Below are 137,385 nucleotides of genomic sequence, written 5' to 3' on the forward strand. Positions count from 1 at the left end.
GATCCCTCATCCACAGGTGGCACAAGCCATCCATGTGACCCCTGAGCCTTTCCATAGGGAGCTGCTGCTTCAAACTCATCACTGAGAGGAAAAGAGGAGGTTGAGCCTCCCTGCTGTTAATTTGAGCTCCAAGGCACTCATTTTTGCCTCGAGGAGATTCCCCTGGACAGCTGTGCTCCCAAAGATTCCCTCAGCTGGGAATGCCTGCACCCTGGGAGCGCTCACACACGGGGTACACAATCAGCTGCTGCTGGGGAGGGTGATGGGCAGCCTCTCAAACCCTTTCTGCCAAGGAAAACAAGAGGGGGCTTTCTTTAGCCATGCATTTATATAAATAAACACAGGAATATTTTGCAGCTCCCGGGGGATTTGCCCAGAGCTCTGTTCTGCTGAATCAGGGTGGGATTAATTCCGTGCTCCCTGTGAGCCTGCGCAGGAGCTGCCGGCACGAGCTGGGGACACAGGGGAGCCCCAGGTGGCACGTGGCCCTAAATCCATGCCAGGCACTCTGCTGGGACAGGAGCACAGCCCACGGGCTGCCGTGGGGGTCTGGAGAGTCAAGAAATAATTGCCACTGCCACAACCCTCGTGCTTCAAAGTGCCTCTGCTTTCAGTGTGGATTGAAGTACCGAAATCCCATTAAAAACTGTATTGTTCCTGCTTGGGTTGCCCAGAGCTGAGGTTACACACACACACAGATGAAATTTGAAATACAATCACTTTTGCACCTGGATGGGCTTGAAAATTAGGGCATCAGGGCAGCTGTTTCCACACTTCTCTGCTGCCTGGCCATGAAGAGAACACCTTTGTCAGGTGATGTCCTGCAGATTTAGTGGCCCAAACCACGCACCTCTCTGTTTCCCAACACAGGCACAGGGTGCCAATAGCACAGTCTTGCGTCCCAAATTTCGGGAGGGTCACAAATACCCCAGAAGGTGCTCCACTGGCAGGCAACATCCACATAGCCCCTCTTGAGGAGGTGGCCACCAGCCCTGGCATGCTTGGCACAGGTCCCCGGTGCTGTGGGGGGTCCCCAGTGTCCCCTTTGAGGGGGAACGAGAGGTGGCTGCAGTGAGAGCTGCCAAAACGTGCCCCAGTGGGGCGGGATGGATCCCACCCATCCCAGGCCTGCTGTGAGGCTCAGGAGGGAGCCTGGGCGAGCAGCCCTGTCCCTCCCCGTGTCCCCAAGGACTCGTGGCTGCTCCTCTCCGTGTCAGCCCCCCGTGCCCGTCCCCGGTGGGCTCGGCGTGGGGGTCCCGCCCCGTGGCCCCTCTGCCCCTCGGGGCGGCCGTGTTTGTTCTCCTCGCGGCGCCCCTTATCAGCTCCCAACACACACAGGAAGTCCTGTCTGGGATTGTCCATCCCCGGCCTGATTTATACAGGAAGAAAAGCATAAAAAGCCGCCCTTCCACCTCGGCAGCCACCTCCTGCCTGTGCGCGGCCGGCGGCCGGCCATGCCCGGGACACCGGGGACACCGGGCCGGTGCCCGGGGCTGCTGGACACAGGGTGGCCGGGCAGGGATGGCCACCAGGAACCAGCAGGGAGCACGGCGGGGGACAGCGGGGCACCCAAGGTACCCCAGAGCCACAGCAGGGATGGATGGGATGGGATGGGATGGGATGGGATGGGATGGGATGGGATGGGATGGGATGGAATTGGGACCTGGCACTGCGTCCTTGTGAGCTCTGAGTGGGTTTTGCCCCTGCTCATGATGCTGGGAGCCTTGGGGATGGCTGAACACCCAGCACGGAGTGAACAGGTGTGTGAGGTGTCTCTGGGAGCACACAGGTGTGTGAGGTGTCTCTGGGAGCACACAGGTGTGTGAGGTGTCTCTCAGAGCACACAGGTGTGTGAGGTGTCTCTCAGAGCACACAGGTGTGTGAGGTGTCTCTGGGAGCACACAGGTGTGTGAGGTGTCTCTCAGAGCACACAGGTGTGTGAGGTGTCTCTCACAACACACAGGTGTGTGAGGTGTCTCTCAGAGCACACAGGTGTGTGAGGTGTCTCTCAGAGCACACAGGTGTGTGAGGTGTCTCTGGGAGCACACAGGTGTGTGAGGTGTCTCTGGGAGCACACAGGTGTGTGAGGTGTCTCTGGGAGCACACAGGTGTGTGAGGTGTCTCTGGGAGCACACAGGTGTGTGAGGTGTCTCTCAGAGCACACAGGTGTGTGAGGTGTCTCTCAGAGCACACAGGTGTGTGAGGTGTCTCTGGGAGCACACAGGTGTGTGAGGTGTCTCTCAGAGCACACAGGTGTGTGAGGTGTCTCTGGGAGCACACAGGTGTGTGAGGTGTCTCTCAGAGCACACAGGTGTGTGAGGTGTCTCTGGGAGCACACAGGTGTGTGAGGTGTCTCTCAGAGCACACAGGTGTGTGAGGTGTCTCTCAGAGCACACAGGTGTGTGAGGTGTCTCTCACAACACACAGGTGTGTGAGGTGTCTCTCAGAGCACACAGGTGTGTGAGGTGTCTCTCACAACACACAGGTGTGTGAGGTGTCTCTGGGAGCACACAGGTGTGTGAGGTGTCTCTCAGAGCACACAGGTGTGTGAGGTGTCTCTCAGAGCACACAGGTGTGTGAGGTGTCTCTGGGAGCACACAGGTGTGTGAGGTGTCTCTCAGAGCACACAGGTGTGTGAGGTGTCTCTCAGAGCACACAGGTGTGTGAGGTGTCTCTCACAACACACAGGTGTGTGAGGTGTCTCTCAGAGCACACAGGTGTGTGAGGTGTCTCTCACAACACACAGGTGTGTGAGGTGTCTCTGGGAGCACACAGGTGTGTGAGGTGTCTCTCAGAGCACACAGGTGTGTGAGGTGTCTCTCAGAGCACACAGGTGTGTGAGGTGTCTCTCAGAGCACACAGGTGTGTGAGGTGTCTCTCACAACACACAGGTGTGTGAGGTGTCTCTCACAACACACAGGTGTGTGAGGTGTCTCTCAGAGCACACAGGTGTGTGAGGTGTCTCTCACAACACACAGGTGTGTGAGGTGTCTCTGGGAGCACACAGGTGTGTGAGGTGTCTCTCAGAGCACACAGGTGTGTGAGGTGTCTCTCAGAGCACACAGGTGTGTGAGGTGTCTCTCACAACACACAGGTGTGTGAGGTGTCTCTGGGAGCACACAGGTGTGTGAGGTGTCTCTCAGAGCACACAGGTGTGTGAGGTGTCTCTGGGAGCACACAGGTGTGTGAGGTGTCTCTCACAACACACAGGTGTGTGAGGTGTCTCTGGGAGCACACAGGTGTGTGAGGTGTCTCCACCTGCTCCTGGCGAGGCTGGATCCGCTGTCAGCCACGTGCTCTGAGCAGAGCCCAGCCTCCAGCATTGTTATTTTTATGTCACCCCACTGGCACTCAGGCTGTTTTCACGGGGAGGAGAAGCCAGTGGGTAAATTTTACCTCCTGTGCGTGTAGAGGCTGCAAACACTTGCACAAATTCCTGTGAGATAGCTGGAAATTCTTAGTTAATCTCTTTTCTTTCTGTAACTCCCTCCCTTTTCCCTCTGCCTGCTCTCTGGATACCTCTGATACATCACCACGCTGTCCATCCTCCCTGCTCTGCTCCCAGCCCCCTGCTCTCCTCTGTGTGCTGCTGAATGCACCCCAGCCCCGGGTGGGATGTGGGGCAGGGCAGGGATGTGGCTGGGGACTGTCCTGGCTCTCCCACCAAGGCTTGTCCTGCCTAGCAGCTGAGCCTGGATCACGCTGGCTGAGCACAGCAGGAGCTCAGCAGAGCCTCCCAGATTTATAACCACAGAGCTGGGTGCTTTTCATGCTGCCTGCAGCTACCTGGGGGTCCTGCTCTTCTCATCTGTGGCATTGCACAGTGCAGGCAGGAGGCTTTCAGTGAGACACCCAGGGTATTTTGGGATAAAGGAACAGCTGGGATACCCAGGCACTGTCTGGAGCAGAACCACGCCAGTGAAGGGCTCTTGGTAGAAATAACCCAGCATTATTTTTTCCCAGGGTCCAACATTCATGGAACCAACTCCCCGAGCAGAGAATCAAATGCAGAAAGAAACAAGAAGGCTTTGGCAGTGATTAAATTCATTTCAAGCTGGATTGGGAAGGTCTGGCAGTGCTTGGGAGATTGTGGAAGGTCGTTGTGGCTGGAGCTGGAGCATCCTCAAAAATCCACCTCACCTCTGGGCAGCAGTGGAAAACATGGATCTGCCCTGGCAGATTCCCACTGTTCTTCCCTGGGATCTGCTGATGGAGCTACTCCCCCCTCTCTGCTGTTGCACTACCAGCTCTCCCAAGTTTCCCTGCAGGTAAGGACGAGAAACTGAATCTGCTCTGGAGGTTCATTTGAGCCTTTTCCCAGGCTCTGCTGCTGCAGATGGGGCTGGTCTGGGGGAAGGCAGATTTACAAACTGCAACAAATTGGGGTAAAGGAGCCTGCCCCACAGTCCCAGCAGCAGTAGGAGGGCTGGGAGGAACACCAGGGAGAGCACCAGACCAGACAGGGAAACAAAAGTGTCTCTGCAAAGAGAGCGGGGTGGGGATCAGAACTCTTCTTTCTCCTCTCCCAAAGTGATCCCAGGATCCCCGTCCTGCCCACAGCCTAGGGCAGGTTCCTCTAGCTGGAGGCTTTCCCCTGGAAGAAAAAGATGATCAGAGCAAAAATTTCTTGTGTGAAAGGCTCTCTGCTGAGCTGTTCCCTGGGAAGGTGAAGGGGCCGAGCCATCCTGCAGCTCCCACCACACTTCCCATGTGCTCATTCACTGGGAAAGTGGGGCAGGGGACCACGGCCATGTTTTGCCAGGGAAATTTTACAGAAAGCCACAAAATTCCGTTTATTCTTGGGTGGGATGAATAATTTCCCAGTTTTTACGCTGCAGCTATTGCTGCCTCCTCTAAATGTAAATACAAATTCAAGCGTGGATGTGAGGGAAAATAAAGCTGGCTATGGGATGATGCCCTGGCCCTGCATTTGTTTCTGCACAGCTCCAGCTCAGCTGCTGGTAGTCCCCATGGGCACCTTAAGTTATAACACACTGGTCCTGAGACAATTAATCCTTGTGAACTCCTTACTCAGGCAAAAAAAAAAAAGAAAAAATCACTTTGTGGGGCTCAGGTCTTGGTATTAATATGCAGAGCCCTGAGCCGCTGGTGACAACAGAGCGAGAGCTATGGGTCAAGTCCTTTTCTTGGTCTGACCTGGTTTTATCCCACTGCCATCAGTGGAACCCTCTAGATTTCCACTGCGATAGCTGGTGTGCAGCTGACGCAGCTGAGAACAATATGGGCCAGAACAGAATGGTGGGAGGTCATTTTCCTCACAGAGCTCTGCAGAACAGGGGCTGCTCCTGAGCTTAAACTGAAATGTAAAGTTTACAAACAGCCTCATGAACGGCCCGAGCAGAAGAATTTGTCCTGGAACAGCAAAAGCCATTCCTCTTTTTTTTTTTTTGTTTTTTTTTTTGTTGAGAAGCACCAAAATTTCCCTTTTGCTTTAGCAAGTGCTTCCAGTTCTGTGCCAGACCCCCGTGGAGACCAGTGAGAGCCCATTGTGTGCCACAGGTATGGGGTCAGCCACGGCTTGTGGGGGCTGGAGAGTTTTGCATCTGTATGTGTGTCACTGTCCTGCCCGTGTCCCCATCCATCTGTCACTCCAGTCTGGGGAGAGCTCGTGTGCCTGGGCACGTCCCGTTTTCTGTCAGGGGCTGGAAGTGCTCCTCTCTAAAGAGCAGGTTCCTGATGTGGGATTTTAATGCTGATCTATTAATTCTCCACTGTTAATCTTCCCTTTTTCATGCCTCCCACCCTCCAAGCTCTCCTACCAAACAGGGAAACGCTTCCAGCCCTCAGCTGCAGCCCTCACTCAGGGGGATGTTGGATGTTGGATTCCCAGGCAGCTGCAGTGGGCTTGGCAGGCTCTGGGAAATTGGGAGGTGGGTGAAAATCTCACCTGGTGCTCAGCCTGAGATCTGCTGGGGGCCAGCACTCGCCGCCCCTCCCAGCTCACGCTGGTGGTAAAACCAGTGGGAGACAAGGAGGTTTTGACATCGTTGAATCTGAGAGGGAGGTTGGGCAGAAACATTTCTTTCCTGGCCTGGAGACAAGCATTAATATTCGATGTCGTGGGAGTACACTGCTGGTGTGCAAGGGAGAAAGCTGTGGGGGGAAAATGTAAAACATCGGGCAAGGGAGGACTTTGAATTCAGGCGGCCACGCAGGCAGGAGCCCAAATCCCCTGCTGCCTTTGTCGGGAGCTCATCACACTGACATGAACAGTGCCAACAGATCTGATCTTCCCCCACTCTGAGCTGGCATAACTCCTCTGCTTCCAAGGGAACTTTGCCAGGCCTTGTCCTGGGGGATTTCCCTCCCAGCATAATGAATATTAGCACAGAAGACACAGAACCCTCCCTGGGAGCGCAGGATTAAATGCTCTTTTAATGGGCTGTATGCAGTTCTTTAGCAGCTGACACGGGCACTTGCTGGAGCAAAGATTTGACCCAATAAATGGGACTGGAAAGGAAACTTTCTGCAATTAAAATACTGGCAGAATTTTAAAATGCTCGGTGCACTTAGGGAGTCACTGCCTATGGTTGAGAAGGCTCCAGTGGAGTCCCTGGTAGGAGCGTGCTGGGTCCTGTGCTGCATGGTGGTGTCCTGTGAGGAGCTGAAGGATGAGTCCATCCTCTTCCTCACCATCAAATTTGCACTTGGAATTTCAGGGATTCATGCAAAGGTTTCCTGGGCGGTGAGGGATGCTTGTCCTTAAATGGAGTGTAATGGTAAAATAGAGTGTAATGGTAAAACAGAGTGTTGGGGAACAACAGATGGAATCACAAATCAGGGAGCTGAGCTTGGATACACCTGGGAGACTGTGCCAGGTGCACTCCTGTTCTCCTGGCTTCTTGGAAAATCCCAGCCTTGAGCAGTGGCAAAGCTGCTGGAGGGGATAGATCCTGCTCAGCAAATCCCTTCTGCTCTGCTCAGCCCCTGCTCATCCCCCGGCTCGCTCAGCCCTAAAGGGTGCAAAGGCTCTGCCTGGATTCCCACTGGGATCACAGCAAGGAGAGGGAGGATCAGGGCCATAGGATGCTCCTAAAACCCTCACTGTGGGATGGGGATGGATTTCCTCACGCCCTGCCACGGGTGTGACACAGCAGCGGTGTGAGCTCGGTGCCGCAGGGACTGTGGCCACCACCCTGCTCTGATCCCTCACCCCCTCTGCAGGGATCTTTGGGAGTGTCCAGGGAACAGCAGGGTCCATCCTGGGTCCCTGCTCTCTGTCTGCCTGACAAAGGGAGTGTAACTCTGGGCTTTTTCTGTCCTCACAGAAAGAAACCAGGATGCTCCTTAAGCAAAGGATCTGTGCCCAGGACACCTGATGGAGCACCGTGGATGAGGTGAGTTGTCTCAGCTCCAAAATGAGATCCTGTGCTTTCAGTATGGCCACACAGAGAGGCTCTGGCTTCCACAAGCATTTTGCAATTATTAGACAATAATTCAGGCTCTGTTCATCTCCCCCATACACCAGAAAAAACCCAATAACGCTCTCTGCATAGCAGGATAATTACTGTGCTCCCAAGGCTCTTGGGAGAAGTTACCTGTGCTGATGAAATTAAAGGAGCTGAAACCATTCCCCAGGGGTAGGATGGGTCCTGTGAACAAACCTGTGTGAGATGCTGTACAACACGGAGCTGCACTTCCACCAGCACCAGCAAACCTTTCCCTGCTGCTGGGAGAGATCTCCACCAGCACTTCCAGAGAGGATTCCCCTCTGTTCCTCTCTCAGGGAGGATCCCACCAAAGCTCCTTTCACACTGAGAGCCCCAAGCAGCCATCAGATTCCCCAGAGGGCGCAGCACTGCCCAAGGCAGCTCCAGTTCCATCAGCAGTGTATCCCTGAGGAAATGAAGGGGATGGGCCAGTGATCTCAGTTGCTCTCTTGGAACCATTATTGTTGAACTGGTAAATATTTCCTTTTAAATGCTTACATGCTTTCAAAAAATTTGCAGGGCTTAGTGGGAACAAATATTCCCAGGGGGCTGTATCCTGCCATTCATTTGCACATCAGATCCCTGCTATCTTTAAGAATGGTTCTGTGCATGGGCAGGCGCCTAAGTCATTTGAGAAACAATAACCCTCTGTGCTCTAATTTTCCAGACAAAAATGTAGACAAAACAAGTGGCAATTTGGCACAAACCGAGCCACTTTGATAAATAACCGGGCATTTAAGAGGAGAAGTCTGTAGGCAGCTGGGCTCGGGCTGCCCGAGCTGTCCCGGGGCAGGTGCTGGGCAGCCGGAGCTGAGCCCTGGGTGTCACCCTGGAGATTCCCTCTGCAGCTGGGGGGCTTCCAAGGAATTCTCTAAGCATCCTTGGGGATTTGCTGGAAACCTGGCGGTTCATCACCGGCTCCTGCAGGATTTTGGGATGAGCTCAGGGCGATTAGCGGGCACGGCGGGAGGGTCAGGACCAGGTCTCTAACCTAGGGAGCGGTGATGTCTCCTCCTAAAACCCTCTGTGCTCATGGTGGGGAGTGCGGACCACGACAGGAATTTTTAGTAAAGAGAATTAATTCTGCCCTGGCCACTGCACTGGTGAGGGACCATTCCCCCGGGGAGTCCGAACACCCCTGGGCGAGGGGGTGCCGGGGGGCACAGCGGCCGCGTGTCCTCGCAGCGTGGGGCTGTGGGGCTGGGGGCTCATCCTGCCCTGGGGCCACCAGGTAAGGCTCCAGATCCACCCGGGCGGGGGTCCCCCGCCATCCTGTCCCCAGCGGCTGGACAACATTCGGGACCCAGAGCAGCGTCTCGGGGGTCCTGCCGTGTCTCCCCCCGGTGCTGCCCCATCCCCGCACGGGTCCCGGGGAGCCGGGGGCAGGTGGCGGCCGGCGGGGCGGGGGCAGGCGGAGATCCCCGGGCCCCGGCGCTTCCCGCCGGCCGGGAGGCTCCGCTTTCCTGCCCGCCGGGAGCTCATTGGGCCGGGGCGGAGGGACCGGCTCGGGCCGGGGGAGGAAATGCGCGGGGGGCCGCGGCTCGGCGACTCCGCGGCTCCGCCACCCGCACCGGTGAGGCCCGGCGGGAGCCGCCCGGGGCTCGGCACGGCCGGGGGGGCTCGGCAATCCGGGGGGACTCCTCTGCAATCCGGGGGGACTCCTCTGCAATCCGCGGGGACTCCTCTGCAACCCGGGGGGACTCCTCTGCACTCCGCGGGGACTCTGCAATCCGAGGGGACTCAACAATCCGGGGGGACTCTGCAATCCGGGGGGACTCGGCACGGCCGGGGTGGCTCGGCAATCCGGGGGGACTCGGCCGCATCCCCGCCGGGAGGGGCGGGGGCCGGGGGTGCCGGGGGTGCCGGCGGAGCGGGGCTCGGTACCGCAGCGGGGAGGGGGGTCTGGGCCGGCGGATGGGCTCCGCCTGCTCCGGGCTGCTGCGGCCGCGGGGAGCATCCCCGGGACACCCGTGTCCCCACAGCCCCGGGGACATCTGCGTCCCTGCTTCCCCCCGGGACTCCCGTGTCCCCATAGCCCCGGGCCACCCGTGTCCCCATAGCCCCTGCGGTTCCCGGGTCCCCGCAGAACCTGCAGCCCCCCGGGCCACCCGCGTCCCCGCAGCCCCCGGCGGCTCGGGTCCCTTCATGGTGATGCTGTCCCCGCAGCCCCCGTGTCCCCGTGCCCCTCGGGACAGTGCCACTGTCCCCTCCGCGGTGTCACCATGGCCGTGTCCCGCTCCATCCCGCGGTACCGCATCCCAGCCTGCGCAGGGAACAGCCGGAGGTGTCTGGGAGGGAGAATCCATCCCCCTGCGGCCGGGGCTGACCCTCTCCGGGAGAGTTTGGCTCTGAGGGCGCAGGCCGGGTTTGGAGCCGCGGTTTCACCTGCAGAACCAGGCCGGGCTGTCTGGAAAAGTGCGGCCGTGGCGGTCCCGGGAGAGCCACGGCATCCTCGCCAGGGGCTGGGTTCTCTCAGTGCAGCCAGAGCACGATTCCTCCTGCTGCCGGCAGCTGGAGTTTTAGTCTTGCTTCCGTGGGCAGAGCTGGGGAAAGTGCTGCTCTCCTGCGCCGTGGGTTGTGTGTCCCCTCGGTTGCTGTGGCAGGTGAGGCAAGAGAAGAATTTTGAGAATTTTGGAAGATTTTTAGAATGGTTCTGGCTGGTGGGACAGGGACCCCCAGACTCACAGGAGCACGTGGTCAGCCAAGGAGGGTTTGCTGACCCCTAAGACATAATTTCACTTGTCAGACCACAGGGCTTCACCTCTTCATTTGAGAGGCTTAAAAGGCAGAGACAAAAAAAATATTTATTTTTTAATTGCCCATAATTTTTTTTGTCCCCCTTGAGTTCTGTGCTTTAAAATAGCATGGAATAGATGGTGGCAACAGGTTGAAGCATCTTCAGCAGCTTTAAAGAGGTTGATTTCTGTAAAGCCATAAAAGAGACAAGTCTAGACGATCATATTTTCTACTTTTACAGCTTTTTCTGGCATGAAGCAACCAAAATTTTATGACCCAGAGGGATTCTCAAGCACTCGAGGTAGGGCAGTGCCGCTCCAGCTCAAAGTGAACAAACAAACTCTCTGTATTTTAGTCTCGTGCCCTCTGTTTCTTGCTGTCCCCACAAGGAAAGCTCCCATGGCAGCCACGGGAATCCTGTGGGAGGATGGAGAAGGTTGGCAGAGTTTGACTTCCAGACTTCAGGAGCAGCTGTGAGAGCCAGGGATCTGAGATTGTAGGGAAGTTTTGTGTCCCAGTTTAGCCCTGGGAAAAGCTGGCTGATGGAGCAAAGGGGAGTTGGGTGTGTGTCTGTACCCCAGTGTCCTTGGAATGTCTCCAGGGCTGGGGAGAGGGAAAGCTTCTTCATGATTTTTTAAAGAAAACTTTCCTGCAGAACAAGCAAGATTTGCTTTCCTGATGGTGGAGGTACGATAAATTCATCATTAGGAAATTAAACCAATTGCTGTGTTTGAAGGAGAATGGAGGACTACAGGCTTTAGAGCACCAAAATCCTCCTTCCATCCTCAGGGCTGGGCTTGCATGGAAATCTGCTGGGATATTTGATATTTGACATCTGATATTAAGGGGCAGGGAGGCACCAGGCTGGTTTCTCTCCAGATGTGAATCTCTATTTTTCCCTGCCACAGATTCTTCTCCTGCACCAAGGAAAGGACAATCCTGAGTGCCCTGCAGATTAGCCATGGTTATTTGTAACAACCTGTCTCAGAGCTGGGATTTCCCAATGGAGTTTGGGGATCAAACTGGAATTTTTCAGTCCAATCCTGCCCACAGGGGATTTTAGAAAGTTGATTTGCTGCTCACCATATTTGGAGTCTCAGAAGGTTTCTTGTTGTGTAGCCTTCCCTTTCAGAAAGTTTAATCAGCACAGTCTGATTCTTTCTTTAACTGGTGCATGTTTAAGGTGGGTTTCTTTATTTCTTTCTCCTTCAGCTGCTGCCATCCGGAGGCCAAGTGGTTTGTTTAAATGAGATATTGTTTAAACTGGATATTGTTTAAATTGAATATTGTTACCAACCCTCTTCAGCCTTGTTTTGTGTTTGTCCTCTGCTAGAAAATCAAAACCTCTCGGTTTGCGCCTCAGAACTGACTCTGCAGATGGTACATATGGCCCTTACAGCACTTTTCTCTGTCACGAATTTATGTTTTAAACAGAAGAAGATCAGATTTCAGTGTTTTATGTGGTGGGAAAACACAGCTTTACAATGCTGTGTGCATTAAGAAATGATGGGCCATTGTTTTGCCCTCACTGCCTGGAACTGGCAGCGAGTTTCAGGCAAAACACGTCCCTTCCCTGCCCCACAACACACAACTGCACAGCCCCTGGTGCCCTGAGAGCATCTCCAGGCATCCCCTGGGGTAAATCAGGAACAATTCCTGAATTAATATTGTGCCACTGTGATGAGACAAGTGGGGCAAGGTGGGTTTGTGCCTGTAGCAGCTCCCACCTTGCCGGGGGTTTGTCCCCACAGCTCTGTGGGTTGTCCCCAGCTGGGCAGGGACACCTCATGGAATCACAGAACTGTTGGAAAAGACCTTTGGGATCATCTTTGACCTCACACCTCCTCATCACCTGCACCATGGCACCAAGTGCCACATCCAGTCTATTTTAAACAAATCCAGGGATGGTGGCTCCACCGCCTCCCTGACGATTCCAGTGCCCGGTCGCTCTTTCAGTGAAGAACTTTTTCCTGATGTTTCCTCACGTTCACAGCTCTGCTCTCCTGCTTGCAGGGATCCCCACGGAAGGCCGAGCCATGCAGTAGGAGCCAGCACATCCCAAAGGAAAGCAGGACCCAGTGGTGCCGTGGGAGGGACGGGACATGCGGAGCCTCAGCTGCCTCCTCCTCCTCTGGGGACTCCTCCTCATCCTCAGCACCACCAGCACGGAGGGCTTTGCCCAGGCAGGGTAAGGCCCTGTTTTGTCTGCACCTCTCAGGTGTGATCTCCACCCATCAGGGTGAGGCGTGTCCTCTCTGCGAGGGGACAGCCCTGTGTGGCTCTCTGGGCTGGTGAGGAGGTGGAAAAAGCTCTCCCAGGGCTCAGCTGCCTGTTGCTGGTTGTTTGCTTCCTCACTGAAGCTAAAACCTCTCTCAGAGGAAATGTCCCAGCTCTGTTTAACTCCCTGCAGGGACACAAAGATGCTCTGGGCTTTTTGTCCAGGAGAGTCTAAAGCTCATCAGGCCCTGAGCTGTTCAGGAATTATTACTGTCTCTTTCAAGCACATCTTTCATGAAAATAAGTGTGAAATCCTGCTAGCACACAAATCGAGCCTTGTGAACAAGCTGTGGTTGGAGGATGCAGCTCCCATCAGAGGAGGATGCAGCTCCCAGCTCTGATGGACATCCAGGGACAAGGGTGTGGAAAGCACAGGATGCTGCTGGGGCCCATGGTCCTGCAAGCCCAGCAGTGGCAGCTCCAGCAATTCCCCTCCCTTTGCTGGGGAATGGGTCTGGGAGAGCTCCCTGGATCCCAGCACAGCCTGGGCAGGCACAGCTCAGCTCCTGCCGGGTCTGAGGAAGCCCAGAGCTCAGTGCCCCCGTTTCTTCCCCAGCTGAGAGGAGCTGGAGCTCAAAACCCGCCCCCAGACACAGCTCAAATTTTCTACCAAGTTTGTTTTTACACTGAAATGCTCCTCCAGCATCAAACCTTTCACATTCTGTCCAGGACTGAAACCACAGCTGAATTCCTCGCTCACATGCACAGGCTGCAGCTAAAACTTTGTTCTGAATTTTACAAAGCAAACAACTGCCATTTAAAAATTGCATCTTCTATAACATTAATCATGAGGCTGAGAGGAGTTTTCTGGAGTTAATGGAAGCCATCTGATGTCCATGCTAATTCCCAGGCTTTTTATTTTAGTTTCTAATTGAGCTGGGAGGCTGAGACAAGTAGATGGTTCCTCAGTGGGACTGACCTGCTTGGGCTGGAAATTGTTGAAAAAAAAAAGGATGTTTAACCAAGACCACTTTGGCTGTTAACCTTGGGAAAGTTTTTGACTGGATAACACTTATCTTAGGAAGGCTGGGGAGTGCCTTTTATCCAACCTCTATTTTCTTTGCGGTGAGCCTGACCCTTCCTGTGAAATCATTAATTTCTTGGTGACCACAGGGGCATTCGTTTCAGGAATGCAAAAGTCTCAGAAAGGAAAAATCTGCCTAGAAAGTGATTTTAGGGGAAGGGAGACAATGAATGTAATGAGTAAAATCATCCCTAAATCTGGGTCCCCTGGGACGGGGGAGGAAGCGCTCGCGGAGCTCCAGAGTTGCGTCACTGACCCAAAACAGCTTGAGGAGGGTTCCCAGGTCCCTGGGGCAGGCAGGCAGTGCTGCCCACCAGCCGTGTGCAGAGAGGGAGCTCATCCCCGTCCTGGCTGTGGGGCTGACCCCTCTGTGCTCAGCCGCAGGGTGTGCGCCGCGGGGCCGAGCGGCCGGAGCGCCCCGGCAGAGTCCCACGTGCAGCCCGAGTACCAGCCCTACCTCACCACCTGCCAGGGCCACCGCCTCTGCAGCACCTACAGGTGAGCCCAGCCGCCTGCACACATCCTGCTCCATCCCCAGGCACGGGGATGGCAGCCCCTGGAGCTGCTCTGGGGGCTGGAGGTGGGTTTGGGGTGCCCAGCTCAGCCCGTCCTGGCCTTGCAGGACCATCTACAGGGTTGTCTACAGGCAGAGGCACCGGCAGCTGCCCGAGCCCACGGCCTCGTGCTGTCCTGGCTGGAGCAGAGCAAGCGGCCACACACTGGGCTGTAACAGAGGTGAGGACACCCCGGTGCCACTGCCCATCCCCAGACCCCTTGTGTCCCTGCAGGGGACCACATCTCTCATTTACCAACTCTCTGCCTGTCAGATGGATTGTCCCTGAATTAAATTTGCCCTCACTGCCTGGAACTTTTTCAGGCAAAACACGTCCCTTCCCTGCCCCACAACACACAACTGCACAGCCCCTGGTGCCCTGAGAGCATCTCCAGGCATCCCCTGGGGTAAATCAAATGTGGTTTTATATCTGATTAATTCCCAGCTTTTTTCTGCTGCCTCTTGGGTCTTTTACCTCTGGGATCACTTATTATCTTTATAGTTACCAGAGGATAAATAAAACAAGTCCTTCCCATCTAAATCAGCAGGAATGGATGAGAAATGCTTTCAGGAGGCAACAAATGCAAGCCACAGCAGCAGCCAGTCTGTCCCCAGATGAGCTCAGAGCATGACACCAGGGGCTGCTGCTGCCTGTTGCCCTCCTCCTTCCCATCTTTGCTGCTTTTCCTCTTTCTCCCACCCATCCTGAGCCCTGTTTCCCCTGCAACTCAACCTGCTGCGTGGTGCTGGTGTGTTTTGGGGGGTGCACACATCCAGGGTGGGAGGGAGGGAGCTGGGGAGCTGCTGGGTGACGCTGTGCTGCTGTTCCCTGTCACAGCTCTCTGCTGGGAGCCGTGCCAGAACGGTGGGAGCTGCGCCTTCCCCGGGAGATGCTCCTGCCCCCCTGGCTGGACGGGGCGAGCCTGCCAGACAGGTACTGACCATGTCCCCCTGTCCCTGCTCCCTGTGTCATACCTGCCCTGCTGCTGCTGGGAGAGCTTCTCCTGGGAGCATCCCAGCTGCCATGGGGCTCTGGGTGTCCTTTGGCCCTGCACAACCCCTCAGGGGGGACAGGGACCAGCGCCGTGGCTCCTGTCAGACCTTTGGGCCACGTCTGATTCTGTCCCTCTGCACGCACATGCACACCTACTCCAGGAAAGGATGGGAAATGTGGCTCCCAGGAGAGTCTGACCTCCCTTTGGCTTCCTCAGTGCTCCCAGCTCTCCAGTGCAGTTCTGGCATCCCCATTTTCTCTGCCTGCTGCTGTGTGCTGGGTCAGTGTGAGCAGAGCTGTGAGCAAGCCAGCAAAAATCTCTTTGCAGCACAGAGCCCTTGTGGGGCTGGCCTGGGACTGCGTGTTCCTGATCATCCCTCCCAGGCTTTGTAAACTCTTGCTGTAAACTAAAACCCCTTTATTGCAGAGACTAAAAATCCATAAACCAAAAATATCCGGGGTTGGAGGGGAAGCCTGGTGATGTCCAGGCTCCTCTCCAGCACAGGAACAGCCCGGTGCTCCTCACAGCACGGGGATATCAGGCAGCGTGGTGCACACCAGTGCTGCAAACCTCTGCCACGGCATTTCCCAGCTTTTCATCCTCCTGTAAGGCAGAGGAGGAGCGTGTGGCATTGACCCATGCTGGGCCAGGCAGGGCTGAGCCCATCACTGACAGCTCCAGCTCCAGAGAAAAGGATTTTCCCACTGCCTAAAACAGATTTGCCCGGGCGTGGGAAGCGCTTCAGCTCTTTCTGCTTTGTGGGAACAGCTTTAATAACTCCCCCGTGTGAGGAGAGGTTACTGGGTTTTGTACACACTTGAAAGGCTGATAGCTCCTCACCACAGCTGGCTGGAACCAAAACCCCGGCTGTAAATCCAGGATGAGAGCTGAGTGCTGCCTGCGCCCGCCTGGCCAGAGCTGGGACATTTCTGACCACAGCTTTTACTTCTGGCTGTGTTGTGGGGGAAGCAGGAGGAGGGGAGGAGATCAGACCCCCTCCAGCCTACCCAGATTTATCCAGGCCTGTTCCAGGCACTGATGGTGCTGAGACACCCAGTGCTGTGCCTGGCACAAACAGCAGTTCACCTGGGGGTACTCACTGGAGTTCCATTGCAGCCCCCCTGTGCCTAAGCCTGTGCCCCTCACCCTGTCCCACTCCTCACTGAGCTGTTCCTGTGTTCCAGACGTGGATGAATGTGCCAGCCAGAGCCACGGGTGCAGCCAGCTCTGCATCAACACAGCTGGGAGCTTCCACTGCGCCTGCCGGGACGGCTTCAGCCTCGCTGCCGATGGCAAGGGCTGCCAGCCCCTGCTGCCAGCACCCGGGACTGACACCTCCAGCCAAGCAGGTAAGCTGTCCCCACACTGAGCCCCAGCTGCTGGGGGCCTGCAGTGAGAGCTGAGGTAACACTCAGCATCGCAGGAGTGGCAGGAGATGGGAGAGGGGACAACAGCCAGAGCCCCTCAGCTTTATTCTCGCTGACCCAGGAGCGCTTCTCCCACCCAAACAACTTCCCCTGAGCACAAATCCATCTGTGAGGGTGACAGGGCCTGGCTGTGGCTGGAGCTGTGTGGGATGTGTCTGTTCTCTCCGTCATCGTCCTCGTTCCCGCAGGGCAGGTCCGGAGCCACGAGGAGCGGCGCTGGTGACGGCCCATTATTACTTTTGGTACGCGCTGTGACACTTCAAACTCGTACCGTGAGTAATAATGCGCTGTGGCCAGCACGGGCATCACGCAGCAAACATCTGGGACAGCCTGCACGTGCCTCACCTGCCTCTACCCCTGGGCAGGGCCCTCAGCAGGGACAATCCCTTGTGCCCACCACAGCACAGGGCAGAGCTGGGTGGTTTTTGGCAACACAGGCACCAAAGGCTGGGATCCACCAGATCTCTTGTCCTTTAAGCATCGCCCCACTGCCCGAAACCCTCCCCACTTTGTTGCAGGTGCTGCAGCAGCAGGAGCAGCCAGTGCCTTTAGCAGCTGGACTAGATGCCAGCAGGTCCAGCTGATGCTCTGGGGGATGACCCTGGGGGGGGAAAGCAGCAGAGCTTGGCCAGAGCCCTGCAGCCGTGTCTTTCTCCCCAGCAGCTTCCACCTCACCACAGCAAAGGGCTTTTACTCACTGACATTCCCTCTGTCTTTTTTTCAGGTCCCTCCAGTGAAATGAAGGAAGAAATGAAGGACCTGAGGAGCAGAGTGGAAGCGCTGGAGCAGGTGAGTTACAGCACATCCCCCTGCTCTGTTCCTGCTCAGCCAGCTCCCACCCAGGGCTGTTTGCAGCCAGGGTTTCCCTCTTCCCCAGCTCTATTTTTAACATCCCAGCAGCGATCCCAGCTGTGCTCCCAGCCCACGCCACGGCTTTTCCAGCCCTTTGAACACAGCCACAGCCCCACGAGCCCTCCCTGGTGGGTGCTGCATCCCCCTGGGGGGTCCTTCTGGCAAAGGGGGGATGCACTCACAGTTCCCCTTCTCCCTGCAGAAGCTCCAGCTGGTGCTGGCCCCCTTCCACAACGTGATGCCGCCAGAGGATGTCGGTGCAGACCCCATCAGCCGCCTGTCCCACTCCCTCCAGCAGCTGGACAGGATCGACTCCCTGAGCGAGCAGATCTCCTTCCTGGAGGAGAGGCTGGAGACCTGTAAGTGCCTGGAAAAAGCAGTGGGAAGGATCTCCCTCCTGCCACGGTGGCCACACGGAGCAGATGTGGGCCAGCAAGATCAGTAACACATATGCCACTGTTAATCTGGGTCTGCCTCAAGCTCAGCAGCCTGTAATTAACAAAGGATGAACACCAACAGCCCATTAGCTTTATTTCAAAGCTGTTTCTATGACTGCCCTTGTAGCAGCCAAAAATTGTAGGACTGGCACATGGAAATGTGGCTGTGGGGCAGAGCTGAGGGAGGCACCTCACAGCTGCTGTCCCTTCCTGATAACCCAGTCCTTAGGAAAGAACCCCCAGCTCTTAGGAAATTAACAGTCCAAAAAGTCAGTCAGGGAAGTTTAGGGAGCATGAAGAAGTTGGCAGATTTATGAGCCTGGGAAGTTTTAGGTGTTTCTTTTGGGAGTTTACAGACCAGGAGGGGCACCAGAGAGGGTGTCCAAAGCAGCAAACTGAGGAAGGGACCCCTGTGAGGGCTGTCATGTGTGAAATGGCTGGAGGTGGGGGGGGTCCTGCCTGGTATCCCCACCACACAGAGGGACAGCATCCCCTCGGGTCCCTGTGGTGCTCACCTTGACTCCAAGCAGAACACAACTCTCTGAACTCTTTTATTTTGATAGGCAGCTCTTTGCAGCTCATTTTCCCATTAAATAATTCCAAAAACTAGGCATGGCTGGGGTGTGCAACAGCAGCTTGCTGAGTCTTTGAAAGACTTAGGAGAAACTGGTTCAGGGCATATCCAGTCCCAGTTCAGTGCTTGCAGTAATGGCTGAGAGAGAAAGATAATTCCAAGAACTTGTTTGAAGACAAAGCAGCTGCAAATAGACACTTAAAAACCATCTGAGAAAGAGGTAATTACTGGAACCACTGAGTGTTCCAGCAGGCTGAGTTTTCTAGTAGTGCCCTACACATATTATTAGTGGCAGCACAGAGGAATGTGAGCAGTATCACAAGGTAACATGGATTCATTCCAAGGGATGACTCCAAAGTCCTGAAATTAATTTCTGCCAGGCCTGTCTCAGCAAGCAAAACCTGTTTTTGTCTCTTCTCGTGGTCTTGCAAGTCCCTGTAGGACACAAAGCTGTCCTGTCATACTCCAGCAAGCTCTGGGGCTTGCAGGGCATCCCATGGAGTTACTCAGCCATTCTGTGCCTGGTGGAGCATTTCCCACCTGAATTCTACCCTACAACTGCACTCCCCAATTAACTGCTCAGTGGGGATGTGTGCAATGACCAAAAAAAACCATTTTCTCTTCTTTAAACCAAGAGCTCTTTAAGCCATAATGATTTTGGCCCCTCTAGGTCTGAGCTACCCCTGATCCAGCACAGACTGTCACTGGATTTGGGGACATTGTGCACAGGGCCCAGGCAAGGACTGGGACATGCCAGGGAGGTGAGAGTGACACTTCTGGGTGTGGGGGGGATGAAGCCAGCCTGGGGTTGTTTGGCAAAAGGAAAGCAGCAAGTGTGGGTGATATTCCCAGAAATTCAGGTCAGTCTCATTCTGCCTGGGAAAGACACAAACCAAAGCCAGGCTAATGACTGAATTTATCCTGCTGAACTTATTTCTCTTTCCAATCTTCCCAGGTTCCTGCAAGAATGAACTCTAGCAGAAGGCCTGGGGACCTGGAGCAAGCTGAGTGCATCCCAGCTCTCATCTCCCTCTCCAGCCCCAGGCTGGGAATGAAGGCACACCACCTACAGGGAGGCACAGGGTAGCAGAAGGCTGGGCTCCCATCGGCATCTCCATCATTCTCTCTTCCAGCTCACCTCACCAAAGGTCACGCAGTTCCTTGCAAACTGGACTTTGAGCCCTCTCCCTGCTGGAGAGGCAGCAAATAAATGCCTTACCTCGTGCCATGAGTGCCTGGCTGTGCCAGACTGGCTGAGTGTGAACTCGGGGGTGTTTGGCTTTTCCTTAGCATTACCCTGGGACATCATCTCCCAGGGAGCAGCGAGCACAGGGCTGGCTGTGCTTTCTGCCCTGCCAGAGCACAGGCCTGGCCCAGGCAGGGCAGCCACCTCCCCACACTCCCTGTGCTTGCTGTCACATGGAGAAGGTGGGGACAAGTCCCTGCAGCCCCAAGCCAGGTGGCACAGCAGGGAACAGGTGCGCCTGGTCCTGGCAAAGGTACTGCAGAGCTGGGTGCCCATCCCTGCAGCTCCTGTTCTGCTCTCCAGGAGCCCTGGAGTGCGGCTGGGTGAAGCACAGCCCTCCTGCTGGGGGAGCACAGGGTAGGGACAAGGACCCACCCTGCCCCTCCATCACCAAACCCACCCCCTGCAACAGCTGAGGGCTCAGCACCCCACATCCTCCTCCCTCAGCCCCCACATAAGACCAGGAGGCTCCTTTATTTAAATAACCAAAGGTGTAATTTTTTTGTTGTTGTTGTTGATTTTTTGTAAAGCACACAACATTCTCAGCCCAGTTAAAAGTGAACAGCAGACAACTGCACACAGAGGCACCGCTCCCTCCTCCCAGGAGGAGTCTGACATGGTTCCCTTCCCCAGGAGCCCACCCAGGGCCCTCCTGGGTTGACCCTCCATGACAACCCTTTATCTGCCACTCTCACAAAGTGCTGGATTGGTTCCCATCCTCCCACCCCGACCCTTCCCATCCCCTGAGTCTGTACTGTAAGGCCCCTCCAATGAAGCCCCTTGGCAGCACCGGCTCGGCCCAAGGGCTCCTTCCATGGAGCTCCCTGCCGTTCCCAGCTGAGGCTTTAGCCCCAAAATACCAGATAAACACAACTCCAAGGCTGCAGGGGCTGGGTGTGCTGGTTACCTGAGTAGCCCCAGGTGGCTTATTCCAGGGTCCCCTGTGCCATGAACAGGGGAGCTAAAGCTACAGGAACCGTGGCCCTGACCCAGCCTCCAAGGGCATCAACATTCCCAGCTCCTCGTGAGGGATCCAGGAACGCTGTTGGTCCATCACCCCAAAGCACAGGGGAACCCCTTTTATTTGACTGGGAAAGGGGTTTATGTCCACCCAAGGGGCAGCTGAAACCTTCCAAACCCTCCCAGCCCCGTTCGAGCTGCAGCTCACCCACCCTGTGGCTCTGCAGGGGTTTCACAGGCCTTGGAGAGCGGCAGCTCCGCCTCGCAGCTCAGCAGAGACGCGGGACAGGCACCATCTTTCGGCCAGTGCTGACCATGACAAGTGACAAAACGAGCACCAGAGCCCTTTGCCTCCATAAGGGGCATTGCAGGCACCGGGATGTGACCAGGCTGAGCCACCACCACGGCAGGGAGCTGGCAGCAGTTTCCCAACTTGATGCTGTTGTGACACAAGGGCATCTCAAGGGGACAGGCCCCTGAGTGCCACCGGTGGGTGGCAGGGCTCTGGGCTGTCCAGGGAGGACACCACACTCCTAGTGCTGCTGAAAAGCCAAAATCTGGATTCTCAGATCCTGTTCTCAGCCCTGTTTGTGCATCAAGGTTGTGCTGATACAAACTGCTGCCTGGTGGTTTCCACCTGGGACATCACAGGGCCAGGCCAGCACAAGCTGAGCCTGCAGGAACACAGGTGCAGGGACAGTCACACGAGGCAGAGCTCAGGCTCCAGGCAGGTTATTGCCATCATCCTGTGCCAGCTGCAAGAGCTGGGGGAACTCACCTCTCTGGTCATTGAGCCCTTTGGTAGCACAAGTTTGATGCCTGAGAAATTCAGAGAAAGGAGATATTTCAAAGTGAGAAAATGAAGCCGTAAGAGAAATCCACTCAAAGGGGAACCTTAGTGCTGGCTTGACACTCTGTGTGTGCCAGTCTGTGGTGCTCCCAAGAGTTAGAAATCACTGCAGAGGAGAAGTTCCTTCAGTATTTGGCAAGAACAGATAGGTCCCTTCAGCCACCACCACACGGTGACACCACTGGAGAAGCCTCTAGGATGAGTCCTTTGCCTCACTTGGACGGCCTGACAACCTGAAGAGGGTCTCCCTCATGGTGCTGAAGCATCTGTCAGTGAGGTCGGTGACATCGTCTGATGTCAGCCCTTTGGTCTCTATTGGAGGCAGAACCTCAACCTTGACTTTGCCTGGGGACAAGAGAGGAGCCTGTGAGAAACCCACACGCCACAGGAGCTCTGTTCTCTGCCCTGTTCCCCACCCTGGACATCCCCAGCACAGCCCTCAACCCCCCCCAGGGCTTCAGGCATCCACCCCTGGAGCACAGGCAGAGTCACATCCCAGTTCCAACAGCTGTGTCACTCAGAATAATTCCCCTGTGCCCCAAACTGCCATCCCAGCTAGAGCCTGCCCAGAGCAGGAGGTGGAAACCAATTTTTAATGAAAACATCCCTCAATGTATTTAATTACAGCCCTTCCTGAGTCAACCCAGCCCAGGCTCTGGTGCCAAGTGCTTTGAACTGCCTCCAAACATCTCCCAGCGGGGCTCCTCCTGTTCACCCCAGCTCTGCTTCCCTCCACACCCCTGTTGAGCCAGATCTCCACACAGGACAACAGCAAGCCTGTCTTCAAGTGACTCCTTGTTACCTGATGTAAATAGCTTCGTCTTTGGGTTATAGAAAGCGGTGAAGGAGGAATACACCACAGGGATCACTGGCACCTTGGGGTAGGGAAGAAAAAGAGTTACTGGCACTTCAGCAGCTCAGGCCAGGCTAGAGACAGGCAGTAAATCCCACACAGCAAAGCTGACCTGGCCTGACTCTCAGACATACAGGGCATACACAGCCTCACAAACAACACCCACTTCCAAAGGCTGGAACAATCAGCAGTCAAATGGAATCAAAACCACTCCCCAAAATCTCAAGGCACAGGGATAAGGCTCAAGAAACCAGGGCCAAGTTCCACCGCAGCCTCAGCTCAGACCTGGCTTTTAGGGTTACTCAACCCAAGTGAGGCTTCAAACCCCAAGTATTTTCTGTCATGCAATCAAGCACTGCAGGCTGCCTGTTCTGACAGGCCTTGCCTGCTGTACAGGCACGTGTCTGGAGCACGGTGGCTGCTCTGCTTTCAGTTTCTAAGAAGGAGTCACCAGTTGTTATCAATTGCTCCCAGGGAAGCTTCAGACAGACACAGGGCCAGGAGGGCAGGCAGAGCTGTTGTTCCAGTGCTGCTAACACAGCCAGGATCTACAGTTGGTGACTCAGGGGGGTGTAGCAGAGGCGGGGGCCAGTTCCATGTCATCCTTTCCTCCCAGCAGCTGCCAGGCTCTGCCTTGGCTGCAGCACCCAGACAGGAATGGGGATGGTACAACACAGGCTACACCCTGGGCTTGGCCAAGCTAACCCAGCGAGAGAGCTGGCACCTCTTCCCTTTCCCAAAATCCCTGCTGTAACACCTCTCCCAGGAAAACCAGTTTCCCCTGAGGCCTCAAGTCATCCCAGTCTCTGGCACACTGCCCCAGCACTGTGCCCAGGCAAGCACCCTGCTCCTGAGACAGCTCTGGCTAGATGAAGCTGTTTGCTTGCTCCCCCACTAAATGCTCATGGATGCTGTCATTTTGGAGAGAAAACACATACCAAGAACTGCCATATGGCTGCCAGGGAGGCAGCAGCTATTTTCACACAGAGCAAGCCCAGATGTTGCTCTAAAGCACAAGAATTAACAATCCTGAATCACCACTACACTGTTGCAACCTGGGGGATTGAGAAATGGATCCACAGCTTTGGGTTTCCCAGGAAAGGACCCATTGGGCTCCCTGCCAGGAGCTCTGGGCTGCAGCCATGCCCCCAGGAATCCCTGGGCACAGGCACTGCCCTGCCATGCTGCCAGGAAAGCCTGGAGATAGGGATCAAGCCTGCCTGTCCCTCACACTCCTCCCTCCAGAGGGGACACCAGGACTGAGGCAGGCAGAGGAGAGGACTGGGAAATTCTCCACTGTCTGCAGCCACTCACGCCCAGGCTCAACTCATTCCCAGAGGGGATGGAAAAGGCTCTTGGCTGCTGCTGGACAGCACTTCTGACACTCATGGTTTACCTGACTAGGTGTTACGTGGGAACACAGCTCATCTGAGATCAAACAAAACACACACTGCACAATCAGTGTGCAGTGCCACTGCAAAATCATTCCCCATGCAGGGGCAAATCACTGTTACCTGTGCCTGGACAGCGAGGTGAAATGCTCCTTTCTTGAATGGCAGCAAATCCCCAGTGCAGTTTCTCGTGCCCTCTGGGTATACCCACACCTTCACCTGCACATGGAGAGACAAGGCTCTGCTCCAGAAACCCACTTGCAGTGGTGGCAGACACCAGCCAGCTCTGCCAAGCTGAGCCAGCACCAGGTGTGCCACAATCCCTCCATGCCACCCCACCTGGCTCCACAGTGACACTCACATTCTCAGCCACTATAGTCTTGGCCACATCTGACATCACCATCTTGGCACTGCTGGTGCTCTTCCTGTTGATGAAGATGACTCCACCGAGGTACATGATGAGCCCCACGCTGCCCATGTACATCAGCTCTTTCTTGCCCACCTGGACACAGTTGTCGGGCAGGACCTCCATCAGCCCTAATGGGATGGCAGAGGGCAAGACCCAGCAGTCACCCCCCCTGCCTGCACTCAGGAAGGACAAGGACAGGGGCACCAGGGACAGGCTGCTGCCTTGCTTCTCCCCTAGCTTCTGAGAGCAGGAGGCTTGGCACACAGCAGAGTTAGTGGGGCAGGGTGGCTGCAGGTGGCAGCAGGACCCACCCAGAGACAGCTCATTCCCCAGCCCCAGGGAGTCCAGCAGGGCCACTGGCACACGTGCTGGGCCAGCAGCTCAAGGACAGCAGCAGCTGGGGTGCTGCACAGGTGTGGGATTGCTCAGAGTGACAGGAGACCCTTCCCACAACCAGCACTGATGGGGAAGCTGCACCAGGGGCTGCTTGTCCAGGAGGTACAAGCAGGACTTCTCCCAGTGGTGAGCAGGAGAAATGTCCTCTTCCCTCCCACCAGCTCCTCACCCATCATGTCAAGGACGCTCTGATGGTTGGACACAATGATAGCAGGGCCCTCCACCTTGAAGTTCTCCAGTCCCTTCACCTCAAACCTCACGCCGAAGAAATATTTGAAGGTCCTGACAACAGCTCTGATGATTCTGCGGAAGAAAAAAGCAGTCAGCAGCAGGGCAGGGAGGGCAGGGGCTGCTATACCCAGTGTGGGGTGGAAGGAGACAAAAAGAGCTCTAGGACAGAGAGCCTCCTGTCTTATTTGCACTGTGGTCCACCCAGGTGTCTGCCCTGCATGATCCCACGTGCTCCAGGAGTGCTGATCATTTGCCCTGTTCACTGCCATGGTTCTGGGCTGCCCCGGTGCTACCACACTCTTCCTCCTGCAAGCAGCAGGGTCCCACAAGTCCTTCAAACAATTCTCCCAGGAGCTGCCACTCTCCAGCACACCCAACACCCAAGGAAGGCTCTGCCAGGTCTGCTCCTTGCAGTGCTGGAAGATGCTGCTCAATGATATAAACAAACCCGGGGTGCCCAAGGAAGGAGGGGAATGAAGGTGAGAAACACTTCCCTGCACAAGGCAAGGATGCAGGCAGCAACCAGAATGCTCCCCACATGGCTTGGCAGAGGCTGGGTGCCCCCAAGCAAACACATGCTCAAGCTTTTGCCCTTTCCCAGTGGATCTACAGGTCTGACAGGGCTCCCAGCTTTTCCCAGCTGGGAGACTCCAGTAGCTCCACTCAGCCATGCCAACACTGGAGTACATTTCCATGCCCTTGTCAGCACATGGGAGCAGGGCCCATCTATGCCACCCCCTGACCTGGGGACTTGGGGACTCTCCAGCTAGGCCAAAGGACACAGGCAGAAGCTGGCAGAACACAGGGACTATTTTGGGCAAGGGAACAGCCATTTACCAGGACAGGTGGCAGAGGAGCCTGCACGTGAACAACGCTCCCAGGAACAGCCACCAGCCTGGCTCTGCTCTCCCCTAGAGCTGATTCCAGAGCTGACTTGCCCTCCAGCAAGCACTTGGATGTCCTGCTTCAGGGCCACCTTCTCTCTGGCAGGCAGGGGATGGAGCTTTCCTTCGTGCAGCAGCAGATAGAGGAACAGTGTCAGCTTTGTCCCCACCACTTGGGAACTGTGCAGCCCCATCCCCCTGAGAAACATCCTGGTCACTCAGGTGGGAGGTGAGAGCCCGGACAGCATCTCATCCTAGCTTGGCAGCAGCTGCCAGCATCTGCTCTCCAAAAGTCTCCATAAACTCTTGAGCCACAGGACTTCCCCCAGCTTGCTCCTACCCACAGCAGGGTTCACATCTCCTTGGGGTGTCCTCCCATGCAGGCCGCCCGAGCTGGCTGTGACACTGGAGTTCAGGCCAGACCAATGCCCCAAGGTGACACTGCTAACAGTCCTCATTTCAACTTGCGGCAAAGAGCCACGCCCAGGGAAAGGACACGGGGAGGTGTGTGGAATGCAGAGCTCCAGAGCTCCACAGCCCGCTCCAAGGTTCCAGGGGTGCAGTCCAGGTGAAGAGACAGGGTTACAGGTGAGAAGGGGCAGGGTGACACGAACCAGTGAGGTCATGGGGGATGCCAGGCCACCAGGATGACCTAAATCACACTTCTCCTCCCTTCTGACTGCCAACCAAAAAAGAGGTCACCACTCTGGAAGTCACAGTGCTCAGTGGCTGCTGGGAGAGGCTGGTTACACATTACTCAAGAGCAACCATCCAGCTTCCTCCTGCCAGCCAGGGGATAGACTTTCCTTGCACAAGATGTGGTGTGAGCCACTGAAAGAGGCAAAGGGGCAGAACTCAGAGCAGACAAAGAAGAATGGGGTGACCAGCAGCCCTGCTGGGCTGGCCATGTCACCCACAGGGTTAAAGGATGGATCTGAGTCTCCTCCAACCCTGTAAGTGGCTTCTCTGCTGGAATCAACGACCCAGACGTGATGCAGCCACAGCTTCAGAGAGCTGTAAAACCAGTGCACTTATTTCCAGACACAAGGAGCACAAAAATGACAGAGAATAGGACTTTGCTGTGCATCCCTAACAGTCTGACTATGAAAGCCAGCAGCCCCCAGATTCACGTGCTCTGCTCCACAGCCAGTCACAGAGGTTTGTTTAGGATACTCTGATTTTCAAGGACTACCGAAGTCTGCTTACCAGATTGGAAGCTCTTGCAAGATGTTTTACCACAGATAAACAGTTCTATCTCTATCAGACACCCTGGGTAATCTCTTCCAAGTCACACCAGCTTGACACTGGAGCCAGCGGCACGGCAAGAACGGGGTGTTCTGCACCAGGCAACAACTCCATTATTACTGTCTGTCCACCAGCACATGCTCTGCTCCAGCCCCCTTTCCCAAGCTGGAATAAGCAGTCTGGGATGTTGGAGAAATAAGGAACTCACTGGATCACCCCAGCCACAGACCTCCCTGGGGCTGGGATACATCACCAGGATCTTCAGCCAGTGCCACTACACAGAAACAACAGGCTTAAGTTACAGGAAAAGGGCGGTTCTGGCCAAAATTCAGCCCTGGGTTTCAACATGAGCAGTTATCCAATGCAAGTACTTGATCCTAAATAATTCCTTGAAGTTTACAGAAAATTTAGAGGGTATATTTTTGGGGGCAAATAAAAAGATAGTGTCTCCATCACTGACATCATAAATTCTCCCAGCTGCAGAGCTGGCTAAGAATTGGAAAGCTGCTCCTGAGTGAGCCAAGGCAACCAAAGCTGGAGAGAGAGCCAGGCTGGAGATCGCAGAGCAGACTGCCTGGGGCCATGGCACCAGCTGGGACGGGCAGGGCACAGCTCTCAAGGCAGCACACCAGCGCCCTGTGCCCGCTCCCTCTGCCCTGAGTCCTATGTGTGAAAGCCACACTGCGAAGCAAAGTCCAACTCCACCCGCTGAGGTGCTGCCAACCTTTGATCCTAAAGGATGTTAAGGCTCTCCTTTCCCCTGCATCCATATAACACGGTCAGCACAGGTAAAAAGCTGCCTTGGGGAGAGCAAAAGCAGGAAATGTGCTGCCAGCAGAGGTGCCAGCTCTGCCCTTAGAACGTACCTTGACATGGAGAGGAGGTGCTGGATGACAGCAGCCCCTTGGCCATTGCCACAGGTGTCCTGTCAGGGGACACAGGGCCGGACAGCAGCTGCAGGAGAGCTGTGTCCTGGCAGCACACGGCACACAGCCTGCCCGCCCGCTCCTGGGGCAGGAAACACCCCAAACACAAGCACCCAGTTGTTAGGATCAAAAGGGACCTTCTAGAGATCAGCTACATCTGCCATGGCAGGGTCACCCAGTGACACAGGTGTGTTTGGAATGTCTCCAGACAGGTTGATTCCTCGCACTCCCTGGGCAGCCTGCTCCAGTGCTCTGCCACTCTCAACAAACACTGCTCTCCTGCAGCTTTCCCAAAACAAGGCACCACCGCCACTTTCCAGGCGCTTCATCCCCAAACGCGGCACGCCGAGGGCTCTGCCACGGGCCAGGACAGCCCCCCTGAGCCTAGAGAGGACGCTCGGAGCTGCGCTGCCACCGATGTGACAGAGGCTGCCAGCACCCCAGGGGCTCCGGGCAGCGGCGGGGAGGTGACACCGCTGTCCCCAGCGCGTTCCCCCCGTGCCCCCTCACCTCATGTTCCTGACGGTGCGGCCGCCGTTGACCAGCAGGCAGGCGGCGGCCGCCAGCGCCGAGGACACCAGGCACAGCACGCAGTAGAAGCCGATGCGCAGCGCGAAGTTGACGGTGGGGCTGAGCTCCATGAGGACGTGGAGCAGCAGCAACACGGCCGTGCCCCATAGCAGCCACCCCAGCTCCATGACGGCTCCACCCGGCCCAGCCGCTACTGCCGCCTCCTCCCCGGGCAGCCCGCGCTGAGCCCGCCTTATGTGGGCGGCCTGGCCCGCCCCGCCGCTCCCTCAGCGGGGCGGGACGGGCGCGCAGGGAATGTTCCCTTCGGAGCGGGGATTCCTCAGGCTGCTGGGCGGGCCTGGGTGGCCATGGCGAGGGGAGGAAGGCGGTCCGTCCCCTAGTGCAGCGTTGTGGGGGGTTGGTCCCCTCATGGTGCACCGTGGGGGTCTGGTCCCCTCATCGAGGGCTCTGGAAGTTTGGGACCCTCATGGAACCATGTGGAGTTTTAGGACCCTCATGGAACCACGTGGAGTTTTAGGACCCTCATGGAACCATGTGGAGTTTTGGGACCCTCATGGAGCCCTGGGGGTGTTTTGTCCCCTCATGAAGCCCTGTGGATGGTTTGGGACCCTCATGGAGCCCTGTGGGCCTTTGGGACCCTCGCTGTGTCATGTGGGGATTTTTCACTGCCTGTGTGGTGCTGTGGAAAGGCACACATGGGGTCTTCCATGCTGTGAGGGAGTTTGTGTCCCTCAGGACGCTGTGTGAGGTTTGGGGACCCTCATGGACCCTTGCCCACCTCTGCTGGTGCTTGATGCTGGTTTTCCAGCAGAACAAACGTGCTGAACGGGATGGAGCTTTCCCTGAGGTTGGGATAGGATCAGGCCCTGAAGCTCTGTGGCTACAAAGCTGATATGGGAGATGAAAGTGTCTGCTGGAACTGACACAAACCATTCATTGACCTCATCTGGTTTTGCAACACTTTTTATAGTGAAACCCGGGTCCCACGAGTCTCTGTGGAGACTCCACTGGGGTAAGATGTGACCCTGTGGTTCTGAGCATCCCCTCGGCATCCACAGCTTTGCAGCTCCTGGAAAAATCAAGGAAAAGTGTTATCCCTGTTAAAATAACCATTGTTCCCTCAGCTGTCCTTGGATTCACCAACAGAGGTTGCGTGCTGTTCCCAAACAAGCTGTCACCAGAAAAGGGAGGGCTCGCTGCCCTTGCCCTGCCCCACAGCAGCTTTAGGGCTGGGAGCAGGAGACAAGCTCCTTCTCTACGGAGAGCTCCTGGCCGGCTCCCTACGACTGCCAGGCAATGACATCTCAGAGCTGGTCTCATGATCCCAGCTAATGCCACAAAGAGCCCTTATTGTATTAGCATCTCCACACAGCATTAGATTAATCCCTGCTGCCTGTGTCGTGTGGGCTGTTCAGGGAGTGCTCCAGCACTGTGCCAGCCAGCATATGCCTGGGAAGTCACCGAGACCTTTGCAGCTGAGCAGACGCTGGGCCCGGAGCGATTCTGTGTTATCCTCATGACTTTTTGCTTTTGTTGACATGGGAAAAAACATCCCTGGTGATCTGTCACCGGGGTGCAGCGCGGGCCAATCCGTGGAGCTCATAAATGCTGGCTGACGTTGGGAATCTGAAAAGAAAATTCCGGCAGGGCCGTGGTGCCGGCGGCAAGCGGAGTGAACAGATCCAGTGTGGCGGGGTTGGTGCAATGCTCCACGTGTGGGCTCCTGGATGAGCTTGGCTGCAATCCCCTTCTCCCCATGCTCTCCAGCGCGTTATCTGGAGTAATGCAAATGAAACATTTGATATTAGTCTGTAGCTCAAGGAAGGGGAGCGCTTTCTGATGCCAGATTAGAAGCCAGACATGGGCCTGCCTGCGAGCAAGCAGAGCTGTCACGCTGAGTTATTTCATAAGGCAGGTGGTGGTGCTGCCAGATGACGACAACCTGTGCATTAACATTTTCATAAGAAAAATGCCTGATGGAAGAGGCCCGAGAGCCTCTGCCCGCTGTGCAACACAAGGGTCATCTCATCACCCTGAAACGTGGCCATTTTGGGGCAGAGGCAAAGGTGACCCCATCCCTCTTCTCCCAAGCTTCAGCAGCCAGGATGAAGCAGTTACAAATTCTCAAAAACCCTGGTTTGCTAGATTGTGCTGTGTGTTTTGCAGATATATAAACTACTGACCGGATTATTTAATCATGGTAGAAGGGTACCCTTCAGGTAGTGTAGCTGAGCAGGGCCCAGAATCCCTGGCAGGAGCAAGAACCCATCAAGTGCCAAGCAGAAGGGTCCATGCAGCATCACTGCTGGTGGGATTTCTGTGCCTGTCCATGAAGAGCCATGAAGCCCAAAGCATTACCCTTGTTTTACAATAATCTGGCTGTGTTCTTTTATCTTTTACTTGTCTGAATTTATTGCTTCCCTTGGCAACAACATGTGACCTCCCTGTGTATGACTAGCTTCTGACTGGAAAAGAAACAGAGCCAGGGAGAACATCTCCCACATATGGAGAAGGGAATAGAGGGAAAGCACTTGGAGGGGTAGGAAGGAAGGAGGGATGTGTCCATCTCCTGGCTGAGCAGGTTGTAGAGCAGCAGGAGGCTTGAGGCTGGGTGGGTGGGTGCTTGGCAGGACCCTCTGGAGATGCCAGCTGAGCTGAAGGAAGGTTGGATTTGTGGAGAATCTCACTCATGCTGCCTTACCCTGCCTCTGCCCTTGGCTTCCCACAGCGCCTCTGGCAGCTCTACCCATCGGCCTGCTTCCCTCTGCCTCCTGCCAAGGGCCGTGTGTTGAAAGCAGCAGCTGGGTTTGGTGACATTAAAGTGGGGGGGAGGAGGAAGCAATCAGCCAAACATCCTCGTTTGTGGCCTTTTCGTGGCACGCATGTGTGAGGCTGGGGGCCCTCACAGGAAGGGCTGGCAGCACAAAGCCGTGGGCTGTGCAAACTCCTCAGCACCAACCCCTCGTGCTGGGTGCTGCACAGCAGCCTCCATTGTCAGGGGTCTGGGGACAGTGAGGTGATCCACACATCTGCTATGACTCCTTCCAGACCTCTGTCAGTCCATCCATCCATCCATCCATCCATCCATCCATCCACTGACCTATCATTCCCTCATCACCAGTTTAAATTAGCAGCTGGCTCTGGGAGATGTGTCAGAGCCTGGTGTCACTGTGTGTCACCTCTGTGGAGCTCAGGGTACAGAGGACAGCCCAGCATCACAGCACTGACATGTTTACCCTGTGTAACACTCCCACACAGGCAGGGCTGCAGGTTGGGAACCTGGACCTTGTTTGCATCCATAAGCAAGGCTGCCCCAAGGGCTGACATCACTGGCTGACATAAATTTTCCTGGAAGTATTGCCCTGGCAAAGACAGCAAAGAGGCTTGCCCTGGTCGGAAACACCATAGTCTGCTTGGTGAGGATGGTGCTAAGAGCAGTTTGTGCAAAGGATGTGGGTGAATCTCATTTCCCTGTCACTTAAAAGGGCACACAGGAGGTGAAATTTTCCTGCCCTCCTTGTGTGGGCAGCAGGGAAGCTCATGGGGAGCCCAGAATCACAGGGGCAGAGCTTCAGCCTGACCCTCAGCCTCCACGCTGGCTCCATGGCCACGTTCCCTGCGCTTGCTGGGCTCCTCGGCAATCACACGTCAGCGCTCTGGTGACAAGAGAGTAAACATTTGGGGAGGAACCAGCCGTGACTCAGCGTGCTTCCAATGTGAGCGCTGCAGTTCCCCGCTCACAACAGAGCTTTGCACAAGAACCAGAAGCATGAGATTGCTAAACTGCCCAAGCTTCAGCAGGCACAGCCTCCACTGGTGACTGGAAAGGCAAAGAGCCTAAGGGACTTTGACTAGGAACATGCAATTAAGAGAGAAATGTGTTTTAAAAGGCTATTAAATAATCTGAACCTTCCTTCCTGTAACCTTTACTCACCTACAAGTAACTCTATTGAGAAAGTAAGACATAATCTGCTAGCCAGGTGTGGATTTAAATCCATTCAGGACACAATGTAGGATGCAGATCCACAGAGGAATACCACACCAGCACCCCACAGAGTGCCAGGGCTAGCAGTGAGGCTGAAGAGTGGTGTTCGCAGAGCCAGTGCACATCAGGCAAGGATTGCAGCTGGGGTTAACACTCCACCAAGTCCCCCAGCACTGGCTTTTATTTTTTTGCTCCTGGTAAACTTTGACGAAAACAGGAGTTAGCAAAAGCACGAGACTTCCTGATCTTACTGTTGCATTTACATTTGTAACCACAGGCTGGAAATCCCCCTGTACCTCATGGTGTCTGCACCATGCTCGGAAATGTCAGTGTGCCCAGTACAGAACATCTTGTCTGGCTGCAGCTCCTGAGCTCCTTCAGGCACAAAGATGTAAAAATGGAATCACATTTTTTTTCCAAGTTGCAATACAATTAGGCTTTCTCCCAAATGTCATGTGTAAATAAAGGAAATCAAATTGTTTCTGATGGATTTTGTGCTGGTGGAGGTGGCTGGGTGGTTGAGCTGGAGACTGATGGGCTGGGCAGGGAAGGCAGAACTGTGAGCCAAGGGCTTCTCTGGGACTGGAGAGGGGTTTGTTGCATCTCCCATGAGAGTCTCTCAGATTGTCATCTCATCATCAGCATAATGTGTCCTACCTGAGCTGGGTTCAGATAAGAACTCCACCTGGGCTGGATTCTTATAAAGAATCTGGTCTGCATTCCCATAATGAGTCCCACTGGACTGGATTCAGCTGGTGGTGCTGAGCTCTGGGTATGTCTCCAGGGTTGGACTGCCAGGTTTTTGTGGGCTGTGTATGCCCCACCTGTGCAACCTGAGCCAGCAATCTCATCCCCTCCTCTCCTGCAGCTCTTGATCCCTGTGCTGTGGATGTGTGGCTGTAATTGCAGGAACTGGGAAGATCCTGTTTCCCTGGGGATGAGCAGTACTGACCACTGCAAAGTGGGACACTGGGGCTCAGGGAGTCAAGACAAGGTGTGTCCAGAAAGGGACACCGATCTCCACTGGAATCTCCATCCCTGCCTCCTGAAGGACATTTCCCTTACTCTGAAGCATCTCATGGCACCTTCTGAGTGCAGGCCCTGTTGGCTGTGCCATGCTCTCTCCCCAGGCTGAGTGTGGCATTCCCAGGTTGCCAGCGCTGTGCTGCAGGATGTGCTACCTCTGTGGCACACAGCAGGACTAAAGGGCCTTTGGACTAAGTCCAGGTGTGCAATAACATCATTTCTGTGTCACAGGGCTGCTCCTGGAGCTGAGCTCAGCCATGGGCAGCTCCAGCACCTCCCCAGCCCCAGATCACCCCGAGGCAGCTGGTTGCTCTGCTGGTGCCAGAACCACCACCTTTGAAGATGATCTGTCTCCTGCCCCCTTCTCTGCCTCTCCAAGGGAAAATGGACTCCAGCATGTGCCGGATACTTGCTGAGGCTGAGCACAGGAGCTGCTGGAGAAGAAAAAGGCGTGTTGCCACCATGGAGCTGTGGAAATGTACTGACGCTGTTGGGCAGGGCAGGAGGGAGCAGAGCAGCCCGGGGTGCTTTCAGCACAAAGACCGTTTTTCTTGTGAACAACTCCAGTCTTGCCACAGGAATGAATTTGGGCTGGGGCTGAGCTCACACAGGGCTGGATCCCAGAACAGGCTGCTGGGATTGGCTGCATCACATCCAGCCAGCAGCTTTGTTTAGTAGAAGCACAACGTGAAACCAGCACTCAGGTCTTTTGGCATGTGAAATCAGTACCCATCTCTTCCTGGGGTGCCTGTGTGGGAGCAGAGGGTCTGGGTAGGATGCTGGGGTACCTGGAATTAGAAGCCACAAACTCCCCAGGTGCTGCCCTCTCATTGCACAGCCCTACTGGAGCTGCCAGTGTGTTGCAACTGGCTCAGGATCTCCTCCAAGTGCCCGAGTCCAGCACAAGGTGAATTCTTTTCCTAGCAGACCTCCCTGGAAATAAACCACGTGTACCTCAGCAAGCTAAAATCCACACAGGGAATAAGTCTGCATGAACCAAACAGTTGCTCTCTCTCTGTTTCCTCTATTATTGATTAATGCCTCTTAATGACTCCGACCTCAAAAATCTTGTAGTTGCTGCCTGTCACAGAAGATCAATGGAGCAGCATTAGGAGATAGAGGCAAACTGTCCCGGGTGAGCTCTCTGCCGAGGCCAATCTGGGACCAGCACAATCAATAGTTCAGCATGACCTCTCCCTCTTGCTTGCTTTTTTTCCCCTCTTTGAGCTGGTTGGGCAATAAAGTCTGCTCTGAGCTTTCACCAAGACTAGATTATAACTATCCAAATTGATCTGATATGTAAAGGATAAAAGGGCCTCTTAAGCCAGCTGTCTGCACTGGCAAAACTCAAGTGGCTGAGCAGACAGGGTCAGACCCTCATTAATTCCTGGATGCTTGGGACCCTGCTCATGCCATGCGTGAAGGCTGGACCACAATGCTGGAGGGAGTCAATTAGTCATAACAAATCCAATCCGACTTCTCCCCAGAGCTTTCCCAGTCAGCTGCCTGTGCTGCTGGTGCCTTTTCATGAGTGCATTGTCATTGAAGCCACCATGCCCTGTCCCTCCCCTGCTCTTTTTATCTCTTACCTCCTTGTTTCTCTTATCTCCCTCTCTCCAGGGAGAAACTGGGCTGAGGAGGGAGAGCCCTTTGTTGATTCACATGCTGGCAGATGCTGCAGGGAGCAGGTGTGTCCCAGGTGAAGTGTGAGGTCCCTGGGCAGAGGAGGTGAGGGAGGATTCTCCTTTGCTCAGACAGCCACTGCCTTCTTGAAAACCTCCTGCATATCAACCCTCCAAACTGCAGCCTCTCCTCACTGAAGCTGATAAACAGGGAGCACCTGGAAGATGAATGTTGACTTAAAAACTGTGTCCAGAGCTGCTCATCCCACTTGTGCATCTCCGTCTCCTCTGAGGCCAGCTGAGCCCCATGCCTGCTCCAAGGAATGTCTCCCTAGCCAAGCCTGACTTTGGGAGCCAAATGCTCAGGGTGAAAGCCGTGCCTTGGCTCTCATGTGGAGGGGCTGGGGGCTGGCAGGGGCTGTCTGTGGGCACTGGTGAAGGAGGAATCCCCTGGGCTGTGTCTCCCAGAGCAAGACCTGATGCTGAATAACTCCATAATCTAAGCCAGTGCAGGGATCTGCTTGCTCAGCCACCTTCTCTGAGCTCCTTTGCAAGCTCCCTTTCCTCCTTGGCTGGGAAGCGCCCACGGTTGGCACATGATGGAAATCCCAATGAGAGAAGCTCCCCTTCCAGAGCCAGCACCGCAGGGCTCCCAGCCACAGCCACCACCCTTCGCCTTTAACTGCAGCACTGCCTGCAGAGCGCTTGAGCTTCCCTCTCTTCCACCTCAGTTCAGGGCCAGGGACATTCCTGGTGTGTCCCCAGCCCGAGGGGATGGTGGGGAATGAAGGGTGAGACCCCCAAACAGTTCCCAGCAAGCCAGGAGCTCTGTGGGGGCTGCAGTCCTGGCCCAGGGTATCCAACGAGCCCCAGCACCCCCATTCAGCCCCCCTTAACTTCGTAGTGCTTAATTACAAGTAGCAGGGATTTGGAGAGGAAGCAGAGGGGGCGAGCATGGGACAGATTGGAGGGAAGATTGTGCTGGGGGTGGCAGGGCTGTCAAGCCAGAAACACAAGAGCTGATTAGCATTTCTAATTATAACCGCTGCGCTGAGCCCGGCAGGGCCCGGCAGGCAGCAGAGGCAGCTGACGGGCTGTGCGGAGCCAGCTGTGGATGCCACGCAGGAAGCGCGGGCGATCAGCCTCAAATCCTTCAAAGATGCACAGAAAAGAGCATTAAAGCCTGGATCCATCATCTCCGGAGCTGCGGCTCTGCCTGGGAATGCCGGCTGCCATCGCAGCCTGCCCGGGGCAGAAATCCCTCTGCTTTGTGGCCGTGGGGCTGATCCTGATGGCAGAGGAGGCGGGGGTGAACGTGTGCCCCTATTTTGGTTCGGGGTCCTGCATCCCGCTGCCGAGCAGCAGCTCTGGGAATGCGGGTGATGGCATTGTGCTGTCCCCTGCTGTCACCCAACTCTGACATCCCACCCAGAGAAGGGTGGGCAGCTCAGGGTGCTCTGGAAGGGACGAGAGATGGATGGCTGGGGGTCCCTGCTCACGAGTCAGGGCTGCTCTGCACCGCTGTACGCTCTGGCTGGAGGTCATGTACTCATCATCATTTAGCCAGGTAAATATTACGGGCCAGCAAATGACCGCTGCAGGGCTGTGGCTGCCCTGCGAGCTCCCATGTCCCGAGGGCACAGCGCTCTTGGGGACGTGCCCGCAGAGCCACCGCCTGGCAGGGAAATGAGCAGAGGCCAGCGTGCGGCACGCTGCGGGCTTAGCTGGGATTAGCAGGGCTTTGACCAGGAGAAACTGAAGCGACTTAATCAAGGCAGTGAGTGAAAGAATTCCCAGGGAGGAGATGAGCATTGACTGATGCCGGCATCTTCTGGATGCTGAGGGTGCCTGCGGGACCATTTCCCCCACCTTGGAGCTACACAGCTCTGGGTGCCTGCGTGATACTGGAGCTCATCCTGGCAGTGCCAGGGGAATTTTGAGGAGAGATCCCTTGCACAGGGGCAGCAGCCCAGACAGTGCATCCCTGGTGCCTGGGATAGAGGCTGGAGATGGGCACTGTGGGGAGACATCTCGCTTCCCTTGTGCATTGAATATAAAGTATCATCACACCTGCAGAATTTTTATCACTCTTTTGATTGGATTAATTAATCATTCTGTGATAACTGCTCATTAGGCATTCTAACAATCAATACTAATCACTTAATTACTTGGCGTATTACAGCTTGGGATGGTCTGTTCGTTCCTAATTAGATTCGCTGGACAATCCACCCCCGAATTTTGCAGAGCCCCGCAGCAGAGTTCTGTGGATTTCAAGCCACCTTCAGCCCTAGCCCAGGTGTGTCATTTCCCATCTCCATCGAGGATTCTTCTCCCACTCTCGGCCTCCAAAATCAGGGTTCGAGTCACAAGGAGCTGCAGGAGCAGGGTGAGCAGGGAGGGTGGAATGCATCCAGCAATGCACCTTCCTGTCCCTGCTGTTTCCCAAATTACCAACCTCACCATCAAAAATAAATCTCAGAGGCTCTTCTTTTTTCCTGTCTTATTTAACACTAAAAATAAGAACCCACTGGAAAACCATCTTGGCTTCAGTGGGATGGTAAAAGCTGCCTGGACAGGGGCTGTGGGTGGCCAAGGTGATGTTCATCGGCCCTGCAGCAGCGCCGTGGGCAATGTCAGCCCAGCCCACACAGAGGTCAGGGAACAGCACTGGAGCAGCAGGGACCTCCTTGGGGTTAAAGGCAGGCAGCAAACACACTGCAAGATTTGGGAGGTTTCAGTCAGTTTTGTGTGATGCTCCCTATTTATCACCACTATTCAGATTAGTCCAGCAAAGGCTTTTGCTCATTAGGCCCTGATTACTCGGTGCTTGGCACTCACACGGAGCTGGGATCTGGGCTCACAGTGACCAGCTTGTTTTCAAAGGTCATTTTGAGCCAAATTTAAAAGGAAGGAGCAACCTGAACCATGAAAAAGGGGCAAATGGATAATCTGAAGATTTACCGATGGCAAGCAAGGAATTATTTTAACAATGACCTCGTGACTGAGCCTCCCAGATCATTTCCCATGGTATTATTTGCATCTGTCCCCTTTGCTCTAACTTGCCTGTGCACACAGGATCCCCCTGGATGGGGCTGTCCCTGACCTGTGGGACACAAAGCAGCCCCTGTCTTGCTGTGAGGTTTCCCTGCCCAGCCTAGTGCAAACAGGGAGGTCGAGCCAGTGCTGCTGCTGGGCTTCAGGGTGGGAAAGGACACAGCGAGGAGGAGAAGGAGCCGCAGTGATGGCAGGGCTCAGGCTTGAGGGGTTGCACCCCCGAGCTGTGCTCGCAGGTTACTGCTGTGGGTAACAAGGAGGGATCTGGCTGTCACCCAAAATGGCTTTGAATAAACCTGGAGTTGCTGTGAGTGCTGGGGGCCAGGTGGGATCAGCATCTCCACAGAAGCCTTCCTGCTCTGCCAGGATCATCAGCCAGGGCTGGGAGAGCCCCTGTGTGGTGGGGAGAGCCTGGGGATGGGAGTGGGTGGGGATGAGATCCTCAAGCGGGATGCGCGGCTGGATGGGACCCCCGGCTGGGATGCCCAGGTGCGGAGCGGGGCCGTGCCGGGCAGCAGCCCCCCGGCTCCCCGGGCTGCGGCGGAGCTGCGAGCGCCGCCCCCGCCTCCCGCACCGCCCCGCGCCGGGCGGAGCCGCCGAGCCCCGCGGGCCGGGCCGGGCGCTGCGGCGGGGCGAGCGGGCGGCTCGGCTGGGCCCCCCTTCCCGGGGCCCCGGCCCCCCCGGCCCCGGCGGCGGTGGGGGGGGCGCGGCCGCCCCGGCCATGCCCCCCGGAGCCTGAGGCCCGCGGCCGCGGGGCGCCCGCAGCATGCGGAGGATCCGGCGGCTGGTGCATCTGGTGCTGTTCTGCCCCTTCTCCAAGGGCCTGCAGGTACCGGCAGAAGGAGGATGCGCCGGGATGGAGGATGCGGGCTCGGGGATGCGCCGGGCCGGGGGGATGCGCTGGCATGGGGGATGCGGGCTCGGGGATGCCCGTCTCAGCATCCTGGCACCGGCCGTGCACAAAGGGACGCTCCGCCTCGGTCTCCCCGACGCCGGTGCGAGGAACTGGGAGCCGGGGAACGGGGCGCGGGTCTGGAGCGGCCCCGGGGGTCTGGAGCGGCCCCGGGGGCCGCAGCGGTTGCATAACCCGCTCCGCGCTCCGCCGTGCCGGAGCCTGCGAGCAGCGGGGCAGCCCTGGGGGAAGCCGCCGAGGCAGCTGGGCAGGGATGGCTCCTTCCTTCTCTTTCTTTATTTTCCATCCTCTTCCTATCCCTGAGCTTCCGAGGAGCCGGGCACCTGCCTCAGATCTCCAGGGATGCTGGGGCCAGGGATGTCAGGGATGCTCGAATGGGTGTTTTCTCTGCAGCCGTGGGATGAGAAACCCTGACTATGGCAAAGATGCTGGACCAGAGGGGTTATCCCAGAGGGGATACGGGATATACACGGGACGGGATACCCTGGGGGGGCAGAGCTGGGGCTGCTGTGGAGTGACCCCCAGGTTCCCAGAGGAGGCACAGGGATGGAGCAGGATTTTGTTGATGCTGCATCCATTTTGCCTTTGAAGTCAGCCCCAGCCCAAAGTCACTTCCAGATCGTCCAGAGTCACTCTAAAACTAAACACAGCAACTCTCGTGGGGTAACACCCTTCAGTGCAGGGGAGGCAATGGGGACAGAAACCCCTGTGCCTTGACACTGAGGCGCTGGAGGAACTCTCAAAATCCAAAATCCAAGAAAAGCTCAGGGCAAGCTCTCACTGAAATGCACCCCCCACTCCCATGTTTCTTTCCACCATTTAGGAGATGATGAAGGCAGAGCTCCCCATGCCATGCTCAGGCTGCAGTCCTGACCCCCCTTCTGCCACAGGAACACGAGTGATTCCAAGTCAGAATAAGCAAAAAGTGACATTTTGCCTATTCCAGGGTTTTCCAAGACATATCTCTAGTGGGAAGTCCCTTGCTGAGGGCAGGGGGCCTCACGCACCCACCCTGGGCAGTTTTGGGGAGCTGCTGTGCTGGGGGGGATCTCAGGGTCTCAGTGTGTCTGACTTCAGGGCCATGAGCTGGCTCTCAGCTCACAGGAGCAGCCACCCACACTTTGTCTTTGCCAAGTCCTGGCTGTGCTTGGCTTCTCTTTAATTTAATTTCATGTTAATTAGCAGTGCCATTGCTTGATAGGCAAGCCGGGTACCCTGGCCCACTTCAGACTTTGGGGTTTCCAATTAACAGGAGAAATGTCACGATCTCGAGGCGGACCTGCCTGCTCTCACCCTCACTGCCCGTTCCTGGGGCTCCCAGAGCCCTGACAGCTCCTGGAGAGGGGCTGAGGAGGAGCATTTTGGAGGAGGGGAGTGGTTTTGGGCTACAGGACCCAAACGAGGGTCCCTGGCAGGTTTTAAAGGTGCTGCATCCACTCAGATCCAGCCCTATCCCAGGTCGTGAGGAGGGTTTGGAGGTGGTCAAAGGCCAAGGTTCTGTAGAATCACATGTAGAAATGGGATGGAATGGTTTGTTTAATGCAAGGATCCATTCCCTGTCCTTTGGAGCTGCTGGGATCTGCTCTGTTACTCGAGCCAGGTGAGCAGACTCTCTTGCAGGAGGCCAGATGGCAGCAGTGCTGCTGTGCCAGGGTCAGGGGGGAAGAAACAGAGCCAACAAAACAAAATCCTGCTGAGAGCCTCCGAGCTGTTTGCACAGAGCATCACCCGTGAGCTCCCAGGTTTGTTACTCACCCGCTCCCACACGGGAACTGCTGCTGGGAGCTTCCCCTGCCCGTGGGGCTTTGTAAAGGGGGGATTCTGCTGCCAGGGGTGTCCCCAAACAGGAGCAGAGCTCTTGCAGCCCCACCGGGGTACCCCAGGCTTGCACAGGGCAGGAGAGCGGGAGGACATGGCCACAGCTCCTGGGAATGCACAGCATCCAGCTCCTTGCAGCCCAGCACCGTAATCCCCCTGCTTTTAGGGAATTTTAAGTGACCTACTTGCAGCAGGAGTTGCATAAGAGACTGATGAATATATATAAAAAGGGCTGGAGGTTTCCCCAGCGCTCAGGTTGGTTTGTGTGGCAGAAGCCATCCTTGGCCAGTTGCCGCTGCCCTGGGCAAAGCCCTGCCCTTCCAAAAGGGTTTCAAAAGCATTTCCTTTCCCTTGCAGGGCCGCCTCCCAGGGATCAAGGTGAAGTATCTGCTGGTGGTGTGGCTGGGCATCTTCGTGGGCAGCTGGGTGGCCTACATGCACTACTCGTCCTACTCAGAGCTGTGCCGCGGCCACGTCTGCCGGATGATCATCGTGAGTGGCAGCACAGCCCCTGGCTCCTGTTCGGGGTGCTGGGCTGAGTGGGGCTGTGGGAGCCCCATTTCCAGCCTCATGAGCCCCAAAACTGGGAGGAGGAGCTCTCCTGGCAGCTGCTGCCCTGGTGCTGTCCCTGACATCGCACGGAGCTCGGAGCAGGAGGGGTGACCTTACCCTGCCAGGGTGACAGTGAAACAATTTCATGAGATGTCAGAGGGAAGCAGCCAGGGCAGACGTGGGCAGAGCCGTGTTTGTGCAGATGAAGCTGGAATGTCAGGGCAGGGAGCAGCATCTGTGGGCAGGGACAGCATTGCACCAGTCCCCTCTGGGCTCTGCAGAGCAGGAGGAGAAGGGGGAGCACTCAGGCCATGGTGCCTCTCTGTGACTGCTGCTGAGCCCTAAGGAGAGCCCCAGAGCTCCTTGTGGCAGCCTGGCTCTGTGTGTTGCCCCTGTCCTGGGTGTGCAGGGTGGTGCACGTTCCGTGTTCCCCGTGGCAGGATGTCCCCAGGACTGCTGTGTGTGCCTGGCATGGGACTCAGCCCAGCCCAGGCGAGCAGGGGGAGCTGGGCTGTGTCAGAACAAGCCTCCTTGATCAGTCCCTCAGCAGAGAAGGGAGGCAGGAATTGCCATAACAACAGCGACGATCGTTTAATTTGATTTTCTGCCTGACTCCGACCGCAGGGTCCTGGGCACTAATTCCTGCTCGCAGCTGGGGCTTCCAGACTCTGTGTCTGGCCATGTCCCCTGTGAGCAGGTCCAAGGGTTAATTCCCATCCACAGCAGAGAAAAAAAAAGGGAAAAGTTGCAGTGGATGTCTGCAGCTCCAGCTTCCAGCCCTGAGGCTGCCCTCGCTGAGGAGCTGCAAGCTTCTCCTGCCCAGGGATGTCTCCAGTCCAGCCTGGCCGCAGAGCCACCGTCTGTCCCTGTCCCTGCCACCCCCTGGACTGGGGCCAGCCTGCTTCACAGAAGAGACTGCTGCTCTGCTGAGCACCCTGAGCCTGTGCATCCTCACCCAACCCCACGCTGCCCTCTCCTTCAGCCCACAAGTTCTCCCAAAGCCCTGGATTTGCAGCAGCAGCATCCAGGAATAAATCCCTGAGGTCCCTCCAGCAGCACAGGGGTCCCTGCCAGCCCAGCCCCACCACGCTCAAGGCACTGAGCCATCCCTAAGGGCCAGTAGAAATCTGTCCCTGCTGAGCTCCTCTCTCCTTGCCCTCCCCAGTGTGACCAGTACAAGAAAGGGATCATTTCTGGCTCCACGTGCAAGGACCTGTGTGAGGAGCGCAGCCTCCTGTTCCAGCACTGCCTCTCCTCCTCCCCCAGCCAGCAGGTAGGTGTGTGCCCCCCAGCCATGCCAGGGGCTGGGCACCAGCATCAAACCCTCTGCCCATCCTGAACCAGAACCCAGCTCCTTCCACCTGCTGCCCCCCTCCCTGTGCTGCAGGTTTACAGAGGGCTCTGGAGGGACAGGGAGGTGATCATCAAATGTGGCGTCGGGGAAGCCCTGAGGGCCGACAGCCGCCCGGACTCTGTGCCCAGGAGGGACGTGGTGCTCTTCGACAAACCCACGCGGGGGACCTCGATGGACGAGTTCAAGGAAATGCTCCTCAACTTCCTGAAGGTCAGTGCAGGGCCCTGTGTGATCCCACAGGCCTGGGATGGCTCCCGTGAGTCAGAAACACCGATGGTGTTTTTCCTTCCCTTTGAACAAGAGCTCCTCCTGCCCGTGGCCCCCATCCACTGCTGGGTGCCAGTGCCATGCACTGGATTAGTGGAGGAAAATCTCCATTCCCTGCCATGAATCCTCATCTGTGAGGTTTCAGTAGCCACATCCCTGGAGGTGGCTGTGCCACAGCTGTGGATGGCATCTGTGCTGGGCAGAGCTGATTTGGTGGCCCTGACCCTTGTTGGGGCTCCTGCAGCAGTGGTGGGGTGGCAACTCTGGCAGGAGAGTCTAGAGCACCTTTTTACTCTTTACTCTTTTATCTGTGGCTGGAAAAATTCTGCTGGAGCTGGATCTGCCCACACCTGGTGTGGTGCTGGATTTCCTGGAGTGTCACCGTTTCCTCCTCTCCCCAACTCAGTTCTTTGCTCCCCCAGTTTGGTTTTGTGATGTGACACCCAAACACGGAGAGCTGTGAGGCTCTGATGCCAATTCTTGTTGGTTTTGCAGTCCAAGCTGGGGGATCAGCCATCTCTTCCCGCCTTGGTGAGCCGGATCATCACCATGGCAGACGTGAACCGTGACAGGAAGGTGTCCCTGGCAGAGGCCAAATCCATCTGGGCGCTGCTTCAGCTCAACGAGTTCCTCCTCATGTTCTCCTTGCACGAGAAGGAGCACACGGCCAAGCTGCTGGGGCACTGCGGGGACCTTTATGTCACCGAGAAGATCCCCCACACCTCCCTCTATGGGGTGGACGTCCCCCCTTTCCTGCAGTCCCTGCTGCCTCCCATCGCCCACCAGCTCATCCACCAGTGGTTTGCGCCAGCCTGGCCCCGGCGCGCCAAGATCGCCATCGGCCTCCTGGAGTTCGTGGAGGAAATCTTCCACGGGACCTACGGGAACTTCTACATCTGCGAGAGCAGCCTCAGGAACGTGGGCTACAACGACAAGTACGACTTCAAAATGGTCAACCTGCGGAAGGTGGCAACGGAGATGACAATCAGAGGATTCCTCAAGGGCCGGCACTGTGAGCAGAACGGGGACTGCACCTACGGGCGGGACTGCACGGCCACGTGTGACAAGCTCCTGAAGCAGTGCAAGGGTGACATGGTGCAGCCCAACCTGGCCAAGGTGTGTGGGCTGCTGCAGGACTATCTGCTCTATGGAGCTCCCCTGGAGCTGAAGGAAGAGCTGCAGAAGCAGCTCCGAACTTGCATGACCCTGAGCGGCCTGGCCAGCCAGATGGAAGTGCACCACTCCCTTGTGCTCAACAACCTCAAGACCTTGCTCTGGAAGAAGATTTCCAACACCAAATATTCCTAACGGGGGAAGCACGGCCCTGGCGTTTCCAATCTGAGCTTGGCGTGAGGTCCAAGGGCTGAAGGCCTGTTTCTCCATCTTCTCCCACCCAGGAAAAACATACCCTGCACAGGGAATTCAGCAGAGCTGCAGCCCCTTCTCCTTCATGGAAAAGCAAGCATCATGACTTCCACCACCCAGCAGGATCAGGGATGGGTTGGCAGGAGCGGAGCTGGGACACGGAGCTGAGCTGAGCAGGCTTGGGGGAGGAAGAAGACACTGAAAGGGATAAGGAAGCAGAGCCCAGCTGGATGCATCAAACTGTTCCTTGATGAGCAGGAAAGCAGAGCAAAGCGATGGGAATGAATCATTCATGCTGTACTTGTCACATCTCCTTTTGAGGAACGGCTCTGATGTAAATAAACAGCTTTTACGTGAATCACACCCGTCCATCAATAGCCAAACAGCAGCCTGTTAAGTACCAGCTTGTTTGTGATCTAAAAAGGAGGAAAAGGTAGATTTCCCCATTCAAAAGTCTCTCCTTAAGTGTCTGAGTCACCTGCCATCAGATCCAGCTGTCACACAGGAAGCAGATCAGCTGTCTGGTGCACCGTGGAGAATGGTGGCGGTTCTTTGGTTCCGTTTTTAAGTGCCTGACCCTGACAGTGATGCCGTGGCTTGTGAGAGGCTCCCCCAGCTGCTCCTGCCCCCAGTCTGGAATTGGCAGCACAAGCCATTCCCTCACGTGTCCGCTCTGGAAGCGGCCGAGGCCAAGGATGGCTTAAAGGCAAAGGGCTAAACTCGAACCGCTGTGACCCCTTCGTGTGCCCCGGGTGTCACTGCCCACCACACTCAGAGCAGGGATAAGCCAACCCCTCCGTTTAATTCTCCAAAAACTAAGCTGGGCTTGCCCTGCAGAGGTTGAAGGTTAATACCAGAATAATCCAGTGCTTCTCTCATTATTAAAATGAATTTCCGGGCAAAGCTTTTAGCAGGTCTCCAGACATTTTTTTCTTGGCTGTGTCTACTCTCCCAGGGCTCCAACTATGGTTGTTTCCTTGAAATGCTCAATTACAGCAATCTTACAACTCTGGGCAGGGAGGAAGAGCTGGATAAACTCCCCCAAGGTTGCTGTGTTCCCAGCACAGCCGTATTCCTGCTGCTGGAGCATGTGCTGCTTCTCCTGCCAACAATTCCTTAGGGAATCACAAAATAAAAATACACCTGACCAGGGCTGCAAATTTAGGAGTCTTTGGGGAGAAAGATCAGGATTTTCCTTCTGTTGGTTCTTCAGGATCCTCATCACCTCTCACTGGGGACATTTCGGTGTCAGGAGTGCTCCGTGTCCAGCACTCAGAGCTCACTCCCTGCCGAGGAGCTGCCTCTGAAATGTGATTTATCCATGGAAACGTTGAGCACTCCCAAGGATTCTGTGTTTGAAGGGGTCCTCAGCCCGGATGGGGTACGGACACTGCCAAGGTCCTGTGTGCAGGTTCAGGTGCACGGCAGGGAAAGGCAGAGCTGGAATTCACTGGAATTCAGCAAGGGAGGCTCCAGGCAGCCACCCCAGCTCCTCATCCCTTGTCCTGCATCCCCATGGCAACAGCTCCCTGACAAATCCATCTCCTGCCATTAGCAAAGGAATCCAACACCCCTGCCAAAATCCCCTCCTCAGGGCGTCAGAAAAGCCATTTTTCATCCTTCCCTCCCACTAAATCCCTGCTGTTCCCTTCCCTCAAAGCAGGTCTTAAAGCACCTGGAAAAGTGGAGGAAAACCATTCCCTCAATATCAGAACCTCTCTAAATATCTATTGAAGAGGTGGCCCCTGTAGCTGAGAGACCTGGCCCTGACAGCTTAATTGAAATAAAGACACTTGTGACAACAATTGTTCCATTAATCCATGGCCCTGGACACTCCCAGGAACCGTTGCTGACTCCCAGGAATTCTGTCACTAATAAAAAGCACAAAGTGAGTGCAGTTTACAAACCACACTGGCATACAGGAGAAATGAGTCAAGGCAAAGCTGTTTTACACTCCAATTCCTCCAAATTCCCCACAGGAGATGGAAAGAAAGCCAGGACACACCAAGACTGACAATCCGATCTCAATGGATCCCCTCTGTGCCCAAGGGGATGGAGGTAAAACCTTTAAATGCTTTAAAACAATCCTAAATTCTCATATCCACAAAGTCTTAAATCCTAGAATGGTTAAAAAATAGCATTACTTGGGGTGCCACAAATACACAGCATAATCCTTTCAGTCTTGTAGGTGGCATCTTTATTTAGTGGTTTTTTTTATTTAAATCCTTCATAACCATGTAGAGAAAACACAGATGATCAAGTTTTAGGAATCTCCAGACCATCAGACGTGGATGCTGCCAACCAGTTCTCAGTTTCAACGTTTGTCAGACATTCTGCATCTCAAGGCATAATCTGCAAATAAAAAAAAAAGGCCTAGGATGTCAGGAAAAGTGAGCAATAATGTCAGTACTAATGAGCTAATTAACCCCTGCCATCCAGACTCTGCTGCCCTCATTGTCTTGGGATTGTCCCAAGATTTTTCACATCCCAGGGGAAATAAAAGATGAAACAGGAAATGAAACCACACTTTTTAAGGCTCTGTTATAAGGAAACTTTTACACAGGGATTTCCTTTAGTCCAGAAGGACACGACACAAATTTAGCAGAAACTCTTTGCCATGACATCAGAGGGGTTTTAGAAATTAATCTGGCTGGGGGAGTTTAGGAAAGGGATAATTTAAGAGCAGGATAGCTCGAGCCTGCTTTGGGTTATTCCATCACTCCCTAAAAATCCAAGGTGAGTTTGCCAACCCTGGTGCAGAGCCAAGCTATTAATAGTGCAGGGAAAAAAAATCTGGACTTATCCCAGCCTTTGAAGCCATGACACAAACCAGCCCTTGGTGATGAAGGGCTCTCTTGTGCGCAGAGATTTTTAATTTCTCTCAAAACCACTTTCATGCAAAACATTCACGTTTTCCACAGCTGACAGCCAGCAAAGCAATATCCATGGCCCAGGAGTGCTGCTTGGGGAAGGGCAGTCCCAGCAAATGCCATCAGGAAAATGTCCATGGTTCTGCTGTGCCTCACACAGGGAAGCTCTAAAGAGACACTCATTAGCACTCAGTGCCCATGCAGGACCCCCGGTGTGAGGAAAGCCTGATGAAAAACCCCAAAGAAAGACTGCAGGGTTAAAAGTCACAAAATTCAAATAAAAGAGCCACATCCTCAAGCATAACCACATCCCCACAACCTTATTAACATTCTTTTCCAAAGCCAGTGACTTTTGCCAATTAAAGGGTTCACTTTGCACCACTGAGGCACCTTTGGCCCTGTAGAGGCCATTTAATGAGGTTTCCCATTTAGCAGTGCCAGAGTTACTCACTGCAAAGCCTCAGGGTCACCATCCCTGCATGCCCAGAGCTGCTCTCGCTCCGTTTCTGGCATCCCTCAACAAGGGGCAGTGGCACACAGCACGATTTGGATCCAGGGAGCAGCCTGGGATAGTGGAAGGTGTCCCTGACCAAGGACTGAAGGACAGGGTCAGCTGTGTGCTGTCCACCCTTCACCATTCCCCATCCAAGGACCAGGAAAAGCCATCAGGAAGTGTCAGGTTGTTGAGCAATCCTGGGAGCTCACAGGGCTCAGAGCACCAGGGAAGACATCGCCTGTTGCTGTCTGCCACCGAATGACACAGACGTGGCACTGCAGCCACGCCTGCAACACGAGCTGGGGCAGGGGCTGGGTGGCTCCCAGCACTGCAGCTCACCTGGCCCGCGGCTCCTCCGGGTCTGCACGGCCTCGGGAAAAGTGGGAAATACCGGGATGGTGTTCAGCCACGCCCCAAAGCCTGGTTACACCACTGCTGCTTCACTGGCAACAGGAATTCAGAAGATATAAATTAACATCACAGGAAAACTTTTATTTTCTGAGAAGATTAAGGTTGGTGACTCCCAGTGCTGCCACGTGGTTTTACAGATCACCTCACTCTTCTGTAACACAAGTGGCACCCACAGGGTCTGATTTTCAAGGCTAAATAATCAGAAACCCATATGCACAGATCAAACACAACTTTCCCAGTCTGCTACATCCAGATCTCACGTTTCAAACAGCTTAGTTAGTTTTTCCCCAGTCTCCTATCAGGCTGATTAATGATGTCAGGCTATCAATCACTCTGAGTGCTCACGGGGTGCAGAACAAACGAGCGTAGAACATAGCCTGGCTCTCTCTTGCCACTCTCTGACGCAAAGATGACACAGCAGCCATCTCTGCAACGCCAGTGGCAGTCTGGGGGGAACAAATAACCCATAAAAACTGAAAAAAATATAATTATGGGTGGATGTCCATCTCTGGAAGCATTTAAGGACAGGTTGGATGCTGCCCTGAGAAACCTGGGATAGTGGAAAGAGTCCACTCTAATCCAAACCATTCCATGACTCTCTGGTATTTATAAAAACAAGATTTTATCACCTATTTAAAAGCACTGCTACAAAGGTATTTGCTGCATGTTGGGATACCAAATGTAACACTCCACTTACAGTTAGAGGTGGTTGAAGCTTGCTTAAGCAGCCTTTTTCTGAAGGATTACCCTTCATTTTTGAAGTCACACCATCTTGGCTGGTTCATTTTTTGTCCACTGCCAGGCTGAAGAAAGAAAAATAAAGGAAAAATGCTGTTAATAACCACCTAACAACCTTAATTTTCTGTGAAACGCGCCATATAACTGAAAACCAGAAAATTACAACAAGAAGGGGATTTACTAAAGATTCATGTTAGCTACTGAAATATTTGAAAACATTTTCCTGAAAATCTTAAATCCTTTAATTTTCTTCCTTTCTTCAACGGGGTATATTAGAATATACACAGCTGTGTATGCTTTATATTACAGCTCTACGTATTTAAAAATATATATATTCAGTTCATAACATACAAATATATTACAATATTAGCTATTAATAATATATGTAATAGTTTATATATATGTATCATTATTTTGCTTGTAGCGCATTCCATGATATGCCCGAATTACGGCGCACGTGGCAGCTCCCGGAGCCCACAGAGCCCCAGGGCCGCTCGGGGCCGGCCCCGGCCGCGTGGCTGAGGGGGAAGGGCCGTTCCCTCAGCCTCACCTGGCTCGTTCCTTCCGCCGCAGCCGCTCAGCGCCGGGGGAAAGCGGCACCGGCCCTGAGGGAGCCTCGCCGTAACATGGCGGGGGAAGGCGCAGCTGTGGAGCCGTCTCAATCATCACCGGTTTCCTGCGCATGAGGGACGCAGCGCTTTCAGCTGACCCTGCCGGGAAAGGGAGAGGCCGAGGCCGGTCGCGGTCCCGCTGCGGCCCCGCCAGAGCTGCGCTGAAGCCCCGCAGCAGCTCCGCTCCCGCCGCCCCGCGCCCGCCGAAAGGGCGAGCCGGCCCCCGCCTCCGGCTTATATAGGGAGGGACTGGCGCGCGTGCGCGCCGCTCTTCCGCCAGCGAGCGCCCCCTGTCGGGCGGGAGGACCCAGAGCCGGGAGCGGCCGTTGGGGGACATGGGATGGGACACGGGATGGACATGGGATGGACATGGGATGGGACACGGGATGGACATGGGATGGGACATGGGATGGGACATGGGATGGACACGGGATGGACACGGGATGGACACGGGATGGACATGGGATGGACATGGGATGGACATGGGATGGGACATGGGATGGGACATGGGATGGACACGGGATGGACACGGGATGGACACGGGATGGGACACGGGATGGACATGGGATGGACACGGGATGGACACGGGATGGACACGGGATGGACACGGGATGGACACGGGATGGACATGGGATGGGACATGGGATGGGACATGGGATGGACATGGGATGGGACATGGGATGGGACACGGGATGGGACATGGGATGGACATGGGATGGGACACGGGATGGGACATGGGATGGACATGGGATGGACACGGGATGGGACATGGGATGGACACGGGATGGACATGGGATGGACACGGGATGGGACATGGGATGGGACACGGGATGGGACACGGGATGGGACATGGGATGGACATGGGATGGGACACGGGATGGGACATGGGATGGGACATGGGATGGGACACGGGATGGACATGGGATGGACACGGGATGGACATGGGATGGACACGGGATGGGACACGGGATGGGACAGACGGGATGAGACACGGGATGGGACACGGGATGGATATGGGATGGGACACGGGATGGGACAGACGGGATGGGACAGATGGGATGGGACACATGGGATGGACATGGGATGGGACAGACGGGATGGGAAACGGGATGGGACACATGGGATGGGACACGGGATGGGACATACAGGATGGGACATGGGATGGGACACATGGGATAGGACATGGGATGGGACACAGAGCCCTGCCCAGGACTGCTCTAGGGCCTCCCATGGAGACACAATGCTACTAAGGGATAGGTATCCCATTTTCTCAGCTGCTCCTGGAGTCCCCCATATCCCGTGGTGGCAAAGGTTGGGCTCACAGTGTGTCCTGGGACAAAGTGGGGACCCTCCCGTCCTGCATCAGCCACTCTGCAGTGTCCCCAGCATGGGCCCATCCTTCATCCCTTTCCCTCATTGCTGTGATTGCCCCAGCCAGACTCCCCATCCCACTCCACAAGGGAAAAATCCAAAGAGGATCACAGGGATAAATCCTTTTATTTGCTAAGAAGAGATGCAAAACAGAAGTGGTTTCAGGTGAGATCACAAGCTCAGGAAAGCCACAGGACAGCGGCACCCCCCTGCAACAGTGACAAACTCAAGGATAAGAGCAGGGGCTGGCCTGGCTCTATTTCCCCTTGCACTGCTCTGTACAAGTTTTTGGAGCTAAAGACCCTCCATGGCTGTGACTGCTGTTGGATCACCGTGCACAGGACTGGGGGGTCCCTTCCCCAGCCAGCCAGCTGTGCCAAGAGCCGGTGCTCTGGATGCAGAGCCAGTCCCATGGAATTGGAGCAGAGGCACTGAGCCCATCCCTAGGGCTCTAGTTGCCCTCGGCTTTCTTCCACAGCTCCTTCGTGGCCTCGCTATGCCGCCTCTTGTCCTTGGCACGGATGATGGTCATCCTGAAGAGTTTGCAGTAGAGCTCCACGGCCGCGGGGCTGTCGTCATTCCCGGGAATGGGGTAGGTGATTAAACACGGGTTGCAGTTCGTGTCCACCACCCCAACCGTGGGGATGTTCATCTTGGCCGCGTCCCGGATGGCCACGTGCGGCTCGAAGACGTTGTTGAGGGTGCTGAGGAAGACGAGGAGGTCGGGCAGGCGGACGCCAGGGCCGAACTGGACGTGGGCGTTGGTGAGGAGCCCGCCCTGCCAGTAGCGGGTGTGCGCGTACTCCCCGCACGCCCGCGCCGTGCTCTCGACCAGGTGGCAGAACTGGCGCTTGCGGCTGACGAACAGGATGATGCCCCCGCGGTAGGCGACGTGGGCCGTGAAGTTGAGGGCCAGCTGCAGGTGCTGCATGGTCTGATCCAGGTCGATGATGTCCTGATCCAGGCGGCAGCCGAAGATGTAGGGCTCCATGAACCTGCGGGGGCAGCGGGAGGGCGGCACAGGGGACACGGGGATGGGGTGTGCGGGCATCGAGTGTTTCTGGATGTGTGGGGCCCCACAGGAAACATCCCATGCTCCTGCTCCTGGCTGATACCAGAGGTGTTCTGAGAGCCCTCGCACCCAGTGTCTGTCCCAGTCTCACACCCTCTCAATGTTGGGGGGATCTCCTGCCCTGGGTGGGCAGTTCCAGGCTCAGACCAATCCAGCAAATGTGGTGTGGGGAAGCATTCCCGATGTCAACAAGCACTGGATCACGAAAAGCATCACTCACCTGTGCCGACATCCCTTTTTGTGGCCCAGGTGCACCCGAGCATCAAAGAGATCTTTCAGGGTGAAGAGCTCCTTCACGCTGAAGAAGTCGGGGTGGCTGAGAGGCTCGGTCAGCAGCTTGTCATCCTCATCTGAGAGAGGGGAAACAAATAACCCGTGTGTTTGGTGGGGCCGAGCCGGGACTGCGGAGCGGCGGCCGATGCAGCACGGCCGCTGCTGCAGGGCTCAAGCGCTGTGTGCCGGGGGTGCAGGCAGCACTCACCGCGGGGCCGGCTGGCTGCCGGGGCCGGGACCGGGACCGGGACGCTGCTGTAGAACCGCGGGGCTGCTGCGGGAGAGAAACACGCGGGTCACACGGGCGGGCCGGGCCGCTCCGGGCCGGGCCGGGTCCCGCCGCTCACCTGCCCGCAGGAGCCGCGGCACCGCCATGCTCCGAGCCCGCGGCAGGGCACGGAGGAGGAGGAGGAGGAGGAGGAGGAGGGAGGGAGGGAGGGAGGGAAGGTCAGCGGCGCTTTCCGCTTCCTGCGGGGCGGAGCGGAGCGCGGCCCCCGCCCTGCCCGGGGCGGTTGCGCGGCTCGGAGCGGTCGCTCCCCGCCCTCCGCGTTTCGTCGCCGGGCAACGCTCCGGCCCGGCGGCTCCGCCATGTCCGGCCTCAGCCCGGGAGTGCCGCGCCGCTTCCAGGAGCTCACCTTCTACCGCGGCTACGGGTGAGCGCTGGCCCGGCCCCGGCCCCGGCGCCCCGCTCCCCTCGCTAGCTGTGCTCTCCCCCCGCAGGCAGCCGCAGGGTCACCCCCGCTTCCGGACCGTCAACCAGAGCTACGGCAGCAGGGCCCCCACGGTGCACGAGCTGCCGGTACGGGACCGAGCACCCGAGGCAGATGGGGACACGCTGCCCCCGTCCGCACCCGTCCCCGCTGCATCCAGCCTTTGCAGCTGTTGTCGAGGTTGGCTTTTAAAACATTCCCTCCCCCCCCCCCGCCCCTCTCCTTTTCTCGCCATCCGCAGAACTCCTTCCACTCCCTCTCGCACAAGTTTTCGGATCACCTGGGCAAGATTGGCATGTACAGGAACGAGAGCCTGAACACGGCCCTGGAGAAGAGCCACTGCACCGGCTCCGACACCTTCATCACCGCCTACGAGCACCTGGATTTCCACCCCAGCTACAACCCCAGCGGCCCCTCGCACTGCCGGGACCAGCCGCTGTAGCCAGGACACCGCTGCAGCTCTTGGCTGCCTTGGGAAATACACCCACAGCCAGCCTTGCTACTAAACAGACCCGCTAGATTACAGAGGGAATGTTATTTCGGAGTAATATGTTAAAGATTTAATGTGGTTAAGTGTCAGTTAGGTAGCTGATGTGAAGCGTTTTACCTAATTTATCAGCAGCATATAAATGCTAGAACTACATAAATTCCGTATTTATCCTATTATCCCCCTTCTCTGTCACTAATGATCCTTTACACTCTTGCCTCATGTACCATATATCATTAAAAATTAAGACTAAACTGCTTCTCTACTATTTAATGAATAATCAATCTGCAAGTTTTCCAGAGGTATTCATTAACTCTCTGGATTTCTGGTAAAAAGTTCACGTTTCTTCTCTCTCAAAACAACAAAGTTTTAAGAAATTATTCAAATAATGCCAAGTAATCAAAAAATATTTTAAAGTTTTATTGGAACAACTGTAGGTACAGGCAAAGAAACTACATCAGCTGGACAGTGACTGCACTGAAAGAACATCTGAACATTTTTGACTGAAAAATGAGTTTTTAAGAGAAACTACTCTGCCTGTTGATGGATGAGAAACTGTCCCACCTTACAGGTGTAACATAACATTAAAGATGAGCATAATATTATTCAAACTGTTTGCTAAAAATATAAACAATGAGTGTAACATTATGTCCAAACCCCACTGCGATTGATACTCTTCACATGTCAGAAATATTCCGTGCTTGTGGCATGTGGTAAGAGCTGGGTAAATCCCCCTCTGCTGCAAACACACCAAAAAATTGGAACAGATAAATAAACTGAGCAGAAATGGGCCTGAAAAGTCAACATTTCAAAGATTTAACATCTAAAAAGAAATAAGCAACCCCCTTTCATTTGCTGTGATTCTTGCATTAGACTCTAGACAATACCTGGAGCTTCTTAGAACTTCCCTTTCTTCTCCTGAAATGAGAAAATAACGAAGTGCTGAATCAATAGAAATAGTGTGACAATGTTACATGTATTTTTATCCACAGATTTTTCTGCAGGTGGCATAATTTAGGAATAAGGCTGCCTCTTAAAAATATAAACAGAGTGGATTCTGTCACATATTTTCCCACTCCATCTGAAAACACCCACCTCTTCTTGCTTCAATTTCTTTCCTTTTAATTTTAATCTTGAAACCAGTTCCTTTGAAGAGTTTGGCATGCAGTGTACAGTGTATCTAAGTGTTCAGAGGTTAGACCAAATACACTTTTCTTAAAAGAAATACCTATACAAATTCAAAATATCCTTCTAAAAATGACTCATTTTACCACACAGGATCTACCTGGAACAATCTTTCTACTCTGTCTTTTGAAAGGAAGATTTTCACATTTGCAGATAAAATTATGTGAAGCTGAACTATCACCAACTGAAGGGATGAAAAATTTAAAAGCTTCTACATTAATAAAAGAAATGGGGGCAGGGATGCTGTGTTCCTGCCTTTTATAAAGAGCAGATACATGTCAAAACACGTGTTCCTAAAATAGCTGCAAAGAACTGGGAATAAAAAATTAAGGGAGTCCTTATTGTCCCTTGAGGAACCTTGAAGTTGTTCCCAAAGCACACAAAACCAGTCACTGGGATAACAAATGAAGCAATAAACCTCTTTTCACATTTATCTGACACCTGTGGTACTGCAGTCAGGATCTGTAACTCACCAGAGCTGTAATAAAAAACACCAAGTTGTTTAATCACTTAATATCTAAATTAACAAGTTTTGTGCTCTGACTGGAAAGAAAAATTAGCATTGTGTATTTTTAAAAAATACAAACCATCACTCATTAAAGGAAAGGAAGAGCTGAGTTTATGGTTCCATGTATCTACTGCAATAAATGGTGTCTCAGGAGGGTGGGAATAACAGGAAAAGGAGTTTTCTGGACACTCCCCAGAGCTGGAGTGACAGGGCCAGCAGGGCTGTGCAGTCTGTGCCTGCTCTGTGCCCTCCCTGGCGCTGTCTCTATAAACAGGAAATAAAATCTGCTTTTGGAACTGCTTTGATGAAGATTCAGCCTTGAGAGATTCGTGCTGCAGTCCCAACTTTGGTACCACGTGTGGCAATTTACTGGCACTCAATATAATCTTTTTTATTCCTCAGCTGGTCAGCCTTTAGTGATGTGTAAGAGGGATTTCTTATTGCTCCAAACCACCAGACTTCTCTTTTCTGAACAAGATGAGAACTGGGCCAGGATGAGGACACTGCCATGGGAGCCCTGGCTGTTCCAGTTCCAGAGATGCTCCTTGACACATATTTAATTACACATGGAAAGACTCCACTTCTTCACCACAAACACCAGGAAAGAAAACTCCTGGGGTTCTGCTACCACAAGAACCATTCCAACCTCCCAAAAGCCACCCCTTTGTATTTTGTAAATTCTCCTCCATTTTTTTGTTACAAAGAAATAATGACATCCTCAGTCAGGAGGGAAGAAGAGGGAACACAAAAGTTATTACTCGCTCAAGATGATGACACAAACCATAGGAACACTCCAGTTTCATGGTCCATGGGCAGAACCCCATTTATTAAACATTAGAAACTCAGCAATGTACACCAGTTCCTATATACAAATCAAGTTCATCAATTAAAAAAAAAAAAAAAAGTGCTGTTTGAAATCAGGTTTTATTTAAAGCACAAGGTAACTGGAATTGCATTTTAACTGGGAGTGAATCAGGTCACGAGTGGTACTGAGGACACAGACACAGTGACAGGGGCACAAGACACCTCTCAAGTCTTAATGTGGATTTACTGAAAACTTTTGAGGAGAAACATTCAGCTTTTTATACAAACAGTACAGAGTGCTTCCAAGATCTCTAGGAAAATTAAGTATACAGTTTAATCTTTTTAAAGCAAGGTACTTGGAAAACTTCTAGTTTAAAATAGCAGCCTATTGACCTATTCCAAACAAAAGGCTCAAATCCTGCAACGGAATCAAGGCAGAGCAAAAGACAAACTTGTGAAGAGGGAGTGCAGGCACTGAGCTACGGAAAAAAACACTTTTCCAAGGTATCCTACCACAAAATGGAGATGAGCTAACACACTGACCTTTAAACAACCTGGCCAACCGACCCCAGGGCTACAAAAAGGTGGCTGGACAGTCAGAAATGCCAAGTGAGCACTAGAAACATGTTCCAAACGTAGCTGCACCACAGCATAAACACACCAAGGATGTTTATTTCTCTACATGCCACAGATACTACTCTATACTACAACGTATTTTGCCTACATTCTGCATCACACCAGGGACACCATGGGATTCTGGATCCAGTCTTGGCTGCTTTTGCTCCATTTTGCAAGTTTAAGGCCAGCCTGGAGGAAGACTCCTGAAGTGACTGAGAAACAAAGTGATGCTAAGTGGTGGTTTGGCTGAGAGAAGTTCTGCAGAAGAGCAAAGAGAATATCAGATCAATTCACAGGGACAAGATGTGAGAACAAACTCCTCCAAGGACTTCACAACACAAAAATGAAAATGAAAGAGCCAACAGCTCCAATTTATACCTTTTGAATTTGCAGCAAAACCAGTGTGGGGGCACTTTTTTTTGTGTGTGTGATGTGAATTGCTACTTCAATCCCGTTGAAAGTCACTACAAATAAAAAGATAGTAGTGAAAAATTGCTTTTTTCTGGCTGCTGGAAACGGAGGCAGAGAAAGAGCCTGAAGAAAGAACAGTGCTGAAAATATCCGTGGCTGAAAAAATCCATTTGTGTTGTGACTTCCTACAGCAAACCCAGCTTTGCTTTATTGCACCAAAATTGTCAGTGAAAAGTTCACAGAAATGTAACATTTTAAAAACCACTTCTGAAAATGGAAAGTTAAGGGCACTCAGCTCCAGAAAGTTCATTGAGGAAACCAAAAGCCATCTCTGGGTTACTGCAGGGCATCAAAATGAGAGAGTTGAGAATAACGAGGAATTGTTTGAGCCCTGCAGGCCCAACAGTACAGAAATCCAGGAAAATCCAGGGAAATCACGTTGTCTGAACAGACACACTCCTTCACTTGTCTTGGACTGCAATTGTGCTTGGAATCATCTGCTAGCAGGAGGTTCTGGGTATTCAAAAGGATTTTGAGCAGCTGCTGAGATCCCTTTGCACAGGAGGTGCAGACAGAGCCATCCACTTGATTTACCTGAATTTGCATTTGTATCTTCCAGGCTGGATCTCCACAGCCACGAGTTCTGCTCAGGGACCTCATCCCACAGTCCTCGGGTGGGAAATCTGAGCTCCAAGCAAAACCCACCCCACAGGATTGTCCTGAGGCAGCTCAGGTGTGGCCACTGTCACATCATCTGCATTGCTATCCAAGGCTTTCCTAAGATCTCCTAACAGGTTCCCAAATAAATTCTGTGCGCAAACAGGTTTCCCTTTGAGAGACAATTAGAGGCCTCATAATTTAAAGTGTAATTAGCCAATATCTTATCTACAGTAACTACAGCATCCTGTAGGAATGCAAGCCCTAAAAATCATTATAAAAAATATTTCCTTAGAGCGTTTTAAATAATTTACAAAATTCTACAAAAGCTACGAATGTCTATCTGTGATATCCCTGTTAAATAGAATTATTTTCACATTAGTGTGTGTATGATATACAGGTATCAGCATCTCCCACTGCCTCTCCTTTCCTGTCTCAAGTTTTATCAAGGTAATTACAATCAGAGTTATTTTATAAAAAGACTGCTAGTGTAAAAAAAAAAAAAAAGTACTTACATATTTGAAATCTTTTTTTCCAAGAGGGAACCTGGGCAGTCCCCTGCAGGTAGATCAGTAAATTTTGCACAGGTTTTGGTTAAAAATTCCTGCCCTTGGTGTACTTCACTAGCAGCTTCCCTGTTCTGCAGGACAGGTATTTTTCCTTCCATTTTGGAGCTGGATACCTGAATTTCTTCCTGCCTGTCAACTTTTTCTTCCTTAATGCACACCTGCACACGGTTATCTGCACATGCTCCTCCACTATTATACACTGCTGCTGCTGTCACATTGAATTCCTGCCTTGGGCAAGCTAAACTTGCATCTGGCCTCTTGTCCAGCTGGTTATTCCCTCCCTTACAGCCCACCTGAGCACTGTGCTGAGCTGCCTCTCTGCTGACTTTATCTGCTTTTCCCACACTGCACTCAGGGCGTGGGGGATCCGCAGTGGAGTCAGCCCAGCTGCCTTGGTTGGTATCTCCTTCCTTGATCCACATCTGGGTATTCTCAGCTCTGGAGGTTTCTCTGCAAACCTTATCAGCTTTTCCTGCTGCCACGCTCTGTTCCAGAGAGGGGAGGCTGGAGTGGGACTGATCCCCTGGAGCATCAGCCTTCCTGCTACCCTCAGCTGCCTCTTTGACACACTCAGCTCCTGCACAGCTTTCTGCTACATGGGGACTCGCCCCTCCCACAGTGAGTTTCTGAGAAGAACTGGCTGCTGTTATTGCTGGTGTAATTTCCCCACTAAATTCGCCTTTTGGCAAGGGGTTAAGTACATCTGTGTCCTGGGAAGCTGCCTCCATTCCTGAGGCACTGCTCTGGGTGAGCAAACACTCTGCTTTCTGCTTTTTGTTCAAAAGCATCGATTTCTTCCTGTCCCGGGCGTATTTCAGACCTGCAATAAATTTACTTGAGATTTTTAGTTGGAAGGTATTCTTCCTTTTAGATCTGGGCTTCGCATTCATGACTTTTCTCACTTTACACCCTTCATTTCTGCTGGGTTTTGGGGGCTCAGGGTTACGGACATTCCTTTTACCTGTTGCATTCCCAAGTAACTCCCCAGCAGCACCACCTTTGACCCCACCCAGTCCTTGTTTAGCTTTTGACTGACCAGTAGTAGGAACATTCTCGGCAGAGGAAGCACATTTCCCACTGCCAGCTAACATTGCACTTTTCCCTTCTGCTCTCTGAGAGCTCTTCACCTCCTCAGTTTGCTGAGCTACCTCAGTATTTTTACTCTGACCCAGCACGAGGTCAATCTCGTTTTCCACCGGCTGCTGCTTTGCTTTTCCTTTATTACCAGTTTGTTTGGTTGCTCTAAATAGGTCCGGACTTGCATCACCTTTTTGCATCTCTGAATTGCTTGCAGAGTCTTTAGCCTTTTCTGCCAAAAACCTCCTGATTTCTTGCTCGATGCTGTCATCGCTGTCCACTGAGCTGCTGTCACTGGCGTCTGACACAGCTGGGAAAGCACATTTTCTATTTTTAGCCCCCCGCTGGTTTGAAACTGGTTTAGGTTTATTGCTTTTTTTAAGCTGTAAGTTAAACTCCAGGTTTTTCATGGTTTCTGGCTTGTCATTGGGAAGCTTGATGTTGTCTGGAGGGCTCCTGACTGCATTCTCCCTCACAGCTTTCCTAGGTTTTGAGAGGCAGCTTTTTAGCAGTGAGGGATTTTTACATTTCCACTCATTTTGCTGAAGACTACTGAACTCATCCAGCAGCTGAGTTTCTGTCTCACTGAATCTGACTTTCTTCTTACACTGAGCTTTCTGGTCCTTGGATTTCTTCTTTAACTTCCTTTTAGACCATAGCAGATCCTTGATAGCACTATCCAGGTCCTCATCACTGTCCAGAGAGCTGCTCTCATCACTCGACCCCTCCCTCTCTGGGGTTTGAATGGGGATTTTTGTAAGTTTTCTTGTGCCACTCTGAACCTGCAGAAAAGGGTTTACAGAGTCCAAGGACACACATCTACTGCCATCAGAGCCAGACAGTTTGGGAGACATCAGCTGCTGCTGCCTCAGGTCTTTATTACTGTGAGCATCCCGGAGTTCTGCGGGGTTGCTCAGGGCACGCTCCTCTTGGAGCACAGGGAATTTGGAATAGTTACCTGGCTGGAAAAGTCCTGGTTCCAGCTCTTCAGGTAGCTTTGACCCCCCTTGTTTTGCTGCTCTGCCTTCCCTTTTAAGTCTCCTTTTCCTACTCAGGGATAATTTCAGTGTTTTGGGCAGAGCAGGCTGAAGGGTCCCGGTGAGGTTGTTTGGATCAGAAGGCAAAGGCATCTGGATGGAGCGTGACAGGCTGGGAGGTTTTGTTCCAAGGTTTTCCGACTGTGCTTTCAGAGCCAAAAAAGCCCTGATTTCTTGCTCTATGCTGTCATCACTGTCCACAAGGCTGCTGTCACTTTCACAACGGGAGGACGAGAGAAGCTGGGGAGAAAAGAAGGAGTCTGCAGTGAGGGATTTGTTGTCACTTCCCATTTGGGATGGCATGATTGTTTTGGAAATATCCAGGATAGCTTCTGCACACATGAGCTCTGCAGATGTGTCTGCTCTGCAAGAGGCCTGCAATGTGAGCTCACAAGCAGCAATCTTGTTTTCTGGAAGTGCAAAATGTCTGGCTTTTTTCAGTGGTTTAAACAGCTTATTAAAGTCATTGCTGGTGCTTTCTAATCCCGTTGACTTGGAATTAATTTCTTTTCTCTTGTTGCTTATAGGGTTTTTAGGGATTTCTGGTGAGGCACTTTTTGTGGAGCTAATTGTCAGGCTGGCAGAAATGTCTGCCATACCCTTTGGATCAAATTGTTCCCTCTGCAAAGGGACACAGTTTGCTGCATGACCTGCCTCTTTCCTGATTTTCTCCAGCTGGTAAAGCTGAATGGCTTCTTCGATGCCATCATCGCTGCTCGAGTCAGATGTGTGCATGCTCTCCTTGGTAAGTGCTTCCCTCGGCTCCCAGTAATGAGCTCCACTTCCCTCATTCTGCTCCATGAGCCAGGGCTGGCTGGCAGTGGCCATTTCTAGATATGCTTGGTTCACCTGGCTGAAATCACTGGGCTCTGCTTGGATTTTTGACTGCAAACACTTGGACTGGGCACTGGATTTTTGCAGTTTGGGATGGTGTCTCAGGAGCAGTGCATTACAATCTTGCTTGATAGCACCACAGTTTGCTCTGTTTGTTGCTTCTTTGTTGCATTTCAGGACAGATCTCACAGGAGAATCTTTTTTATCCTCTTCAGTAACACATTTACTAATTTCTTGCTGCTTTTTCTCATTCAAGAACTGCACTATTTCAGCTTGTATGCTCTGTTCAAAGGAGTCATCGCTGCTGATGCTCTGAGGAGAAGCAGGCTGGAGCCTTTTCCCAATTCCCAGGTGGTCAGACAGGTACTCTTCAGAGAGCATCTCAGCTTTAAATTTCACAGGGAGGAGGTTACTTGCCACTTTGTTCTGGGAGAATTCTCTCTTAAACCTTTTGTCTCTGCTCACATTCTCAGAACGCTCTGCATTCCTTGGCAAGGACTGGGCACTTTTGCTTTTTGTTTTCAAGTACTCTTGGATGGCTTCCTCTATACCTCGGTCCACAGAATCATCACTGTCAGAATCCAGCAGGAGAGTCCCAAATTCAACATTCTCTTCCACTTCACTGTCATCAGAATCCTCAGGGCACCCACTCTGGCTGTACTGAGGATGCTTCCGCAGCAGCGTGGTGCTGGATGTGACTCTGGTGCCTTTTTCTCCCTTCTGTTTCTTCTGCACAACACAGCCACACTCATGGTTCATACCCAGGGCAGGCTCTTGGCTTTGCAGGTTGTTTATGATCATCTGCACTTTGGCGCTCACAGAGGTTCTGGTGACGTTGCCGTCGGATTCAGGGAAGCAAACGGGGTATCTACAATTCCTTGCTGGTCCAAAGGAATCCCATTTTGTCTGAAGAGCTACCAGAGGAGGAGCATCCATAAGGAACATTCTAGCAGACCACAGCAAAGTCCACGATGGAACAGATTTTCAGACCGATCTCTCCTCCATCCTAAAACAAAGGAAAAACCAAAAATATTTATTATGCATGTGCCTTCTAGAAATTCCATGAAATAATCCTGGTAACATAAACTGTAAATTATTAATACCCAGAACTACTGTGCCAGATAATCACAGGATTTACTCCTCAACGTCACTTGCACAGCCACTGGGGATAAGGCAGAGCACTCATCATCTGTGGTTTGTAGTATTTTCTGGCAAAATCACAACCCAATGCAGGTAATTCACTTCTGAAAATTCTTCCTGGGCTTTCCAGTCCTTTTTGCATGTGCTCCTGAATAATGATGCACTGCCCAGACCCACAAAGGTACCCACTGTGATAGTATTCAGTGCACTGGTGTGCTTAAACCCCTTTGCATTGAGGTTGCCTGAATATTTTCGCAGAAAACTTAGTGGCAGGAGAGAAAGAACAATTTTAAGGAATTATTTCTTAGTGGGAGTGGAGAACCCAGCAAAATACTCTGCTCATTGTTTCCTTTGGCAAAACTGCCCTTTTAAAGGACCACACAGCTCAGCTTTCCAGTTTTCCAACGAAAGCAGCACTGGCTGTGTCCACATGGTGCAGGACAGGTGGATGTGGAGAAACCTGGACCATCATCTGGGATGGTGGGACACAAAGCAACTCTTCCTCAGAGAGCAGAGATCTCACACAATATCCCAACACAGCTTTTACTAGCTTTTACTTTTACTTTTACTTGGCATTAAACACACACAGCCAAGGGACTTGGGGCAGCTCAGAGAAAAGGAAAGGGAACTTATTTCTTCCTGAAACACACTCTAGAGCAATAACCCCGAGACATCAGTCATCCGGCCTCACTGCAGGATAAAAGCTCTTGGCAAACATAGATCTTGGGGAGTGCACAAAAGCAGGATGAAGATTAGGAGCTATTCTTTGTGTTCCAGTAGAAACCCCAGACAGAATGAAGCTTTGGTTTGTAGAAGAGTGGAAAAAGCCATCCACAAAACTCCAGTTAACACCCCAAAGAGTTCACCACCTCCACGTGGTCCCCTAAGGGTCGAAGGCTTCACCTGCAGCATCATTTGGTAGGACCATTGACAGTAATTCCCAAAAACTACAGCAGCTGGGTGGCTCTTCAAGCCCAGACTCCACACAAGCACAGTGAGTCCCAACTGCAGTGGCACTGGACTCTGCCAACATACAAGGACATGATTTTCCCTCTGAAACCTCATTGACCTTGCAGTTGTCAACTATTCTCTAGATCTGGTTTCAAATTAATCAGTGGCATTAAATATTTTAAAAGATTAATTACTCTAAACTCTTCAAAACTTCTATTTATTTACTGAGAGTAAGGTAACAGACAAGGGAAGACAATTATTCATCAGTCTTTGCTTGGGCAAATATAAATTAAAAACATTTTTCCTTGTAATAAGCAGCTAAGGATCAAAAAACAAGAAATTAGGATACCTCATTACCTTGAAGCAACACAATTAACACACTTTAGCTCCCAGCTTCATTAAAAAATAAAACCCTAACGTTTCTCCTATTAACCTATTTCCACAGTTTTCAGGGAAGAGGCAGGTGCCTTCACTATCTCACACCTTGACTGGGGGTCCTGTGAGAATTACATGGGATCGGGGGGAATTTTTGTGTCCCAGCACCCACCCAGGGCGCCCATGGAGACCGTGAGGGGACACGTGAGGGGACACTCAGCCAGGGGATATTCACAGAGGGTGTGAGGGGACATGAGGGGACACCCAGGTAGGGTCTGAGGGAAAATGAGGGGACACACATCCAGGAGAGTGGGGATACCCTCTGTAATTCTGTGAGGGGAAATGAGGGGACTCCCATACAGGGGGTACCTACAGAGACTGTGTGAGGGGACATGAGGGGAGACCTGGGCATCCACAGAGATTGTGAGGGGACATGAAGGGACACCAAGCCGGGGGGCACCCACAGAGATTGTGTGAGGGGACGTGAGGGGACACCAACCCAGGGGGCACCCAGAGGGGCTGTGTGAGGGGACATGAGGGGACACCAAGCCGGGGGGCACCCACAGAGATTGTGAGGGGACATGAGGGGACACCAAGCCGGGGGGCACCCACAGAGATTGTATGAGGGGACGTGAGGGGACACCAAGCCGGGGGGCACCCACAGGGACTGTGTGAGGGGACACGACGGTACCCCCAGCTCGGGGGTCACCCCGGAGGGGCTGTGACGGGTCCCCCGCGCTCGGGTCCCGCACGCAGCCGCCGCCCGCGGGACCCCCGCGGGGCGCCGCGCCCACTGCCCGCGGCCGGCCGGGCCCTGCCCGCGCCGCCATGGCTGCCCCTTCCCGCCTTCCGCCGCCCCCGGCCCCGGCCCCGGGCTCCCTCGGCCGCCGGCGCGGCGGAGCCCGGCCGCGCCCCCCGCCCGCCGCTCACCTGCCGAGAGGAGGCCGACAGGGGGGACGGGGGTCGGCGGCGCCCGGGCAGGGCTGTCGGCTCCGCCGGGCTCCGCTCCGCCGCTGCCCGCCGCGCTGGTGCAGGAGCGGGCGGCGCTTCCTTCCCTGCCCCCGGGGAGCGGGAGGCATGCGCCGCAGGGCTCCGGCGGGGAGGCGGGGAGGGACCGCACCGGGCCGGGGCACAAAGGCGGCGGCGGCCGCTGGCCCTGGGAGCCGGCGCGGAGCGGAGGGAGGGCGGCAGGAGCCCGGTAACGATCGTAACGGAAGGGCCGCCGGGGGAAAGGGGCACCGCGGCCTCCTGCAGCAGCCCCGCGGCCAGGGCCCGGCTCCAAACCGCGGTCCCGGCGCGGAGCAGGAAAACAGCAGCGGGAAGAACGAGATGGTACTCGGCTCTTGCCTCGGAGCTACGCGCAGAGCGGGGGATGATCCACCCGCTCCCTTCGGGGTGCAGCGGGGCTGCCAGACTGGGGGAAACTCAAAATATCGGCAGGATGCAATGCTTGGCTGTCCCAGGAGCAAAGTTTGGGGTGCAGAACGAGAAGTGAGATGCAGAAAGCCAAGGCCTCTGCTTTCAGCCGCTGAAGCAGGTGCTGGGGCTCCTGGAGCTGTTGGGTTGTTGGAGGGTTCATATAGTGAAACACAAAGTTTTAGTACTCTAATTCATCCCTGTTTTGTTGGCAAGTGGGTTTTCCCTGAGGACACACTGCCAACCCTGTGCTATCATCCCTGTGCTTCCAGAGCAGAACCGAGCTGTGGGATGCTTCCTATCAGGACACCCGTTTCAACCTGCTCATTCCTAAAACACACAGAGTGAGTCACAGCTCTGTCTATAAATCTGCACAAGCATTTCCATTCCCCGTCTCTGGCAAACAAACCCCTGGTGCCTCAACCCAACGTGTTGCCTGTTTTCACTTTGTCAGTGCGTTTTGTTTTCCCGTGGGGCTGGAACACCTGTGATGATGCAGAGGAAATCAGCATCCTTTGGCTGGGTGTCATCAAAATCACAGGGGAAATGCTCAGGCTGGGTGATGACAAGTGGGGGACAGCACCTAAGGAGGCTGGAAATGGGGTGACTGAGAGTGTTGCACTCTTTTAGTGGCAACGCATCACAAGATATGGGGGTGACATAAGGCAAGGAACAGATTTTCACCTGCTTTTATCCCAGAGCTTCTTGTTTTGGGGAGCACATGTATTTCTTTGCCCTTTCGTCATCTCCAACTTCACATTTTAATTCTTTTTCTCCCCCCAGGAATCCTTTGCTACCAAACCAGGTTTGACCCTGGGAATGTGGGGCAGGACCATGTTGCAAATCACCAGACACAGTTACAAAGTCTTATTAATTTATTTCTTGCTGTTACAACAGATAATACAGAGCCGATAAGACATTTGCCTGTGTGTTCTTGTCCCTGGGATATGTAACATGCTTTTATGTTCTGATCTGGCTCGCTTGAACGAGACTGCTGAAAACAGCACAGCCAGCAGCTGTGTGCAGGAGGAAACAATGGACTTGCTTTTCCTTCACTGCAGAATTGCAGCCTGGAGGTGAGGAAACTTTGCTTCGCTCACCATATTCCTCCCTAGCGCTGCGGCAGAGGAAATAAAAGGCTCTTGTGTTCCTGTATCCTCCCGGGCCAAGCCAATTTACATGTGAATGCACTTTTAAAATAAAATTAAAGTCAAAGCTGTGGCCAGAAGCCTGATAAATGTTTTTGTGCACATGCAGTTGCTTGGGAGAGGGGAGGCTGCTGCTGCTGCTGGAGAGCTCTGCTGTCCCCAGCTGAGGTGGCATTTGTGGCTCTGTGTGCCACTTTTACTTGAAAGAAGAGCAGAGCCTCTCCCCGAGGTGCCATTAGGGGTGATTTGTCTTCCTGATCCCTGATCTTGGGTGGAAATGAGAGCAGTGGTCCCCCTCCCCGCTGGATGGATGACGAAGTCACGAGCACTAATTGGACCCCTCGTTAGAATGGCTGGAATGGCAAGGGAACATTTCCAAAATGAAACATCTCCCCCGACCTCCAGATCTGCTCCTCCTGTTTGCAGGGATAGGTGCTCATTACAGGAGTCTCTGGATACCTCAGAGCCTGAAATCACAGCTCAGGTGATGGCTTTTATTATTTTTTATTTTTTTTTCCCAGCGAGAGAAAGGACAAGACTAAAACCGAATTAGCAGGAATAAAAGGACTCACCGGGCAGATTTTATTGTTGGGTAACCTGTGGCTTTGTGGCCAATTAAAATTCCTACATGGAGCTATGTTAAAACACCAGCCATGTCTGCTGTGCTGCTGGTTTTTGGGAAAATGGGTCACAAGTGATGCAGGCTGAGGGCACATCCATGCCTAGGGAAGTCGATAACCTCGGGTTCCACAAACCCTCTCCTCTGCTGGGGGTAGTTTTGCATTCCCCAAGCACCTCTTGGGGTTTTGGGGCAAAACTCGTTTACAACAGCACAATCCTGCTGTGATCATTGAGTTTTTTTGGGGAAAAAGCAGCGGAGGAAGGAGGTGGACAGAGCCAAATCTGATTTTCCCTCACCCTCAGTGTTTAGGGTCCTTTTTTCACATGCTGCACTGAACTTCAGGACACCCAGTGCTGGCCCTGCTCCAACATCTCCCTGCCCTGTTCAGCTCCTTCAGTCTGATCTCAGATGATTTATTAGATGGAGAACAACTGGATCATGTAGTAACATGGCAAATTGAAGACTTTAGTTGTTATTTAATAAATGCCAAGGAGACTCATGAGGCCTTGAAGTTATAATAGAAAGATCTAATTTAGGAAAAAAAAAAAAAAAAAAGGGAAGAGAAATGCCTGTGAAAGCTGCCAGGAAACAGTGCTAGGTATTAAACATTTCTGTTTACCCTCTGAATGGAACAGAGATGGTCTGAGCTTCCTTTTAACAGGGCTGGATGCTGCCCAGGGAAGCAGCACCTGAGGCAAGAGGAGGTTCAAGGGCAGTTTTTGGTGGAGCTCAGTGCTGGAAGCTGTGCTTTGTCTCACCTTGGAAGACATTGTATTTGTAAATCACCTTTGGTTGACAGATTTTTTTTTGAGGAAAGAAACCATCTGACTCCATGAAGCAAATTAAAGTGTAATTATAGCACAGAGGCAGGTTACAGAGTGCATTTAACATTTTTGAGTCAATCCTGGTGGGCTTCCCATCACTGACTCTTATACAAAGTGCAGCTGAAGGTCTCTGTGGGGCACAGCTCATTGCTTTGGAAGATGTCCCTTTTCTTGTTAATTCCACGTGTATCTGGCATAAGAAGACAAAGTGAAAAACACAATTTAGTGCCAAGAGTTTAAACTGTAACCCTGACCTTTCTTTGCTACCATGTGGCAGAGACCTCTAAAATACCAAAGGAAATGACAGCCTCTCTCTCATATTCTGTACCTGGAACCTTTTAATGGTTTTTGTATGACTCATTCCTATCTAGGTTGAATGATAAATATTTCATGTTTACAATCCTGGACATGGGCCGTGTGGGCTTTTAAGAGTTTTCTTTACACAAATCTCTCCTTTCTGCCCATCTCCGCGGGCTTTACTCGGAGGCAGTGCTGTCAGTATTCCCACAAGGACGCTTCCAGCTGGCTCCTGTGCTTGTCACAATTCTGCTTGTGCCCATTAGGTGTCAGACTCTTATCGGCTCAGTCTCCAGTTCCTGGGATTTCGGGGAGAACACGAGAATATGAGAAGCCAGAGCTGGGTGGCTTTTCTGGGATGCTCTCTCACCTGTGGGTCCTACCCAGAAAGGGCAAACTGGTCCTGTGGTGCTCAAACCACCAAACGGAGACTCTGTGCTGGTTTTGTCCCAGGTTATACCAGCTGGGATTCCTCCAGAGCCACTGCTCATCCCTGGGCTGCAGAATGAGCATCCACAGGCAGCTTCTCCTGCCCCAAACCTGCCAGGTTTTGCAGCACATTTGTGTTTTAGGCCACCTCTCATTGCGTTCCTGAGGTCAGCTCTTCCTTCTGCAGCAGCTCCTCACACTGCTGTCATCTCTGTGGGGTCACTGAGGTGTTGTCAGAGTGGTGACCAACCTCTTCCCACCTGTCCATTCCTTTTGGGATGAGCACTTGGAACCGAGCGTTGATGTTGGGTGCCAAGCCCTGCCAGCACCACGAGTGCTCGGATATTTCCTGCACCTCAGGGCTTGGGAGCACGGCCAAACACGTGGGGATTCATTCAGGGACAGAAAGTCAGGCTTTTTTTCTACTTTTTAATGAACCATGTGCAGTTTCCCACAGCAACACTTTGATTCCAGCCACGAGCCAGGATATAAACACGGGCATTTGGTGTCATGAGCCAAGGTGGCCGGTGATGAAAAGGGGTCTGTGAGCCTTAAAATGGCCTATTTAAAGGGCAGGATCAAAGATGTACCTTGGGATAGATACCTGCCCTGCTACATGAAGAAAAGCCAGAGTGAAACAGAGATGCTGCACTCACTTTATATTTCAAAAGAAAACTGCTTTGACTTTGTGCTGCAGTTGCTGAGAGCTTTAATGGGGCAGGGGGAGGGAAAGAAAACACAACATGCTCCAGCTGCCCTCATTACTGCTTCTCTGACTCTGCTGAGGAATCCCAGCACAGCCATGGACTTGTCCACCTGCAATTACCAGGTCCTGCATTTACAGAAGTGCTTTTCCTGACTTGCAGCTCGCCCAGGAGCATCCCTGCAGCCCCCTCTGAGGCAGAGGCTGCCGGATTCCTTCTGTGGAGCAACTCCTGATTCCCAGCAGAGCCATCCTGAGCGCTGTCCCGGCCTCCATTAGCTCTAAACCGATGTTTTTAACAGGCAGCTTCAGCTTTTCAGATCACCTTCAAGGAGTGCTCTATTTTTAGCATCCACGGACTCTTGGCTGCAAACAAGTGAAACCTCTCTGCAGTGAATTCACAACAGGGCAGCTGGCAGGGGTTCAAAGTCTCTGTCCAAAGTGCAGCACAATGGAAATGTGAGATCCCCGTGGAGCAGGCTGAGCCCACGGAGCCACCACGGGATGCTGCCTGTCCAGTCCCACCAGGGCCAGGGTGCACAGCCTCCTCCAGCAGCACCTGCAGCTGCCAAGTGCTCTTTGCACCAGTGGCTTTGATCAAGGGTTTGCAAATAGCTCCTGTGTTTGGTTCAGTGCTTAAAATGCTTCCTTAAATAAGTTTTAGATCAAGCCAGACATCACCCCTGTTTTCAGTTTTCATCAGGCTGAAAAAACACGCTGAGCTGGGGGTTTGTGCAATGCTTTGGCTTGGGTTCTTCTCCAGCGAAGCAGCACAGAGTGAATTGCTCTCAGCAGAGCAGCCAAAGCCTCCCCACTGCTCTGCAGGGTGAAGGAACCTCCCAGGAGCAGTTCCAGGCTGGCTGGAGCAGTGCTTGGAGAACAGGCTGATAGTTATTTGAGGTACTTCTTTTCCCCCAGCCTTCATTCTGTTCTCCCAGTGGGCCAAAGGCACCTTCCAGCGCCCCAGCCCAGAGATGAGGAGGGCAGGAGCACCCCAATTTCATTCTGCTCACACTCCACGTGTCCTCCTGCTGCTCAGGAGGCTTTTAGGGCCATGCCACATGGCCAGTGATGGGACTGAGTGCAGTGTCAGAATCACCCTCCCATCCTGCAGAGCTGTCAGTGATGGAGAAACGTTGACTGGGCAATTGCCTTGAGTACAACAGATCCATAACAGCTTTGGAGACAGAGCAGGACATCAAATCCTGTCCTAGGAAGCATTAAGGAAAATGTGGTGTGCTTTCTCCTGGATGGGGCTTGTGCTGGTGGCATTGATGGTTTCCTCATCCTGATCTTGAATCCCCTGGCAGTGGTCTGGGCTCCTTGGAGAATGACCCAAACCCTCTGCGATCCTTCCAGCACACCTTGGTCCACTGAGATGCTGAGAGAACAATGTGGGGCTACAAACCTTCACCGAAAACGTGGCTCAACAACACACAAATTCTTGTCACTGCCCAAGTGGTCGGGAGGAATCAGAGGGGGAAGAAAGCCCATTCCCATTACCTGAGGTGATTTCCATTTTGCTCTCTCCTTGCTGCATCCCACACTACACAGGGCGAGGGCTGGGTCTGACCCTTAGCCAGGCTCCCCTGCTTGGCTGGAGCTCAGGAAAGCCACGGGCAGGGAAGGGAAGGTGCGGAGGCAGCACCTCGGGCTGTGTGTGCCTGCGTGGGACGGGAAAGCCGGAGCAGCTTGAGCCGTACGTGCTGGGAGGAAGGAACCGGCTGCGAGGAGCTGGTGGGAGGAGGAGGAGGAGAAAACTGGGTGTCAGCAAACGAGGCAGATTGAGAGCTGAGACATATTAGTGGTTGTGTTTGGGATATGATCAACGCTCCCTTGTGACTCGCACAGCCGGCAGGGGCCTGAGTGGTGCAAATAGAAAATCTGAAATCAGTGGGAATGGAGCTCCTACATCCCCTTGTGCTGCAGGAGGCTGCAGGGGAGGGTGAGGCGCTCACACGCCTTGCAAACCCAGGCACGGGCTCATCCAGCTGCCACAGGGAAGGAGGTGGGCGAGCTGGTGGGTGGCACAGGGCAGCCCCTGCTCCGGGGAGCTGGGCCATCCGTGACTGGTGGGTGTTGTCAGCACAGCCAACCCCATGGAGTGCAGCCTCCTTTTCCTTTGGATACATGTGGGTATGGCCCTGAGGGTTTGGTCCCCAAAATCTCTGTCTGGAGACATCCCCAGCACAAGGGATCAGGTGCTTGCCACTTGTTTGGGTGCTGGGCAGTGGCTTGGCCTCAGCACTGTGGGGAAGGGGGAACACAGGGTGGGAAGAGGGGGGGCTTTTCCTCACCCCCTCGAATCTCTGTTGTGATAATTCGTGAGTGTCACTGGCACATCTGTTCAGAGGGAGAGCAGTAATACAGGTCCAGCTGAGCGACAAAATTGTTTTCAGGGCTGTTGATTCCCAGCTCGGGGGTGTGTGGTTAGCCTGATTGCAGGCTGGGGATTTTTAATTTATTTTTTCTCTTCTCCTTTGCCCTGTTCCTTGCAGCCAGCAGAGATCAGTAGCATGTAAAGCAGGCAGACGCAGGATCTGTGAATCCTATCCCCCTGTTCCCATTCTCTGGGATAGACGGGCCATTTGGACTCACTCATGAGACCCTGAAAGCACTCACACAGCGCCTCCGTGAAGGATTTTGCGCTCACTCATGACCAGGCTGCCCTTTTCCTGTAGCCCCTGTGCTGCTGGCTGCGGGCTGAGCTCGGGGCCCGTTTCTCCTCTAGATGGTGCAGCTGCCTTTGGGCAGCAGCGAGGCACCGCCGTGCAGCCAGACCCCGACCCTGCGGCAGAACCGGGGGTGCCGCCAGCCCTGGGCTCTCCCCGTGGCTCCTTCCCAGCGTGGGATGGGACAAAGCCGAGGGACACAGCCCGCAAAATGTCACCTGCCCTGCGCCAGCTACCTGTGGAGCAGCATCGCCGTGCCAGGCCTGGGCACCGCTGCACTGAGGGGATGAGAAATCCGTCTCCTGCTATTCCTGGCCTCTCTGTCCTTGGCAGAGCTGGCAGTGCCCGCGGGAGGTGCCGGCAGAGCGCAGCGGAAGGCGGAGGAGAGGGGACAGATCCCGGGGGTGCCCCCGTGCCTTGCGGCAATCCGGCTGCTTCCTTTCACGCCGGGCCGGCCGGAGGAGCCGAAATGCCACCGTCGCCTTCTGCTGGATCCCCCGCCCGCCTGCCGTGCCCTGATTCATCCCCAGCACGGGAGGATGCGGCTGCCAAAGCCGCGGGGCTGGGCAGGCTCGGCTACAGTCGGAACCTCGGCTCCCACCTGCGGTTCAGCCTCTCCCCATGGCAGCCAGGAGGGCACGCACTGGGATGAGCTTCTCCTCCGGGATCTGTTCCCTGTCGAAGCCAGGGACATTTCTGCCTTAGGGATTGCGTCAGGACAGAGAGAACTCGGCTGGGTTTGGCAGCCCCCTGAGCCAGGAGGACATCACCGAGCCCAGGCAGGTTGGATTTGGGATCCTGCAGGCAGGGGAATCCTAGGCAGCTCTGCCTGCAATACTCCCAACTTGTTTAGCCTAAACCCAAATAAATACGAGCCTAATGATTTGACTGAAACAATAGCAGACATTCCAGCATAAAGCAAGCTTTCCTCCTGTTAAGCTTTGCTGGCAAGCTTTAGAGCCTGTATTTTAAATAAATGTTATGGGTGCATTTAAAAACACACCATATGTTCTCCCGCAGATCTTTCTGGGAGCTGCCCTAGCGTGCCTCTGACTGGATCCCCTCCTCCCGGTGCCAGGCTGGGTTTTGCCGTGTGCTGCCCATGGAAGCAGGACCAGATCCCTGTTCCCTGTGCCCCGACTCTTCCCCACGAAGAATCCACACGAGGAGCTCTCCACGCCCCACAACACGAGTTTCTGGAAGTCTCGAAGCTGCGAGCTTCGAGTCGCGAAAGAAACTCTTATTTTTGTGGCGGAGCTGATTAATTTGCTGATGACCTGCCCTGCACCCCTGCCACGATTCCCAACACTCTCCCAGCTGCAGCATCGGGCTGTTTTTCGCCAAGAAGCCCCAAGCCCGACGGCAGCAGGCTCCGGGATGGCTCAGTTCCCCAGAACCGCTGTAGGTGGCACTCCGGCCCCGCCGCCCGCCCGGCTGCGCTGTGCTGGCACCGAGTCAGGGGATGAGCTCGAACTTTACAGCAGATTTTCCCTTCTGACAGATTACTGCTTCATTTGTAACAGAAGAACTTCTCATTAAGTACATTTTTGACATTTTGTTGAAGTGGGGGGAGGAAAAAAAATAAAATCCTCGTGTAGCCGAGCGTGCCGGAGCGTGAGCGTGGCTTCGCAGGTTTGGGAGCTGGAGTTGAGTTATTTTCTCTTTTGCTTTGGTTCCAAAGTCCCTTTTCACAACTGTTCACTCCTGAGCACGGTTGCTGCGGCTGGGAGATGGGCACATCCCAAAGAAAACCCGGCTGAGAAGCCAGGAGGGCTCGGAGGTGGTGGCTCCCTGTTCCGGCAGCGCTCGGATTTCAGTGCTAATCCAAGAAGGTTTGATCCGAGTGTGTTTTTGAGGCAGATCCAAATCTAAGGGTTCTTCTCATTGCTCTGGGCACTGTGGGGTGCCTGGGCATGCCAGGCTTTGGCTGTGCTCAGGGCTGAGCCTCTCAAGGCGTGAAGTCAGTCCTGGTTCTGTCTGGGACCTGTGGCTGCATACTGGGGACCTGGGGACACCCCCAGGGGGACCCAGCTTGCCTTGGGTAAAGCTCTGCTCCCACCAGGTTCCCTTTGCCCTAAAGGACAGAACAACGACTAATTTTAGTGCTAATTATGCAAATCAGCCTTGATGAAAACTCAGGAGTGAGGTTATTATCACTCTCCTTTTTTTTTTCCCATGGTGTGGAATAGCCCTTTTGGAAAATCCTTCTTCTTGCAGAGCCACAAATTCTTTTTTCCTCTTGGGTTTCTTTCAAGTGGAGAAAATGCTGAGCGAGGCTGTTGCCATAAGCTCCCAGGACATTTTCATTGATCCAAATCAAAGAGCAAGCATCAAAAAGCACCGTGTGACGTTCTGGAGGTATTTTAATTATGAAAAGTGTTGCAAGCAGCTTAAAGAAAGCAAGTGCCTCACGACAGAAAAAGCATTTCACTTCTTTTTCCTCAGAAAACCTTTTTTCTCATTATCCAAGTACTGAAACCGTTCACTCCTCAGGGGCAAAGACCACACTGGCCTTTCCCAGCTCACACTGAGCACAACAGGGTCAACAAAATTGTCTTGGAGTGCCCTGAGATTTTTCTCTTCTGCACTAATTGCCACTCCAGCCCTGACTCTTCCCACTCCCTGTGCAAACACAGGTATAAACTGCCTTGCTGCTGCTGCTTTGCCACTCCAGTGATGTCCAGTGCTCCTGCAAAGATCCCTGCTCCCATTCCAGTGTTTTCTTCAAGAAACACTTTTGAACCAGCTTTGAAAAGCATTTGGAAACCTGATTTTCCTTGTGTCAACAGCTCTGGGTTCAGATGCCCTGTTCCTCTCACTGCTCCCCCTCTGCTTGCATTCAAAAATGGGATAAACCTTTGGTTGTTGCTGGTTAAGGCCCTTCCCTCTCTCCCTGGGGACATGGCCTGGGAGGTGACACGGGCTGGAGGTGCAGCCCCAAGTGGCAGCAGGCTCGGGGCTGGGATCCTCTCCAGGTGATCTCCCTGGCACTGCCTGGCTGTGGCTCCCGTGCCTCAGAGGTTGGCTCTGGCCAGAGATCAGACCTTTGTCCCCTGGGAGTGACACTCTCCTGTCTGAGAAAATCAGATTACACTGTTTTCAATCCCTGGTGGCTCCAAGTGCTGCCACTCCTTGTTTTAGAGAAGGACCTTGCAGACAGAGACAATGCTATTGGTGCTTTTCCCCGGGACATGGAAAAGCTAAATGGCTAAAACACCCATCAGGAGCTGCTCTAGCACCTGGTCACCCCCAGCACCATCACTGCAGACATGCTGGGGGGACAAAAAGGACCTGTTTGCCCCTCAAGGAGAGACTTGGGAGACTCAAGTGTGGCTGTTCCACGCCGAGAGAGGCTGAGTGGGCCCAGGGAAGGGTGTCAGGGTTTCTCTGGCGAGGGAGGGACGTGCTCAGCTCCCGGCAGATGGTACTCCCGTCTCCCTGCACTTGATGGGATGGTGGGAGAAGTTATTATGAAAGACTGCTGTGACATTCACAGCACAGATCTGCCAACTGGTGTCTCGGGGAGATGGAGGGAGCGCCTTGCCGTGCTGCATAAATTGGTGCAGAGATATATCTGGTGCTGTGCTTCATAGCAGGGTGGGAAGGAGCTTTCTGCTGGCAGGGGAATGGGGTGTCCAGCCAGAGCCCTGCTCAGGGCTGGCTCTGAGACCCTACAGAGGCACTTGGTGTTCCTGTGGGTGCCTTTTTGCCATGGGGATGTTTGTAATTTCTAAAAACATGGACATTGTGTGACAGTGTCTCAGAGTAATGCAGTTCTCCCCTCCCAGTGTCCCCCCCAGTTTTCAGATGCCCTGTCCCAGTTGTGGCTGAAGGTCCTGTGGAGCCACTGGGACTCTCCATCCTGTGAGCCCATCCTGGAGGAGCAAGGGCTGCCTGTCCCTCACCGCCTGCCCTGCAAGCTGGGTCAGAAGGGAGCTGTGCTCTTGCTTTCTCTGTGTCCTGGAGTTGTCATTTCTGCTCTTTGGACAGAAAGGAAAACAACACTCAGACAGTCCCAGCCCCAGCTCAGATTTAGGTGGGCTTTATTTCCAGGGTCAGTTTTCCTCCGCAGCTCGGACAGCAGAGCAGAAGCCTCACCATGATCCTCTTTGGTTTCTGCTATTTGTTCACTATTTCATTAGGTCCCTCTGCATCTTGATGGGGGCTTTAAATTTCCATGGCAACTGCATCCAGGACACCTCTCCAGTCAGGAACCCACACTGTGGGGTGCTGGGGGGCCCCAAGCAGCCAAATCCCCCATCCTACAAATAAAAGTGGGCACCAGCAAGTCATGCCCTGGGGGGAACCTTTCCTGCTGGCACAGGGGGAGCAGGAGGATCCATCCCTGAGCTGCCTGTGCCTCGGTGGGCTCGGTGGGGCAGGGGTGTTCCCAGCTGGGTGGGTGCCTTCTCTGTGGTGTCTCGGCAGCTGGGAAGCATCAGCCTGGGAGGAGGAACTCAGGCTGTTCACACAAACAGCCAACAAAAACGAACGCCCACCAGGACGAGTTTCATACCTACAAATTATCTCTGCCGTGGAGCTGCAATTAAACAAACCCTGCCACCAGCACAGCACAGGAGCAGCAGGGAAACCTGAGCAGCTCCCAGCCCTCGGTGCCTCCTGTCCCTGTCCTTGTCCCTGGGTGGCTCCCCGGTGCTCAAACTCTTCATTCCTCCTCCAGGAGGGTGCTGCTGGCCCCTCCAAGCACAGCAAGGGGGGCTGTGCATGATTTGGGCTGGTGTGGGGGTGTGTTTAATTCTCCAGGGGGTTTTCTGGGGGTGACTGGGAAGGAATTCCTCCTGCAGGTTGTAATTCCCTAAATCTACAGACATAAAGTTGGATGTGAAAGGGCTTAATCCTGTCCTCACTTGAGGAAGGAGACAGAGAAGAAACAACTTGAGAGAAGAAACAACTCAGCACCTGGGGCTGGGACTGATTTTCAACCCATTTTCCTATTCCAGCAGGAAAATCCTGATTTCTGGCCATTCACTGAGATCTCCTGAGTGATGGCACCCACTCTCCCAGGGTACCCAAAATAGCTCCAAAAGCCCAAAGGAGGAGATGGGCATGTGGCTCCCAGTGCAGCAGTGAGGGCCAGGGGAGCTCAGGGGATCCTGGGATTCTGTGGGGTGGGATGTGAGCCTGGCTCCCTTGGGCTGCCCAGAACTCCTCAAACCTCCCTTTGCCTTTTGATGAATCCTTTTATCCCTCCTCAAACAACTGCAGTGTCTGGAGGGCCCCAGACACCCTAAATCAGCTCAGTTTGATGCTGGGACAGAGGAAAACTCTCCCAGGGGCATTGCAGGGAAAGGGGGATTTGGGTCCAAACTCATTGTAGGCTTTTAGGAGGGAATAATTAGCTCCCTGTTTTTCACCAGGAGCTTCTCCTCCTCCCTGTCCTCTTGTGCCAGGACAATGTGTCATCACCAGAAGATGCAGCATCATTTCCAGAACATGAAAAAATAAAGTAGCTGCTACTCATCAGTGGGCTCTGTGCTAATTGCCCATGCTCTTTAAAGTGGGAGCGTGGCCGGGGCTGTTCCCACTTCCAGCTTGTGGGATAAAAGATCTCTGTGCAATCCTATAATAACCTCTTTCATCTGACACCCTCTAAGTGCTTTTGGACATAAATTAATTAGGCATCACAACACCCTGTTGGGTTCAAGCTCACCCAAGGGTTTTCATTGTGTGTTCAAACAATTCATCCCATCTTTGTGGCGCTGGTTTTCGGCTGCCCAAGGGTCACGTTGAGCTGGGGGCTGAGCAATTATTTCTGCCACGTGTTACCTGCTCCTGCCAAGGCTGGGCTGCCCTCTGGGTTAATCATGGAATTGTGGAAGGGGTTGGGTTGGAAAGGTCCTTAAAACCCATCCAGTGCCATGGGCAAGGACACATTCCTCTATCCCAGGCTGCTCCAAGCCCTGTCCAGCCTGACTTTGGACACTGCCAGGGATGGAACAGCCACAGCTGCTCTGGGCCCCCTGTGCCAGGGCCTCACCTCCCTCCCAGGGAAGGATTTCTCCCCAAGATCCCATCCAAAGATAAGGCTCGAGGGGCTGGGCAGGCCCGTGCAGGATCTGGGCTGTGCAGGGATTTGCTGTGCCTGTGAGAGGAGAGGGGGAGCAGGAGCTGTGGACATTGTGATGCTGGGGGTGTGGAGTGGCACATCAGCGGCTCCAGAGTCATAATTATATCTCTTTAATGAGCACCCACACCATTATCAGGGGTTCCTCTGGGCCTAAGAGGTGATCCAAGCTCTTTTAATTACTCCTGACTCCTAATTTTTGTGTCTGTGCTCATCCTTGCAGTTCCCCTTCCTCCCTCGCCATAAAGGACTCATTCCCAGGAAACATTTCCTCTTCCTCTCTGCTCCTTGGGCAAGTTTCTTCCTTCTTTTTTCCCCCAGATCTCACAGAAAGAGACAGGCCAGGTAGAATCTGCCCACCTGCAGTGTCAAAACCAGGATGTTGGGTCGGGAGGGTTGAGCTTTCCAGAGGAAAGCCAGGCAGGTGGTTGGGATGGAGAGCCCATCTCCCGCAGGGGCTGGAGCCGAGAGGGATCCAAGGAGCCACCAGGAGCATCAGGAGCAGATTCCCTGCGGGCACTGCCTGTGCTCACCCCCCGGCCAGCACTGGGGACACTCACACCTCAGCCTGGAGCTTCCTGCAGCTCCCCAATGCGGGAATTTCCTTGGGATGGCCCTGGACGCTGCTCGGCATCCCTTGAAGGGGAGCGGTGAGAGCCACCCCAAATCTCCTTTTCCCCATCCCCTCCTCCGAGCAGGGACAGGCAGGTTTGCCTCACCAGCGCCTCAGAGCGGCTTTAATTCCATTTTTGGATTTTCCTGGCCAGGGAGGGGGCACTGCCGGAGACATGAAAGCCCGGAGGCGCTTCAGAGGGAAGGAGGAGGAGGAGGAGAGGAGGAGGAGGAGGAGGAGGAGGATGCTGCGTGCTGGGAGAGGCAGCCCCGGCTCTTAGCGCTGCCCCGGCCGCCTTTGAAAGCGGCCAGAGAAGGCGATTGATGTCCAGCCGAGATCGGGGTGAGACCTCTCCTGCCCGGGGAGCCGCCTCTCGGGAAGCCCTGCCTCAGGAAAAGGCTTTAAACTCCTTCGCGAGGGGGGTCCTGGGGAGGGGGAAAAGCATTTGGGGGCCTGGGGCTCTGTGTGCGCCCAAACTTGTGCTTGTGCAGGTCCCTGCAGGGCGCTGAGAGAATTTGGTTGTGTCCTTGCAGGGTGATGCCACCCTAAAGAAAAGGACCGAGCCAGCCCCAGGGGCAGAGGGGTGTTTGGGGAAACTGAGGCACAGAGCTGCTCTGAGCCTTGCAAAGCGCTTAAGCTCGGCTTAAAGTTGAGCTGGAGTTTGGGCTTCCACACCTGGCCCATCCCCCCCCCGTGTTTTCCGCAGGTTTTTGGGGTTTTTTTCCCCCTTTGACTGAAGCAAAAAAGAGTTTTTAAAAGTGGGACTCGGGCCTTGAAGTGACACATAATTGAAGGTGGTAATTAAAGGCACAGCCGAGTGCTGAGTGAAAAAAGGGAAAAAGAAAGGAAAAGTGCCGGTTGCAATTTTACAATTTAATTAGGTTGGCTTGCTCTCGTAGTGGGGAGGTGGCAGGCAGACCCTGGAGGCACACGGGACTTTCTGATGTTTCTGGGATCCAGCTTTCCCAAGGATAACTGCACATCTCTGCTGCACATTAAAAGGCAGAGATTAGCAAAAGGCCTATTTTAATATCATTTTCCCACCCCCCCCAAGAACGGGGGAGCTTCTTGAAGCAGAAACTTTCAATAATTAAAAAAGCAAAAAAAAAAAGGGGAAAAAAAATTAATAAGTGTTGATATGGAAAGTGTATGAAAATAGATCTCTGCTGACTTCCCCGCTCTGAGATATCATTGACTGGCAATATTTTCAATTTCTCTAATAGGAGAGATCCTCTCTCTGGCTTTGACAGCACTGGGGGGTGGAAAACATGGATTTGAGGGCAGGATTGTGTGTCCCAAAAGCCACCTGGGCAGTGGGTTGAGGTTGGGGGGGTCAGTGCAGGACTTTGGGGTGGCAGCTTGGCCCAGCCTGGGGAGAGCAGAACCCTTGGCAGAGCTGTGCTTTGGCATGGGAGTGTTCTCACTTGTATAAATTATATAAATCATCCCCCTGCACGAGGGAGTGTGCACATAAATATGTAGATTTAGGCTCCAGCCCTCATGACTTATTCACCAGCAGCATCATATTGTTTCTAACTTTGGAGCAGTTCCTGGAAACTGTTCGTTCTTCAAATTAAAAAAAGATCTATGAGCACTGCTGGTGTGTTCTGGCAGCGCTGCTGTGGCTGGGGATGGGCTGGGCAGCAGCAGGAGCCTCCCACGAGCCTGGATTCATCCAGGGGCTCACACCCATCCCAGGAAGGGAAGGGGAAACTCTCTGGATGTGGAGTGGGAGTGACAGTCCTGCCCTGGCTGTGTTCTCCTGCCCCAAACTCCCAGCTTGCAAAGGAACGAGGGGAAACCTTCACTTCTGCAGCAGCCTCTGTTTTCCTCCACTTGAAGCACCCTTGGGGTGCCCCTGGAGCTTTTTCCACATCCCCCTGCCTGATGCCTGGGCTGCTGCAGGGTCCCAGTGATGCCTCAGACTCAAAGAGTGGGTTTGGATTGGGAAGGAGCTCCTGGCTGTGGGGGTAGGGAGGGCCTGGCACAGGCTGCCCAATCCCTGGAAGTGTCCAAGGCCAGGTTGGACGGGCTTGGAGCATCCTGGACCAGTGGAAGGAGTCGTGCCCATGGCAGGGGGTGGAATGAGATGAATTTTAAGGTCCCTGCTGACCCAAATCATGATTCCATGATTCCATGCAGCTCCCGCCTCTCTGGCCTCCCTCCCAGCCTCTCACTGCTAAACTCAGCTCAGATTTTTCTACATTTTCCTGATTTTGGGACACCGAGGGACAGCAGGAGCAGTGTCCACCCGGGAAGGATGGATGGGAATGCTCCTGGCTGCTCCTGCTGCTCGGGACCATTGCCCAGGAAAGCAGCAGCCCCCAGGAGCTTTAACAGCAGCAGTTGTGGCACATCCCAGAATATCCTGCTTAACAGACTCCGACAAGTCAGTATTGTCCTAAATGGTTCTGAACAAGGAGCAGGGAGGTAGTAACAATGCAGACATGCCATTTTCCAAGGAATTATGCCTGGCTGGGATTTATCGGAGAGCTCAAATTGCTGTTAATAAAACACAGTTTTGCTGGCGCAAGGGAAATTGGTTTTTGCAGAGGCTGGAGGGATCCAAGTAGAATACTCCTGGTGTCATCTCCAGTGCAGCAGGAAAATGAGCTTCCTGCTTTTGGCAAGACCAAAAGAGGCTGGATCATTCTCCCTCTTAGAAAGGAGATCCTGAAAGGGCTTCCCCTCCTGGACTGTTGCTTGTTCCCTCAATTCCTTCATGCTCCCTTTTGCTGGCCCTTAAAGCTGTGCTCTCTCTTTTCAATGTATTTTAAATTTCTTTCCATTCCTAAAAGCTCCCTGAGAAGTTCCCTTGTCCACAGCCCCTTCCAAGTCTGCCTGGTTTCCCCCCAGATTTCTTTCCTCACACCTCTGTGCTGCTTTCCTGAGCTGGGAGAGCCCAGCCCCGTGTTTCAAAGCACAAATAAACAAAAATAAACTCCCCATCCTGTAATTCCTCCACTGTTCTGTTCTTCCCCTCGCCTTGTGTATTCACGGCAGCTTGGGAAGAATGCCGCAATTTAATTTGGGAATCATTCCGCTCGGAGAAAGCGCAGAGGAGGAGAGTGGGGATGTGTGGCATCGATAAATCACGGCGTGCTGGGAATTCACAGCTCTGCACGTGGCTGTGGCAGGATGGGTGTGGATGGGATGGATCCCTCAGCCCCATCCCGTCTGCAGCAGGAGCCTCGCACAGAGATGGATTGGGGCGATTTTTTTCTTTGATTTTTGGGGGATTTGTGTTTATTTGGTTTGTTTGTTTAAGGGGAAAACATCTGCTGGTGTGTTCCTGGCAAATCTGGGATGTGAATTATTGGGAGCAGAGCACTGGAGTGCTGGAATCCACTCCTCACCTTGCCAGGTCCCTGCTCTCGTATCTCCCAATCCTGGAGGACAGCCCACACCCGAGGAGCTGCGTGGAGCTTTGGGAATCCACATCCCTGGAGGCTCCAGGCTGTTTCCAACCCTTCTGTGGGACTTTCTGCTGCCCTCAGGTCCAGCTGTGATCCCGGGAAGCCCAAGGCACTGAGCTTTCCTGGGATTTCCTGCTTCCCTCAAAGGATGGAGCCATCCCAGGGGAGGGACAGGGTGGGCTCAGGCAGGGGATGGGGACCCCAGGACCCTCCCGAGGGTGTCGAGCAGCAATGGGCTTGTTGTGCCTGGGGGACTGCTGGAAGAGTTTCAAGCAGAAGAAAAAGCCCCATTTTCCCTCCCCTGCTGACGATGAAACAGGAGATGGAGCCTCTCCTCCCCGGAGAGCCCGGCCCTCCCCGCTGCCGCTGGAATAACAATGACTGCGAGAGATAATTAGTCGAGTTTCTCCAATCCTGGCAATTAATTGAACCCCTCCAGCCCCGATAATTAACTTGAGCCCCTCCAACCCCGATAATTAACTGAGTTCCTCCAACCCCAACAATCAGCCCAACCCTGATCAATAACTGAGCCCCTCCAAGCCTGGTGCTCAGCCTGGTTCCTCCAACCCTGCTCAGGCTGTGCTGCCCCATCCTCACCCGAGGAGGATCCTGCAGAGGGTACCAAGGAGCCACTGGCCTGTCCCCATAGCTCTGCCCATCCTCCAGGCCTGAGCTCCTTCCCCATGGCTCCCAAAATCATCCCAGGCCAGGAGATTTATTGAAGTCCTGAGAGGATTGCAGGGAATTTTTATCCCTGATTATTCATGTCTAACAAGAACTGGCAGCTTTTTTATTTTCTGCTCTCCCAGGCTTTTCCAGAGGCTTTTACCCCCTCACCCTGCAAGGGTTTTCAGCAGGTTGCTTAAGTTTTATTGCTTTGATCCCATAATGTGCCGTTATGCAATGAGACAAGCTCTTCCCGTCACTTCCCCGGCTCCAGCCAGGCCTTTTGCTGTAATAGGCACAGCACTGCCTTGAAATATTAACGAGTTTTACCTTAATTACCTTTCAAGCTTCTCAGAGCTCTCTTCATTTCCCTTCTCACTCTCTTTTTAATATCAGCCACGAGCAGAGGCAGATGCTGGGTGAGGCTGGGATTTTTTTTCCTCCCTTCTCTCCTCATCCTGTGCTTTGGATGCTGCAGGGTGAAGGAGGGACCTCGGGGGTGTGGGCAGCTCCATGGGCACTGTGCACTGTGGGCACTTTTTATCTCATGGCCCGACATTTCCCCTTGGAATTTTGGTTTCTAGAAGGAAGAGAGCGCCTGACGCTTTTCCTGTGTTTTGGATAAATGGGATGTCCCATGTGGCACCCAGAATCAGCCTCTCCATCCTCCCTGGCAGAGGAGACTTCTCCCCTGTCCCCACTGTGGCACTGGGAGAGGCAGCAGCTTCCTGCAGCACCTCCCCAGCTGTGCCCACGCTGTCACTGCTGCTGGTGACACTTCAATTCCTGCAAACATTTATTAGATAAGTGCACTGGGGCAGCAGCAGAGCGCTGGCATCTCCGAGGCACTGCTGGAGCTAATTGCCTGATTCATCCCAATTCCTCATCCAGAGGAGCCCTGGCCCTGCTGGGGACAGAGGGGGAAGGACAAGGGTGTGGGGATTGATCTTATTAAACACCTCAGCCCTGCAAACCCCTCTCCTTTTAAAGCCAGGCGGGGTCACTGCATCGTTCCTCGTTTGTTATTAAACCTTTTTGGTTTAGTAACACACATCCAGCCATGGAATTCTGCACAGAGCACGGGAAAGTAGGGCAAGGGAGACACTAATAGCTCCCAACAAGGAGGCTGATTCATGGCTCTTTGCTGCAAAAGCCCCGTTTAGCTCCCCAAAGCCTAATTTTGTGTTTGCTGTCATGTTCCATCAGCCCCACGGGAGGGGGCTGGGTGCTGGGCACGGTGGGATGCAGGCACCTGGTGGGATGCAGGGACCAGTGGGATGTGGCACCCAGTGGGATGCTCTGCCCCTCTCCCGGCCTGTCCCCACAGCTGATGTGTTCTATCAGGTTTTTTACCGTGTTTTAGCAGAGTTTTCCCAGCCAGCAGTGGGATCAGGGCTGGCAGGAGGGATCAGGGCAGCGCTTCCAGGCGCTGCTGTGGGCTCAGGGCTGGGGAAAGCAGCAGCTCAGGAGTGTTGGTGTCACCCTGGTGGCTTTGCTGGCAATGACAACACGAGCCTTGGCTGATTCCCCAGGGGTTGTCACCCCCAGAGCTGCTCCTGCAGGCTGGGATTGTGTTATTAACGGCACGGAGAGCTGAGAACCCCAAGCAGGCTCTTTTTGAGTTTTATTTCTTCTCCCACACAAGCTGATCATCTCCTCTGCTCAGACCTCAGCTGCTCTGATGAGCTGGCTCATTTGGTGGGAGAGAAAGGGGGGAAGAAGGGAAGGAGGGGGTGATCCCGCAGGGAATTTGATGCTGGCAACTCCCAGCCCCATCTCCCAAATTCCCTCCAACTCCCCAGGCCTTGCCCTTTGCACCTTTCTTGTTTTCCTGGGTATTTTTCTCAGCAGCAAAGTGGCAGGTGGAATTCCTTGTGTCCCGTCAGTGCAATGGGCTGCCACATCCTCACAAAAGAAGGGGTAAATCCTGCTCTGAGGAGTCGCTTCCTGAGCTTTTCCTGCCACCACTTTTCTTTTACACTGAATTTTTGGAGCGTTTTGGGCTTGTGAAAGTGTCCTCAGACCCCTCCTTTGCAGCTGCAGGAAGCTCTAGTGGCCCCCAGCTCTGCTCTTCCAAAGAAGGGGGTAGCAGCAATCCCTGTTGGATTTTTCCTGGATCTCTCCTGGTTTGGAGCACCTTTTCCACCAGCAAATTTTGCTGTGGATGGATGGGCAGCCTCTGAGAGCACGCTGGATGTGTGGTTCATTAATTACTCCTCTTATAGGGCTATTACAGCCAAGAAATTGCATTATTAAAAAGAAATCTTTGCAGATGCTTCAAATGCGATGACCTATTCAATAGCTGACACTGGGTCATAATTAAAAGTAAAAAGTAGGGGCCAGAAGAGGACAAAAAATGGCAGATTCTCTGAATATGGTTAATGGAAACATTATTAACTTTAGGAAATTGCATAGGAGAAATCACTGGCTCCTGGCCCAGTTTAAATATGCAGCAGGCTCCTGACATGTGCCTATGGTGATTAATAGCATGAACAGAAAAAAAATATTAAATTAAATCCATTGAAGTGCCTTTAATGGCTTTGTCTGGCTCCTTTGTTCCCTTCATTCCAGCAGGCAGGGTCAGCCTCAGGATATTCCTGATGTGCCAAGCACCACTGGCACCCAACAAGTTTTCCAGCCAAATCCAGAACCCAGAGGAAAATTGGTGCTGCCCTTGGTGGATTTGCAGATCCTCCACGTGGACACAAACCTCTCCCAGGTCCCTTTTGCACCCCAAAACAGCCTTTGGGAGATGCTTTCACTCTGTTTTTCTCAGCTCCAACTTTAAGCTTTGCTTTGCGGTTTTTTTTTGCATTTTTCCATTTGTTCCTCACGGATGTCGCTGTGGATCAATCTGGCGTTGGGCCTATTTGCCACCTAATATTTCTCAATAATTTATTATCAGCAGTTTAATCCTCCTGGGAGCTCCCTCCACGTTAAAGCCTCTTGTTCAGTCAGGTCATGTCGCAGACTGGAAGCACTTCCAGCCCTTTGATTTGTTTGTGTTTCATGTTTTTGTTGGGAGAGCAGTAAAAGACATGAATTTTTGCCCCCTCTTGGAATGAATTTATCATCTCTCTTGTTTCCTTTATTCTCTCCAATTGAGCCAACACTTTCTGGTGGCTCTCATCTCTCTCTCCGTGGGCCCTGTTCCATATGGATGCTGTGGTATGCAGTGGGAAGGGAGTGCAGAGCAGGAATCAGCAGCCAGAGCATCCTCACCCCCTGCACGTGCTGCTCCCCCTTATCCCTGAGGTATTCCATGGGGGAGCAGCAGCTGGATGAACCTCCTGCTCCAATCGAGCTGACTGACATCCCTCATTCCAACCAAACCCCAAATCTGGGTTCAAAGAGTTTGAAAAGTGCCAAGCAGCTCAAAAGCTGGAGCAAGCAAGGATTTGGGTGGGCTTGGAGAAGAGATTTATTTTCTGAGTATTGCAGATCTCCAAATTAGCAGGTCCCCAAATTTCAGCCTAAGAAGGGAAATGTCTCAGCCCCTCTGCTCCATCTGGACCAGCAACAGCAGCAGGGCCAGGCTCTGTGCTGCTTTTCAGGGCAGAAACCAGCTCATCCTGCACCCTTGACCTCTCCATCCCATTTCTCCTCCCAAAAGCTGGGTGGATTTAGGGCAGCTCACCCCTGGCACTGCTGCCAAGAGTTTTGGCAAGGCTGATTAAAACCATTCATGGAGAATGATATTAATTGAATGGAAAATAATATTAATTAAGACTTTTGCCCTCTCCCAGGGAGGAATCAGGCTGGATGTGCTGCTCTGCCTTGTTCCTCAGAGCAGTTTTCAATCCCAAAACCAGCCCCTCAAAAGGGAATTGTCACTGCTGGTGGCACCAGAGCCCAGCTCAGTGTCCCAGGTGCCAGCTGGGCTGGGACAGTCTCTGGAAGCTCTGGGAGTGCAGAATTTTTGGCATCCCCCAAATCTCAGGAGAGGTTTTCCAGGCACAAAATAAATCCTTGCAGGAAAAGCCAAAACCTTGTCCCTTGCACCTACTCTGGAAAGAACCCTTACAGCTCCAGGAAGGGATTTCTCTGCCCAGGGACTGAAGAAAAAGGGATCATTAACAGGTAAATCCTGGTGAATTCCAGGCAGGAACTCCTCTTTCTCCAGGAAGGAATTCCTTTACTCAGGGACTGAAGAAAAAGGGATCATTAACAGGTAAATCCTGGTGAATTCCAGGCAGGAACTCCTCATTCTCCAGGAAGGAATTCCTTTACTCAGGGACTGAAGAAAAAGGGATCATTAACAGGTAAATCCTGGTGAATTCCAGGCTCATGGATGAACCACAGGCACAGCCAGGGCTGGTGGCACTGGCAGGGGACACGGTGCCACCCCAGGTTTGTCACATGCTGTGTCCCACTGCTGGATAGAGGAGGGAGAGACTCCACAGCATCCAGAAAACTCGGGAAAAACTTTGGAGCAGCAGCAGAGCTCTGCACCCACCCCGTCTTTGCACCCCAGAGAGGAGCAGCAGCTTTAGGCAGAAACAGGGACAGAGAGCTGGAGATTTCCATATGAAATATTGAAATTTTTGCTCACTGGAGTGGAAGGCAGAGCCGATGTGGCTCCTGAATAAATCATCGGAGCCGACACACGTGCTCGCCCGCAATGACGTCTGCGAGGGGAGAGAGTGGGACTGGGGAAGAGGAAAAATAAAGTGGAACAAAACAAAATATAGGGCACTTTCTCCCCCCTAAGAGCTTAATTAGCTCGTCTCAACCTCCCGTAGCATGGCAGCTGAAATCTGCTCCCTTTTTTGTCAGCCCATCCACCGTGCCCTCCTCCTGCTCCACCGAACTGCAGCGTGCCTTGGAAAAGGCAGAACTCTGTTAAAATTTCATGGTCTCTGTGGATCCAGTGGCCTGTCAGGAGAAATGCTGGAGTCTGGGGAGTGCAGAGCCTGCCCTGAACTGGAGGAATGCTGGGAGAGACGACATGCAGAGAACCCCACGCCTTCAAAGCTTGACTCAAGAAACGCTCTAAAAACCTCATTGGGGCCTTTTAGAACTTACAAAATCTGATTGAAAGAGATGGGGAGAGACTTTTTGCACAGGCAGGTGATGCCAGGGCAAGTGGGGAAGCAGATCTGTGTACTGGAGGATGATGTAAAGCTTGAGGAGTCCAAGGGAAGCTGTGCCCTTGTTAGGAATCAAATGTTTCCCAGGGCGTTAATTCTTGTCTAATTAAGAGCTCCCGAGATCCACAGAGGGCTGGTTTCAGCTGGTTCTCAGCCCTCCCTGGAAATCATGTTTTCCAACATCCCTAGCATCATCCTCAGAAAGTGTCTCTGGAGTTAAATCCTCCAGACAGACGGAGGTTTTTAAAAAATGCATCGTGAGTGCATCATCGGATGAGCAGGAAAGTAGGACAGGCACAGGGAGTGCCAGCGCTCCCTTCCTGCTGTCCTCGGGCACCTGGGGCTGTTGGGACATCCTGGACCCCCTGAGCATCCTGTGCCATCCATGTCCTCCTCAAATCCAGCTCTGGGGAGTGATTCTTTCTCCCAAACCATTCTATGATTCTTGGGATCTTCTCATTTGCTGCCTAGGACGAGTGGCAGGGGCTTTGCGTGTTAAAGGCATGAGAAAGGGCTGCAGGAGCGCTCAGTGCTGGCAGTGAGTTTCCCTGGCATTCCCAGGATTGAGAAATATCCATCCAAATCCCAAGGGAAACCCGTGTTTTCATCTGCCTCATCTTTTTGCCTGCGTTCCTCTCTCTAATGAATCCCGTGCTGGGATGTCCCTGTCGCTCCCTGCTCTGCCACAGGACACGGCTCCTGAGGCATCCCAGGATTTATTCCTGCCATTCCCTGCGCAGGGCTCCTCTGATCGCCGGGATTAAGAGGCTCCGGATGGAGTGTTGTGACAGGAAGCAATTACATGCAAATAAGAAGCTGCGCAAGAGTGAGTAAACATTAGGGGTTGCATTTTTCCTGTTGAACCTCCGTGATTTAAAAGCCATTAAAGGCTCAGCCAGCGCGCTCTGGCAGCGGTTTCCCGGTGCTCCGGCAGCTCTCACATCCTTCCCTTCCCACGGTTTGGGCAGCATCGGGAGCTTCCAGGGCTCGGGGCTGAGTTGTGATGCAGGGGACAGCACGGTGCCCCAAATCCTCGGGTTTGGACAAGCTGGGCACCCTTGGGCAGGTCCAGCCCGTGCTTTCCCCGTCAGCCTCATTCCTGCATCCTCCCGGGCTCATCCCGAGCATCCTGCTGCTGTTTGCTGCTCCCAGGCCTTGGGACAACAGCAACCGGCATTTCTCCATCACCTCTGCCCGGCCCAGCTCCGCTTCTGCCGAGAGCACGGAGCTCGCTGGGCGCTTCCAGAAACGAGGGAAATCTCTGCTGCTGGGATCTGCTGGGATCCGCTGGGATCTCTGCTGGGATCTGCTGGGATCCCTGCTGGGATCTGCTGGGATCTCTGCTGGGATCTGCTGGGATCTGCTGGGATCTGCTGGGATCTGCTGGGATCTGCTGGGATCTCTGCTGGGATCTCTGCTGGGATCTCTGCTGGGATCTGCTGGGATCTGCTGGGATCTGCTGGGATCTGCTGGGATCTCTGCTGGGATCTGCTGGGATCTCTGCTGGGATCTGCTGGGATCTGCTGGGATCTGCTGGGATCCCTGCTGGGATCTGCTGGGATCTCTGCTGGGATCTGCTGGGATCTCTGCTGGGATCTGCTGGGATCTGCTGGGATCCCTGCTGGGATCCGCTGGGATCTCTGCTGGGATCTGCTGGGATCTGCTGGGATCTCTGCTGGGATCTGCTGGGATCTCTGCTGGGATCTGCTGGGATCTCTGCTGGGATCTGCTGGGATCTGCTGGGATCTCTGCTGGGATCTGCTGGGATCTCTGCTGGGATCTCTGCTGGGAAAGCAGCAGCAGCAGTGGCTGTGAGGGGCAGGATGGAGGTGTGAGCGTTGCTGTGTTTGGTGTTTCCTGGGAACTGGAGGCTCTGCTCCCACCTGTGAGGACTCTGGAGCCCCTGAGCGGCTTCTTTGGGGTTTCACTGCTCTGGTTGAGTGCTGACAGCTTTGGGAAGGATCAGACAAGAGTCTGATTTATTCTGTGGCTGCCTGAGTGGTGGGATGCGGTCTAGGCAACGCCTCCATGGGAACAGAGCTCAGGGGAGCAGCAAAATAATCCAAAAAATGCCTGTGGCTGCAATTCCCAAAAGGTGCTGTCAGGAAGGGACTGTCCAGTGGGATTTTTGGGGTGAGGTATAGCAGGGAGAGGGAGAACTGTGCTCAGGGGCAGGGAATGGGCCTTATTCCCTCAGGGAAATGCATCCCTGCACCGTCCAGTGCTGTGGAGGAGCAAATCCCGAGTCCCAAGAGCCAATCCTCACCCATGGGGTCTTTCAGAGGCATTTCCCCTCAGTGGAATTATAATTCCATCTCCCCTGCAGCCTCCCTCGGAGCAGGGATCCGAGATTGATCCTCACATCCTGCCCTAAGCAGTTGGTCCAACATTTGTCTCTGGCACCCGGGGACCTGTGTGAGTAAAGCCGCAATTTAAACCGAGGAAATCACAGAGAAAACAAACCCTGAGCCCCCATCCAGCCATTCCTAACACGTCACCCTCCTGACAGCGCTGCCACAGAGCCAGAAAAAAAGCTCCAGCCTTGAAATTTTTCTAGTGGAAGACAAATGAGGGAGATTCATGTCTCTGTTGGTGCTACATTGTTTTCCTCAGCTGGCTGCAGAGCAAATAAGATGCGGTGTTGCATTGATTTGTAGCCCAGGAGCTGTCCTGGCAAATGGATGGGCTGGGAAAAACTTCATTTGGGGTTTAAATTGAAGAAAGCAACAGGAAAGGGTGCCCAGAGCCTCGGGATCCCAGAGCATCTCCTCCCTGGGGCATGGGGGGCTCGAGTTCTCCCTTTTTTTTGGGATCTGTGGGATCTTTGCTGTCCCTCTGCACCCTCATCACTGCTTGCTGCCCTGGTGTTTGCACACGATGCCAAGAGGAATGGAAACCAAGCCCACTTCCAGTCATTTCCAGTCATTTCCAGTGATTTCCTGTCATTTCCAGTGGTTTTGGGGAGGAGGAATGGGAATGGCTCCTCCTCAAGGCTGTGCCCACGGGGAGGTGCCAAGAGAGGGGTGACACCATGAAGTGCCACCCACAGCATCCTCAGTGGACAGAAATCCAGGGAAATCCTGTGGATCCATCCCTGTGGGCAGTGCCCAGGAAGGGTCTGGAGGGAGCAGAGGGGTCCCTCACCCCACAGAGGGGAAAATGCTGCTTGTTAGCATTAATAAATGTAAAATACAGAAATAAAAAATAAAATAGAATAGATAGGCAAATATCAAATCAATGCCCAGGAAAAATGCATCACAAGACTGGCAATCCCCCCAGGTCCTGCTGTAAAGAATTGGAATATTTGAATATGGAATATTCAAATGGAATATGGAATATTGGAGTGTCCAAATGAGGCTCCTCCAAAGCCACCTCCATTCCAGAGCACCAGGGAAGAGGGAAGAGGGAGGACGAAGCACGAGGATTTTCATCACTTCTGCAGCTCTTCCCCTTCTCTCCCCATCAGCCCTGATCCATTGGCTGCATCCACTGCCTAAGAAAAATCCCCCACTGCTCTCTGCAGACAGGAGGCAATTTCCAAGTCCCAGCTATTCCCAGGAAAAGTGATGCTGGCTGTGTCCTAATGGAAAGGCAGCCAGTTTTATAGCAGAATGCAAATGAAAAGGTATAAATAAACAATCGCTCACGAATAAGTGCTTGCCTTTAATGAATATTTCATATACAAAAGGAGTCATTGACATTTTGCTGGATTGCTTCAATTAGCTCTTGAGCCTCATGTTCATGCAAATAATAAGCTTGCTTTTCATAATGCTTTGTTAATCTGCTTCATAGTGTGAATTTATACAGTAATATATCATCCAGACCTCCTGCTGGAGCCTTTATTGGATATAAATGACTTGGTAATTGCTATTGATCATTAAAGGAGTGTGGTGTTATTTTGGAATTGCAATGTGGGGGATCTTTGCAAGACTGAAGGATCTGGCTGCTTGGGCTGGTTTATATTCAGGGCAGTGACTAATGGGTCCTTGGGAGGAAAAGCCAAAGTGTGCCAAGATTGAGGCTGGGGAAAAACACTGCTGGAGTCATTGCTGCCTTCCCGTCATGAAACGCTCCCGGCGACGCATTCGGAATAGATCTCAACGTATTCCGTCCCGCGCATCGATCTCCATCCCAACGCCAGCCTCGCTCAGATCAGCCAGGAAAATATTGTGGCTGTGTGGGGACCGCAGCAGCGGGCTGGGCCTGGAGTGAGTGTCACGCTCCTGCGACAGCCGCGGTGGCCCCGGGCAGGTCCCCGTGCGCGGTGACCCCGCCAGGGCAGGCAGGGACAAAGCCACCAGGGCCGTTCCCAAGGCTCCCACAACGAGCCCAGGTGGCTGCAGATCTTTAATCGGGGCTGGCTGCTGTGCTGCTGCTGCTGAGTAATTAAAGAAGGGTTTGACAGCCACCCTGGCCGCAGCGTTGGGTGTATCGACCCCAGCTCCGTGTTCCCAACAGGGAATTCGGCCTCAGCCTCCTCCTCTCCATCACTTGCTGGTTGTCTTCCAGCTTCCAGCATTAAAACCTCATCACTCTGAAGTGGAGAAGGCTGAGGTTGCACTTTGGATTTATATTTTTCATTTAGAAAACACCTTTTATGTTGTTCCTTCGCCTGGAAGAGCCGTCCCTGGCTTGCTCAGCTACATTCAGTGCCGGCTTCTGCCTTGCTCAGAGAACAGCAGAGCTGGGAAATCTCTGCTTCTCCAGCACCCCAGGAGGGCACCCCAAGTGCTCTCCCTCCCTGGGATGGGCGATTTCAGCTGCCTTTGACATCCACATCCATCTGGAAAATGGCTGGGGGCATTAACTCCTCTGTGGCCCCAAGGGCTGTGCTGGCACTCACTCCATGAACATCTTGAGAGGGCTCTGAGCTCCCTCTGTGGCTCTGGTTTTATTAAAAGCCTCTCTGTGCATTTCCCCCCTTCCAATTTATGGTGCTTCCCCCCTGGAATGTGCTTTGATTTTTCAGCAATTTTGAAGTCCTCAGGCTTTGCCTGGAAGGTAATTTATCCCTGTTTGTGTTTTTCTGTGTATGTACATGTGCTGCAGTGCATTGGGAAGAAACACAAAGAGCAATTGGCTGTGCAGGGGCTGGGATTGATGGAGGAGTTATTTCCAGGAGCTAGCTCTGATCCTGCCAGACAAACTCTAAATCCCACCAGCTCCAGAGGGGGCTGGAATCAGCCTGGGGAAGGGTCCTCTGGATGCCTCAGGCTGACAGGAATGGCCACTTGGAGCTGTCACCAAAGCCTTTTGCAGCCCCAAAGGGCCAAGGCAGGGGAAGTGTCCCCCCTTTTCTCCTCTTGGTGTGAGCCCCACGGCAAATCCCGCTTGCCCAGCAGGCACCCAGCAGCCTGGGCTCCCAGGAGAGGCTGTTCCCATCGCCACCAGCCCAGCTCTGCTCCTGCCTCACCCCTGGGAACACCAGAGCACAGTGCTGACCCTGCTGAAACCTTCCCCCAGTCACCCCTGGGCCCTTCTGACGTGAACTTTTGCCTCACCAAAGCCATTTGTTTCAGGGAATTTTATAAATGCAAATCTCCAGTGCTCTTTCATGCCAGCCACATCTCCCGAGGCTGGGTTTAATAAAGGCTGGGAGCTCGGGGGTGAGCGGGTCAGCGTGAGCAGCTGCCTGGGATTTAATGGCACTTGTGTCCCCTGGGAATGTGACCCCCAGCCCCTCGTGAACTGTCTGAAAATGCTCCTCAGAGCAACCTTTTCTCTTTTTTAGCTGTGACTTAGTCCCAGGATTGCTGTCCGATCCTCACCTGCTGCATTTCCTGGGATTTAACACTTCTTTCCTGGCCATTCCACCTGTTTTTTTGCTCTGCTGTCGCTGTGAACTCTGTCCTCCAGCAGCTCAGGCAGGTGTGGGGAGCCAAGCACACGAGGTGATGTTCCAGAGCCTTAATTCTGCTCCTTCTCTGCCTTTTCTCTGAGCCAGATCCTGCTCTCAAGTGGGAAAACAAGGACAGAAAGAAGGACCCCTCCATCCTCCGCAGCACTGACTTGTGAAAATCCAATTGTCACCTCTCCAAAACTGGGAGGGAGTGATGGGGAGGACCAGGGCTGATCTGCGTTTAAAAGAGGGGCAATCAGCTGAAGGCAGAGGAGCAGGGAGGGGGAGATAAAAGGGAGAGAGGCCAGCATTTGTATGTTGTGTTTCCTTATGGCAATAATAATTTAAAAGCTGATTTACTGCCAAGAGAAACAGAAAAGAGACCCCTTGGCACAGCCCCAAACTCCTCATTTACTCTTTTAGAGCAAGGAACATTTCTAAAATCCGTATGAAACATCTAACAAGGCTGGCTAGGGTTCTTTGAAAGATGTCTCCATCAAAGCACCGGGGTCAGCCTCTGGGGGAGCCGGGGCTGGTGGCAGGGAACGGGGATGGGGAGCAGTGCCTGAGGTCACCCCTCTGCCCCAGGGGCTCCCCAAGACTCCCCACCACTTTGTTTTGTGCTTTGCTTCAAATTTGGGAGTTGCTGCAGCAGTTGTGGGGATGGAAACATCCCCAGAAAAAAAATAACCCAGCCTTATTGATTATTTCAGTGTTTGTGAAGGATCCACACAGATATCCCTGCCCTGCTCCATCCCCCTCACCCTCAGACAGGGAGAGGGGCTGGGGAGGGAGAGCACTTAACAGACATAAATATTTTACAGTTTTTAATTAATTATGAGAACCCTGCTGGGGCTGGGAGCAGGACCATCCTGGAGTATGAATTATCAAGAGCACTTTGTCCCAGATGCCCATCCTTTCCAGCCCAGCTCCCAGCCATTTCAGGGATATAAAATGGAAATAAATCCTGCGTCCCTCCGCAACAAGCTGATGTTTTTCGGGACAGCTTGTTGAGTTTCCCACTGGATGCCCATCCCAGATCTGCTTTTTTGGGGCAGCTTGGCTCTGCCCCAGCTGGGCTGAGGCTCAGGCACTCAGGGAGGAGCCACTGCAGGAGGGGTTTTCTGTTCCAGAACTTTTGGGAGGAGGTTTTGGCTGGGCCTGGAGGAGGCAGGAGCTCTGCACATCGATTGAGTGCTGCTTCCCGAGAGAAGATTAAGTGGATACAATTGGCCAGGATTGACCTCGATGGATCTCTCTTGATTTATTCCAGCTGGGGAGCTGATCCAGCACTGGCTGGGGCGGGTGTTACACAATTCCTTGTCCTCAGGAGCCTGAGCCTTGGCTCCCACGGTGTTCCCGTGCTGAGCCCGTGCCAGGCGCACAGAGCAAGTGCAGCTCATGATGAGGCAAAACCAGCCAAGAAATCATTTCTGCCCTGTGCTCTCCACTCTGAGGGCAGTGAGTGAGTTAAACTGATCTCTGAACCAGCTCAGCTTCACCCTGGGGCTTCCTCGTGTGAAGAACTCGGCCAAAGCTCTTGATCCATCCTGCTGTTCCAGGCTGGAGCCATCCCAGTGGTGCACGGGCACAGTGGGCTGTGATGGCACAGAGGAGCAGAGCTGGCTGCTGCCAGCCTGGTGCTGGGGACACATTTTCCCAACAGATCAAGGAATCTGGTGAAAACTGCATTTAAACCAAACCAAGGCTGTTCTGAAGTCCAAAAGCAAAGGCAGAGCTCTAAAGAAAGCGAAATCCCAAATGTGTAAATGAATCCAGGAGGAGCTGGTGGTGCTGGGGCCACACCACAAGCAATGAGAAACTCTCACCCCTCACTGTTTTGGAAGCCAATCTCCTGCTGATTAGGTTATACATGACAGAGGATGGGCACAACTCGACCCACGGATGCTGCAGGAATATCTGCAGCTTCTCCAAGGAAATGTGGAGTAAGGAGCTGGAGTCTGGAGCAAAGCAAAGCCCTGGCAGGGAGTAGCCGAGCCTGAGCCACGTGTGCTGTTTATAATTAGCCAGTGTGGCAGCCTCCCATCCATAATCAGCCTCTTCCCTAATAGACTTCCCTAATAAGAGCACCCTGAAGTGACCTGGCTGCGCAGCCCTCTCCTTCTAACTGGTTTGATAATTGTGATTGATCTCCGAGGCGCTGCAGCTCTGCTCGCCTCGTTCCGCAGCTCCACGCGGTCACGGCAGTTCTCTTCCTCCAGCCCTGACTTCAGAGCTGAGGTTCCTTTGAGCACTCTGGGTAGCAATTAGTGACACATCTCTGCCTCGAGAGCAGGACCCCTCAGCCTGAAGGGAGTGGAAATTCCCCAGCTGGGTCCAAGGCACGTTTCAGCTGGGGAAACAAGCAGTCGGATGGTCCCAGGGCACAGCCAGCCCTGTCTGGGTCATGCCCATGAAGGTTTTGGGCACTGCTTTGATCTGGTCCTTCCTGGGCAGCTCTGAGGTCCTGGGTGCCCTCCCAAAGGGTGGTGATGATGGGACAAAGCTTCTTAGAGAATCGTGGGTTGGGTTGGGAGGGACTTAAAATCCATCCGGTGCCACCCCTGCCATGGCAGGGTCACCTTTCACTATGCCAGGCTGCTCCAAGCTTTGTTCCGCCTTGGACACTTCCAGGGATCCTGGGGCAGCCACAGCTTCTCTGGGCCCCCTGTGCCAGGGCCTGCCCACCCTCACAGGGAAGGATTTCTTCCCAATATCCCATCTAACCCTGCCCTCGCAGTTCAAAGCTATTATCCCTGCATGATTCCTGCTCATTTTTCCCACCTCGCTCCTCTTCCATAAGTCATGAGCTCCAAACCCCTCTCACACCCTGATTGCCCAATGTAAAATGATGAGAGTAGCTCAGACCCCTTCAGCTCCACCTCTGAATAAGGTACAGAGAGGAATGAAGCATCACCCCAAATGTTTTTTCCCCCTCCTGCATGGTGGAGCACTTTTAGGGAGAAGCTGAGCATTCCTGCCCTCTGGAGAGCCAGGGATGGAAGCAGTGACTCTTTTCCTTCTGATTCAGCCTTGCTGCTGGGTCTGGGATGGGAGGAGGGAAGAGAATTCCCTATAGATGGATCTGGAAAAGAGCTGTGAACAAATAAACATTCTGTTTGGAAGGGTGTGTAATAAATGGAATTGATTTGTGCTAACTAAATTGTAACAGTTATTAAAGTTATTATTAGAAATGATGAAGAAACAGTGTTATAAAGCATATGTACCCCTTTTACAGATGTTACATGTCAAAATTAAGGTACAAAACGTAGTTTAGAAGAAAAATGGTGTCTCAAGACCAAAACAGCCTTGAGATGGACCAAAATTAGAACAAATTTAGGCATTGGGCCTAAAGATTAGTAAATATAAGGCTAATTAGTAGAGTAACATAACACAAGGCTTAGTACGCACGCACAAACCTGCAAGGTTATCCAAAGGACAACGAGGAAGAGGAGAAGCCAAAAGACCACCAAAAGAAGACTGAAGACCCCCTAACAACATGTGCCATGAAGAAAAGTGAGGGAAAGTCAGAAAAATCGGAAATAGGAGGAAACTCATGGCAAACATTAATGAATATGTATAAGCATACAGTAAATAAGTTTAGCTTGAAGTGCTTTGTTTTGTACATGAGGTGGGGTGAGAAGCCCTCCTGTACCCCAGTTGGTTTTGCTTGTGCCTTAACCATTTGTAACCACTGGCCAATTATATTCACATATATATATATATATATATATATCTGAATATATTTACTAAATACCTTTTGACTAAATTGTATTTTTTTTACTATTTTGTATCCAATTTATTGGAGTATATTATTAATTAATTAGGTTTGGCTGTTTGGAAATCTGAAAGTCATTTATAACAGGTGAGAAAGGGGGTGGCAGCTGAAGGAGCTGTGGAGCAGCACATTCCACAGATGTGTGCAGATGTGTGGGAGGTGATGTGCAGCACTTCACACACCAAACATCCCACTCATCCCCTCGAGGCTGGGAATTTTCTGCAAAATTCTGCAAAAATGGGGGAGAGGAGCTTGTGGGGAGCTCCCAGAGCAGGGAGTGAACCCCAGCCTGTTCCCGCAGCAATGGGGCTGCCCACCTGAGGGTGGAATTCTCCCTGCTCCCACAACAACCAAAAGGAAAACTGGGGGCTTCTCTTCCAAATAAAACAGAGCAGGATGATTTCTTCTGAAGGCTCTGCTGGACCTTGGCCTTTTATCCAAGTTCAGACCTTCAGGGACCTTTCATTCTTCCCAAACTTGTTCCCACTGGCCATCTCTCTCTTATTTGATGACAAAAGTGTAAATTTGAGGAGTTGTTTGTGGTCAGGGGCTGACCTGGCTGTGCCACAGCAGCACCCGGCTCATTCCCTGCCTCTGGAATTGCACTTTCCAAAGACCTGGGAGTTCTGGTAGGAATTTTAATTGGATGCTGAAGCCAAGCCCTGAGGGAATAGTTTTATTTTTGGAGTATTGGCTGTTGGGTCAATACCTTCCTCATCCCGAGGAAGTCAGTGCAGGCGTGCAGCAGGACTTGTGAATGGGAGTGATTTTCCATTAGCCTCTGGATGGGAATTGGCTCCCAGTTCCCAGGAATTCTTTATGGACTGTGTTTCCTGATGGATCTTCATCCTGGAGCCGTCAGCTGAGCTCTTCAGAAGAGAGCAGAGGAGGAAGAGGAGGAAGGATGGCATTGGGAGAATAATCTGGAGTTCTCAGCACTTTCCTGTGTATCTGCTTTGTAAATTAAAAGATGGGGGGTTTTTTGTTGAATCAGTGGAATTCCAGAAGTTTGGAAAATGCATCTGCCCCGTGGCCTGTAGCAAAGTCTGGAAGATTTGGTGACTCCAGATCCTTTGGTGGAAGAAATCAGGGAATGAGAAAGAAAAATCTCCTTGGCTGCTGCAGGCATCCTGGAGCATTACCACAGCTCATTGCCCACACAGCACCCCCCAGTTAAAAAATTACTTTCCTTTCCATGGAAATCTGTGCTGGCTGCTGCAAAATAATCCCAGATGAAGCATCTACAGCGAGCACATTGTTATTAGCTCAGATGATTTGGCTTGCTCTGTTGCTTTCTGGTTTTTTATTCATGCTGGCGGCAAGCAAACTCATCCAGCTCCATTATGTATAATTTATTCTGGATTAGATCAAAGGAACAGTTTACAGGGATGGTTTGGGCATTATTACGATATTTTTTTTCAGCTTTTTCCATATTTTATAAATATATATTTATTCTCCCTCCCCTTCCCCACACTCCTCATTGCCTTTGCTCATAAGCAAATTATAAATTATTCACCAGCCCGAACAAGACAAGAGTTCCTCAGGCCTGGAACTCAAATCAGCCCCAGCAGCAACGTGGGATGGGAGCCCCGTGTTTTTGGGGAGTTTGGATGCAGGGATGCAGCTGGGACCAAGAAATCCCTTTTCTAAGTGTTGAGGGACATTTTGGGAGCCCTGGCAGGCTGCAGAGGAGCTGTCAGCTCAGTAATTCTATCCCTTTATGGGGACAGGTGGCATCAATCCTACACCGATCCTACACCGATCCTACATGAGATTTTGGTAAAAGCAAGGACTTAAAGCTTAGCCAGAGGGATCTATTGCCCCCTTGGACATGAAATTTCCATGAAAAATGGGGTCACACACACACACACACACACAAATCTCCTGGATCTGCTGGAATCCACCCTGTGCCCAGGCTCTGCCTGCTGAGCATCACGCAGGCAGCTTGGCAGCACCACTGAGCATAAAGCCCAGCACCTCTGGGGCCTCAAAACCCTAAAATATCTGTTCCTGCAGCTGGTGCAGGGTGCTTAGTGCACTGCAGAGTCACTTCTAAGGCCTGGCAGAAGGGTGTGCTCTGGGCACAGGGCTCTGGAGCAGGCAGCAGCTTGCTGGTGTTGGGAAAGGCTGGGGATGGGAAAGGCTGGGGATGGGAAAGGCAGGGGATGGGAAAGGCTGGGGATGGGAAAGGCTGGGGATGGGAAAGGCTGGAGATGGGAAAGGCTGGGGATGGGAAAGGCTGGGGATGGGAAAGGCTGGAGATGGGAAAGGCTGGGGATGGGAAAGGCTGGAGATGGGAAAGGCTGGGGATGGGAAAGGCTGGGGATGGGAAAGGCTGGGGATGGGAAAGGCTGGGGATGGGAAAGGCTGGGGATGGGAAAGGCTGGTGAGGGGAAAAGCTGGTGAGGGGAAAAGCTGCTGCTAATTGAGCAAGGAGCTGATCAGGGAGGCGTCTGCTGGCCTCAGCTCTTGGAACCTCCCCAGCATTGCAGCACCATCCTTGGGAATTATCCACTCAGGCTTCCTAAGGGTTTGGGAGTGATGCTGGGACACCCAGCCCCACCGAGCTTCAGGTGCTGGGGGATGTCCAGGAGCTGCTGCTCCATCCCTGGGAGGTCTCTGCAGCTCCTCACTGCTCCTTCAGCCCGTCCATCCCCCTGCCTGTGCTCCCACGGGAAGGTTCACGTCCTTTCCCTGCTCCTGTGGGAATCTGGGAATCCCTGATCTGTGTCCATCACACATCCCAGGGCTGGAATCACAGATTTCCAGCCAGCAAGAGCCCTCACTGAAAAGCAGATGCACAGTGAAGGCAGGAGAGGCTCTCTCAGGTGGGAAATAGGATGGGACCAGTTCCAATCAGCAAAGGGAACTGAGGTTTTCCTTCTACATCAGGTTAAGCCCCTGCTCGGAGCAGGGGTTTCCTTGAGTGTTTCCCTGAGTGTTTCCTTGGGAAGGAGGGCTGGGATGGTGTTTCCACAAATCCATCTCCCTGCTTTTGGAGAATTCCCCTCTGGAAGGGACAGGAGCCATTTATTCATCTCAGGGACAGCAGGATTGTGCTGACTCTGCTGGGGCTGGAAAATTTGGATGAGTTCCTCGGGAAAGTGGCCGAGAAAATCCTACCAGAAGCAGGTAGAGACAATTCCCAGCTCTGTCCCAGCCCCAAGACAGGCTCGTTTTCAGGCTCAGAAATGGGTCAGGATGCAGCAGAAACATCTGCCATTGATCCCTGGGCTGCGACAGAGCCAGCAAAAAATTGTCTCTTTGAAAATCCACAATCATCTCCAGCCTCTGCTCAGCTGGGAGCTCTCAGAGCTGCCAGGGGCCGTGCTTGGAGTGCTTGGGGTGGTAAATATGGCACCATATGGCCGAGGCTTTCTCAGGCCCCTAATGAAATGCCATTTTTCTTGCATCTGCATTAATAAGTGCACCTATGGTGGGTGTGCATGTGATTATTGCTTACTGAACCTCCTCCCTGGGCCCAGAACTTTATGCCAGGTAATTGCCCTAAAAAGGTGTTTTAAAGGGAGAAATGAGTGTCTGAGCCCAGGTGAGGCCTGCAGGAGAGGATTTTGGCAGGGCTGGACGCTCGGTGGCACCAGGGGCAGCGCCTTGGCAGGGCCAGCCCCAGGCACACACCGGGAAATGTTTGCTTTCCTTTAATCTCTGCTCCTCTGGGCCTTCCCCTCTTCAAACACAGCCCGTTCTGGTTGTTTGGGCAGATCCTGCCCCTGGAGAGGTGGGCTGGCAGCAAACACAGGGAGCGTGATGTTGGGGACACAGGAGCCAGCATTGCTGGGGGGTCAGGGCACGATGTGAGACTCCTCCTTTCTGCAAGACCGTTTTTAATTGCAAAAATTGCTTTTTTCTCCCTGAAATACATGAGCAGGTGGCAGAGGGAGGAAGGCTTTTCTGGGGGAGGCAGGACACGTCCATCACAGGCTGGTTTTCCAGGAGCCCATTGCACACCTGAGGCACTGCTGGCTCACCCTGGGCTCATCCCCAGCCCTGCCACCCCCAGCCTCCCTCTCCCTTTACCCTCAGAAAATCCCTGAAACATCCTAAAAACCCCACTGAAGGGTTAAATTTGTCCTGCTGACGATTGCCCTGAGGTTCATCACTGCAGCAGGATGGCTGTGGGGGGACACTGAACATTTCTGAAATGTGGGGTTTAATGGGCCTGGATTTCCAGCTGGACTTTTGGGTCCTTTCCTTGACAATTCCTGATGGATTTCCAGAGCCATCTCTCCTCAGCAATGAGAATTTCCCCAGTTTGATTGCACTGGCAGGGGGCAGGAGAGCAGAAATGCACGTGGGGCTCTGTTTGTAGAGCAGCTCTCCTCTTTCTGCCTGACTTCCACTTCACTGGATGATCCACTCCACAAATATTCCCCTTTTTTCCCTAACCCTGGAGGCAGCTGTTCCCACCCCAGCTGCCAGCCCCGAGGCAATGCTAACAGCCTGCTGCTGGCTATAATTCAGGCGACTCAAAAAGCCCTCCAGAAAGGTGCTGGCCCTGCTCTAGGACAGGAAGATGTCACAGAGCTCTCTCAGACTCATTTCCACTCTGGAAAAAGGGATGTGAGGAACTGAACAGCTTGGGGCTGCCTGCCTGGGGGCAGGGCTGTGGGGAGCACGCCAAGAAATCCTGAGAACCCAGAGCCAGCATCAGCTTCGTTTTCCTGAGAAACCTTAATTTTCATGCTGTAGCTCCCTGCTGGAGCTCCAGAGGAGGCAGGCAGGATCCTCTCGTGCTGCTGTGTTTAATGAGCATCGTTCCAGGAGCTCTCTCCTGGTGGCATTTGGTGCCAGGGCTGTGCTCTGCCCAGCAGTAATTAACGGGGCCCCTTCTCCCCCTGAGCTCCACATTAGTGGCCCATCAATTATTGAAGCTGAGCTGTGCATTTCAGAGCTGGTGGATCAGCAAAGGGACTGCTGAGAGTCCACAAGTGGCTGTCAGCCTCTCATTAGGTATTTATTAAATGGAATTTAGCACCTGTGCCCGTGGGGTGATGGAATCCCCGCTCCAGAGCAGCGCCTGTGCCAGAGCATAACAGGATCTGCCCTCCTGGGAGGCTGTGGGGACAAGCTCTGGCCTCCATCCCACACCCCTCACTGTGTGGGATAACCCAAACCTCCCCGTGGTGCTCTCAGGAAGGTTCTTGGGACAAGCCCTGGCCTCCATCCCACACCCCTCACTGTGTGGGATAACCCAAACCTCCCCGTGGTGCTCTCAGGAAGGTTCTTGGGAAGGCTGGAGCAGGCAGAGGCAGCCAGAACACTTCCAAACTGTGCTCCACTGTCCTGTGTGGGACACCCCAAATCTGTGCCATCCTCTGGGCTCCCTCAGCAATTCAGCTCCAAACCCTCAGGGGAATTCCTCACCCCAAGATAATTGTTATCATTCCTGCTGCTCTCACTCCCCATCTCCATCCTCCCTCCCTTGATTATTCCTTGTTATGCTCTTGGGAGTAATTCCCTGCTCTTTTGATCACTGCAGATCCTTGCAGAGGGTTGGAATGAGCCCAGATTTCCATCAGCTCTCCCAGCTCTGGGTGAGGGGGAGCTGGGCTGGGAGGCGGCTGCAGGGATGGCAGAGCTGGGAACGCTCAGGGAACACTTCAAGGATGCTCTTCCCAAGCTGGATGGGGCTTGGAGCAGCCTGGGATAATGGAAAGTGTCCCTGCCCATGGCAGGGGGTTGGAATTGTCTGTAAGGTCCCTTCCAACCCAAACCATGCTGGGATTCAGGGATTCTGTGGTTCTACACTGTCAGGCTGTGAGCTGGGCCTCAGATCCCACCAGCACAATCTCCTATCTCCAAATCCACGGACATGAAACCTGGAATTCTTCCTCCATCCTCCCACAGTGAGGCCCTGAAGCAGTGTCAGGAAAATGAATCCACAAACACCAGAGGTTTATGTCCAAACAGGAGACAGAGGAGTCCTTTTGCTTTATTCAAATAAAGGGAGAGGCCATGGGCCATTCCCCTGGGGTCTCTCCCATTTTCAGAGGACTCAGCCTCTTTTTTATCCCAATTTCCCAGCCACGTCCCTCTCTCTTTCCCCCTGGCTGAGGTACTTGAGAGGCACAGACTTCCCAGAGTGCCTGACACCTGAGATTCCCCTCTAATGTAAAACACTCCCTCTTATTTTTAATTCTTACAGAATTTATGATTTTTCCCCATTGTTTCTTCCATCTTTCAATATCCAGTTTAATTTCTCAGCAAACCTGCAGTTTGTTTGTAAAGGCAAATATCTTTATTTTCCATTCATCAATCAGTGGAACCCTCCCCATTGTTTCTTTGATCCCTCAGTGCTGGTTTTACCTACCAGCAGACCCACAGCTTGTTTGTAAAGACAAATCCCTCGTTCCTCTCAGTGGGATTTGAAGCTGAGAGCAAAACTTCATCAATCCAGAAAAGCCCAGGTTTGGAGGGGGCTCCCAGGAGAGGTCCTGCCCTTGCTGCTCTCTGCTCCATGTGCACAGGGAAAAGCTGGGAGCCACCCAGGGCAAAGCCATCATCCCACCAGGGTGCTGGGAGATCGCTTTGGAGCACAGAAATGTTTTGCCTGTGCTCTCCTCACACATCTTGCCTCCATTCAGCCTTTTCTGGGGTTGTGCAGCTGATGAAATCTCCCCAGCAGTGCCTGGGTCTGCAGGAGTGTGCTGGAGCAGGGCAGGGATTGGAAACAAAAATAAACAAATCTTCTCTCAGGAAAAGTTTTTGTTGTTTTTTTGGGTTTTTTGTGGGAGATGTTGTGGTTTCTGTTTTAAAAAAAAACTAAAATAGTGTTTTTCTCTCTTTCTGCAAGGAGAAGCTGCTGTTCTGACTCTTCCCACTGCGGGAATCAATTGCCAAACGGGAAGTTTGCAGCTGGCCCTTGCAGCAAAACACAACAAATTCCTTTAAAACAGACAAGCAGTGGGTTTTTTGTCGGTTTTTTGCCTCGGCTGTTGTTTTGTGTGTGGGTTCAAAGGCACTTCCCAGGGCTGGAGGAGCTTTGGGAGTGACTTTGCTCCTCCTGTGCCTTCACCTCTGCACTGCCCAGCAGGGCTTGCTCCCAGCTGGGATCCTGTAAGCTGCTGTAATCCAGTAATGTTCATAACTAACTGTGCATGTTCCAGCACCTTTCCCAATCCCTTTTTATCCTGGCTCTTGCAAATCAGCTCTGGCTGTGTCCCCAGTGGCCTGGGCAGGGCCAGAGGGCAGCTGGTGGTCAGCAGTGGGGTGATGCACCATTGTCCCACTCCTGTTCTCAGTGCCACGGGGCTCTGGCTCCCAGCTGGGACCTGCCCACCAAAAGCCACCGTGGCTTTTTGGAGGCTTTGCACAGCCAGACCCTCGTGGGGACCCAGCTGTGCCATCTCCAGCCCAGACTGCGGCACCAGCCCAGCAAATGTTCCTTTTCCATGGAGCTGTGCCTCTGGACATCCTCTGGGGCTCTGCCCTGGCAAATCTGAGCACAGCAATGATCCTTGGGGTCAGACATCCACAAATACCCCGCCCTGGGAGCCTGGATGCGCTTCCCTGAACCCAGCCCCACTTCCCAGGAAGTTCTGCTCCCAGCAGTGCCGTAATTGCAGATCATTTCTGTAATGCTCTCCCTGCAAATGCTACTTAAGATGTCATCAGTGATTGATATATTTGCTAATTGAGACCTCCACTCAGGCTGATAGCCACGCTGCTTTGTTCCTTGTATTATTTTCGGTGATTTTATGACTGACATTCGCAGCGGCGCTCCTTTAATCTTCATTAGGCAAACCCTGAGGGAGATGTGGTGGCTGCTGGGGCAGGAGGGGGTGAGCTGGAGCTCTGCTTTCCACAGGGGGGGGAACAGGTGGGAAGCTCTGTGGTGTCATTCACAAGAGGGGAAGGTCCAGCCCGTGCCTCAGTTTCCCTGCTGGTATAGGACAACTATTCCACGCAGAAGGGGACTGGGAGCTAATTCTGACCTGTGGAAGAAGTCAAACTGGGAATTTACAAACCTAGAAGCCAAACTGGGGGTTTCCAGCTGTGGGCTGATTTGTGCAGAGGTGCTGAGGCCTGATGGAAGCAGCAGATTCAGGGAGAAGGTGTTGCCCCACCTGGGCATTACCAAAGCGTTTATTTCATGAGATGTTGGAGCAGACAACTCCCAGGAGAAAATAATGAAACATTTCTCTTTTTGTATAAGCCTTTGCCAGGTTTCCCACAGGTCTGTCCCAGCCCCCTGCAATGCTGCAAACCCAGCTCATTTTGGGGCTTTTTCCAACACCTTGTTCCAGAGCTGGTGCCAGGAGCACCGAGGCTCTGCCCTCACTTAAACCAGCGATTAAAGAGCCGTAATCCCCTGAATGGCTCCAGACTTGTTTTCCACACTCCCCCGGCTTGGAGGGGCACCAAGAGCCAGCTGCAGCATCTGTGCCCCTGCCCAGGAGGGCTCATCAAACCTGCAGCACAAGCAGCCCCTGCCAGGCTGCTGGAGGAGCAGGGCACGCCTGGCATCTCATTTTGCTAAATGAGGATCAGGATCCAGCTTCATTAACCCCGAGCCCGGGCAGCCGTGGTGGGCATCTGTCTGTGGGCACACCAGGGGCCAGCTGGTGACACTTGCCTGCCTTTGTGCTGCCAGGGAGGGGAATGGGTTTGCAGATGATGGGGGTGGGATGTAAATAGGGAAATAAAGCGCTGCTGCCTGAGTTGTAAAGAAAAAGCGATTTTCTCTCTGCCCGGGCCCATCTGCTCCCAGAGTGACATCTCCCCCTGTGGGGATGTGAGATGGGTCAGGATGCTGGCAGTGCCCTGAGTGAGGGTCTGCGTGAGGGGGAACCTTCTGGGGGTGAAGATCTCTGGGATTCACTCATCCTTTGAGATCCATTGGGATGAGCCAGCCCCGCTCCTGCTCCCACCCTGGGATGTTCTGGAGCAATCCAGCATCCCACCACTCTGCCAGAGGGCACAGCCAACTCCTTTACACCTCTGGCTGCTTTTCCCAGCACAGCAGGACCAGTACATGGCAATAAATGAGACAAAATGAAGGCTGCGTGCCCTCTGGAGCAGGCTCTGGAGAGCCCATTCCCACAGCAATCCCTGCCTGCCGTGCCCTCCTGCTGGAGCTCCAGGGCAGTGGAGCTGCAGTGGGGCAGCAGTGGAGCAGCAATAGAGCTGCAGTGGGGCAGCAGTGGGGCTGCAGTGGAGCTGCAGTGGAGCAGCAGTGGGGCTGCAGTGGAGCTGCAGTGGGGCTGCAGTGGAGCAGCAGTGGGGCAGCAGTGGAGCAGCAATGGAGCTGCAGTGGAGCAGCAGTGGGGCTGCAGTGGAGCAGCAATGGAGCTGCAGTGGGGCAGCAGTGGGGCAGCAGTGAGGCAGCAGTGGAGCAGCAGTGAGGCAGCAGTGGGGCAGCAGTGGGGCAGCAGTGGGGCAGCCCCAGCCCCACACAGCCCCTGATGGGATTCTCGAGGCTCACAGGTCCCGGCTGTGCTGGCTGGGAGGTTTTGCAGGGCTGGGAGGTTTTGCTGTGGGAGGGAGGAGCAGCACCCAGAGCTGGAGAGGGTCTGTCCTTGGACCAGAGCTGGGGCAGTGAGGAGCACGGTGAGAGGAACGAGGGATTTGTCTTTACAAACAAGCTGTGGGTCTGCTGGTAGGTAAAACCAGCACTGAGAGATCAAAGAAACAATGGGAACGGTTCCACTGATTGATGAATGGAAAATAAAGATATTTGCCTTTACAAACAAACTGTAGGTTTGCTGAGAAATTAAACTGGATATTGAAAGATGGAAGAAACAATGGGGAAAAATCATAAATTCTGTAAGAATTAAAATTGAGACGAGGGTTTTACATTAGAGGGGAATCTCAGGTGTCAGGCACTCTGGGAAGTCTGTGCCTCTCAAGTACCTCAGCCAGTGGGAAAGAGAGAGGGACGTGGCTGGGAAATTGGGATAAAAAGGAGGCTGAGTCCTCTGAAAATGGGAGAGACCCCAGGGGAATGGCCCATGGCCTCTCCCTTTATTCGAATAAAGCAAAAGGACTCCTCTGTCTCCTGTTTGGACATAAACCTCTGGTGTTTGTGGATTCATTTTCCTGACAATGGGAAGGGGGAATGGGGCAGAAAGCAAAACCTTTTTGCAGCAGCACCCACTGGGGAGGAGAACTGGGGCCAAAGGGGCAATGGCCCAGCACAGCCCACCTGGCACGAGGCTTGGCAAGGCATTCCTGCTGCCCCAAACCACACAGACACCCCTGGAGAGAGCTGATCCAGCCTTCCTGAGCCAGGATGTACAAAAGCAACCTGCTCTGAAGCACAACTCCACGAGCATCCAGCACTGACAGCACAGAGCGGTGCCAGCTGCCATCCCTGCCTGATCCAATCCAAGGGAAAAATGGGGAGTGGGAATTTCAGGGTTTGCAGCTCCAGGATAGAGCAGGTTGCCATGGTGATGCCAGGGTTTGTTTATTTTTTTTTTCCCCCCCGTTTTGGTTTTTTTTTTCCTCCTCCCTTTGCCATTCTTTGGGGTTGAGCAGGAGTTGCTGGCAGGCTGCTGGGGGGATTTGTTAGCTCCAAAACAGGACAGGGTTCAGGGAAAGGGGAGAAATGCTGCAGTGCTCAGCAGCACGAGCCTGGCCCTGGTCCATGCTCTGTGCTCTCAGGGAAGCTGTGAATCACGGCTGGGCAAACACCAGGGCAGTGCCAGAGCTCACTGGCCTTGCCTCGTCCTCAGAGGGGACCTGTGGAAAGCTCCTCAAGGATTTCCTGCCACTGCTGATGAATTAGGAATAATAAAAGGAGAGGAAGAGCAGAACAGGCAATTTAGAGCCGCTTGTACAGCCCTGGGCTGGGCAGGGCTCGCCAGGGCTGGGCACCAGCTTGGTGCCAGCCCAGAGCTCCTCCTGGGGTCATTCCTGCTGGGCTTGCTGGAGCCTGGCTGGTGTCACCCTCCTGGGCTGTAGGGATGAGCCCTGGGAGAGCAGGAGCCTGGTGAGAGGCCAGGTCCTGTCAACCTGAGCAGATTCTGGGAGCTGGATCAGGCTTTCCTCATCCCTGCTCCCACCTCAGCCGCTGTGTCCCTGCCAGCCCTGCCCACACTGCCCGGCACCATGTCCTTGGCCACTCAGTTTGCTTTTTATTAGAGCTGGTCACAGAAAGAAGGACCCTGAGCAGCCTCATGAAAGGAAACAAGACATCCTTTAGGGACAATTGACCTGGAGGCCACGGGAAGGTCACAGCTCCCTCTGCACCGCTCCTGATCCACCCCTGCCAGCCCCCAGCCCTGTCCTGTGGGATTCCCTCCACTCCAAGCTCAAATCTGGAGCAAGGAGAGGTCTCAGGGCAGCCTGGGCTCCCCACAGAGCCCTTTTTGGCAATCCTCACCCTGCCTGTGTGATCCTCCCGGGGTATGGGAACAACCACTGCCTTTTCCTTGGGGACATGGAACGAATGGGTGCGGCAGAGTGCCTTGGAATTCCTACTCCCAGTGCTGGGAAGAGAAATCTCTGATTGTGAAGGAACAAAATGAACAAGGGGGAGGTTTCTAGAGAGAAACCTGGAGGATCCACAGCCCTGAGCCAGCATAGACACACGAGGCACCTTCCACCTGACCTGAGCTCTTCCTGCTCACCAGCCCCGGGAGTCTGTTCGGTTTGGGGTCCCACACTGGGCTCCTTCTGCTGCTTGGCCACAGCTCCACAGATTTGCAGTGAGATTTGCGCTTTGAGCTGCTGGAAGGAAAACCAGGGGCTCCTGGAGCAGCAGGAGGAAGGACTGGCTGGTCCTGGGGGCTGTGGGGTGTTGTCTGTGCCTATTGGAGGCAGCAGCAGCCCTGCAGGTGCTGGGCAGAAGGGGCAGGGTCCATCCTGCCTGATCCTGATGCTGATTGTGCAGCCTCCCTCCACAGGCAGCAGCTTTTTCCCTGCACCGACTCCCATATTTTCCCTGTCTGCATCTGCTGATGAGGATTTCAGCCCATCTGCTGCAGAGAACACTCCCCCAGCACTGGTCTCTCACTACTTACCCTCTCCACTCCCAGGCATTTATAGGTCAGCTTATCTGCAGGGCTCAGTTCCTGCTTTACATCAACATTCTTTTTTCCTTTTCCCAGCTCTTTTTGTTGTCACCTTTGCATTTTAGGCTCGGTGAGCATCCCAAGGCATGTGAATCCTGCCTGGCAAGGCAGGGAGCAGGCCTGTGGGGCCATGGCATCTGGCAGGCTGCAGGACAGTCCTGCTCAGCCAGCCCTGCCTCGGTGTGAGCATCATTAGCATCCAGCAATTAGTGGAGCTGGGCTGATTTGCATCAAGCTCAGAGCATAAAGAATTCCAGGCCAGATGGTAAACTGTGTGTGTTTGTGTGTTCCTGAAAATGACAGGAATATTCCGTGTTTGGATGGGGCTGGGGTGGTGTGTGGGGTCTTTGGGATGATCCTGCCTGCCTGGCCTTGGGACAAGCTCTGGTGCCTCATGGCACAGGGCTCTGGATCAGCCTTTGGACCATCCTGAGGGTGTGGAGGAGGAGCAGCCCCCCAGGAGTGTTCAGCCAGCATGAATCAATGCCCTGATCCAGTTGTATTTTATGCCCTTGAGTAAATTACTACCCTGGTGTCCCACCAGAGTGCAGTGTGTAATGAGCCCGCAGCAGGGATTTGGGATTCAGCTTCCCTGAGCCCCTGGCATGGAAGTCCTGGACCTCCAGGCACCTTGTGTGTGTGTCCTGGAAAAGCTGTGTCTCTCCCAGTGCTCAGCTGCCAGAGGTTCACACGTGCCTCTCCCCACCACAGACCTTCTCCAGACCCTGCTCCAAACGTGCTGGCTTGGAACCACCACAAATATCTGCAGTTCTGCCCTGAAATGCAAATGAAGCTGATGAAAAGATTGGCTCCAAGGCCATCCAGCATCATTTCTCCAGTTAAAAGTGAGCCCATTCCCAAAGGTGGGGAAGAGCAGGTGCCTGACCCATAGCAGACCCATCCCTCATCCTTTCCCACAGCATTCCTGCTGCACCCATCTTCTCCTGGGATGGGAAGAGTGATGGCCCAGGCTCGTGCTGGGCTGTGCTGGAGCAGGAAATGCTCCTTGAAGTGTGTGGAACACCTGAGTTCACACTGCTCTGGGAGCATCTGGGATCCTCCCCATCCATCTCAGTGGTTTCCCTGGAAAAACTTCATCACTTTCACAACTCCTGGGCTCTGTTGGCCCTACAGAAAAGCCACAGTCCTTACCACAGGTCAGATTTTGGGGATGCAGGGGATGGAGGGACTTCCATGGCTGGAATTGGGAGACCCCACTGTGGCCAGGGATGCCTGGGATCTGCTCCAGTCCTGCCCTGGGAATCGGGGAAGCCCCAGGAAACCCACAGCACCCACACAAACAGCCGAATTACAGCCGGGGATCCTCCTTGCTAAACTCCCCATGTCCCAGCCCCTGGCTTTGGAAGGAATCCAGGAATGCTGGTGGCAACCAGGGACACAAACAAACAGCCAGGCTGGATTATTCCTCATTGCTCTGATTGTCCCTTTGATGAAGGCAGACAAAGTCACCTCTCCTTTGTGTGCCACCCGTGTTGTTTTTGCTTTGTTTTTTATTTGTTTCTCTCCTTATAAAACTCATGTGAATAGGCCAGATGTGGTTGCCATAGCAACCTTCTCTCTTCGAGCAGCAGATGCTGGAAAAGGGTTTTTGCAGTTTAATCCTCCTGGAAATCTCCCCATCAGAGGTTGCTGGTAGAAGATGATACCAAGAGATGATCAGCAACAGTGCTTGGCATATTTTAAGTCCCACCTGCTTCTTTTTGCATGAAGGAGCTGCCCTTTCCCCCTCTGGGAGTGGCACCTGTCACACTGAGAGCAGCAAGTGGAGCCTAATGCCTCAGCTTAGACTGGAAGGGGCTTTCCCTGCACAGCTCCCAAGGCATTCCATGGGGATTCAAGGAGTGCAGATCCTGTGCTTGGTGAGTGGGGCAGCTGCCCCCATCACACCTTCCTCATCCCAGCACTCGAGGTATGGTTTGGAGTGTATAAACGAGTCTTTCCTTGGAAATAAAAAGAGAAAAAACCCATTTGAGCTTGGCAAGAGCATGGGCCAGTCACTTGTGGGTGACCTGGTCACTCACAGAAGTCATTAAATGATGTTTGGGACCAAAAGTGCCCTGCTGTGGGTGCACAGTGACACACAGAGCCCTCATTCTGCTGGGAAAGTGGGGATTCCATTCCTCATTCCCTGCAGGATTCCTGCTTCCCCTCCCATCCCCTTGCTGTTTCTTCTTCCTTCTCCCTCCATCCCTCTCCCTGGGCTGTGCTGGTGCAGTTCCATCCCTCAAGCCCCTTAAGAGGATGGATGGGGAAGGCAGGATTTCAGCCTGGCTTGTTTAACAAAGATATATCCATTGGAAATAAAAAGCTTAGGAGCGGCAGCCGGAATTTAACTGGTGCAGGATGAGCTGTTCAGCTTCTCTTAAAAAAGGAAAATCCTGTAGAACTTGACAGAAAGTAATAGCCATTGTATTTTTGCTTTTTCATGGAACAGATTTTGTGTAGGCATGGCAGGAAACTTTGCGCCGATGGATTTTAACTCCGTTTAATTAAAGCAGCTGAAACGGAGTCAATTCCAGGCTTTGTGGCACAGAAATGCACAGAAAAGCCAAGTGCTTCTCGTTCAAGGCAAACCACTTCAGTGATGCATCTTCTGAAGGGAGGTTTTGCTTGTGTCAGGTCGTCTGAGCCTCCTTAACCCCAAATCTAACCCACGGTGGAGATTCCTCCAGGAAAAATGTGTCATGTTCCATGTTTTATTACATCAGGACACAGAGCCATCCCCAAAAGGTCATGCAGGGATTTATCCCAGAGCCAAATCACTGGTGACCTGCTGTGCAAAAACTACTTATCCCATCAAACTGAGCTCCCTAATCCATACTACTTATTTTTATGTCTTAAAAATAAGCCAGGATGTGATTTTGAGGGTTGTCCTGTGCAGGACCAGGAGCTGGCCTCAAAGATCCTTGTGGGTCCCTTCCAACTCAGGATATTTGTGGTTCTCTGTGAATGACACAGTGGGATGTAATTGTGGGTTATGGTGCTGGTTTGGGGGTGCAGGGGAATCCCAGGGTCAAGGGAACCTTCTGGATGGGCCCAGCACCTCTGGCAGGGCAAATTTAAAATTTGTAGGGAAGAAGATGCCCCATCCCATCAAGCAGCACATCCTGCTCAGGGGAAAGAGACTCACACGTCAGTGGAGGAGATGCCCAAGACTGGGCTTCCAAAATGCTCCCAAATCCTCCATGCTGAGGTTGCAACACCCAGGAGCTCCTGCAGAGCCACATCCATGTGTTCCCTTTGCAGGCTGAGACCTGGGAATGAGGGAAGAGAACCTGGGATTCAGAACCCAAACCTGAGCAACAGCCAGAACATTTCCAATTTCCAGCTCTGTTCCTACCCTCCTCTGTTTGCTTTCCATCAGGACAAAGCTTTGTCTTGTGATTAAAAAGGAAGGAGGTGGGGATCAGCACTCCTGGGCTCTGCTCTTAACTCTGCCCCTAATTTGCTGTTTTTTCAGAGAGGTCACATCTGATTAAATGCTTGGAGCTGGTGCAGGCTCCAAATTCTCTCTGACGTCAACAGGGACAACAGGTTTCCAGCAGTGGTTGGAAAACACAGCCTGTAAAGCATCCTCTGCTTCATTTTTCTGGGTGCACAACTCTGCTGCCCAGTGCTGGGGAAGAATTTATTCAGATTTATGTGAAGGAGCCTATGGGGTTCCTCTGGTTTGCTGGGATGGTGAATAAAAGGGAATTCAGCAATTCAGAGTCATCCTGAAATGAGAGAGATGCTCCCCTCACCCCAGCAGGGCATTGCAAAGGTCCAAACCTCATCCACAGCTGCAGGAACAGCCCTGGTGTGCCACACTCTTGCTGTCCCCGTGGCCTCTGGGCTTGCTGGACCTGCAGGAGTTTGGGATTTGTGGGATTTGGGGCCATTGAGGCGTGCAGGGAAGGCACAGCCGCGTCCCCATAACTGTGCTGGCCCTGTCTGGCAGGCTGGCGGGTGGCACCTCCTTTCTGTCCCCAATTGCCACCACAAGGAGCAGGTAATGCCTTCAGCAGCCGATGGAGAGCGGGCAGGAGGTGCAACCCCAGCACAGCCACTCCCGGCCCAAGTGCCCTTCCCCTGGACAGAACCCAGCTCAGCACTCCAGGTGCTCCTGGCAGACCCCACTGGTTTGGAAATCGGAGGAGAGGAGCAGCTCCTTACCCTGTGGCTGGTGCTCTGGGGCTCTCTCTAAGCCAGAGCCTTGGCAGATAAATGACAGCAGCTCTGAGCTCTGCCCTGCCCGCTGCTTTGGCCTTTTCTCCTGGCAGAGGGGCAGGCAGGAATGGGCCCCTCTCATTTCCAGTTTCTCATTGCCAATCACCCCTTGCCAAAGGGCTGCAGGGGCAGCAAATCCTCGCCCAGGAAAAGGCTGGACTTCCACAGCTGCTTTACAGAAATTTCTTTTAAGCAAACCCAGGCTTTTAATCACCTGGTCTGGGCTCCTGCACAGCTCCTGGGGCATTGCCAGAAGTAGGGCATGAGGGCACTTCATTTGCAAGCGGTCATTAGGAGTGATTAATTAAAATGATGCTTTTTAACCCTTTGCAGGCATCTCCGAGCACCTGGGGCTGCACAGCTGGGGCTGAGCTCCTGAACTGTGGGATGGAGATGCCTGAGGTGTGCAAAGCTCAATCCTCTCTTGCCATCAAAATAACACAAAATTCTTTTGTTTGAACAAATCCCAGGGTCTGGATTCTCTGGGCCGTGCTTTGACCCACAGCTTGGAGCAATGACTGAAGGATGACACTCCCAGCAGCCTTGCAAAATGAGGTGCAACTTCCAGCCTAAAGAACCACTGCAAAAACTACTTATCCCATCAAACTGAGCTCCCTAATCCATAATACTCCTACCAAAAAAAAAAAAAATAGAAAACCCCAGATTTTTTTAGGGGCAGGCTGCAGCTGAAGCATGTAGCAAGCTCCTACTTAGAATTATTTATCACCCAGGATCCCCAGGCTGGGCCGTGATGCATAATTCATGTTTCTCTCGAACCCAGCCCAGTCTGGCACCTCCCAGCTCTTCGGAAAAAGCAATTTGGGCACCTGGGTGTGCAGGGTGCTTGGCCCCTCGGTGTTCCCATGGCTGTGACAGTCTGGCGAGGGCTGTGCTAAGTTTATCCCTGTCTGAGCCGCCTCGCTGCCTGGTCCTCCCCGCACATCCCCCTCGCTCCAGCCTTTCTTTTTTGTGAATCTCCTGTGCAGAGCCGGCTTCCAGCAGCTCAGGAAGGAGACAAGAGGTTTGAAAAATCACCCAAAAAAAGGGAGATGAGTCCTTGTTCAAGGCTCTGTCGCCCCACTCGAACGCTGGCAGGCCCCAGTTTGAGTTTGTGGTGATTCAGTGTCCACGCAGAGGGAGAGGGGCAGAAAGGAGCCAGGGGAGAGGAGCCAGCAGCCTTTTAGTCTGGCACCCACTTGGAAACACTCTCTAAAAGGCTGATAAATAATTAATCGTGGTTCTAAGCATGCTGCAGACACGGGGAACCTTTGCACGAGTGGCTGCAGGCCTCCCATCCACCGCAGCTCTGTAAGGCCTCATCCCATCCTTCATTAACTCCTCATGGACAACGAGCAGGATTTAACATAAAAAAGGATTGCCCAACCTTCCGAAAGAGCTGAGCTTTGATTTTCACCCTCAAGGTTATATCCTGAGTGGGAGCAGAGGCAGGGAGGATGGAGAGGGCGGTCAAAGTGCTCCAAGCTGGAATCTGGAGCCTCCATTTCCCTCCCCAGGCGCCTGGGCAGCCAGGAAAAGCCAGGATATCTTTCCCAAATCAATTCTCCTTCGCTTAACTTTGTCTCCATGGGGGGATCTGGTTCTGTCAGTACCAGTAAATCCATCCTGTGCTGGGTGCTTTCCAGAGGCATCTCCAGAGCCCAGGGCAGGGTACCCCTCTGTACACTGCTTTTCCACTGCCCATCCCTGGGTGGGTTTGCACAGCTCCAGGGGATGGTCCTTGCTGGGAAAGGAGAGCTCAGGGCAGCTCCTTCCCAGAGAGCAAGACAACATTGATGATTTATTTCGCTCTCTCTCTGAGGTAATTATGTACCTAGACAGTCTTAAATGTGTATTTCTTTTCTCCAGCAGACCAGAACAGCCTCTTTGGTTCCAGTCTAGCAAATAAATATGTATTTACACACTTTATTAAGATGGGTATTACTTTCCCACAAGACTGGCATAACTTTCCTGTGGAAAACCTGTATTTGTACATTAGTTTGGAAGATTTATGACAAGTTAGATGGACCACAGCAGCCTTGGCCATGGCTGCAGCTCGAGGAGCAGCATGTGGAACATGTGGATTCCTTGGGATGTGCATCCCTAGGAGGAGGAGGAGGAGGAGGAGGAGGAGATGTCCTTGCTGTGCTTTCAGCTGTTCTGGAAGTGTTAAAAAAAAAAAAAAAAAAAAAAATCAGCATTAAAATGTCAGGCCAGCTCCAAAGCTGAGGTAAAACTTCAGGGAAAGGCCGCCAAATGTGTCACCAGCGTGTCAGGTTTGGCATTTGAGTGTTCTGGCTCAGTGGGATCCTCCTCATCCCTGCATCATCCCCCTCCTTCCTCCAGGCTGCAGTTCCTGGCCAGGCTGCTCAGGCCCTCTCCATCCCTGATTCCAGAGGGTTTCACTCCTGGGTGTGCCACATTCATCCCCCTCTCTCCCTGTGGTGGCTCATGGCAAAAGTGGATCGGTGCCCAGGGTTCCTGATTCCTGCTGTTTTCTCCTGGAAAGGAGACAGAGGAACCACCCTAGCCTCAAGCTCCAGCAGGCAGGATGGGGAGGAGGGAGCTTTCCTGTCCCCCAGGGCGCTGGGAGGAGGGAAAATCACATTTCCCTGCTGTTTCACCCGTGGCTGGATTAACCCAAGGAAGCAGCAGTCTATAATATATTAATTCTTGTATAATTTCCTAAAGCTGCTTAACCGAGCACCTCCGTGCATTTAACACGCATTAGGAGGTAATAGCAATTAATCTGGAAAATCAGCAGCAGCTCAGGCCTGCCCAGGGTGGGGCTGTTGTGGGCTGGGGGTGCAAATTCCAGAAGTGAGCCCTGTTCCTCCCTCCCCTCAGCCCAGCTCAGCAGAACATTCCATGTGGGGCTGATAGGAAGCAATGGCTGCTCCTGCTGGCTTTAAGGGAACTATCTAATCTCCTTTAAATTAAGCATATGATTGGGTTTTGGCTAGATTGGGTCCTTAGGCCTTAATCGCTTTATGCCCCACTTTCTCAATCTGCAAAATAGTAATTATCTCCTTCACGGGGTTAAATTAATTTCCCATATTTCACTGATGCTCGTTTTGGCAATGTGCAGGTTGCCATTCTCCCAGAGATTGCAATTTGCATGCTGCTCAGCAAATTCTGGATTATTTATCCATACACACATCACATACACAAATCCAAGCCTCAGGGGAAAATAAACCCAAACCTTAAAAGCCAAGATGGCCCAGACAGGATGTAAGCAATAACAGCAAGGATAACAAAAATGCAATTCAGGGATTCAAGGGATTTAGTGATTGGAGAATAGGCTGAGTTGCATTAAAAAAAGGGAAAAAAAGGCAAGAAACTCAGCTGATTTAAGAAGTAATGAAAAGAATAATGAATATCAAACAGAATGGAAGAGCTTAATTAAGAATTAACTTTTTTTTCAAGTACAGCTTGGGAGAGCTGCTGGTGGTCAGCACAGAGGGCAAGGAAAGAAACTGAGACAGCGTTTTTAATCCCTTCATCAGTGTCAGGGGGAAAGGGAAAAGAAATCTGTGGGGGGAAAAAAATCTGTCATGACCAAGCCTCTGCTTTGCAGGACCTAAAGGGGTTTGGGGAGAAGCTGATAAATGCTACAGGGGGAAAACCTGTAACAGAGAAAAAGAAATTCCTAAAAAAACCCCAGGGCTTCCCCTTTTCATTTCAGAATAACCCAGGGCTGGGTCCCTGGGCAGGGAGCAGCAGCAGGGTGGGACCAGGAGGAGATTTTGCTGCTGCACCTGCCACTTGCACGTTCCTTGTTTGTGCCAGGCTGCAAAGAAGCAGAGATTCCATTAGGGATGAGGCAGCGGTGCAGAAATGTTGGGCAGATTAAATCTTGTTTGGCTGTGTCTCTTTATCACTGATAGGGTTTGAAAGGCTCCAGCAGGATCAGTAATGTTCATTACGATAAAATCAAAGACCCTCTGTTTTCCAGCAGCACTCGCTCCTTGCAAAGGTAAATAAAGCCCCAAACCTTACTGGGTAAATTCTCCTGGGGAGCCACGGGGCTTTGACATCACAGTTTTCATTTTCTCCTGTCACAGTCTGAGGAGAAAAAGGGAAGGAAGGCAACAAGTGCTGAGCAGCACCCGCCTGGCTGAGCCTAATTCCGATGCACCAACTCTGCTCAGCTCCTTGGGGAATGAAGGAATGAAAGGAAAGGAGGGAAAAGAAAAAAAAGCCAGGTAATTGAAAGGATTAATTCAATTTGGGAAGAATTATTCTCCTAATGATTTATGCCTTCATTAATGACTGATTGAACAAATGGTTGGGTTTTTTTTTATTTTTCTCCACAGGAACTGAGGCGCTGCTGGGGGTTACTGGGTGTCACTCACTTGTCTCCAGTTAAATCCTTCATGCTGCCTCTCCTCCTGCCCTTGGATCGATAGGATCTGGAAGCAGGAGTTTTTATGGCAAACTTGCCTGGGTTCACAAAAATGGGACCAGGAGCTCCAAGGAATGAATGGAGTAATGAGACTGGGCAGGGAGGACACAGACACTGCAAAGTGACTTCCCAGTGCCCTGTGCCACCCCTGGAAGTGCTCCAGGCCATGTTGGACAGGGCTTGGACCAACCTGGGATAGAGGAAAATATTCCTGCCCATGGCAGAGGGTGGAACAAAATAAGCTTTAAGCTTCCAACCCAAAGAATTCTCTGATTCTGTGCTAATTCTTTTCCTCATTGGTATTAGAAACAAACCCCAATGATGCAGGCTCGGGCAGGTTCACAGGGGTCACATCCACAGGAGAATCTCCAGGTTGCAGCAGCCCTGGGGGCAGGAGGCTCCTGGGTTAACAAAACCCCTTAAAATTCACAATCCATCCTCGGCAGTGCTGCAGGCCAGCAGCACCCTGTGTCCTTCAATTAAACACCCACAGAAAGTTCACACGCTGCTAATTGGGCTCAGAACTGCTCCTTGACCTAATTGGGGTTGCTCTGCTGGCAGAGGGGTGACCCAGCTCCAGAGTGCAACAAAATCACTTCGGGCCACGCAGGCTGAGGCTGCAGAAGGGAGGGCAGGAGCAGAATGGGGGGGACAAACCATTCTCCACAGCCTGAGAAGCATTTTCAAAGCCTGAATTCAGGTCTGGGAGGTGCAGAGGCTGCAGCAGATCCTTGCTGATGGGAGCTGGATCACCTGCAGGGATGAAGGTCGGAGCTGCTGTCACTCAGAGCTCCCCTGCGTTCAGCACAAGCCCTGGGGTGACCCTGCAGCTGTTGGATCCCAGCTCCATGCAGATGATGTGCAAACATATTTAAGGGTTTGTTTTGTTGTTGCTGTTGTCTATTTGCAGGAGCAATATCAATTTGCAAAGATGAGCTCAATTAACATAACTCATTACTTTTCCAAGTGGAGCTGATGACACCAACACCTCCTTTGGAGGGACCATCCAGGGGAACTGCTGGGCCCGTGTGTTTGTGTGTGGCTGCTGGGGTGATATAACAGCAAAGAGATTTTCTTCCCTCCTGTAAAATGGGAAAATTCCCTTTTGCTGAGCAGAGAAGGAGCTTGTGTGGGAGCGGAATAAAAATGTCTTTGGCAAACATATTATTTTTTGCCATAGACACAGGCTGGGGAACATCACTGCAGTCTGCACCCTCATGGCAAACACCACCTGCTTTTTTAGGAGAAGAAATACAGAAATTTTTCTACTGCTGTGGGAAAGTTGAAGCCATTTTGAAGGCTTTTAACCCAAACTTTTATTTTTTCAGGTTAAGCCCTTCTATTTTTGAAAATGAGAGAGTCTGGGTTCATTTTATTGGTAGCACAGAATCACAGAAAGGGTAAGGTTGGAAGGGCAGTGGGGCCATCTGGTCCAACCTCGCTGCTCCAGCACCAATAATTAAAATTAACAGATGAAAGAGAAGAGAGATGAGGACTGCTTTGGGATCAGGAGCAGAGTTGCCTCCTCTGAGCTGTCCTGTGCATCCCAAGGGCCCCACGGGATCTCTGTGTCCTGTCTGTTGTCCCCAAAGATTTTTGGGGTGTGGGATGTCACTGTCACGCTGGAAGGATGGAGGGGGAGCCAGTGAACATCTCACTGTCCTCTGAGCTTCACTGTTCCTTTTATTACTGCTCCAAAAATATTTCTATGGGTGTTTTTTGGCTTTTCTTTTTTATTTTTTTTTTTTGTCTTGAGGAAACAAATGGAAAGGAGTGCATTGTGACTGCACGTGCCAGTGGGGAGGGCACAGCCCCACCATGCCCAGGGGCTCTGCCCTCTCTCTGATTATCCTTTATTTGCTGCTTTTTGGCCCTCAGGTGGGTTTGGGATCCACAGCACGTGAGGAGGTGCCCTCCTGGCTCTTGCTTGGAGAAAAGGGCTTTTTTTGACAAATTTCAACGGCAGCAGGAGCAGGTCACCCTGCCAGAAGGATGCTGGGCACCAGCATATTTAGCCTGAACACCTGGGGAGAGCAGGAAGGGGAGAGGATTGCTTCTCTGGGGTTCTGTGCCAGCCAAAATGAGCTGGGAGAGCTGTGAAGGGCTCGGGCACCTGCCTGGGCACTGCTCCTGCTGCAGGTCCGGGGGTGAGCTCTGATTAATGCAGGGAGCAGGGATGGAGCTCCTGCGGCTCCCTGGCAGATCTTCAGCCCTGCTGGCTCCCAGAAAAGCCCTTCAGAAATCTCCTCCTGCCCCTCACCTGAGCCACAGCAGGGACACAGGTTGGTCGTGCAGGGGGCAGTGCCCACCCCTGCCCCGGCCCTGCTGCAAACACCAGGGGCTGGGGATGGGAATTCCAGTTTAAACCATCCCCCCTCCCTTTCTCCTGCTCTCAGCAGAGCCTTGGAAATGTTTCTGCCCTTAACACTCTGTGTAATTATGGGCTGGCTGCCTGGGGAAGCAGCCCTCGCTGGACTCCTGATTTTCCAGGCAGCGCTTCTTAAGCAGGGAAGGAGAGGCAGGAATTATCCAAGCCTGGTGGGAGCCTGAGTGGGAGCTCAGGGGGGATTTTTGGTGCCCTCCACCAGGCTGGAGCAGGGATGTGTGGGATGCTGCAGTGCTGGCCACCACAAAGTGTCCCCTGAGTGGCCGTGTGTGGTGGCACTGCCAGCGTCCAGCTTTTGTTGTGCTTTGCTGCCAGCACCGGTGAGAAGAAATGCCAGTGATTTGTGTCTTTGGGGATGAAGTTTCAAGTTTTGATGCACGAGCCAAATTAAAAGATTATTTTTCCTCTCCACAAACAAATCTCCTCTTCCCCTTGCTGCCAGCTCAGACATCTGCTCCTCTGCAAAGAGCTCGTGCCACGGAGAGATCCCCCTGTCGCGTGTCCCACCGTCCCTCGCCTGCTCTGCTTTGTGTCTTTTGGATTTTCTTTGCGTTCTGCTGGTCAGATTCCCTGCTCAGATGTGGTAGCAGTGCTGGGGGGGGGTTGATTTTCTCAAATGCTGTTAACCCCTCCCTGTTATTTGTCTTAGCCCTCCCCATGTGCTGCAGATGCTGCTTTTGTCATGGGAGCGGGAATCCTGCAGGAGTTCCATCAAACACAGGAGAGGGGTGGGGGAATTTGGAGCTCTGGAGTGGTGCTGAGCAGCTCTGTGGGGTTTTAGATCAATGCCCAGAGCTTTTCCATCAGGGAAGAGCAGGGATGTGGGGAGGGCTGGGTTTGAGGGGCAGCCTGGAAAGGAGCAATCCCAGGGATTGCTGTGGGATTTCCATCCTCAGGAATTGATCCCTGAGCACCTGAACTGGTTTGTTCTGGTGTTTGGAGTCCTCATCCCAGCACCCACTCACCCCACCCAACAGCAGCTCTAGGAGCCCCCGGGCTGGTCCAGATCTGACAGCTTTTGGGGTTTTTTAACCACTCATTTACCCTCTGGACACACTCTGGAAGTGCAAAAGAGACTTTATTGTGCCCAGCTGGTCCCCTCTGGGGCTCCTGTCCCCTGCAGAACAGCCCCTGCTTTGGTGGCCCTGTGCCAGTGTCCCCGTCCTTTCAGGACTGGGCTGCATTTTGGGGTCCCCAGGTCTGTCTGATGGGGACAGGAGCATTTCCCTCTAGCTGGCTGCTCCTTCCTGGCCACACCAAGGAGCAGAACCTTGGCTTTGCTGCAAACTTCACATTTCTGTCAAAGGAGATGGTTCTGACCAGTGGGAAATGCAGCTTTATTTCAGTCCAAGTTTTACAGCTCCTCCTCAAGCCCTCAAAAACTCCCATAATTACTTATTCTCCCTTCCTGGGGTCTCTTTCCTCTTCCCAGAGAAGAAAACCAAGATAAACCCTCCCAACTGGGTGACAACCCAGTCACTTTTTGGGGGAGCACTGGGTTGGTTCGGAGCAGGATTTCCCAACGAGAGCCTGGTGCCCTCCCGCTGCCTCTCCTTCCCTCCCCGGGCAGATGGAAGGCAGCAGCTTTTTAATTATTAAAATTAGTGCATCCTTGAAATCACGTAGTCTGATTTTGGCTCTGCAAATCACTGCTTTCGTGAGAGAGGAGCAGTAATAAAATTAACCGACAGAGAGGAATAAACAAGTGGCACAGATGTAAATATTATATAATCTGCATTTCCTAAAATATCTCTGGCTTGGCATCAGGAGTGGGATTCAGCAGAGAACCAAAGCAAGGATGCTGATGGAAAACAAACAATAATAGCAGGCAAATAGTAATTAATCATTCCTGAGATGGGGATTAATGTTTGCATGCAAACCTTCTGCCAAACACTCGAGGTGTTTTATGTCCCCCTGGACCTCCCTTGATGCAGGTGATGGTGGGAGAGGTGGGGAAACTGAGGCAGCTGCAAAGCCACCAGTTCTGGGCTTTTGGTGAAGGTGTTACTGCCAAAGTGAGCCCTTCCAGGTTTGTGTTCCAGGCTGGAGCAGATTTGTAGCTGGTGCAAAGTGACCTGAGGCATTTTAAAGCGGCAGAGGTGGAGCCCAGCTCTGTTTGCTCCTGGGGAATCCCTTTGCCACACAGCTGCTGGAAAATATCCCACCCTGCTTTCCCTTTTTGCGTTGCACCATAAGTATCTGGAGATCCCCTTTGGGATTCTCAAGTTTTAATGGACAAATTAGTGCCAGGTCAGCTGCCCTGGCTGTGTCAGGTGGTGACTGCAGAGCACCAGCCCAGGCTGCCAGGGGCTGCTCCAGCCCTGGCACTGCTGTGCCCATTTATCAACACATTTATTGCTTTTATCAGCACGTTTATTGCATTTATCAGCACATTTATTGCAGTTACCCAGTGGTTGCTGCTCCCTGGGATTGCTCCTGGCCTGGGGAAGGGGCAGTGCTGGTTGTTGGCATCGTGAGCATCCCAGAAAACACCTGCAGGAGTGGCACTCCGGGCACCACCCTCCTCCAGGCTGAACAAAAGGAATTCCTGCAGTTTCTGGGCTCTGGAAAAACATGGGGGACACTAAAAGTGACCCACAGAGACCTGACAGAAGTCACTGCAGGGTCACGGCTGGGTGACGCCCACAGCTTTTAAGGCACCCAGCTCTCCCTGGCTTTGCTCCCGTGCTTGGAAATCCTTGGCAGTGCTGGCTGCGAGGTGCCAACCCCTCTGTAATGTCCCACGTTTGAAGTGACATTGGGGGGACACGTCCCATCTGGTGAGTCACAGGCTCCTGCTGGCACTCGGTACCTGCAGGGAGGGATGAGTAACCCACGCCGGGTGGCACCGTGCAGACAAATGGAAATATTGCCTCGGAGTTCTCGCCTCCCAGAGCCCCCAGAAGAACATTCATTTCCTTTCAGTCTGGAAACACTGCCAGCCTGGTGTTCCCTGGCTCAGGTGCTGATGGGGAGGTGCTGCTGCTTCCCCCACCTCCTCCCACCCTTGTCCCCCTTGGAAAACCAAAATAACATCTGGCTGTGATGCTCCCCTTGGAAAAGTGTAACAACACCTGGTCTGCCCACTGGAAAAGCTGGAAAAACACCTGGCTGTGATGTTCCCCCCTGGAAAAAACTGGAATAACAGGTGGCTGTGATACTTCCCCCTTGGAAAATCTGGAATAACACCTGGCTGTGATGTTCCCCCCTTGGAAAAATGGGAATAACATCTGGCTGTGGTACTTCCCCCTTGGAGAAGCTGGAATAACACCTGGCTGTGGTGTTTCCCCCTTGGAAAAACTGGAATAACAGGTGGCTGTGATACTCCACCTTGGAAAACCAGAATAATACCTGGTTGTGATGCTTCCTGCTTGAAAACCAGAGTAACACCTGGCTGTGATGTTCCCCCCTTGGAAAAGCAGAACAACCCCTGGCTGTGATGTTTCCCCCTTGGAGAAGCGGAACAACCCCTGGCTGTGATGTTTCCCCCTTGGAGAAGCGGAACAACCCCTGGCTGTGATGTTCCCCCCTTGGAGAAGCAGAACAACCCCTGGCTGTGATGTTCCCCCCTTGGAAAAGCAGAACAACCCCTGGCTGTGATGTTCCCCCTTGGAGAAGCAGAACAACCCCTGGCTGTGATGTTTCCCCCTTGGAGAAGCAGAACAACCCCTGGCTGTGATGTTCCCCCCTTGGAAAAGCAGAACAACCCCTGGCTGTGATGTTCCCCCTTGGAAAAGCAGAACAACCCCTGGCTGTGATGTTTCCCCCTTGGAGAAGCAGAACAACCCCTGGCTGTGATGTTCATCCCTTGGAGAAGCAGAACAACCCCTGGCTGTGATGTTTCCCCCTTGGAGAAGCGGAACAACCCCTGGCTGTGATGTTCACCCCTTGGAGAAGCGGAACAACCCCTGGCTGTGATGTTCCCCCCTTGGAAAAGCAGAACAACCCCTGGCTGTGATGTTCCCCCTTGGAGAAGCAGAACAACCCCTGGCTGTGATGTTTCCCCCTTGGAGAAGCAGAACAACCCCTGGCTGTGATGTTCCCCCCTTGGAAAAGCAGAACAACCCCTGGCTGTGATGTTCCCCCTTGGAAAAGCAGAACAACCCCTGGCTGTGATGTTTCCCCCTTGGAGAAGCAGAACAACCCCTGGCTGTGATGTTCATCCCTTGGAGAAGCAGAACAACCCCTGGCTGTGATGTTTCCCCCTTGGAGAAGCGGAACAACCCCTGGCTGTGATGTTCACCCCTTGGAGAAGCGGAACAACCCCTGGCTGTGATGTTCCCCCCTTGGAGAAGCAGAACAACCCCTGGCTGTGATGTTCCCCCCTTGGAGAAGCGGAACAACCCCTGGCTGTGATGTTCACCCCTTGGAAAAGCAGAACAACCCCTGGCTGTGATGCCCAGCAGCTCCTTCCCCCCTCCCCTGCCCGCAGGCAGTGCCGGCCACGCTGCCTGCGGCCAGGACAGGGATCAATATCCCGGGAGAGCAGCCCTGGCCCTCCTGCGTGAGAGGGATTCACAAGATCTCGGATCAAAAGCCCTCCTTTAATCCGGGAGACAGCGGTCGATGGGAAATTAACTGAGCTTTGGGCGCGATGGCTCCGGCAGGAAGGGGCAGCGTGGGGGGATGAACCCATCCCCGCTCTGCGGCGGAATCAAACGGGGCCGCTCCCAGCTGCCTCCAGACCCTTTGATATTTGGCTTTTTTTGCTTTTCCATCGGCCTGCAGACATCCCCTGCTCCGGGAGAGCAGTGGGGGCAGCCACCTCCACACTGCAGTTTGTGCTCCATCACCTCCGTGGGGCAGGGAGGGACAGGGGGAAAGGGGATGTGGCGCTGGGATGTGATTCCAGCCCCTTCCCAGAGCTCCTTTTGCCTTCCTCTCATCATTTACAAGGTAAATTCTGGGATGCCAGGGCTCCTGGTGGCGCTGGTGGTGCCCAGGGTCAGCTCTCAGAGGTGACACAGAGGTCCCATCGGTGTGGGACACCAGGAATGAGCTCCACAGCCGAGGGACACAGTTCCCAAAGCCCATCCCACACATCCCACACATCCCATCCCATGGGCGAGATCCCAACCCAGAGGTGGAGCCAGGCGCGTGTGGGAAGGATTTAAACGTGGTTTTAATCCCGTGTGGGACAATCTCTGCACATCAAACAGGTGAAGGGCCGTGTTCCCCCAAGGCACGGCCTTCAGTGACAAGCTCTGAGCATCAGAGCGAGGGCAAATCAAAAGAAAAAAGTACATGATTACAGACAGCAGAAAATCCTTTGCAAAATTGTTCCAATTGCCTTTGAAACTGCTGCCAGAGATGCTATTTCCCTTTGTGTTATTACTGTTTGGAAGGGGCGGGGGGAGAAGAAAAAGAAAATATCTGTATTCTCCCCAAAGCAGGTTGCTGCTGTACTTTTTGTAAATGCCTGCCATCTCATCAGCACCACATTAAACCAACATTTGGAATTCAAACCAACGATGCTTCGTGGATAAATGGAGCAGTAATGGCAGGAATTAGCAAGCAGGGCACAGGATTGAGGCAGGGATGATTTACGAGGCTCAGGCAAGAACAATCAAAGGCATCAGATCACTTCTTTGCTGCCCTGCGTGCACCTATTTGCATTTTATCCCTGACAGCTGGATTTTAAAGGGAACTTCTCGCCCGACTGGCAAAGAGATGCTTCTGTTTTTGCTTCTTAGCTGAAGGAAATCGTTAGGAAATGGGTGAGGAGGCTGGAATTTCTCCCTGCAGCTGGCGGGGTGTTGTGCCCGGATTTTCCCCAGGAACAGCAGCGCCAGTGATGGGTTTGGGACCGCTCCTCTCAAGGGGAAAGGGCTGGAGATGTCCCCAGGCTCTCAAGGTGATGCAGTGGGAAGGAGCTGCTGGAAAAGGGGCTCTTCCTGAACACCAGGGGTTCCTCTGAGTTATCCTGGGGATGCTGGGCTTGTTTCTGGGGCAGCACAGGGAGCTGGGAAGGGAGAAAAGCAGGAACGTGCCGGATTTCAGCTCCCCTAAAATGCTGCTGGTCCCTGGGTGTAAATGAGGTGAAAATCTTCTGCTGGGTTTTCTGACAGGCAGCTGCTGTGAGCCAAACCTTCTCTGTGAGATGGGGACAGGGGAGATGCTCAGGGAGGGGAGGGATGGGAGTAGAGGGGGTAAAACCAGAGCCCCAGGGGCTGGAGGCTGCTCCCTGCCCCGGTGGATGGAGCCTCTGCAGCTCCTCACCTTTATTAACAGGGAAAAAGAAAAGCCCACTTTGCCCTGGTTAAAGAGAAATCCTGATTTAGGGTGGAAAGACAGGGATTTCTCAGCTTTCCTTTCAGATCTGAGCACTTTGGAGTTCCATGGCCTGGTTTTGCCCAGCCCTTGCCTGACCTGTGCCTTCCTTTTCAGCCAATAACTGGTTTTTAAATGTGCCCTGACTGAGCTCAGCCCGTCACAAACCTCTCTGCTCCCTCGGCTTATCAATAAGGGGGAAAATCTGTAGATTCTTTTAAGAGTACTTAAAGCTGCCTCTGCTCTGGCTGCTCAATGGCCTTTGTGAGAAAAATAAAATAAAATGATATGAAAACTAGCAAAGCTTTCCCTTGCCAGGCTCCACAGGAGCTCGGTCCTGGTGTGGTCCCGCTGCTGCTGGAGGGACCCTCTGAGATAATTCTGATTTTGCTGAGTGCTGGTGGAGCTGATTTTGTCTCTGCCCTTGAAATCTGCCTCCTCCCTTGTCTGCCCGATTCTTTTCATACCCAAACTCTGCCCCTTGCCAGGCTCAGAACCGCTCCTGGGAGGGCTCTCCGACCCTGTCCTGTATTCAGCACAGCTTTCTCCTTCCACACCAGGGACATTTGGGGCGTTTGGAACACGTGGCACGTCCAGGAGCAGGATGTTTGTCACCTTGTGGGATGCAGGAGGGGCTGGCTTTGTTCAGCAGCCCCTCCACTGTCTCAAATTTCCTTTCCATGCGGGGGCAGGAGCCAATATTTGCTCTGCAGGCTCCCTCATGCTCCTGCATGCATTTCAGCCAGCTCTTCCCCTCACCTGCAAACAAGAGGGATGTCACTGCAGGCCCCCTTCTTTCCCTCTTCTGCCTCGTTTCAACAGGCTGGAATTTAAGCCAGCAGGCAGAATTTTGGCACTTGTCTCTCCTGCTGCTCCAGGGGCTGAAACAAAGCCACACCAACCAGCTTTCCTGCAACCACGGGATGCACAAAACAGGGGAAAGTAACCAAATTGCCCAGGTGGGAATTTGTGTGCTTGTCATTGTCCCTTTCCTGGGTATGGAGCTGAGAGGGGAGAGGAGCTTTTTGCTCTGCTCTCTGAACAAATGCTCCCATTTCGACCAGCACTGCCATTCCCCCCAAAAGTGGGAGGATTTCAACGTTCAAAATGTGGAGAGAATTTAAAATATCTTTTTTTTCCCCTCCACAAAGTGCGGAAATTTGTTCTTTCACCTAAAACTCTCATGTCTGGGATCTATCCTTATTCACAGGGACAAGGAAATTGATCTGATTTGTGTTCTGCAGGAGATGGAAACAGCAGCAGACACGGGGAAGCTGCTGGAGAGTTCCCTCCTGGCTCTCACACGTGGGAGCAGGTGCCAAGAGGGACCTTGAGCACCAAAACACAACTTGAGGTGGGTTATAGAGGAATTTCCCTGGGAATAATGAGGGTGGAGGGGCTGGAATGGCAGCCTTTGTGTCTAATAAAGGGAAATTTATTCTGGAGGCTCCTGCAAAGTCAGACCATGACAATATCAATCTCAACTGGTGGCTTTCTGACCCGAATCTCTGAGTGGAAGGAAAAAAAATTGTAGCTCCTTGTCCCAGTGTGGAAAGAAATGGAACAGGGAGAGCAGGGAGAAAACAGGGTCAGGAAAATATGGGGATGCAGTCCCATGCTGATCCCATGGAATCATGGAGTGGTTTGGGGTGGAAGTGTCAGGAAAATGAATCCACAAACACCAGAGGTTTATGTCCAAACAGGAGACAGAGGAGTCCTTTTGCTTTATTCAAATAAAGGGAGAGGCCATGGGCCATTCCCCTGGGGTCTCTCCCATTTTCAGAGGACTCAGCCTCCTTTTTATCCCAATTTCCCAGCCACGTCCCTCTCTCTTTCCCCCTGGCTGAGGTACTTGAGAGGCACAGACTTCCCAGAGTGCCTGACACCTGAGATTCCCCTCTAATGTAAAACCCTCCCTCTTATTTTTAATTCTTACAGAATTTATGATTTTTCCCCATTGTTTCTTCCATCTTTCAATATCCAGTTTAATTTCTCAGCAAACCTGCAGTTTGTTTGTGAAGGCAAATATCTTTATTTTCCATTCATCAATCAGTGGAACCCTTCCCATTGTTTCTTTGATCTCTCAGTGCTGGTTTTATCTACCAGCAGACCCACAGCTTGTTTGTAAAGACAAATCCCTCGTTCCTCTCAGTGGGATTTGGAGCTCATCCCATCCCACTCCTGCCATGGCAGGGACACTTCCCACTGCTGCCCCAGGCTGCTCCAAACCCTGCCCAGCCTGGCCTTGGGCACTGCCAGGGATCCAGGGACAGCCCCAGCTGCTCTGGGCACCCTGTGCCTCCCAGGGAAGGATTTCTCCCCAGGATTTTCCATCCCTGCATTTGGATGACCAAGAACTGCAAGGATGGAGGGACACAGGGCATTGCCCAGGCTGCCACATCCCCCACCCTGCAAGGTTGTATTTAGGATTATTTTTTTTTTTGTTTCCCCCCTTTTCTGATACAAAGCATTGACAGCACAGGGGAGCCTGGTTAATTTGTGAGGGGAGCAGCAGACAAATTTATACTGTGCTGTTTCTCTGGGTATTTTAATACCATTTAAAAATCTATTTTCATGGCTGCTCAAGTGCCAAACTCTCCTCTCAGGTAAGTGCAGAGCTGGCTGGGTTTGCTGTTCCTGGGCTGTCCCTGCTCCCAGGCACTTTGTGGCTCCCCCAGCACCAACATCGGTCCCACACCTCAATTTGGGTGAGAAAAAACCAGACTTTGGCTCCAAGAGGCTTTTCCCAGAAAACAGAAGTAAAGAGCAGGCGGCTCCGTCAGAACCACAAACGTTTCATCAATTCCTGCTTAACTCTGCAAACCTTCCTCAGATAGAAAGTTTGCAATTATTACCTGGATCAAGACAGCTTAATTAAGCAATTAGGATGTGAAGCTAAGAGCCTTGCAGAGCGAGCTGCCGTGCCTTCATTTCGGGGCTGCTCGTGCGTGCAGGAGAGTGATGGTTTGGGAAAAGACAATTTTTTTTCCCTTTCCCTTCCCTCCAAACAGCACCACCATCAAATTAATGAGATGGGGCACATTCCTAGGCACTGGTGGGAATTTTGCCTGGATCAGGATGCAGTAAATCACTGAGTAAAGCCCTGTCACCAGCCGTGCTCCAGCTGGAGCCAATGGATCCTTGGAGAGCCCGCTGAAGGCAGGACGGCTCCTCAAAGTCCCTCCTGTGGCTTCCACACAAGTAAACAAAGCAGGGAGGTGGCTCCAGGGAGTGATGTGCTGGACAGCCTCCAAAATCTCTGCAATCAGAGCTGCAGCTTTCCAGAGATTCCCAGGCAGCTCCAAACAGGGTCAGGAGGCACAGGACACACTCCTGGACTGCCTGACTTGTAGGCTCTGCCCATCTGCCTGGGGGAGTTTTGGCAGCAGAAACACCCCTTTAGCACAGGGAATGCTGCTGGGGAAGGAACAGCACAGGAAAATTCCCCAGCACGTCCTTGGTGAGCGTGGACACTGGATCTGTGACCCGCAGTTCCACGGGGCACGGCTCCTCTTCCACAGCTCTGGAAAAAGCCGGAATTTCAAAGGGAAAAACCCAACTGTGCCAGGTCTGTGAGCTCCTTAACCTCCCTCTGGGGTGACCTGGAAACTGCAGAGCTCCCTGGTGTCCCACGTGCTGCCATCCTCCCCTGCCCACGCATGGCTTTGACAGCTCCCGGTGCTCCGCAGCCGGGCAGAGCCTGGGGCTGAGCTCAGCGAGAGGAACGGAGCAAGGACAGAGCTCAGTGATTCCTGACTTGGGTCATAAAATCTTTATGGGAAGCGAGGAGAACCCCTGGAGGCTTGAAATTGTACAATTCTGGTTCCAGGCTGTTGGGGCTGGAAATGAAATTCCCATCCTGCAGCCCCAGAGGTGCCAGGCCAGGCTGGCACCAGGCAAATCCCACCAGGAACACTGGGAGGGGACAGCAGGGTCAGGAGCAAACATGAAGGAAATGATGGGTTTGGGGCCCACAAGGAAAAATATTGTGCAAACTCTGAGAATCCAGGTGTTCCTCCACTGTTTCCATTTAACAGCACGAGCCTTCCAGCACATCCATGAAATGTGGAGGCTCCAGGCTGGATCTTGGCCAATCCTGGTGGTTTTCATTGCCTGGATGGGTTTGGAGGTTGTCCTTTGGGGTCTGATCCAATGGGAATCCTTCTGAGGATAATTCCAAGCCAAGGAGAGGAGGAGCAGGACGGGAAAGGGTTTCCAAGGGCAATGGGAATTTTTCTAAGGACAATTCCAAGCCAAGGAGATGAGGAGAAGGATGGGAAAGGGTTTCCATGCCAGAGTGCTGATTTAAACTGCTCCCTTTGGGGCTGTCCCTTTAAGGAAGCCTAAAATCATAATTAAAGACTGCAGGCACAGACCACGGCTTCTCCTTAATATCTTTGGGTAATTAAAATTTGTCAGTGGGGGAGGATTAGCACAGCTTTTACACAGGATTTCAATTTAAACTTCTTCTGATCCCTCCAAGTTTCTGCCTATCATTTTTTTCAGCAAACTTTAATCTGACAAACTTTAATAGAGCTGCAAATGAGACCCAGGGAGGTCTGGCTCACCTGAGGCTCTGCTGACGTGCTGGATCTGGGGGCCTGATGGAACAGCCTGGGCTGGGTGGGCCGAGGATCCATCCAGAAGCACAGAAATGTGGGAAAACTGATCCTGACTGGAATGAAAGCAGTGAAGATAAGGCTGAATTAGCTGAGGTTTCAAGCCAGAGGTGGCCACACACGGCTCTGTCACTTGCCCATCTTCAAATCATGCTCAGTGCCTGCTCCAGAGCTGAAGCGGGGTTGTGGAAGGGAGGAAAACAGCTGGACCATCAGAAAGCTGATGGATTGGGACAGGAGGAAGGTTTTAAACAGCGAAAAAACTCTTTATAGAGAGGCTTTAAGTAGAAAAGTCAGGATTTGAGCTCCATCTCACTTGGGAAAAACCACAGCCCTTGTGCAGGGAAATTTGAGATAAAACACCCAGGTACCCACTGGAGACACAACAGCACAAACATTTATTTATCACTGAACATTCCAGCTGGAAATAAAACATCAGCTGTAATTTGTCCTGCTGAAAACACAGAAGTATTGTGGTTTTTTTTTTTCATTCTCTGCTCCCCACTCTTTCCACCCAGCCACGAAAAGTGGGTGGAATTGCTGAGCCAAAATGTAATGGATGTACAGAAAAAGAGGAAGGCAAAGCCTGGGATTCCAATTTACTGCAGAGCCCGTGGGTGGGGGCTGTGATTGCCCACAAGAAAATTGCCAGGGATGCAGATATTTTGCAGAGCTCCTTATTTACCTTCTCCTTTACTTTGCAAGTAAATAAGAGATTCAATAAGAGTTGGCAATTTTCTCAGCCACAGCCTCCGAGCAGCTCTCTATTTTTGATGATGAGTAGTAATTCCAATGTTTCGCCTCAAAAAAAGCCCCAGCGTGCACACAAACCCTCCCAGCCTTCCACACTTTATATTTTCCTAATGGAAAGGGTTTACTTTAGTAAGGAATTACCCTTCATTTCTGGAAAAAAAAACCCCATTTGATTATTTGAAAAAAATCCCACATCCCTGCTGAGCCACAGTGATGGGTGGTCTTGTGTTGCTGAAATGCCCCAGGTTTTTTTGGGGGGTATTTTGGATATAAAATATAAAATTCAGATGATATCAATGGGTTGGGAAGCTGTGGAATATCCCATTGGTATCTGCCTTCCTGACTGGGAATATCAGATGCAATTTCCTGCAGAGGTGGCCCAGGGTGGCAATCTGGAGTGAGGGAAGGTGGGGGAGAAGGGAACCCAGCCCTGGAGATTGTCCAGGAGAGGGTTGGGAAGTGTGGGTGACATTTCCACAGGACCAAAACCATTTGGAAAATCCCATTTCCAGCAGGTTTGGAAGCAGAACAGCACCACGGTGTATCAGCAAGGATTTATCCCACATTTTGAAGAGACCTCCAGGGAAGTCATGGAAATTCCTGTGGCTCTGTGGGAGAGAGGTGGGAGGGAAGGGCTGGGAGCTGGGACTGGTGCTCCCAGCAAAACCCAGCCTGGGCTCCAGGCTCCCAGCACAAAATGTCTGGCTTTGGAGGCAGCTGCTGAGGATTCCAGAGCCCATTCCTGACCATGGAATCACGGAATTCCAGACTGGTTTGGGTTGGAAGGGGCATTGAGGATCATCCAGTGCAGGGACACCTTCCACTCTCCCAGGCTGCTCCAAGCCCCATCCAGCCTGGCCTGGAACATTCCGGGGATGAGTTTTCCGGGAGTTTCCTGCACTCTAGCAGACCCCAGGAGCTGCTAGCAGCAATATTTGGGGACCACTTCTCCTCTGGCCCAGACAGAAAATGATTTTCCTTGAATCCAGTGGTGCTGGCAGATGAGCAAGGGAAGGTTGGAGCCAGCCTGGGCCATGCAGAGGTGGCTCCATGCCAAAGCTCCCGATAAACTCATGGAAAACTCCTGGGAAGGTGCTTCTCATCCCCTGAATTAGCTCCCTGCAGCTTCAAAAAAAGGCCCTGAATTAAGTAGACAGAGAAATGAGCACAGGACAATCTGGCTGTCACCCAACTTATCCAAATATTGCTATTTTTGGGCTCTGTTTGAGTTTCTCTGCTCCTCAGAGGCACATCCCAAGATCCCGGTGCTTTTGATCTGGGATGCACTGAATAATTCCCTTTAAACAATAATAAAAGAGGATTTTTTTCCCACACTGCCACCATAGCAACTGCTGATGTCATAAAAGTGGGGACATGACTTCACGGGAGCACCTGAGCTCAGGAGGAGCCTCTGCTCCAGAGCAAATATCCTGCAGGAGAGAGGGAAATATGGAAAACTGAGGGAACAGCAGCTCTCCATAAATTCCTTTTCCCTCTGCTGAGGATGAACATCCCTTTCCAAGGATTGTTAGGATTTCCAAGGATTGTGGGTTGTTAGGAGGAGAAAGAATCTGGAGAAGTGGTTTGGAAGGTTCTGACCCATTCCCAGCTCTCCCATGGGAAGCTGCAGGAAATGCAGGGCAGGTTTAATGGGAAGAGTCTGCACAAAGGGAATTTCAAGCAGAAAATGAAGTTTGGGGTGGTTTGGGGCTTTCTGAAGAGCCAGCAGGCTGCTGCTCCAGGGATAGGAGCTGCACAAATGAGGAGACTGAAAATCATTCCAAAGGGATGAAGGATTTTTTTTTTTTTTTTAGATTTTCTTGACAGCCCTGGGTGGGATCCCAGGGGCTGGAGCCCAACCCTTGCTCCCCAGGAGCTGTCCTGCTGTATCAGGAGCCTCTGAGAGCAAATGAGAAGTCATTTGTGAGGAACTGAAACCATCTGAGGGAATCCAAGCCACCACTGATGGCTGCAGCAGGGAAAATCTCTGCGGGAAGAGCTCCCTGCTCTTCCCTGAGCCGAGCTCTTAGGAGGCATCCTGGACAAAAATAAAATGTACTGAGGCATTTCCAATTCAGCCTGGAGGCGATCTCTGTCTGCAGCCTGTGGTTCACTTCACCATCTGGCAGGAGGAGCTGAAATCCATTTCCATCAGAGGCTTTGCCAGGAGGAGGAATAAAGGCAAGGTGGGAGCTGGCTTTTCCTTCAGGCTCCCGCTGCCTGGGCTAGCAGGAGGCTTTGCTTGAGCCCGTGCTGTCACTGCCTAAATCTGCAGCAAAAAGCAAACCCAGAGGGGTCTTTGTCCCCCCACAGGCTGGGGAATCTGCCAAGGCTTGGGAAATCCAGTTATTCCCAACCTGGCTGCTCAGAGTCCTTTCTTCTGGTGTGTAATTCTGAAAAATGTGATTCATTGGGGTTCACTCTCATCAGTAACGGGGATCTGAGGGCAAGGAGCAAATCCCAGCATCCCAGCACCGGGGAAAGGGAGAAAGCAGGGCCACGCTGGATATTCAGGGTGATTTTTAGTGCCCAGAAAGGCAGGAAAGGGAAAGGGAGAAAGCAGGGCCACACTGGATATTCAGGGTGATTTTTAGTGCCCAGAAAGGCAGGAAAGGGAAAGGGAGAAAGCAGGGCCACGCTGGATATTCAGGGTGATTTTTAGTGCCCAGAAAGGCAGGAAAGGGAAAGGGAGAAAGCAGGGCCATGCTGGATATTCAGGGTGATTTTTAGTGCCCAGAAAGGCAGGAAAGGGAAAGGGAGAAAGCAGGGCCACACTGGATATTCAGGGTGATTTTTAGTGCCCAGAAAGGCAGGAAAGGGAAAGGGAGAAAGCAGGGCCATGCTGGATATTCAGGGTGATTTTTAGTGCCCAGAAAGGCAGGAAAGGGAAAGGGAGAAAGCAGGGCCACACTGGATATTCAGGGTGATTTTTAGTGCCCAGAAAGGCAGGAAAGGGAAAGGGAGAAAGCAGGGCCACACTGGATATTCAGGGTGATTTTTAGTGCCCAGAAAGGCAGGAAAGGGAATAGGAGAAAGCAGGGCCACGCTGGATATTCAGGGTGATTTTTAGTGCCCAGAAAGGCAGATCAGATGAGCCCCACTCTCTAAAGCTGCTCCATGTCCATGCACATATTTCACACCATGTTTTCCAGAACAGAGAGGGCTGTGTCTGCTGGGAGCCTGATTTTCCTGCTCATGCTGGTGCCTGCCAATAACAAATAGATCCATTTATAAAATCTCTGTCATTGTCACCAGGCAAGTTCCTGCAGGGCCACCGAGACGTGGGCCTCAGGCCAAGTTTTATTGCTTCCTTCATCATCTCCCCCCTCCTCACTCTTGGGTTGCCTGCACCGAATTTTCAAAACTTATTATTCACATCAGCCTGGGGTTCCAGGGAACAGGTTTCCAATAGTTTGCAAATATCATATTTGGAACAAAAGCCATTCCCCCTCTGCAGCAAAAACAAAGGGATGTGTGTCAGAGGCTTCAGCAGGTTCCTGCTGAGAGGCTGAAAAGGGATTTTGCTGCTCTCTGGGTTTTCCTTGTGGCAGTGACAGGCAGAGGAACCAGTGGAGATCATGCAGGTGAGCACTGGATGCTCTGGTGATGCCAGCTGGGATCGTGCAGAGGACTGAGAGGTCAAAAAGTGCCCACAAAAGCCTGCACAGGGCCCAAAAATGCCTCTGAAACAGGCAAGAGGCTGCCCTGCAGTTTTCAATATCAAAGAACAAGAATTTGCTTTGCCCTAAAGCCACAACTTCCCCTGGCTGGCCCAGGGATGGCTCCTGCTGGAGATCCCTGGGGAGAAGGAAGGGACAGGGATTGAGCATCCTCTTGCTTGCCCAGCCAGGTTTGTGGGGCAGAGAGCTCCAGGGCACAGCTCAGAGCGTGCTTTCTTTGGGGAATGCCTTGAACAGCCTCAATTCCCCAATTTCTCACCCCCTGCTGCCCACAGGAGGGGCTGTGCCCTCTCCAGCTCCTCTCCCCGCTGGAAGTTTCCCTTCTCAGCAGCTCTTTCCATTCCCTGCCCCAGCCTTCCTCCTCCCTCCCTGGCAATAACAGCATTTCAGCCACCGAAGTGGGACAAACGACAATTTCATATTTCCTTGTCGTCCTTGGGATTAAATATTCTTAAATAATAACACCAAAAAGGCTTAGAGCAACGGAGGGAATCCTCCAGAGGTCCCATTAATTCAGCACAGCCAAGAGACACAGGATTACAGGGTGGGTCAGGCTCTGCCCACAGTGAGGTGCAGGATTTATTTTGTCCCAAAACAACGGGGTTTTTTTGAGCTGGTTTCACGTAGAAGTTTAAAATCAGGAGAATGTTAATCTGCTTTTCCGGTCCCTGCCTTCCATCAAAGCCTGTTGTAATTAATGTGCACGTTAATAACTCTGGAAATGCAGGGCAGGTTTCATGGGAAGAGTCTGCACAAAGGGAATTTCAAGCAGAAAGTGCAGTTTGGGGTGGTTTGGGGCTTTCTGAAGAGCCAGCAGGCTGCTGCTCCAGGGAAGGAGCTGCACTCCCCTCACACCACAATGGAAAAGTCAAACTCTGCCCCTGCAAAATTCCACCTGATTTGGTGAGTGAGGAATGCCAGGAAAAGGCAGGAGGGGAAGAGGGGCCTGGCTGGGTGTTTCACCCCTCCACAGCCCCCTTGGGAGCTGCCACCCTGGAGAAGATGGAAAATCACACCTGGAACAGGCTGGAAAGCAACGCTGACATCAGGAGAGTGCCAGCAGGGGATGGGGAGAGCCACAGCCCTGCCCTGCCATTAAATATTCCCTAGGGGGAGGAAAAAAAAAGAAAAAAAAAAAGGCTGGATGGAGAGAAATGCAGAAACTTGTTGAATTAACCCAGAGATTTAATGTCCAGCTGTTGTGGAGTTTAGAGGCATAAAAGATTATTGAGCTCGGAGGTCCTTTGCCACAGGGACCAACAATTTCTGCTGCAACGGGGCTGTCAAGGATTGGGGTTGTGTTTTATGGGGCTGATATATGGCCCCATAAAGGAGAGACAAGGTCTCTTTCTTCCCTCTTGGAGTAGTCAGAGTCACGCTACAAAGACACAATAAACTCAGCTGGAACGCTCAGGATTCCAAAGCAGCAATGCCAAAGTCTCCATATTATTACTATTAATTATTCCTATTATGACATTAATTTCTAAGCCATCAATCTCCACACTATTTGGGTACTGTGACTTAAATTTAGCTCAAAATTAGCATACATTAGCTAAATTAATGTAACATACCATATGTGGCAAAAACTAACGCAACATAATGTGGAATAAATTACAATAATTTAACATTGACTCTCAGGACTTGATGAGACTGTAAATCTTCTTTAAGAACCGAGATTAAAGCAAGAAACATTAAAAAATAAATTTGTTTTACGCAGGAACAGCCTCTGCAAAGGCCGTGTTTTGAAACACAGTTCATTTAGGGAAAGGTTTCATCCAATTTGCCACTTAATGGCGTTGCTTTGCAATTACAACGTTCCCTTTCACCCAGAGCACCTGCAGCACTTCCCCAGGAATGAATCATTTTGTCTTGCAGAGCCAAGGAGCATCAGCATCCCTGGGTTTTGCATGGAATGGGAATGAGCTGTGGAAAAAAGAGAGGCTGGGCTGTGCCTCGGAATTCCCGACTCCTGCCTCTCTGCCTGGAGCATCCATGAAATC

The 137,385-nt window shown here is 53.0% G+C and overlaps 6 protein-coding genes, 2 long non-coding RNA genes and 2 other non-coding genes across 17 annotated transcripts; 4 read left to right on the forward strand and 6 right to left on the reverse strand.

Moving 5' to 3' along the window:
* The first annotated feature begins 1,435 nt into the window (after positions 1 to 1,435).
* EGFL7 (EGF like domain multiple 7) lies at positions 1,436 to 19,557 on the forward strand. Of its 7 annotated transcripts, XM_005529205.3 has the most exons (12): positions 1,436 to 1,574; positions 3,964 to 4,268; positions 7,290 to 7,358; positions 10,429 to 10,488; positions 12,201 to 12,375; positions 13,867 to 13,986; positions 14,111 to 14,223; positions 14,880 to 14,975; positions 16,221 to 16,385; positions 17,188 to 17,252; positions 17,518 to 17,674; positions 19,282 to 19,557. In XM_005529205.3, the coding sequence occupies exons 5-12, from the start codon at positions 12,290 to 12,292 to the stop codon at positions 19,302 to 19,304; spliced, it is 825 nt and encodes a 274-aa protein (XP_005529262.2). In that variant the 5' UTR covers positions 1,436 to 1,574; positions 3,964 to 4,268; positions 7,290 to 7,358; positions 10,429 to 10,488; positions 12,201 to 12,289; the 3' UTR covers positions 19,305 to 19,557. The 7 variants fall into 7 exon arrangements, with proteins under 7 accessions (XP_005529262.2, XP_087921809.1, XP_087921813.1 ...); XM_088065683.1 differs by lacking the exon at positions 10,429 to 10,488; XM_088065687.1 differs by lacking the exons at positions 1,436 to 1,574; positions 3,964 to 4,268; positions 7,290 to 7,358 and adding an exon at positions 7,558 to 7,923.
* Positions 19,558 to 20,044: 487 nt separating this feature from the next.
* AGPAT2 (1-acylglycerol-3-phosphate O-acyltransferase 2) lies at positions 20,045 to 28,471 on the reverse strand. Its single transcript, XM_005529206.3, has 6 exons — positions 28,228 to 28,471; positions 24,601 to 24,734; positions 23,988 to 24,163; positions 23,750 to 23,845; positions 22,185 to 22,257; positions 20,045 to 21,727 (listed from the first exon to the last, which is right to left on the reverse strand). The coding sequence occupies exons 1-6, from the start codon at positions 28,413 to 28,415 to the stop codon at positions 21,576 to 21,578; spliced, it is 819 nt and encodes a 272-aa protein (XP_005529263.2). The 5' UTR covers positions 28,416 to 28,471; the 3' UTR covers positions 20,045 to 21,575.
* A 10,180-nt stretch (positions 28,472 to 38,651) lies between these two features.
* DIPK1B (divergent protein kinase domain 1B) lies at positions 38,652 to 45,114 on the forward strand. Its single transcript, XM_005529207.2, has 5 exons — positions 38,652 to 38,764; positions 41,024 to 41,158; positions 42,384 to 42,491; positions 42,606 to 42,782; positions 43,335 to 45,114. The coding sequence occupies exons 1-5, from the start codon at positions 38,702 to 38,704 to the stop codon at positions 44,145 to 44,147; spliced, it is 1,296 nt and encodes a 431-aa protein (XP_005529264.2). The 5' UTR covers positions 38,652 to 38,701; the 3' UTR covers positions 44,148 to 45,114.
* Positions 45,115 to 46,378: 1,264 nt separating this feature from the next.
* On the reverse strand, positions 46,379 to 49,528 carry LOC106628499 (uncharacterized). Its single transcript, XR_001331892.2, has 4 exons — positions 49,270 to 49,528; positions 48,679 to 48,784; positions 47,910 to 48,013; positions 46,379 to 46,556 (listed from the first exon to the last, which is right to left on the reverse strand). It is a non-coding gene; the product is annotated as an uncharacterized LOC106628499 (long non-coding RNA).
* On the reverse strand, positions 47,746 to 47,879 carry LOC148182654 (small nucleolar RNA SNORA17). The gene has a single exon (XR_015774407.1). It is a non-coding gene; the product is annotated as a small nucleolar RNA SNORA17 (small nucleolar RNA).
* On the reverse strand, positions 48,294 to 48,427 carry LOC148182655 (small nucleolar RNA SNORA17). The gene has a single exon (XR_015774406.1). It is a non-coding gene; the product is annotated as a small nucleolar RNA SNORA17 (small nucleolar RNA).
* Positions 49,529 to 50,808: 1,280 nt separating the features above from the next.
* On the reverse strand, positions 50,809 to 52,468 carry MRPS2 (mitochondrial ribosomal protein S2). 2 transcript variants are annotated; one of them, XM_005529262.3, is made up of 4 exons: positions 52,394 to 52,468; positions 52,255 to 52,320; positions 51,994 to 52,123; positions 50,809 to 51,696 (listed from the first exon to the last, which is right to left on the reverse strand). In XM_005529262.3, the coding sequence occupies exons 1-4, from the start codon at positions 52,419 to 52,421 to the stop codon at positions 51,153 to 51,155; spliced, it is 768 nt and encodes a 255-aa protein (XP_005529319.1). In that variant the 5' UTR covers positions 52,422 to 52,468; the 3' UTR covers positions 50,809 to 51,152. The 2 variants fall into 2 exon arrangements, with proteins under 2 accessions (XP_005529319.1, XP_014113438.1); XM_014257963.2 differs by having other exon boundaries at positions 52,255 to 52,317; positions 52,394 to 52,460.
* A 64-nt stretch (positions 52,469 to 52,532) lies between these two features.
* PIERCE1 (piercer of microtubule wall 1) lies at positions 52,533 to 54,984 on the forward strand. The gene is made up of 3 exons (XM_005529263.3): positions 52,533 to 52,699; positions 52,767 to 52,845; positions 52,998 to 54,984. The coding sequence occupies exons 1-3, from the start codon at positions 52,635 to 52,637 to the stop codon at positions 53,196 to 53,198; spliced, it is 345 nt and encodes a 114-aa protein (XP_005529320.1). The 5' UTR covers positions 52,533 to 52,634; the 3' UTR covers positions 53,199 to 54,984.
* A 721-nt stretch (positions 54,985 to 55,705) lies between these two features.
* PPP1R26 (protein phosphatase 1 regulatory subunit 26) lies at positions 55,706 to 64,449 on the reverse strand. The gene is made up of 2 exons (XM_005529208.3): positions 64,340 to 64,449; positions 55,706 to 61,949 (listed from the first exon to the last, which is right to left on the reverse strand). The coding sequence occupies exon 2, from the start codon at positions 61,886 to 61,888 to the stop codon at positions 57,938 to 57,940; it is 3,951 nt and encodes a 1,316-aa protein (XP_005529265.2). The 5' UTR covers positions 61,889 to 61,949; positions 64,340 to 64,449; the 3' UTR covers positions 55,706 to 57,937.
* Positions 64,450 to 64,593: 144 nt separating this feature from the next.
* On the forward strand, positions 64,594 to 66,046 carry LOC148182656 (uncharacterized). The gene is made up of 3 exons (XR_015774387.1): positions 64,594 to 64,741; positions 65,098 to 65,169; positions 65,609 to 66,046. It is a non-coding gene; the product is annotated as an uncharacterized LOC148182656 (long non-coding RNA).
* The last annotated feature ends 71,339 nt before the right edge of the window (positions 66,047 to 137,385 follow it).

The sequence above is a fragment of the Pseudopodoces humilis genome, chromosome 22, assembly GCF_049639895.1.
Source record: "Pseudopodoces humilis isolate 2021_Gansu_Grassland_sample_001 chromosome 22, ASM4963989v1, whole genome shotgun sequence".
NCBI lineage: Eukaryota > Metazoa > Chordata > Aves > Passeriformes > Paridae > Pseudopodoces > Pseudopodoces humilis.

What these genes read in the sequence shown, in the direction of transcription:
- EGFL7 (XM_005529205.3), top strand. Translation starts at nt 12,290, where the DNA reads ATGCGGAGCCTCAGCTGCCTCCTCCTCCTCTGGGGACTCCTCCTCATC. An exon ending in CGCCTCTGCAGCACCTACAG is followed by an intron (nt 13,987 to 14,110) that starts GTGAGCCCAGCC and finishes CTGGCCTTGCAG; the next exon opens with GACCATCTACAGGGTTGTCT. An exon ending in TGACACCTCCAGCCAAGCAG is followed by an intron (nt 16,386 to 17,187) that starts GTAAGCTGTCCC and finishes TCTTTTTTTCAG; the next exon opens with GTCCCTCCAGTGAAATGAAG.
- AGPAT2 (XM_005529206.3), bottom strand. Translation starts at nt 28,415, where the DNA reads ATGGAGCTGGGGTGGCTGCTATGGGGCACGGCCGTGTTGCTGCTGCTC. An exon ending in AGACTATAGTGGCTGAGAAT is followed by an intron (nt 23,846 to 23,987) that starts GTGAGTGTCACT and finishes CTCCATGTGCAG; the next exon opens with GTGAAGGTGTGGGTATACCC. An exon ending in ACCTCGCTGTCCAGGCACAG is followed by an intron (nt 22,258 to 23,749) that starts GTAACAGTGATT and finishes CCCTACCCCAAG; the next exon opens with GTGCCAGTGATCCCTGTGGT.
- DIPK1B (XM_005529207.2), top strand. Translation starts at nt 38,702, where the DNA reads ATGCGGAGGATCCGGCGGCTGGTGCATCTGGTGCTGTTCTGCCCCTTC. An exon ending in CCTTCTCCAAGGGCCTGCAG is followed by an intron (nt 38,765 to 41,023) that starts GTACCGGCAGAA and finishes TTTCCCTTGCAG; the next exon opens with GGCCGCCTCCCAGGGATCAA. An exon ending in ACGTCTGCCGGATGATCATC is followed by an intron (nt 41,159 to 42,383) that starts GTGAGTGGCAGC and finishes TGCCCTCCCCAG; the next exon opens with TGTGACCAGTACAAGAAAGG.
- MRPS2 (XM_005529262.3), bottom strand. Translation starts at nt 52,421, where the DNA reads ATGGCGGTGCCGCGGCTCCTGCGGGCAG. An exon ending in GCCGCGGCTCCTGCGGGCAG is followed by an intron (nt 52,321 to 52,393) that starts GTGAGCGGCGGG and finishes TCTCTCCCGCAG; the next exon opens with CAGCCCCGCGGTTCTACAGC. An exon ending in GGCAGCCAGCCGGCCCCGCG is followed by an intron (nt 52,124 to 52,254) that starts GTGAGTGCTGCC and finishes CCCCTCTCTCAG; the next exon opens with ATGAGGATGACAAGCTGCTG.
- PIERCE1 (XM_005529263.3), top strand. Translation starts at nt 52,635, where the DNA reads ATGTCCGGCCTCAGCCCGGGAGTGCCGCGCCGCTTCCAGGAGCTCACC. An exon ending in ACCTTCTACCGCGGCTACGG is followed by an intron (nt 52,700 to 52,766) that starts GTGAGCGCTGGC and finishes CTCCCCCCGCAG; the next exon opens with GCAGCCGCAGGGTCACCCCC. An exon ending in CCACGGTGCACGAGCTGCCG is followed by an intron (nt 52,846 to 52,997) that starts GTACGGGACCGA and finishes CGCCATCCGCAG; the next exon opens with AACTCCTTCCACTCCCTCTC.
- PPP1R26 (XM_005529208.3), bottom strand. Translation starts at nt 61,888, where the DNA reads ATGTTCCTTATGGATGCTCCTCCTCTGGTAGCTCTTCAGACAAAATGG.